Genomic DNA, 135,908 nt, shown 5'->3' on the forward strand with positions numbered 1-135,908 from the left:
TAAGCACCAATAATGTTTCAGAACATTTGCATCTAGCACCCCCAACCCTGTTTCAAAAGTCCAGCTTCCTGACATATGGATTCCAGGACATCTGATGCATACCGTAAGGCATTGTAAGCGTGTCTCTGGAACGACACACACCCGCCGGTGGCCAGGCAGCATTGTTTGCGACACACGTCGTCGTGGCCCAGTGTCTGGGACGTCATTCTCATCATGTGATGCAGGTCACACAACGCCAAGGACACACGATGAGCGATACCCTCGATAGTCACAGAGCAGGACTGCTGGTACCCTTCAGTAAAATTGACATAGATGTGAAGGCCAACTAGTCGGTCATAGAGTGACGTCATTGGTGACAGCTGAAAAGAGAGACATATTGTAAGATTAGCATGTGTTTATTCATTGGGTGAACCAGTAGCAACTAAGACTGATGGACAATTCGGTGGACTTCTTTGTTATACGTAGATATGACAACCTCAAACACTTACCCGAGACGAGTCACTTGGAGCACAGAGAAGGAAATGTCTCCTCTGTTGATAACGCCACTCCAAGTAGCTGGCATCGCCGTCAAATACGTCACTGACCTGCCGTGGAAAAAATTTAAAGATTGAAAAAGACCTATCTTTTCTTATTTCAGTAGTTCGTACTCCCTTTGGCCAATATTTGCTTAATGAATAATAATCATGGTACAATAACTACTCTTCATCAATGTACGACCCGTGAAGATCCGGGTTCGAATTGGTCTTCAGCAACCCATGCTTGTCGCAAGAGGTCAGAGTCGCTGACTTGGTTGATGCATGTCCTCGTATCCCCTTTGTGTATCATGTTCATGATATCAATTAGAGGATTGTTTTTTCCAGACTCGATTATAAACAGACTGCCGTCATATAACTGGAATATTGCTGAGCGCGACGGTAAACAACAAACAAACAAATAATTAATGCATAAATGTGTTACCAAATGGCATTTGGTCAACAAAACATAAAAACATTTAAATTTTAAATTTAAAAAAATGAATTTTAAGGACCGTTCGAGAACACTAAACAAAATTCTTAAATAAAAATCCTTGGTAACACTCTGGTTAAACTCACAAGCGTATTCAGTTGGTTTCTGACAGTCCTTCTGAGGATGTTAATTTTGATGGTGAATTCATTGGCGATGGTACAAATGTACCCAGGCGAACGGTTGTGTGGCTGAAGAAGTCCATCCGCCGAGGGAGGTCCACATGGCTGACAGTGGTCTGATGTGAGAGACAGTGTCCTCGACAGTCCTGGGTGTATGTTGGTGTACACCACAACAAACAGCAGTAAGCCTGGTGGGGGAAAGACAGAACACGTTAAAAGAAATGTTATACCTAGTTAATGCTTACACCACAAGAAGCAACAGTAGCCATGTTTCAATAATTGTTTTGAATATAACGAAAATATAAAACATTGATTCCCCATAATGGCATTGTTTCAAATTCATCTAACATCAATTTGTTTGTAAACTTAAATAGATAATATTTTCACAAGATACGTTAAAGGTACATAGCCTTGAACACATCAGATAAGTCAAACTTTGGAAACAAATTTCATCAGGATTTACTTTCCTGCATCCTGCAAGGCATGACGAACGATCAAGCATTTTCAATATAGATTTACCTTTCATGGAGCAGTTAGAAGTATCAAATATTGCAAATGTAACAATGTCTGAGATCGTATGACATACCTGCATCTTGTGAATCTTCTTATAGTGGTCTGTGGGGAAACTCTATCCAAAAATACGCCTGAATCCTTCACTCCGAACTCCGTGAAGCCCTGATATCAGCCTGAAATAGAAATAACCTCTAGATTTCCCCGTGTCCCAGTGTCTCGTACAATAATCACTGTACTGCCAGGCATTCTATAGCAAGACGTTAGATTGGTCAACCAAACAAAAGTCATATACTCGTACGGGTCACACGGCTGGTAGATCCTGTATAGCCTGTGCGGGTATTCGGGTACTCTACGTCAGGCATTGTGTCATATACTAGTATGTCCATGGATTTACACGAGGGTAGTTGGGGGTATTCCTTAAAGGAAGGATTACATGGTGAAGTGAGATCATGATGATGATGATGATGTAATGATATAATGAAACGGCAGGAATGTATATATATAATATATTACCATTATTTCAAACAGGATTCCCAACATTACTGCTTATGCACCCTTGTTGTAAACACTGATGTTTAAATATAACACAATACTATAACAATCGAACTGCAATTTGATTTGTTGATATCTGATATATATAGTAAATTATAAGATCGCACAAGTATGATTCGTTCCAACCAATCATACACACTCTTATAAACTGCCGGGCAAAAGAATGTATAGACCCATGATTCATGGTAGCTGAAACTAAAACAAATAAGAATTTGCTTTTCGATGGTGATGTATTTGAAACGGGTATCATAGTTCTTGATTTGGACCTTACGTCTGCAGTGTTTCGGCGTCTGTTGTCAGCCTAGTAACGTTTGATAACGCTTGTAATTGCAAATCCAGTGGTGTTTACAGGTGATCATTTTCCTCTACGTTAAGTTATCTGAAGGCGTACCTGAGAACTCGTAACAGAATGATGTGTACATGAGTCTTGTGTGTCAGAGTACATCTAAATAGGTGCAAGCGTCTGCACTGAATAAAACATATCGGCAGCTGAATCCTATCTCAGATTAAAGGGGGCACGGGTGGTTCAGTGGTTGAAACTGTTACAGTTGGCTGTGCAGAGTTGCGACCTTTAGAATATGTGGATCGTGTGACCGAGTCCAAGACCGGTCCCTATTATGGAACTTGCCAGCACAATATGATGGAGGGTTTGCGAAGGTGGTAACCGTCTACGGCCTGTCACGTTTCTGGGTTATGGTGACACACCATGTTAAGTTACCTTACACATGAGTGTCGGATTCTGATTGGCTGAGACACATTCTATTATTTCCACTGTGTACATGTATGCCGCTCACATGTAATATATTTACTTCGAATGAAACAGATCAAGGGGGAATAACTCAAATTTTGTGTTTCTGTCTTGTGCAAAATGAATGGGTGCCTGTGTGCGTGTGTGTGTGTGTGTGTGGCTGCTTGAATTAGTCCGGATGCCGCTTTTTATAGTACAAGCCCACTGACATACCATGCGGCAGTGTAACATGAATACCACACTCAACACAGTATACTGACTCTTCACCCACAAGTCATTGTTTTAGTCCCTTAATGACGAGCACCAGGCAGGGCAAAAACAAGTACCACATTTCCACGTCCTTCGACCTTCCCCCGACAGTTTGCCCTCCGGCAGGCGCACTTTCCACTAGACCGCGGAGGCCGTTCATGCATGCAAGAGACATATCTGCAAAATAATTCAGGCTCGGGGAACATAAACTGACATTGAGGGTATGCCCTCCCACCCCCTCGAGAGATGCGCACAACTAATAATATAACTGAAGTATCATTTCAAAGCGGTGTTTAACAAACACAATGTGTATATTCCTCAGCACATCTCCAGTAAGTTATATATAACTCTTTGGGGGTTTTTTCTTCCAAATATACTTATACGGGGCATGACACATTCTGTTCACGACGAATCTAGCGGTCAACCTTTTCTATACTAACTATGACATGTTTGTATGACACTCGCCTCAACGCATGTTCCAGCTCGCCCATACAACTCATCATTGAGGTGAACGGGTCGCAGCAAGTCCTGACATACCACGTGATACTGGTTATTGGTGCTCTTCCAGGAAGTACTGTGTGTTGGACATTGAACATTCCGAGGACGGCGTCATTCATAACTTTGGGTATAACAGATACGGTGTATGTAACAAGCCTTCGGTTGTTCCTTTGGGGGCATTAAGGTTTTTTATATATATTTTATGTATCATAATATAAAACCAGTCATAAAAAGATTTCTTTAACGTTCGTTTTTTTTCCATCTTGACGTTTAATCACAAAATCAGTTGTTGCCATGGGAATATTGCATGTATCACTGACTGGGTGAAAAGGTTCTGGACACTGTGAACAGTATTTTCGGTACACTGTGTACAGGAACAAGGCAGGGTACAAAAGATTCTGGTCAACACCTACTACATTGAGGTCTGACTGTACAGTTTGGTCCAGGGGAGCCTACTGAACATTTCTAGGTACTATGTAATACCAAACTACAAGGTAGGTAACAAACGAGGCAGTCCAATGCCAGGTGCGTATTATAAAAACTAGGTTCATTTTATTGCATTATATCTGCATGGTGGGACAGAGGAAATATTGGTAATAACTGTTACATGAGTCATAAACGTATGAAACATGGCACAGAGGTACTTCAGTGACCAACAAAGATTTATGGTTGTAATGTTTTTTTAATTAAGCCAATCGCAGTCATGGCAGCCATTTTTTTCAAAATGGCCGACATTTGTCAAAATGGCTATTCCAAAAACAGTAAAGTACATTGTGGCCAATAATTGTTTTCATTCACACATAAAACTAAGCATGTTGTTTAGTGTATACGTGTCTTATAATAATCACTTGATGTAAATCCAGTCAAGACCCAATATCGATCGGCCACAAAGTGGCAGCCATCACAAACCTTTTTTTTATTAACGAAATATATGGCTTCGTACTGCATTGACAGTCATATCACATTATTTTCATAACTTTCTTTACATCTTACAATATGTTTTAAGAAATGGACATTTCTGAACATATCAATAGGCCTTTAGTAATCCAAACTAATAGGCTTAGTAGTGAACTCGGGGCCACTAATCATTTTTTGTTATAAATATTTTGAATGGCATAAGATTTGGTAAGGTATCTGCACTTTTACTCTATCAATATATAAAATGAAATGTGAATTTTAACAAGTGTTTACGAGGGAGTGATATTTTACAGGGTAATAATATAAGAAGTTGCCCGAATGTTTGACAAAGCAAAAAGTGCAATGTCTAGACTGTGGGTCAAGAGCCGTCAAACAGGTGGGGGTGCAATCAGACATGGGCGTGACAGGCCTAAAGAGTCGGTATCCACACAAGATCGTCTCATTACATTAATTGCCCAAGGTCAGGCAGGCCCTGATGCCACCCAACCGGAAACCATTGATGCTGTAGAAAGAAGAATTTAGAATTCCAAATATCAGTTGGAACTGTTGCAACCATTATTCATGAGCATCTTGGTATGCCCAAGGCATCTGCAAGATGGGTACCTAGAAACATCAGAGCTCAAGATCGCCATCAGAGAACTGAAAGTTGTTAGGACCTCCTGGATCTCTATACTGCTGATGAAGCAGGATTTCTTTCTCGTCTAGTGACAGGTGATGAAACATGGATTCACCACTGGGACCCAGAAACTAAATTGGAATCCATGCAATGGGAGCACCCCAATCCTCCGCCTCCAAGGAGGTTTCGAACTCAACCATCGGCTGGCAAGGTAATGGCCACCATATTTTGGGATGCAAGAGGCATATTACTGATTGATTACATGCCACCAAAAACTACAATGAATGGACAGTATTATGCTAATGTAATGAACGCCCTGGGATGTTAACACGTGGTATTCTACTTTTGCATGACAACGCTCCGGTTCACAAGTCGAGAATTGCACAGGCCGCCATATGTGAATGTGGATTCGAACAGTTAAATCACCCACCCTACGGCCCAGACTTAGAACTCCAGTGACTATTTCCTGTTCTGGCAAATGAAATCTGCCCTACGTGGAAGACGCTTCTTGGATGACGAGGACATAAAGGCTGCCACAGAGGCGTGGTTAGAGGGCCAATCTGCGGATTTCTATAAAAGTGGTATTAAAAGCTTGAAGGACAAATGGAATAAGTGTATTGAGGTGAATGGAGATTATATTGAAAAATAGAAGTGCAAAAGATATTCTGCGACTTGGTCTTATATTGAAGTTGCAAAACATTTTGAACGCTTCTCGTATGTGTTAAAATGTATCTTCAACACAGCCTTTCTAACAACAAGTATATTGGAACATAGAGAGAACATAGTGCTTATACAGGAAAATGTTCTTGAAATACATTTACCATTTCATTATATAATATTGTATAGTCAATGTATGCATGAGACATTTATCGTCATTACACCTTTACTACCATTTCATTAGTTCCCTTAGTTTTTGGCAGTATATTTCACATGGATTCTGACATTCATTTTCACACATGTAGAAATAAGCACCAGTGCACGGTAGTTCATTGGCATTGCGTGCACATGTTGTTGTAAAGCATACTGACCATTTCATTTGCAAGATGTCAATTCTAACAGTCCTTTGTTAGACTTACATTGGTTGCTTTGTCATCAACTCAGGATGACTTTACACCGTCTTTGTCTTTCAACCATGACCGTCAACATACTGAAGATCATGTCCCTTCTCCAAACATAAACTTGGTAGATTGCTCGTTGCATGTGCTGAATAAGATGGTTTGAGGTCGGGGGTAACCTTTCCTTGTTGGCTTGCGTCTTACAGAATAGCCAGTATCTGCGATCTTTTGCCTTATTTTCCTGTCATCCGCAGAGTCCACAAACAAATTCCTCACATAGCCTTGCTAATTCTTCATCTAACTCTAGGGACACCAAACAGTTCTGTAGCGAAGTCAGTGATCTTTTTCTATCCTATTCCTGACAGTGAACTGTTTGAGTCACATCCTGTGAATGCATGCAGTAATAATAAAGCTTTGCAAATGTGTGGTCCCGCTCCTTGAGGAACAGAATGATTAAGCATGAATCTCAGCTTGTCTTTAAGGCCTGTCCGAAACCAAAGCACTTGACACTCCTTATCAACAAAAAGAAAAGTACAGTGCATATCAGCATCCTTATCTGGTGACCATTTGCGTTGCTACAGGCGAGACAGCGGCGGTGCATTAAAGACACCAGATGACTGAAACCAGCCTTTGAGACTGGCTCAACTGGGCTTGCCTGTTACCGGCTGGTTCTGGTCCTGTCGTAGGCGTCCATCTAACTCATCCCAGACATGTGCTATGAGGGAAATGTATGATGTTATGCTGCCTCAGAAAGTATGTTACAACGCGTGCAACGTGTGAGAGGGCTTTATCCTACTACAACGTGACCTTACGTCCCTGCATTAGCACAAAGGATATAACATGATCTCGAACGATGTCGGTCTGTTAGCGTCGCCATTCAAATTTCATTAACAACAATAAGTTGTGATGCCACCCCATACCATTACTCTTCAGCCTCCAAAATGACAACGTTGAGTAATGCAAGCATCGCTTAAGCGTTCTCCTGGACACCCAGGTCATACCAATTTGTCAGATGCCCCAATTGTCAGATACCCCAGTTGTCAGATGCCCCAAATGTCAGATACCCCATCTGTTAGACAGTGGAGTAGAGATGGCTTGTTAAATCATTTGAGATTTACTTGTTGTGGTAATGGACCCATCCATACATACTTCATCCTCTGTATAAATAAGATCAAATAAATACATAAGGACGTTTGAAGTTAATGGGTAAAAAATAGTATACTCAAAGAGAATAGGATTATATAATTATTGTTTTACTTTTCACCCGACTACATTTAACCAATGAACCATTTGATCAGGAAAGCAACGTAAGATTGTAAGTTCTCGTCTCAGCTTCTTGCGAGAATACTGAGCTCTGTCAATTTAGATGTCTTAGTAAATTGTGCATATATTGTCAGAGATAACTGGATTAGATAGCTTATAAAAATGTGAATTCATAAGAAATCAATCTCAAATTCATTACCACATAAATCTTAATTCGTTAGAATTAATCTTCACTTCTACGTTTCAACACTATCAATAGAATTATATATAAAGTTCATTTTTCTATAAACACTTTCTTTCATATTATATTAAAAAATCTGAAAACTTAGAAATCTGTACTTTATAAACCTTGTGACGTATTACATCAAGCTGAACTATGTGTGTGACGTTTAAAACCCATGAAACACAATAGATATCTTTTCATTTAAGTATAATAAGTCTTATATTCTCATAAGGGAAATTGGACTCAACCATTTCACCATTTGGGTAGCACCGGATAGTGGGAGAACTCAACAGTGGCATTTGTGATTTTAAGGAGCGGTAGAAACTAACAGTTTTCGTCCACTAGTCCTTGTAATGATAACATATAGTAAAACCCTTAAAAAGAGCCAATTTCTAAACGTCCTTGTGATACCTTAACTATTGGGCAGCTTGGCAAGGACTATAGGACTAGTGCCAATTTCTAACGCTGTTAAGGTATCCAACAACTGGGGTATCTGGCAAATGGGGTGAGACCCACACCCGATATTGACATAGTTAACTGATTTATTACACCACCCCTCTTTTAGGGTGTGTCACTCTGTTTCCTCACGCGTGAAGACCCGGTCAGAATAGGTCTTCAGCAACCAATGCTTGCCGTAGAAGGCGACTACGCTTGTAACGAGATCGGGTGGTCAGGCTCGCTGACTTGGTTGGTGCATGTCGTAGTATCCCAATCGAGTTGATCGATACTCATGATGTCAATCACTGGATTGTCTGGTCTAGACTCAATTATTTACAGACCGCCGTCATATGACTGGAATATTGCTGAGTGTTGCGTTAAACAACAAACAAACATTCTGCTTCCTGTTACTAAGTATGGGTTTTGTCAGTGAATTCGTTATTATAAAACATTGCTCAGAGGAAGGGCCAAATATTATGCTGTTATGTTGCAGCTAACTCTTCCCAGTGAATTTAGACACGTGGTATGGTGGTATCATGCGAAGTAAGTGTCATGATTCTAGGAGTAAAGTGTTACTGTACTCCTCGCCCCTGGACTTTCGACGGTGCGTGCTGTCAGTGTTGTAGAAGTCTCTAAAGCGCACGTAAAATCTAGTAACTGTCTAAAGATATTATGTTCATGGGTGAACTGTCTGTGGATTCCAACTTACTTTTTCAATGCGACGTCCTGGAACATATTTCTACTACTACTACTACTACTACTACTACTACTACTACTTTTTCAAGCAAGTGTATCATCAAGTCAATCTTGTCTTCATTGTGATATTCACTACAGTGTGGTTCGTTAGCTTCCTTATATATATACATTTATAAACCCAACCTTTGTTAAAACAAGGACCACGTGAGATGGGAACGTAGGGTTATAAAAGAGAAATAATCAAGTTGGTTTGTGATGAGTGAACATATATTTCTTTGTTTCCTTTTAGATGGACTAGACTCGGGCCTATATTATCAGTCCTTGCAAGCCAGTATGTTTGTCTTCGAACTAAACACATGGCGTTATCAATCTAAAAAAAAAAATAGTTTCTTTTGGATACCTTTCTTATGTCAGTTAAATAACTGCTGGAGGTGTAACATATTTTGTCTTTTTGAATAGTGTTTTGGAATGTACGTGTCCGTTTGTTCATTGAAAAAATTACATTGAAAATATAGTGAAATTCATCACCAGTGTCACACAGCTTTCATAAATGTTCATTCAACACACACACACGCACACACACACACACACACACACACACACATGCGCGTCGCTGCGTTAAACCACATTTCACCTCTCCTTCACACTTCACACATGGCATTGATTACTCCATGGCACTCCATGGGGCGCGCGGTCCTAGCTGCATGTATGTGACACTCAGGCAATTGCTGACGCGTTCCGTGGTATATATTGATGCAAAGTCTTCAGCTTCTTTTGAAATATGTACATCCATAGGAAACACAACTGTCTTCTAAAGAGACAAGTAAAGTTAAGGTGATGGCAAAATGTATTTCTCTCATCCTTGCAGAATTCCACTAATCCTGTTATAGCATATTGTCCTATTGTCTGTAGAATACACTATGGATTATGGTATATCTCACTACTTTGAGGGAACCGTTTAACACGCGTAAAAGCTGGACAAATAGGAATACTGCACGTGTTTGTATTTTTTTGGCCGGATCCTACCTGAAGGTGACTCTGCTTCAAGTTAAAAAAACGTTTTGTCCTTAAAACGCAGGACATCAAGACGATGTTTAAAATACGTTCTTTGATAAGTATTTCTCAGAAATTGACGGATGACAAAGTAGACAAAACAAATGTGGATAACAAGTTCTTTATTATACTGTAATATCGACATTTCGGTATATATTCTTATACCGTTATCAAGCAAGACTTAATATTGAGGGGCGGTCGGGTAGCCTAGTGGTTAAAGCGTTCGCTCGTTACGCCGAAGACCCGAGTTCGATTCCCGACATTTGCACAATGTGTGAAGCCCATTTCTGGTGTCCCCCGCCGTGATATTGCTGGAATATTGCTAAAAGCGGCGTAAAACTATACTCACCCACTCACTTAATAATGAACATGATACAGAATTATATATAGTGGGTGAAGGATTAACAGCAACAACAATTATCATTCGTCAAAGGGATTAACATGAGTAGGTTAACTAATTACAACAGAGGGAAAATATAGTAACAACATGATGATGTATTTTCCTTTTGTTTTTATTAGTTAACCTCCTCATGTTAATCCCTCTGACGAATAATTGTTGTTTCTATTAACTTTCACCCACCATATATAATTATGCACCATGTTCATGATTCAGTTTTGTTTGACAACGGTATAAGGATCTATGCCGAAACGTCGCTATTACAGTATAATAAGGAAGATGCTATCCATATTTCTTTTATCTACTTTATGATATATGGATGATAGGTAGGTAGAAACGCTTGTGTGGTTGATGCTTTCATTAACATTATTAACTCGCGTAATATAGCATGATTCTAATTGTTTTGTCGCTGTTAGCTTAAATATGACTTGCTCTACCTTGCATTTAATTTCTACGATCGACCTCAAATCAGAACGCGTCGTCTGCTATGCGATAACAGCGAATAGTGCCCTCTATCGGTGTGCACATGGCAACCAGTAAACTAACTCGCGCGGAGTGTTACGCGCTTGAGTAACATCGCATTGGATAACTACAAACAAACAACAAACAAGCTTCAATTCTTCCTCCAACTGAATAATGATGTGTTTTCCAAAGGATTCAGATTTTAATCATACTGATTAAATGTTCACTGCTCGAAAGCGAAGACTGGGCGTTTAGAACTTTAGAATTTCGCGGATTGACACTGACAGGGGGTTACAAGGACCAAGATGGCGACCAGTGCCAAAATGTCTTTCAACTACTACCAAAATGGAAAATATGGCACGTTGCCTCAAAATCCTCAGAAAGACATGGAAGTTACACAAGACATGCATCTTAAAATGTCAAAGAAGATCGCTCAGCTCACAAAGGTTTGTATGTATATCTATTCGATTGAGAACCGGACATAGAAAACCTCGATCAGGCGTGTTTGTTTTGGTTTGACAGTCACAGTGTGAGTTCGTTTATGTGGTGTTATGTACTTATATAGTGTCATGACAAGTGATTGTGTCTTTCCAAAATGTACATTTCTCCTTTGTATTATCTTGAAACAAACACGTGATTTTGTGTCGTTTTTCACGTGCAAATAATAAATACGTCAATTGAACATTCTAGATCTAGATCTAGATGAGGAATAATATCACCAAAGACTAAATAGGGGCCTAATGGGCATATTGAACGTTTTTATGATGCTCTAATGGAGGGTCTATTGAAAAACAAATCGACATCTCTAGACTTTTTAATTGATTTCATTTTTTAAATAAATGAATCTTCAAGCAATAACACATGAAGATATTACGATAATAGGGGACTTATCATTCGTAATAACTTAATATGTTTAGTAGGTGGAGATTTCTCAACCAAGACCTTCCAATCAATTGCTACTTATTTATTCTAAAACCTTCTTCAAATGCCTGTCCAATTTTTTATGACCTCTCCGTGTCATCTCAGTGAATATTACGTGCTCGTGGGTTTCACCGAAATGGTAAACATCTGAGACCTGCATCACTTCAGGCTTTCCTCCAACATTAAGCTGACAGGCCGCAATATAACTGGAGTACTGTTAAAAGCAGCTTTAAACCCAACTCACCCACCCAACTCACCCACCCACCTCACCCAACAGTGAATGTTATCTTGAAAAATTATTATCACTGTTGTGACTATCCCCAGTTATCAAGAGTATATTTATCTACATTCTATTATAATGAATAATATGCTCTACATTCTATTATAATGAATAATATGAATAATATGAAATGAAACCATTTGCCTCCATACCTTTGTTGTGAGTCAGGTTAGAAGACACTAAAGATAGACGCCCATTTAAATCACACTGTTCTGTAATGATTGAAATAAGCAACATTGTAATCAGTGCTCAACTTAACTTTGTCCCCTCCTGCAGCCTTTTACTTTAGCCACGAGTCCATAGCCTGAGTCTAGTAACATTCGGTTCAGTGTAGTAAGCCCAGCTAATAATTGTCATAGGGTATATATCATTATAGAATGGAGATATGATACACTTGATAATCATGGATGTGTGCTATTACAGTCAATCTTCATGTTCTGCCATTAAAAGGGAAAGATTAAAGGACCTAACCAAATCAGTGAATTATACCTGGCGTGAGACATCTAACAATACAGTATCACAAACAGCTGTCTGTGACTAAGGCAGCTAATATGATGTCAAGTTCAGTCAAATTTCATTCAGTCTAACAAGCTTAGCTTATGACATTGACAGTCCATATGTAAGTAGTAAAATTTACTGAAAAGGATATGGGAGGACAAATTCAGGCTGGTACACTCGAACTGTTTGGCACAGACTGAACAGTGTACAATTTATGTCCTAATTGCACATACATCTTTTGAATCACAGCAGTGCATATTTCATCATGTCACTAGTGTCTGAAATAACCTTTCAAGGCTATCTGGAGACTCGTAAATGTAATTAACCCGTCTTCCAGAAAGTTGCAGGCCTGCATTTGTATATACATGCCAGAGTATCCTAACTGTCATAACAGCTGTCATCAGTAAAGCAATTGTCTTTTTAACACTATGATCAGCGTCAAAATAAATACAATAAGAAGTACTCTGTTCATCATGTTCAAATTTTCTACCAGACAGTGAGGCAGGAAGGAATAGATTTCCAGCAGTGGCACAATGCCTGTCTGCTAAGTGTGCCATGACACAGTGTCTCATCCTTATGGATGGCACAGGACCAACAATATCACTAATAATCAGGTTGATCCATGGAACATATTGCTGTGGCATGGATGGTATGTACTTCTAGTAAGTAGCATGTGTATGTGTGAGGAAATGTTTTTAGGTGTGACTTGGAGTACAGGGATTAACATCACGAGTTAACTAGTCCAATTCTATTCACACCAGTGTTTTATCATGTTTATGGAACACTAGTTTCTTCTTGGAAAAATAGTCTCTCAAGATTTTTATTGAGCATATTAGTGTCTGTTGGACTCATTTAGAGTCTGAAAATTGGTTCATTTTGTCAATGAGTCCAGCAGACATTAACACTTTTTCAATAATTGTTTATGGCAGTGATTGTTATATGAGGAACATGTTATTCTGTAAGCAGGCAAACAACAAAAGTTAAAAAGTGAATACCAAGAAACTTTTTTTTCAGCAATCATTACCAGCAGTTATATCCATAACAACTTCCTTGTTACACTATGGGTTAGAATAGGAACCTGTGCTGGTCATAAGAATCGTCCGGTCAAACCGCTGAAATTGTCGGATCCGAGGGTTGTTGTTTTCGCATATTTACCTCATAAAGAGTAATCATTTGTTTTGTTATACCAAAATTCACTTAAAGTTTATGAAGTCTTAAAACTGTTCTCTGTTTCGTTACAGTAACTTAGCTGCGAACAGTTAAATATTCGTACCAGGCGCCATCTTGTTTTCTAACAGACGAGTCAATATTCATCACATGACAGGTCAATACTGATCATGTGACTGACAGGTCCATATTTGAGGTCAGTGTCAGTCACACAATTTCGGGGTCTACATGGAAATGTATTGTTTTGTCATGTACAGATTAACCAATGAAATTGCAAGATTCTTAATAGAGGTATAACAATGATGTATGTTATGAGAGTATGTTGATGTAACACGTCCAATTGTCGTTTGTTTGTTTTTTTGTCAAAGTGTGAGTTTGTTCAATACTTCCACCAGGGTTACACCATCATTGCCTGTATGTATACATTGACATGATTACAGACACAGACTATACAATCAGCTCTTGATGGGAACAAGTCCTATGTCATCCTTTGAATCCTACGAGTGCCCTAAATGTCCTATTGATATGAACAATAGTCTGTTAATCACTATGGATGTATGGTTTGGGAGACCATATTGGTACAATGTGTGAAGTACCCTGCTGTGTCATTCCATTACTTATTGTTTCGGGTTTAGAATTGGAGTCATTATGGCTTGATTTGTGTATACTATCATTGCAGTGTTTGAAAATACTGGTAAATTGTGTCTACCATGTGTCTACTGGTAAGCAGTCGTTAAATCAGAGACAAAACCCTTGATGTTAATGTAGTTCAGCTGAACAATATATGTAGACACTTCTTTAATAACGTTAAAAAATCAAGGACTTTTTATGATGAACTAATTAGGAAGGATACTGTACCAAAATCATTAGAACACTGGGATATGGTTTTTCGTCAAGGTTTGGATTGGAAAGATATACTTCTATGTTATAGAAAATGCACGCGATTTATAAACAGAATAATTTACACTAAGAAAGAATTATTCAAGATGAAACTTGTCGATGAAGATATTTGTACTTTCTGTCAAACTGCTTCTGAAGATATGTCTCATGTATATTTCGATTGCCAATCTGTTCAACAATTTTGGCTTAAAGTTGAAAACTTCCTAAATAACAACCTGCAAACAAATTTTATCCTTTCGAAACTTAATATCTTTTTTGGTATTTCCACTCAAAACCATGTAACAAATCATATTATTATATTAGCAAAAAGATTCATCTACTTATCAAACTTAAAACAACAAGATTTATCTTTCGAGCAATTTCTTTCACTACTAAAAGACACAATTTGTTTGGAAAGTTTTATCGCTAAAAAAAATAATCAATTTAACCAATATGCTCAGAAATGGCAAAACTTACATCTCATAATCTAACGAAGCAGTTGAAACATACTACCTGTTAATTAGTAATCATCTACTTCTTGTAAACAAATATTTATAATCTCCCTCTCAGTTTGAGAAGACGACATATCCTAGACAACCTGCCTGTCCTCACCTATGAAAACTATAACTTGTGTTAATACTGTCATATATATACATGTTAATACCTACACTTGTAACAATATACATGAAATGGAATAATAATTTATTTTTTTTTTAAAAAAACAAAAAACTGATTAATCAGTCAAAAAAAAGAAAGAAAAAAAAAGCAGTCGTTAAGGTTTGCTACTATAGTACATCAATGTGTGGACTAGACTGGCTGACTGTAGGTCATGACATTGAAGAGGGATCAGTTCTCTAAGGTGCTGCAATTGGCTGTGAAGAGTTGCATGTCTTGGGCACGCCAGACACCTATGATTGTGGGTTCCACCCAGATTATGTCTCTCAGTTTGTCAGCGCTATCATGACCATACCCATGCTTACAGTGGATTTCACCAAAGTGGTGAGCTTCAGAAATGCATCACTTTTTGGCTTCCTCCCACTTTAAGCTGACATGTCGTGATATCACAGGAATACAGTTCAAAGTGGTGTTAAACCCAACTCACTCACGCACTCATGACACTGAGAGCGTTCGGACTGGCTGACTGTGTCATGACATTGAGAGAGTGTGGACTGGCTGACTGTGCCATGACACTGAGTGAGTGTGGACTGGCTGACTGTATCATGACACTGTAAGAGTGTGGACTGACAGACTGTGCCATGACACACAGAGAGTGTGGACTGGCTGACTGTATCATGACACTGAGAGATTGTGGACTGACAGACTGTGCCATGACACACAGAGAGTGTGGACTGGCTGACTGTGCCATGACACACAGAGAGTGTGGACTGGCTGACTGTGCCATGACACACAGAGAGTGGGGACTGGCTGACTGTCATGACACTGAGAGAGTGGGGACTGGCTGCCTGTGTCATGATACTGAGAGAGTTTTGACTGGCTGATTGTGTCATGACACTAAGAGAGTGTGGACTGGCTGATTGTGTCATGACATTGAGAGAGTGGGGACTGGCTGATTGTGTCATGACACTGAGAGAGTGGGGACTGGCTGATTGTGTCATGACACTGAGAGAGTGGTGACTGGCTGATTGTGTCATGACACTGAGAGAGTGGGGACTGGCTGATTGTGTCATGACACTGAGAGAGTGGGCACTGCCTGATTGTGTCATGACACTAAGAGAGTGGGGACTGGCTGATTGTGTCATGACACTGAGAGAGTGGGGACTGGCTGATTGTGTCATGACACTGAGAGAGTGGTGACTGGCTGCCTGTGTCATGACACTAAGAGAGTGGGGAATGGCTGATTGTGCCATGACACCGAGAGAGTGGGGACTGGCTGATTGTGTCATGACACTAAGAGAGTTGGGACTGGCTGCCTGTGTCATGACACTAAGAGAGTGGGGACTGGCTGTCTGTGTCATGACACTAGGAGAGCGTGGACTGGCTGATTGTGTCATGACACTGGGAGAGTGTGGACTGGCTGATTGTGTCATGACACTGAAAGTGTGGGGACTGGCTGATTGTGTCATGACACTAGGAGAGTGGGGACTGGCTGTCTGTGTCATGACACTAAGAGAGTGTGGACTGGCTGAATGTGCCATGACACTGAGAGAGTGGGGACTGGCTGATTGTGCCATGACACTGAGAGAGTGGGGACTGGCTGTCTGTGCCATGACAGTGAGAGAGTGGGGACTGGCTGTCTGTGTCATGACTCTGAGACAGTGGAGACTGGCTGTCTGTGTCATGACACTGAGAGAGTGGGGACTGGCTGTCTGTGTCATGACACTAAGAGAGTGTGGAGTGGCTGATTGTGTCATGACACTGAGAGAGTGGGGACTGGCTGTCTGTGTCATGACACTGGGAGAGTGGGGACCGGCTGAATGTGTCATGTCATTGAGAGAGTGTGGACTGCATGATTGTGTCATGACACTGAGAGTGTGTGGACTGGCTGTCTACCATGACATTGAGAGTGTGTCATGACACTGAGAGGGTGTGGACTGGCTGGCTGTGCCATGACATTGAGAATGTGTCATGACACTGAGAGTGTGTCATGACATTGAGAGTGTGTCATGACACTGAGAGTGTGTCATGACACTGAGTGTGTGTCATGACATTGAGAGTGTGTCATGACACTGAGAGTGTGTGGACTGGCTGGCTGTGCCATGACATTGAGAGTGTGTCATGACACTGAGAGTGTGGACTGGCTGGCTGTGGCATGACACTGAAAGTGTGTAGACTGGCTGTCTGCCATGACACTGAGAGTGTGTCATGACACTGAGAGTGTGTGGACTGGCTGTCTGCCATGACATTGAGAATATGTCATGACACTGAGAGTGTGTGGACTGGCTGTCTGCCATGACACTGAGAGTGTGTGGACTGTCTGTCTGCCATGACATTGGGAGTGTGTCATGACAGAGAAAATGGACTGTTGTACCATATCACCACTAATCACAGTGCGTGCCCTGACACAGAGTGTGGACAAGATTATTGTGCATGACACCACGGACTTGTATATAGGTCTGTGATGACACTCACTCACTGAAAAATAGATGCCTGTCACAGAATAATTTTCCATTTTTGTGACTGTGCACCATGAAACATGTCAGAAGTATTCCTCAACACTATCATGAAAAATCCAAAATGAGGTCACAATCAAATTCCCTGTTGTTAGATGAAATGTTGGTGTTATTTACAAAGAGAAGCAGACCGATATGGTAAGATGTGTAAGTGAGCTAGGCTTTATTATATACCCCTGTGTAGTAAATTACCAGGGGAGGTTGGGGGGAAGGAAATACAGTCATTTGCTCTGCTGAAAGAAGATAAGGTATCTCTTCACCAGGCCATGCTTGAAGTCAAATCCCATTACTTTGCAAATTGCAATTGAAAAAAAAGGTTTAGTATTTCCGAATCCAACCATGCTTACTTTGACATTATTTCAAATAATTTTGGTTTCTTTTAAACATACTAAGAATATTTTTCTATTTTATCTAAAGACGAAGTTTGTGTAGTTTAGATGTGTATGTTTGAAACTTTGGTAAAGTGTCTAAAAAGGGATTAGCAGTAATCAGAAAAAAACGTGTATTGACAGCTGCTATTGCTTAATTATGTTTAAAGGTTGTTGTTAATTTGGAAATATGATGGTGTGATTTCTGGGAATAACTGCCAAAGATAACAGCCAGTAGCTGTAAATCATGTAAACAAATATCTTCTTTAGCTGTTGTGCTAGTTTTTACTTTTTCTCTGCAAAGCAAAAGGTAAATCAAAACAGAGTTCTCGGAGAGACTTCAAAGCTGGCATGGATCACTATTGTACAACAGCATGGCCCTATGGTGGAGACAGATGGGGAACTGTACGCTGTAAAGCAGCAGATTCCAACACATGTCCCAGTCAAGGGAGTCGTAATACTGGGTATTTTGGTGCTTTGGTGCATCTGCATGATGTCTGGGGCAGTATCAGTGTTAGGTTGTAGACAGGCAGACATGGAATCTGCTGAGGGTGATGCCGCCATCGTGTAAACACACAGCTTCTTTTGGCATTCTGTTCAGTGAGGTTGCTTTTGATATAAACTAACAAAATAGGTGACTGACCATGTGATACTCTGGAGTTCCACAGCCTCTTTACCATTGGTTACTTATGCATGTAATAAAAAGCAACGAAAATTGGGTGGTTACAATGTCCACCTGCTGATTTGTTGTAACAGTGCCCAATAGCCTTGGTTAGCTGCTCTTGCTATCAACCACCGTGTCTTCTGAAACCCGTGAAGATCCGGGTTACAGTAGATCTTCAGCAACCCATGCTCGTCATAAGAGACGACTATGCTTGTCGTAAGACTTACGGGATCAGTTGGTCATGCTCGCTGACTATGCATGTCATCATATCCCAAATGCGTGGATTGATGCTCATGACAGATAGGTTTTTCACTCTTGGCACTTGCTGACTAGTTAACTAATTCTACGGAGGCTATATGTTTTAACTAAAATTGGCTTACAAATCCATCAGCCCTAAAAAATAGGAAAGGGTGAATAAGAAATAATCGGAAAGCACTATTGTTTCATCCACAGAATCCAAATTCATGTTGACCAACTTAAATGTGCAATAATTTCAACTGCACAACCAACGCTTCTGATAAAACATGGCACTATGGTAGATAACGTTTTGAAATACAAATCTTATATGTGATTTTTTTTAAGATAAAATCCCCACCTACCATTGCTAATGCTTGCAGATCAGGATTTGTCACACAAATATCTGTAAACCATGAAAAATCTGGCTACGTGTTAGGGCTGGGACAAATAAAGTCAGAAGAAATGCATGCAGAGTCAGAAAGAAATGCAAACATTTGTCACTTATAGTGTAACCGTGGAAGCTCTAGATAATGTTTGCCATTAAACAATATATCACATGACTAACCATTGGTCGGGGGTATCCTGTTGGTATCCGGGCCCTTACTCAGGAACCACCCAACACAAGTACCCTAGTTACCCATCCCAGCCCTACTAAGTGTTAATGTCTGAAGGGAAGCAATGGCCAGGTGCTTGAGCAAGCCATGACATGGGTATCAGCCAGCTCACCCAGTGCTGCCAGGTTCTCACATCCCAGTGCTAGCCAATTACATACCTACCCAGCAGTCATTTCCATTGTAGAGACCCAGTTTGCTGAGGAGTCCTGTGTTTCCAGAGAGGGCAACTTGAGCAGGCTGACAGATTTGTTTAGAAAGTGTATAGGAATTTTCACAAAATACCTGTTTTATACCTCCCACAATGTTTAAGGTTTTAGAAGAACCAGGCATAGAGAAATAATCTGTGTAATTTGGCAGAAGGAATTAGATCTTCTTTTGACTGAAGATGACAAGTGTTGCTGGTGTTGGAATATGATAAATAAGGCTGCATAAAAAATGTTTCTCTGTCACTTTTTTCTCTCTCAAAGTTTCAAGATTTTATTGCTTCTTGTTAATTGAAAGCAAAAGTGACAGGGGATGAATACTTCTTTGGTGTTTTCTTCCACCGAGCATATAAACAGAACTGGGCACACATTGAACTCGGCGCTCTGATGCAATGTCAGTTGTCCGGCATGGATAGAGTCTGCGTCACATGATGCAGGACATTTGAAAAATATTTCTTATATTGGTAATAAATTACTCGATGCACTGGATGCCTGAGAAACATTTACATTTTTCTTCTTTTTTTTAGCCTATGGTACATAATGTGAATACTATACTTTATACCAAATATAATGATTTTGCAATGATTGACTGATGGCATTGAAGTTCGAACTGTTGTTTATGTATTAACATGGTTAAAGAAAAGTTAGCATGTACCTTTGTATCTAGGGTAACTTTAAGTGTAGGATTGTATTGTTTAGAATGATGTACAAGATCAGTATACATATGCGGTATATATTTCAGAATATAGAGAAAGAAATATGTGACTTAGTAAATGTTGTTTAACATGTTTAATGCTACAGTCAGCAATATTCCAGCTGTGTCATGAAGGTGTAAATAATCAAGTTTAGACCAGACAAACCAGTGGTTGATATTATAAGCAATGTCCCATGCCATCAAGGCACAATGACATGCGTTCAGCCCAGTCACTGAACCTGACTACCAATCCAGCTTGAAGTACAGGTTAAGGGGAACTGCTATCTGACTTTGCACACTTTATAGGACTTAATTCTCCCACCATTGCCGTATATAATGTATATTTGTATCAGGAACACTAACAAGGCATGCAAGGAGCAGGGAACACATCCAGTCAACTACAGTAGGTTCTCAGCCTCAACATGTTCGACAGGAATGTGTAGCAATGTTGAGATTCCCATCTACTGATTAGTACAGTTTAAGATAAACAGTATGTTTTATGACAGCCATGTTTTCACAATAGTTTAGGTTACTGAGAAGACTTTGGAAGCAGGCCCAGCACAGGAGGATCAGGTTGTAGTTTCCCTGGTTATTATTCAGCAATCTGTTCCAGTAGAAGTGTCATTCAGTGGCACTGATGGTTTCTGCATTGTCTCATCGGCTTCTTGAGGAAAAATAAATGTTGAGTCTACCATAGTGACACATTGACCCTTTATTTTTTTCTTGACATTCCATTGTTGCAAATTACTCTGTTTTACCCATAGGAGCATTGATATTGGGAAAAGTATTATCGGTAATTCTTAACTCTATATGATCTTTGAGGAACATAATATCTACTTCGCATTAGATTTATGCCTTTTGTTCCATTGCTTTGACAATGTTTTGGAAGCATGTAGCACATGTTACATTAATTATTAAAGATGACGTCATCAATAAATCATGGCATCACAGGTGATCTGTGAGACATTATCTGGGTTAAGTATCAGCAATCAATGCAGGTTCCTTTCTATTCTTTTGACCATTCAATTTGGAATTTTACAATTGGAAACAATGCTTGATACATGTACCTCAAAAACAGTCACTTTATAGATGTTGTCACTCACACAGCTTGCTTAGTTTGCGGGTGATGATTTTAATGACTGGAGCGTCTGTTCCAGATTCAATTATTTTATTAGTTGCAGCACCGCCGTCACGGAATATTGCTTTAAACAACAAACAAAATCACTCAGTCCATCTGATTAACATTAGAGTTGTGACGATTAGTCGATATGTATTCGAATCATGATCTCTAGGTATCCGATACGATATATCGATATGGTTTCTGATTATCGATAAAATAACGATTCATTTCATTGAATAAATTAATCTGTTCTGAAACAAAACATTTATTCGTACAGTGGTCCCTCGCTACAACGCTACCAATGGAGTCCAAATAATTGGTGGGCATTATAGACGATGAGCCGTTTAACCGAGCCCGAGGCGGAGGAGCGCGCTCGGCCAATCTCACAATCTTCGTCTTGCCCCCCACATTGCAATGATACAAGTTGTTTATGGTTCATGGTGTAAAAAATATATCCATTATGTTTTCGCCGTTTGTTATTATTTACAAGCCTTAACTGTCACATTCAATGTGAAAGTACTCTCCTTACATGAAAATATCGATTGATAATGGTAGTAACAGACGCTATGAGTGAAGATCCAATCACAATTCATTACGGAAGTACAGAGTGTTTCAGTGGCATTGATTGGTCATGTTGCTTAAAATACGGAGAGTTTTGACCAGCACTAGAATTTATTACCGGGTACATGTGCGCATTCATACACATTCATACAAATATAGATACACATTCAAGCCAGATTAATTGGTTTGATACGGTTACTTGACCCACTAATTAAGAATATGAACTTCGCTTGTGGTTCTCTTTTATTGCATGCATGCGTTTCTAAGATAAAAGGATGTATAGTGTGAAAAGTTAACTAGCATATCAATCGTATTTCCGGGACTTGTCGTAGATGTTTTCAAACAGATTATTAGAACTCCATTCAGCGATAAATAGTCGATTATGCAATGAGAAGCGTTATGTGCAAATAGACACCGAACAACAATACAATCATGTCTGTGTAAAACTCTCAGTATAAAAAGTGTACATAAATTCAGCGTGATGAAAATTATTTGTGTTTTACCCAATCATGGTTTAATCATGTTAACTGTGTGCCAAATTGATTTTTATTTTGTATTTTTCCTAATTAAAAGTTTCAAATAAAAAGTTTTTGAGATCTTTCTTTCATCTAACTTCTTCAATTTAAGAACAAAATTACATGGATTACACAAAACGAAACTGCAGAATTTAGTTTAAAGATTTTCTTTTCTTAAAAACAGGCATGTTCAGCAGTAAATTGTGTATTGTGATACATATCGAATCGAATCGTAAAGCATATATCGCGATACGTATCGTATCGGTTTCAATGTGTATCGTCACAACTCTAATTAACTTGATCAATTATGATAATCAAATCAAATCTATTGGCCACCACCAGCAATGCAAACATTGAACAGTTGGCTTCAGTAAAGTGTAGGACATGTGGGGTAAAATCACATTGGTGTTATCCTAATGACTTAGTTTCTTTCTTACTGCTGCTAACATATATATCTAAGCCTGTATACCTAATTTTTATCTGTAATTCATTTAGCAGCCTGATGAAAGTATTAATAAGACAGGTTCTTCAGAAGCTTTAATGTTTCTCAGCATGGCTGTGAAGAGAAAAAGTAGTCCCTGCATTTAGGATGAAGCTGTCTGGTGTAACTCAAGAACATGTGCCCAGCAGACAGCCTGCCAGAACGTGGGTCTCGCCTGTGTTTAGGATCATACACAGAAGACCAATGAAGTTAGGTGTACTCCACCAGCTGTTTTGGCTGTCGGAGCCTATCACTGACTTCTCCCACAAATGATACAAGGCTATATGTTCATCAAAGTCACCTTGTATTCCACATCTGGGAGGGAAAGGTGGCATTTGTAGGGAAGTCCTGCACCAGGACTGTGGAATATATTTATTTTAAAGCAAGCGTAGCCAGCTGTATCCAGATAATCAGCATCAGGAAAATTATTTGTTTTAATTTAAGAGGAGAGAAATGTATTAAAAAGATTTCATTGACTATATATGTCTGTCAGACACTGGGAAGCAGAAGATGCCATAGACAGATTGTTAGTACCCTGTGCTTTCTAGTCATTATGGTCGCTCTGTGGCTGAAATAATGATGATGTGATGTTAAATTTTAACTCACTCACTCCAATTATTATGATATGTTTGGAAGATAAACAGTATTATGCCAGCCTTTGATGAGCATAATAAATATTTTATATTCCTAGTATCCTACTATATGATATTTATGACACAGAAACACATGTTGTAATATTGTCTTGTCATATACATGATATAATATGTTATTCTTAAAATGACCCACCCATGAAGATCCGGGTTGGAATAGGTCTTCAGCAACCCTTGCTTGTCATAATAGGTGACCATGCTTGTCAGGCTCACTGACTTGGTTAATGTATGTCATCATATTCCAATTGTGTGGATGGATGCTCATGATGTCAATCACTGGATTGTCTGGTTCAGACTCGATTAATTACAGACTGCCGTCATATATCCATTTGATATCAGGAATATTACTGAGTGTGGTGTTAACAAACAAACAAACAAACAATACAAAACGAAACGAAACGAAACGAAACAAACTTAAAATAACCCTGCAGAAATATGATGGTTTCACCAGAGTGGTATATGTGGATAATCTGCATCAAGGTTTTTTTCCTGAACATGAAAAAATATACTTGCCATAATAACATTTATAACAACAACCAAGACTAGGATATAGTCCCTGAAATATGGCTATGTATAAGGTTTTGTATACCGGTAAATAATTCGATAAAGGAACCCTTGAGTATAAAGGAATCCTCAGATCTCTTAGTTTCACTGACCTGAGAGCTTAACAGGGATAGGAAAATGTGTTACTAAATATGTATACTCACCGCCAAAAGAACCACAAATACCATACATGTTGGCTAATAGATGAAGAATTACTCATATTCAAGAGATATTAGATTGGTTCGATGCACAAACGATCATACTGGTATAATTGTGTGAACCGATGCTCATGAACACATCACATGTGACGTCATAGACCAATGACACCATTTGTCTCATGCAGGATTGCACTTCAAGTTTGGAAATCACATGCAGCATATCGCGATAAGAATAAGGACACTCTGTGGTAACACTTGACTGATTGTTAGTTTTGTCATTGATTAATACACTTTCGAAACATCTCTTCTTAACGTACATACTTCTCTATCTGTTTCTATGGTCCGCGTTACTATGGTCCATGTTTCTTTTTGCAGTGAGTATATATATATATAATCTTTGGACATACAGGCCTGTAAGAGAGACCTGGACACCGCCTAAAAAGCCTGAAATTCAAACTTTTAGCATGAGACAAACTATCTTTGTGTTTGTAACTAACCATATCACTTAGCCATTGTGATCAAAGGGTAATTCATTCAGAACAAAGTGGCACTTGTAGTTAAGACAAACAACAAGGTATGTTTGTTTTCCAGAATATAAAATTAATATTATTGTAATATTATAATTTGTTAGTCCTTAACTTTTCCCGCATGTATTTGGTTCCTCCCCTTAACTGGCTTGTAGGTATTTGGTAAATTTAGGTGAGTAAGCCTTTCAATATGATAATGACCCATGGTTAGTCATAGCCACTCTCATAGAACAGTTACATGCCAAAAAGCACATGGCACATAACACAGTAGCATGTGATCTGTTCATGCAGTCCACAGCGCCAGTATGTAGGTGATGTGCATTGCAGTATGTCAGTCGTACATTGCTGTAAATAGCACTGGTATTCTCCCTGGCATACTGGTAGATTGCCTGTCAGTATCATGATTCAACATGTGCTCTTTGAGAGCCGACAACACCAGGGAGGCTAGTCTGACCTGGCTTAAAGAGAAATGTCAAAAGGCGTCCAACTGAAACTGGCGAACAAGTGAATGTTTATAAATCTCTTTTCCAGTGGTACAATCGGCACATTTAGTGTGTATAAATAGCCTGGTAGGAGATTTGTGCTTTGAAACAGGGAGTTTGGTGGTGAGAGATAAGGGCTGGGGTTTATCTGGTTTGTGGACCACTGGGATGAAGTGTAAAAAACACAGCCCGCCGTCATTACTGGATGATGAATTCACTGATGATGGGCAGGATCACAACATGGGTCATGGCAGGAGCAGGGTGCATGTTGGGTTGAAGTGTTGTCAGGCACTAGGGCTTGAAAAACGCATGATCAAATGAATATAAAGACCACGATGAAGAGTTACAGAGTAGCTGTATATTATTTATTCTATTTTTATGGGTTTTTTTTCATGTTTCTGGTTTGATAATCATTATATGACTTGAACAGTGAAAAATCTTGACATTATTCTATTGTTGCAAATTACTCTTTTTTTACCCATAGGAGCATTGATATTGGGAAAAGTATTTTCGGTAATTCTTACCTCTATATGATCTTTGAGGAACATAATATCTACTTCGCATTAGATTTATGCCTTTTGCTCCATTGCTTTGACAATGTTTTGGAAGCATGTAGCACATGTTACATTAATTATTAAAGATGACGTCATCAATAAATCATGGCATCAAAGGTGATCTGTGAGACATTGGGCCAACATTAGATTGACTGAACAGATGTCTCTTTGTTATTTGCAAATTCACATTTGATTTGATTTTCTTACAACACAGTGTTGTATGAAGTGAACTACTTGTGACTTAGAATCGCAGATTATCTGTCCCTCGTGTGCTGGAGACGTGCGAATGTAATCCACTCGGGAGAGATAATCTGGGTTAAGTATCAGCAATCAATGCAGGTTCCTTTCTATTCTTTTGACCATTCAATTTTGAATTTTCAAATGCACTTTTACAATTGGAAACAATGCTAGATACATGTACCTCAAAAACAGTTCCTTTACAGATGTTGTCACTCACACAGCTTGCTTAGTTTGCGGGTGATGATTTTAATCACTGGAGCGTCTGTTCCAGACTCGATTATTTTATTATTTACAGCACCGCCGTCATGGTTTTCATGTTTATGATTTGATAATCATTATATGACTTGAATAGGGAAAATCTTGAAAAAAATAATTTTAAATATAATGTTTGTTTTTATTTCTTTCAACATTTCCTTGTCAGAAATCATGCTTCAATGACTGATCAGGGTTAGAATTTAATCTTTATTTTCACTAGCCTGCAAAATTATCTTCTATGTACAGTCTTGTTATCTGCCTGATGGTAAAAAGGGTTCTCCATAAGGAAATGTGGCCATGTAGGTGGTTGTTGTTGCCCCTGAAATACAATAATATGACCTTCAGAAAGTTCAATTTCTGTGCCGTATTTTGGGGGTATGGGGTATTTTGGGGTTTTTTTGCCTTTAATTTACTTTACAATAACTATGAGCAATAGTAGCCTTGTCGAGGATTATTGTTTTTTATCAACCATTGACCCTGCCCAGATTATTTCCAAACCACTGTTAGATACAGTGAAACACTCGATCTAGACAGCAGCATCCCCACCGAAATTGTACGGACTAACACATTTCCAGAATAATAATTCATGGTGACCTTGGTTTCAGACTAATATATAACAATGTTAATGTGTAGGCATTCTCAGCAGTAATCGTTCGAAAGGTGGGATATCCGGAATTTACAGGATCCAGACAAACAAGGTTTCACTTTAGCTACAATATTATCCACTCTGTCATAAGACAACATTTAATTCTCTCACTGATGGTGAACTTGTGCGTGTGCGTGCGAGTGTGCCAAAATCATTTCCGTAGCATAACTCAGAAACCGTTAAATATTTTTCTACAAAACTTTGTATGTCTATCAGACTCATGCTGAACTGGTGCCTTTTGCTATTTAGGAATTTTCAAAAAGATAATTATTTTTTATGTTTCCATGGCAACAATTTTGACTTAGGTTCTATAAGGGTGGTATTCATTTCCGGAGCATAACTCAAAACCCATTCAATACTTTCTAACAAAACTTTGCATGTTTACCAGACACATACTGAACTGGTGCCTTTTGCTATTTAGGAATTTTAGAAATTTTTATTTTTTACGTTTCCATGGCAACAAGTTGGACTTAGGTTCTATAAGGGTGGTGTTCGTTTCCGGAGCGTAACTCAAAAACTGTTAAATACTTTCTTACAAAACTTTGCATGTCTACCATGCAAATACTGAACTGGTGCCTTTTTGCTATTTAGGAATTTTATAAATTTTCGTTTTTATTGTTTCCATCATGTCCATGGCAACAAGTAGGGTGGGTTCGCTTATGGAGTATAAGAAATAAACTGTTAAATATTTCCTTGCAAAACATTGCATGTCTATATATAAAGCACATACTGAACTGGTGCCATTTGATATTAAGGAGTTTTAGAAATGTTTATTTTAGAATTTCCATTGCAGCTATTTTGACATAGACCAAGAGAAATGTTGGGTCAGTTACCTGGTTTGGGACCATAACATGTTAAAATGGGCGGGAGATAAAGATGACTTCGTCGATTATACGCTTGTTTTTACATGTGATGGTTTAATATATGTATATAAATGATAGTTTATTATCTCAAAGTGTTTTGTTACTGTAATCCTCTGTTTATGCCACATTGTAATGATGTCTGTGTGTTGCCAGGTCATCTATGCTCTCAACACCAAGAACGATGAACATGATGCGGTCCTTCAGAGCATCAAGGAACAGCATGAGTCTGAGCTGCAGCAGCTGCTGTCAGAAACCAAAGAAAAAGTGGAACTCTACAAAAACAAAATCAATGCTGACTCGGATCATCGGAAGAAAATACAGACCCTCGAAGCATCCCTGGCAGAACAAGAAAAATATAAAAGTTCCGCCTTGGATGAGTTCGAGAGGTTTAAAAAGCGTGCAGAAGAGAGAGAATGTGAGTTGAAGACAGAACATTCCAAAAGAATTTTAGACCTTTCGCAGGAAGTGTTGAAAGCTAAGCATGAGTTCGAAGAAAAGATTGTTAAATTTGAGGAATGGATGCAGCAACTTGACATTGACAAAGCTAGAGCTTTGGATGAAGTTAAACAGAAGCATGAACTTGAGTTAGATGAACTACGAACATTTCAACGATCTCAAAACAGTGACTGGTTAAATGAGTGTGCAAAAGTTGAGGACAAGTTTAAAACTGAAATTCAGGAGTTGAAGGATAGAGTAGATGCTTTACTAGATGAGAAAGTCAAATTGGAAGAAGACCATGAACTGAAAATGTCCAAAGCACAAGCCTTTTTTGAGAAAGAGCTTGAAGCTTTGAAGACATCTCAGAATGCCACACTGGAGGGAGATATGGTGAAGCTTCGGCAGGAACAGGAGAAAATGGTGAAGGATTTCGCAGCGTTAGAGAAGGAGCTGAAGACACAGATTGATCAGCTTATCAATCAACTTTCGGAGAGTGAGGAGTCCGTGGAGAAACACAAACATGAACTTTCACAGCTACAGAATAGTCTCAGGGACAAAGACAGCACTTCACATGAAGTGAACAAACAGGTAAATATACATTGGAAACATAAGGTGAACAAACAGGTAATATACATTGGAAACATAAGGTGAACAAACAGGTAAATATACATTGGAAACATAAGGTGAACAAACAGGTAAATATACATTGGAAACATAAGGTGAACAAACAGGTAATATACATTGGAAACATAAGGTGAACAAACAGGTAAATATACATTGGAAACATAAGGTGAACAAACAGGTAAATATACATCGGAAAAATAAAGTGAACAAACAGGTAAATATACATTGGAAACATAAGGTGAACAAACAGGTAAATATACATTGGAAACATAAGGTGAACAAACAGGTAATATACATTGGAAACATAAGGTGAACAAACAGGTAAATATACAGGTAAATATACATTGGAAACATAAGGTGAACAAACAGGTAATATTCATTGGAAACCTAAGGTGAACAAACAGGCAATATACATATACACTGGTAACATGCTTTGAAGAAACTGATACCCATCCATGGAAAACCATTAGTTGATCTAATAGGTAAATATTCACCAGATATAATAACATTATAAGTTGAATAAACAGACAAATATGCATGGGTGACAATATAGTAACATGCATAGATGAAACAGGTTAATATACATCGGTAACATGCTTTGAAGAAGCCGGAAATATGTCCTTGGGTACTGGTAATATAAGTTGAACAAATAGGTAAATAGACACAGGCAGTGTATGCTTAACAAATTGGTAATTATACTTTGGCTTAATACAGTGAAAAAGTAATTGTAAAATGGTAACGTGTGAAAAAACAAGTTAATATCAACAAGAAGAAGATGTACTCAGGCTGCTCTCAAAATAAAATGAAATATACACAGGTACTGATAGCTGTACACACAGGGCTCCGTTCCACAACGTGATATTACCATGACTACTGTATAATTCTACTTTAAACATGGATTAAGAAACAAGTATCAAACTATATCATTTTCATAGAACCAACAGGTTACTGTCAATTTGAAACTTTAGATGAATATATATTTTGAAGCCAAGAAATGAATGAGGAAAAGATTAGAACAAATCCATTGAAATAATCTTAACATTATGAAATTGTGAAAAAGTGAACAACACTTTATTACCCACGTGGTGAAGATACAGGTGGTAAGATACTAAATCCGTACGTCACACGTGTGTCGTACAAGGTTGACCTTGTTTTATTCTTTTTGATTGGATAACCGTGACCTCTGTCACACCGGGACTACTTTTTTCATTCATAAAAAATCGCGAGACGTCATTCATTTTGCGATTACAAGGCAGAACTGAAGAAATTCATGAGAACGAGAGATATTTACAAACACTTTATTAAACCAAACAAGATAGTCACACGCATCAAATTCGGTTTGCATTCAATATAAGTTATGCATAGAGCTCCTACAGACATATAATCGAGCTAGATCTATAAATAGATTTACAATGTACGACTGCCGATCGAGCGCGTCCCTTGAGCGTGACGCACCCGACCATTTTCGCAACTTTCAATTTGATTTAACGTAAAAGGATAAGCGTGGTGAAATGAAGTCTGTTTAAACTATCTGGACAGATATCTAGACTTACTTGGGATGATCCGGTTGTGCCATCGGTGTCCCCTTTGAAGCGTATTTTGTGGCGCTGTTTCGGTAGGTGTTGTTCATGAATGAACGAACACGACAGCACGACCAGATCACTTAAAGTTCACAGTTCCGATAAAAATCATTCGAAAACTCCGTGGAAGTGTGCCTGACTTCTGATTTGTGGCCCCAAACATCCCAAATGTGAACAGTAACATTCCCTATCTCTAGCGTAAAACGCTGTGAGTGGATCGCGGTTGTCTTTTCTTATTCCGGTGGCGACCTTGCCCTTCGAAGCTGTCACTACCATGCAAGCAGACTTGAGTTTGTTGATTTTCACGTCTTCAGTAAAGGGTGGTACAGTTAACATGAATGTCTTTGGCGAACAGTCTGATTTCCCTCTTCCAAAATGGTACGAACATGATATAAATTCAGCTGATAGATCAAGGAAACCGAACCATTTTGATTGCACAGACAAGACCCCGGCAGTGTGACCGACTGTTGGTCCGATATTCAAAGCGCGGCGCTAATGTGACATTTCAAATTTTCTTATCGGTGTCCTGCGTACTTACAACATGGCGCTTGAATTACCATAAGTTGAAGACTTTCTTCCAAAAGGATCTTGAGCGTCGGTGCTGGTTTGTTTGCAAACAGAACAGCAGGCGCATGTTGTTAATGCGTATGCATAAACATGTCAACAATGCCCATATTTGGTCATATATCAATATTCATGCGCAACCAGATTTTGCAACCGGTTTCAGTTTGGTCTGTCAACGAACGAAAGGTGTTATGTATTTACACTTAAATATATATTTAACGTGGGTAATAAATAAAATACCACACTCATTCTCGTTAGATACCATTTTTACGAAACTCGTGAACTTTCTATGGTATCTGACCTCGCTTTCGCTCGGTCAGATACCATAGAAAGTCCACTCGTTTCGTAAAAATGGTATCTAACGAGAATGAGTGTAGTATTCTCTATGTATGTTATTGGCAGTCAGGTTTGATAACTATAAGCCTTGTCTCTCAGTTATCAGATCAACAGGCGGAGGTTGAAAGGTTGTCCACAAGGCTACATGCCGTTGAGACAGATCTGTCTGCAGTGACGGAGCGATGTACACAACAGGCAGCAGAGATGCTGAGGAAGTCAAGTAAGCTGTGCCATCACGTAGACATATGTGTTAATGTCACATCAGTTAGACCACTCATGAACAATGATGTACCAATAATCATGAGAATATAGCTTCCATAATTATTATAACAGACTTGGATGTTAAGCATGCACATTGCAGAAAATGCTTTTTCAGTCGACTGACACATTCATCTCCTCACATGACCCAATTTCCATTCATACCTGGAATCTGGATGAATTTGCCGACAAACTGTTTCCTTCCTCAATTTCTTCTTTTCTGGTCCGAGTACTGTTGAATTTTCAAGTTTTCCTACCCTGCTGTCAAGACTGCAAGAGTTATGCCCCTTTATTTGTTTCTCACACTTGATGATTCAGTCCACGTGTATGTGACTGTACAATTTGGATCTTAAAAATAACTTTATGTCTTCACAAATGTCAGACATGGATATGTTGAACATTAAATGAAAATACTAGTATTTGTAATCTTTTATTTAGCTGCATTGATGTCAGTTTATGACACTATTACAACATGCCCTCAGCCCGACTTGTAGAAAATGTCATTCCCACAGCTAAACATATCTCATAATATTCCATGTGAATGCTGTATCTGTATATCTACAGATAGTGATGATAAGGTAAGGTAGCACCAGTAGAAGTTGTTGTCCCAGATTGGAATGTACATCTTTCAAAAAAATTGTGCATGGAAATAATGTGCACAGGTGGTGGAATGATTAATAGTGACATTTTGTCCTTGCAGCACTGATCGGGGAGCTAGAAGCCACAGTCATTCAGAAGAGTAGTACAATAGACGAGCTCAAAGCACAGGTTTCCAAGTTGAAAGACAAACTGGCTTGGCTGGAATCAGAGAGGAAGAATTTAGAAAGTCAAAAACAGAACCTCTCAGAGGAACAGCAATCACAGCTTAAGTCTTTAGAACAGGTAGGAAGCCAAAACATGGTGATGGATGCAACAGGGCATTGCAGGCTAATGAGAAATGTGTAACCTTTTTGTTGCCGGATTGTGAAATGTGTGCATTAGTGTAAGCAGAGTTATCTCCCTTAGTATATGATGGCAGACTTGAGTTGGCTGTGGTTAGGTAGCCTTCACAATGAAGTATTTTGAATAAATAATTTTGACTGAGAATACTCATTAAGGTATCATTCATCACTGATGAGAAAGTAACTTGACTAAAAAACTTTTTTTTCCTTGATGTAGAATGGAATTAAAGTTTTTTAAAGGAATTATTTATGTAGTGGCTGACATGTGGATTTAGGATTAGATTCACAAACTGCATATCCATCATTTGCATCAATTATGACCTGTCCAAACTCAGCGGCATCACCTCACAGCAGCAATGTCTGTTGGGACCTGAGTTACAATACGTCCCCATCACCCCATTACTTATTATTGTTGTCTTTGTTGTTATTGTAACCTGTGCATCATTGTTGATGGCATAGGTAGTTTCTCATGCTGTCAACCACTGGTTGTGCCTGGCCCTGATTAAGGCTGCTGTGTTAAAGCTGGAATATTGCTGACTGCACAGTTAATCATCATTGTCTGAACCCCACATGAGCACTGACCAGCCATGCCTGGTGTGTTGCAGTCCCTGGAAGACTTGTCTGTGGAGAAGCAGACCCTGCAGCAGAGACTGGAGCGGGAGATCCAGAGTCTGCAGGACAAGTACAAGCACAAGGAGCAGCAGCTCACAGCCGCACACGACGCCGCCATCAACACCCTCAACCGCGAACACCGCGAACAGATGGACCAACAGAAGACAGCTGCTGCTGAGGTCCTGGAAGACACTAAACAGGTGGGTGGACCACATGTCAGATATTACGTTATGAGACTATATGTGTTGAAATGGATGTTTGAGAGGTATTTGATCAATGAAACAACCAAAGGGCAAAGTTTGCAACTGTGACAGTGTTGTGCTGCAGAAAGTTCAGTTCTTGGGGGTCTTGGGGGTCCTTGAGGTTTACACCTATAGTACTTGAAGCTAGGGACCCAAATCTTGATGTTTTAACATTAAGGGTATGACAAGGACCCATTGACTTTCATGGTTAATATTGAACAATGTATACCATATTTGCTGTAATAAGTGCCCTGGGTGCTTAGAAAATTGACAAAGTGAGCGCTCAGTAAAACTTGGTTAGGACAAATTAGTTCAAACATCAACAAAACTAAAACTCTTTCAATAATGACGCCCATTCTGCACTGCTGTTTTCTGTAAAACAAATCTGTAATTTACACACAAGCATAAGGACTGTCATGTTAGTTTTCAATCTTTGATTGAGGTACTTATAAAGACTACAGTCATATTGTTCTCAGAGTTGGTCAGGGAGCGGTTATTGGAGCAGGACTGATACAGTATGTGTATATAGGATACCTTGATTTTGTGATCATGTGAATGTGTATGAAACCTTCCCTTGTCTGTCCAGGAGTACCAGGGCAAGTATGATGAGGATGTGAAGCAACTGACTGCAGACAAAACTGCTGTCATGGTGGAGTTCGAGAGGGTCAAAGCAGAGTTGTACAGCAAACTGCAGATCACCGAGAATGAGGTGAGTCAAATATCAGCATCTGTGGCAGTCTTAGAGACTGGGTAGCCGAATTGTTGAAGCCACAGACCAGGGTTCCATTCCCCACATGGATAAAATGTGTGATGCCAGGTTATTGCTGGAATAATCTAAAACCAAACTCACTGTAGCTGTCTTGAATCCCCGCTGGGATCAATGAATAGTGTCCTTTGATGGACCATTGAGGTTAATCCAGGGAAAACAACTGTATGACAATGTATAAGTTCCCCATAAGCTATTGAACCTAGCAAGTACTCACGCAATCAGTACTTTTAACAATGGGAAGATTGCATCAAGTGTCAAATCAAAACTTGATATGTCATGAGGCTGACAAAGGTTGTTTTGATGTGTACATTAGAACTTTCATTTACCTGAACCCATCACCTTGTACCTTTAATATTACTTACTATTACTTCAGTATTATCCACTACTGAGTCAAATGTCCACTCTGGCTAATTCGTCACTATGTTCTTCAGAAGGCCTTGAACATTTAACCTGAATTATTTTAATCGTTTGGAAAACAAATTCAGTCAAATCAACATGTCAGTACAGAAGCAGTGATGAGCAGTTCAAGCAATGCTCCCCCAGAAACTACAGGTATATCCTTATAAGGGCACTGTATCATTCAAAGTATTCATTTGAAAAAAAAATGTTCAATTTACAGCTTGGAGGCTTATTATACAATTTCAGTGATTTTGGAGATACTGTTTCTAAGCATGCTATGCATGTAAAGGACATTTAAGAAAGCAAATTATTTCTCATCCTGACATATTCCCTCCTTGGATCCCACAGCTCTCCAGCAGTTTGCCTGTCAGAGTTACTTCCCCTTGAACCCTCAGCTTAATTCTCTTTTGAGTTTCAACACACATTATGCAAAGCCAGTTTCATAATCCTTTAACATCAGAATAAAAATTTGTTGTTATTGTATAGTATTTGGGTAATCCTTTCTTGGAAAGTTACTGCTGACGATAATTTCTCAATTTGTTTTTGTTGCTTTTACATAATTTTGCATTAATTTATTTACTGCATCATCAGCAGATGGTGGTGACAGACATTTGTTTCATTTGACTTCAGCCCTGGTTGTTGATAACTTTTATTACCATTTATTTGCTACACATGTGAATGTGTGGTGTTACAGCCATGTCAGATGTGGAGGCTTCAGAGCACAAAATACTGTCAAAAATTTCTGGCAGCAGCTTGAGTCTACAGTGCTTTTGATGCTTCACTCAGTGTGTATAATGTCATCAGTCCTATACTAGGGGAGACAATAAATGTATGAGTGTCTCTGTACCAGAGCAAGGTTGTCATTGGGCGGGGGAGGAAATGAGACCTGATGCAGCTGATATCACATTGGTGACAGGGACAAGGAGTGAGGGAATGACTTCCTAAATGATCCTAGACCATCGCACAGGCCTGACACTGACACTGGGCAAGCTCTACCTATTGGAAAAACTTTCCTCCTCATGAACAGTGTTCACAGTTTTTGTGAATGTGAAAATTGCAGCAGTTGGTGCAAAAGAATTTGTTTCATGTCGTCAACCTCGGGTGTGGTCAGAGGAGCAGGAGAGGCTGCACACCACAGTGGCACATTACATCCACAAGATGGACAGGACGTTCCAGTTTTACAGGTTGATAGAGGGACAAGGTCAGAGCTCACCCATGTGCTGACAGACATGTTGTTAAGGCAAGGACAGTCCACTCCACAGACTGTATCCAAGCCTGTGGAAGAGTTGCGAGGGCCCAACATTAATCTCTTGGCCACAACATTCAATCACCAGCTTCTAGTATTTGTGTGACCAGCCTCTGATCCATCCACTAATTTTTTATCATGTTGCACCAGTAATGTTGTGGGAAGGTCTGCGAGTTCTGTGGAAAGCTCAGGTAGACACAGATAGTGTCTGCATTTGGTCACACCTAATTGGCACAGTTGTCTTTGGTTCTCAAACTCGCAGATTCACAGATTCACAGAAGACACTACCTTCAAACTGCCAGTTGGGACATTTGAGTTTGATCAGTCAAACACGATGCAGGCACATCCAGCGTCAAGGGCAATGTGTGGTTGATCTACAAACAAGATTAATGATCAGAGGGTTCTTCTTGAAGATGGTGTGGCCATGGGATGGCCTAGTGATTAAAACATTTGCTCATCATGGCAAAAGCCTGAGTTCAATTCCCTTCATGGGTACAATGTGTGAAGCCCATTTCTGGTGGCCCGAGCCATGATATTGGTTGAATATTGCTTACAGCAGCATAGAACCATACGCACTCATTCTTGAAGGTGTCACATTGTAATTCTACTCTAAATGGGATTTGTTTACAGCCTACTGTTGGATGAAGGGAGTGAATCCCATGGTGGCTGCAGATGAGTTTATTACAGATTATTTGTTGTACTTAAGTACTTAAGTACAACAAAAAATGTGAGGAGGTACAATTGCTACAAATGTAGCAGGTATCAACACTGCAACACCTTGGTGGAAAGAAGTTTAGTACTGCTCCAGAGATAACAGAGGTGCTTAAGAGCTTTTCGCCTTGACGATCAAAGGTGCCGCTTCAGACCTCCTGCATCGGATTTGGGTGTGGTTTTGCAACATTTGACCCCTGATCCCTTTGAGCCACTAGCAGAAGCAGAAACACCAATGTGTAGTGTAACACAATTTCTGAGGGATTGTTTTGCTCCTACTGTGATTTGCTACAACTTGATGAGAGGAAAGTGAAGGTTCAAGAGGAGGTAACTCTGATGGGTGACCTGGTTGAGAGCGCCTCTTGCAGAAAGGCACGTTTTTTCGTTCTGTTAGGGAAGTTTGCAACATGTTGTATCAAAATAAATGAGAATTAACCAAATATTCTTAATGACCCTTTCCATGGCATGATAAGCGTTCTGTGACTTTGTTGTTTTGGGGGTTTTTTGGGGGGCACATCAGCCTTCTTTATGTCAAGCCTGTCAGTTGGCGGAGCAAGGAGATCCTGTTTGGCATCCATAATGAATCTTTAAGTTGTGAAGTTAAAATCTTTCCTTAGGAGCCATTTGCCTAGGGACATTTTGTAGTTGACCCCATGCAACTTTCCCCACCCACACCAGACGTTGTGACATTTACAATCCCTTTTATCTAAGAGTTTAACTCTTCACCTTTTTTAGCTCAAGCACAGGAGATTTCAGCAAAGGATTTCTTTTCTTTTTCATAGATTTTCTTTCATCCTTTTGACTTTTGAGAGTGGACATTTTCGCATAGGCCAATTTGTCTCCGCCTCAGCTGAGTGCAGCAAGACTGGTACTGCCCTGCTATAACGTATAAAGAAATACAAACATGACAGCAGGGATAATCTTGCCATGCTATGAAATAATTGAAGAAGGAGTAAATGTACTCCAAAATCATTTTCAGGTAAATTATGGTTAATTTCAGATGCATGATAATTGTTCAAAACTGGATTTTGTAGTTTAGTGTCCTATCAAGATAGCAACTTGATGATTATTCCAGAGTTTTCAACCATGGAGGACCATTTGGCCTATTAAAATTTGAAAGAAGAGTTTATCATAGACCAAAGCTTCCTTTTGGAAACTCTGGTTAGGGGAAAAGTTATTTCAGTGAGTGAGTTGGGTTTAACGCCGCTTTTAACAGTATTCCAGTTATATCACAGCATGTCAGCTTAATGTGAGAAGAAAGCCAGAAGTGATGCAGGTCTCAGACGTTTACCACTTCTGTGAAACCCAAGAGGACGGGTATGGTGCTGACAAATATAGAAACATAATCGGGGCAAACTGGGATTCGAACCCACAATCATAGGTTTCTGGCGTACCCAAGGGACGCAACTCTGCACAGCAAATCACAGCGACTTAGACAACTGGGCCACCTGTGCCCCCCTGTTTAAGACACATTACTTTCTGAATTTAAATCCAAGAAGCAAAATGGTACTGACATTCCTATAGGTACAAACATAAATGATGAAAGTCCAAGCAGTATCACTGAAATGCTTTGTGCATTGAAAGGAATGAGATAAAATGACTGCACTGTAGACCATCAACTGCGGGAACATCAGCACCATTTAGTATCAGGGAAGTATTCTTAATCCAAGGTAGGGAAAAGTGAAAGAGAGGAAACTTTTTAGCCAGTTAGTTGAATTTAGCTTCTTGATGCTTGTTTCAATGTGATTGTAAATGGCAGTAATCCTGGTAATGTGGCCATTGCCCTGCTTCAAAGATGTGCATTCCCCTAATGATTACTGTTAATGGTCACAGAATCACTGTGCAGATGTTTGAAATCTGTTCTAGCGTACTAATCAGACCATCTAGCAACTTTTGAGAAGATATCTCTAAATTTATTGCTTCTGTAACTAGATTCCAGGGCGACCTGTCTGAAAATAGCCCACATTTACATCAAGACTGAGCTTGGCTGAATACTTTAATTTCTTATCAAAGTTTGGCAGTAAAAAGTTGTGAGATCAAAAGGGGTGAAATGTAAGCTGTTCATTTTCTCCAATGAATTCTGATTCAAGCCAGAGAACAGCGTGTCTTCCAGTCAATTGTATAGGTTCAGAATATTCTGCATCAGACTGGCAGTCTGCAAGTGATTGTCTTTCCTATTATTGTTTTGCATCCTTTTTGACAAATTTTCCAAACCTGTGGCCCTTTATTACATGTGATGACTTTTTGTATGCACAATTCCTACCATAACAACATGTGGATTTGGTTGTTTAAGTAAAATTATTAATAATGGTTTACATAAAGTGTTTGCGACTTTTGGGTGCTGTACTATGCAAAACTCCCTCACTCTTTCTAAAGCCTTGGTCATTCTCGTTCCTGGTTATAAATAGTTCCGAGCAACCGATGCTTGTCTTGCGAGGCGACTTTATGGATCGGGTGGGCTGGCTTGGTGTCTTGGTTGACAGCCTTCCCAGACACTGTGTATGGTTACTCATAATTTTAGTCACTGGATTGTCTGGTCCAGACCAAATTATTTACAGGCCATTGTCATGCAGCTGAAATATTGCTGAGTGATATGTTAAACAACAAACCGCTGCTCAAAAGCCTTATGTAATTTGTTCTCATGCCTATAACTGGCAGGTACAGTGAAGTAGCCTAGTGGTTAAAGTGTTTGCTAGGTTCAATTGCCCACATGAATACAATGTATCAGCCCATTTCTGGTGTCCCCCACCATGATATTGCTGGAATATTGCTAAAAGATGTGTAAAACCATAACATACATACTCACTCATTCATTCACTCGCTATAACTGGCATGTATATTTATTACTTCATTTAACCTGTGGGTATTCTGTATGATAGACCTCTGAGAAACTAACATGTTTTCTTCAAGGAGTACCCACGGGAAGATTCCAGGCTCGCTGACTTGGTTGATACATGTCATCGTTTCCAGTTGAGTGGATCGATGCTCTTGATATCAATCACTGGATTGTCTGGTCCAAACTCGATTATTTACATACCGCCGTCATATAGCTGGAATATTGCTGAGTGCGATGTAAAACAACAAACCAAACCAAACCAAACCATACAAGGAGTATGTCCACTGGATGTGAGATGAGGCTGCGTGTTGTGTTGTGTTGTGCAGGTGAAGAGGCTGGAGGGGCTGGTGCATGAGAGTGAGAATGGCCTGGGATCAGCAACCTCCCACATCACCAACCTGAAGGAAGCGGCCACCAAGCTCAAGTATGAGCTGGACACAACTCGGGCAGAGCTGAAGGCAACCAAGATCTCCGAGGCCAATTTCAAGGTAAGACCAGTGCTATACCTTCACAAGTAACTCACCATCTGTGGCTCAAACATAAACGTGCCTATTTTGTCCATTGACAGTAAGCTATAAATCTGTTTTCACTTTTTATCTGAACAATGGTTGATCAATCAGTTCCAGTGTAATCAGTGTCCTAATGTGCTCCTATGAGGTATATTAGGCTACAAGTACCCCATGTTTTAGTGTAGGGAACTAGCATGGGGACCAGCTAGAGGGGCCAACAAGATTGATTGAAGACCTTGGCCTCACACCCCAATGCAATATAGTGCTATGACTTTTGGAAGGTCATGTTTGAGTATCGTATGACTTTAAGAGTCATAGCTCTAAGTTTGTTTGAGGAACTAGGTCTGGCTGTTTAAGTGTGGTGGCACATCGTCCTGTGCACAGCACACAGATCACTAATCAGGTGAAGTTAAGCAACATCATTCTGGGAGAGTAGATAGATTGGTGACCACGTTAAGCAGCTTGACTCCTGAGAGTTTCTAAGGCTTCGGTCCTGCCCCACACTGAAGCACATGTACCACATGTGGTGTCTCCTTTGGCAAGTGACTTTGTTCTAAATGTGCCTCTGTTCACCCAGCAGGGAGTGGGTACCCAGTAGGATGAGATGGTAATATGGCTGTTAATCTTCTAGCGCCTCACAGGCAGCTTGGGTTGTATACTCAGGGAGCTGAGAATGAAAATCGAGTGCTCACTTATCCATTGACTGGGGTAATAATGTAAGCGCCATGAGCACACGAGCTGGTATGGAGTTTGGTGCCATACAAATGGACTCATTATTATTATTATTACCGTATTTTCTTGAGTATAGTGTGCACCCATGTATAATGCGCACCCCCCTCTGGCGGGTTCAATAGTTTGGATAAAAAGAAATTTGAATATTATGCGCAGAACAAAATTACACCGTACCCCTTCAGCGAAGTCCGGCAAACGAACGGGTGATGAGAAACTTCGTCAGTACAAATTCGAAATTTGAGATAAAAAATCACCAGACATGTTGATTTACCATTTAAATTGTATTTTTTGTTCAGCTAGGCATTGTTTTATATCCAGGGATGAAGATTACCTTGTGTATTTTCTCGTAAACTTAGCCGGATACAGCAATCAGCTGTACACACGTTTTCTTGGAATCTACCGGTGATTCGTTCAAGACACACCCAATGATATAACTTTACAGTATTTTAATGCAAGGATCGGCAAAACTATTTTTTTTTATCAGGAATAATATATTCCAATATCTTGTTAATTTAGATGCAGCTTTTACTAAACATATTTAAAATAATAATAACCCTAAGCGAAGCAGCTGATCGCTATTGCCGGGTATTATTTTTTACATGGAACCAGTCTGACCAGTCACCGTCAAGGCTCCCGTGCACGTGATCGCGTGATCGCGATAATTATGTGTTGACATAGAATCATCCAACAAAAACAAATATGACTTTTAACGAATCAAAGTATGGCATTTATGATATATCTATCCATTCTCTGTCAACTAAAGTTTGTTTCAAGTCATCAATAGAGGTAATCTGACCGTGGTTCCTGTTAAAAACGGTGAGTTGTGCGATCTTCCGATCGCTTCATACACGATTTCGCGGAAATTAATTAAAACAATATTAAAAGTAATTTTGAATAAAATTAATGAAATAAGTTACAAACATAAGGCCACATATACAAAGAACACTTTTCATGGCCAGACAGTGTAATTACATGAATAATTTGTGAACTTCAGTATGGATTTGTTGACATGGTATTTCCGGTGTTACGTGCTCACGGTAATGTCTTTCCATGGGGGAAAAAACATCAAAACTCATTAATTCGTGTATAATGCGCACCCCCTTCTACACAGCTGTGTTTTTTGGGGGAAAAGTGCGCACTATACTCAAGAAAATACAGTATTGTTATTGTACCCATCATTTATCAGGGCTCCGCTGCCATTCCCTCATTGAAGATACTGAAGACCATGTAACACATAGAGGAAGCCAAGTCACAAAAACTGATAGCTTGCTGACTACACAAGACGCTAATTGTTTAATTGCTGACAACTGTTATACTCTCACTCACTCACAATCATATAACAACCAATCACAAATGTACGTTTCACGTTTGAATGTTATTTCTAGCATTTCATTTGGAACATCCCGGTTTTAGTGTCCATTCTTTGGTCTGTTAAACTGACACAGTGATGGCCAGCAACTTCAATCTTACAAACACAGATAAGCCTTTAAAATGAAAACAGACATGGGAGAAGAACAGCAGGTCGGTAAGAGGCAAATTTCTGTGAAACCAGCTAACTGTATGTGAGCAAAAAAAGCATAAACTGTTTTAATGATGCATGTTGTATTGAGAGAGGTGTTCCCAATCAGTTTCCCTTAACTAAGTCATCGGATGACACACCTACAGGCAGTGGTTTGGCCCTGAGCCAGTGTCTTGTTTCCAGGCTCCACAGGGGCCAAACGTTGGATGATGTTCATCAAAGCGAGGACTGTAACACAATTTGGCTTTCATCACTACATTTCAGCAATATATGTATCAAGGATAGTTTGTGACGTTGGTCTATCTTGAAATACTCAGTGGTAGATTTAAGATATAGGACCTACAATGCATCATGAACGCCCTCCTTGCGTATCAGTACAAATCAAGACACTACTTCTGGTTGTTTTGGTGTAAAATTCTACATGTTCAATGTGTCCAGGTTTCTGGCTTCAACCAGTTTGCAGTATCTTGCATGATAAGTTAATTTAGGTTCTTTCTTATATACTCACCGACAAAAGAAACACGAATACTATACATGTTGGTTAATAGATGAAGAATTACTCATATTCAAGAGACATTAGATTGGTTCGAGGAACAAACGAACATACTGGCATGTTGTGTGAACCGACGCTCATGAACACATCACATGTGATGTCATAGAGCCATGACTCAAGATTCACCATTTGTCTCGTGCAGGATTTGCGTGTAAAGTTTGGAAATCATATGCAGCATATCGTGATAAGAATAAAGACACTGTGGTAACACTCGACTGATTGTTAGTTTGTCATTAGGTGGTAAACATTAAAAACATCTCTTCTTAACTTATATACTTCTCCATATGTTTCTATTGTTCACGTTTCGTTTGGCAGGGAGTATAGTTTCATGAAATCAGACTTAGTAATGTAAGGTAGGGTAACACAAGTCAGCGAAGCTACCAGGGCGGTTTATTACAAAACTTCTATTACATTTTGTAAATACAGTCAAACACTGTTGTGTCGCAGTTGAAGGGACCTACGTAAATAATTTGAGAAACCACCGAAAATGATGAATAAAGAAGCAATACGCGGGGACCAAGCTTTGAGATAACCCTATGTTCAACACGGTGTTTAATTGGAGATTCAGAATTAAAATATGATTCGCCACAAGGGTAGGCATATTGTGTATTGTCTCGTCAGGTGTAATTAATACATTAGTGAATCCTGACACTCCCACAACCTACTGTCTGATTGTCCGACAGCATCTTTAAGAACGCTTTGTTACTGCTGCTGAAACTGCTCGACAGACCATGGGGACACACCAGCGACACATTAGTGCTTGAGTGTGGGTCCAAGGTGCCTATGGCCTTCATCAACCGCCTCATCCATTCCATGTATCGACGTTGCACGGCAGTCAGCAATGCACACGACGGACACACGAGATACTGACTTGTGATGCCATTTTTTTAGGAGACTAGTGTTGTGTTTCACTTTAAGAACATTTGACGCTTTAATTTCAACCTTGATGATCAGTTTTGCTAAGTTTCATCTTTTTAATATGTCTCAAAATATGTTTACAGTGTTTGGACAAAGGTTTCTCATATATCTGTCCATGGTGACGTTTCTTTTGTGGTTCAGTATATATACTGCAGTGAATAATGCACTAAAGTTACTTCCCACTTGATGTTATCTAGACATGTGTCACTGTAGTGAGCTGATGTGATGTGAAACAGATTGACTCACTGGTATAAGAAATACCCACGAGACAGGACCCAAGGAGTAAGATATATTGATTACCTAGAAAACTATCAGTACCCAATATAAACGATAACATGTGAGTAATCGCTCAAAGATTTATCTGGAACCCTGTGTATACCCTCAGTGAAGAAAGGAGACAGAAATGTGATACAAAATATTTTATTGCTATGAATAGGATCAACTACAGATTGATTACTGCAAGAACAATGTACAGTGAGAGTGATTACACCAACCAATTGCATATCATACACAAAACAGGTTGCTTAGGCTAAACAATACAATGAGGCACTATAGAATCAGCAAAGGCACTGAACATGGCAAAGTATGGGAAGCAGACAGTTTCAACACAAACTGTGGATGACCACGTTCACATGTTTACAAGTTCTTGCCTGAGAAAAAATATTAATTTTTATTGCGTATTATAAAAATTGTCAAAATTATACATAAACAAATTTTTGGGCCTCAATATTGACATATGTATTTACAGCCTGTGACAAAGTCTATTTGACAGAACATGACCTTTAGCATCATACAAAATGATTTTAGTGTTATAATGTGGACTATGAAATGCTACTATCAATGACAGCTTATTGAAACTACACAGGTACCTTCATATGAGAGCCTTAACCTTGTCTCAATACACAGGGGAGAAATAACGCTTAGAGGTACAAGAAATAGCCACACACTCTCGTTCATGTACAGATTTGGCTTGCCTGCATTTATGTTTTTCAAAGAGAAAAGGATTAGGTTTCAATGCTTTGTTGTTTCTCCAAGACGTATTTCACATGAAAGAAATCAACAAGTGTTTGGGATTCCTTGGCAAGCATCATTGCCTCTGTCAACACGACATGTCACCATGACCTAGGCCCATTGTGTGCAGCAGCAGCATCAGCCTACCACACTTGTCACTCTCCACAGAAATCTAGCACTCAGCACAGCTGAAGCTTCCATCCAGCTGGGACACATTACAATTGTGGAGGGTTCTTCACAAAACTCATTTCCAAGCTGATCAGACAGACGTACTGTTGGCTAAGAAGGCTCATCTGCATCTTAACTGAATTTGGTTTACTCTGGTTAAGGTTTCCAACAGAAATATGTGTAAAAAGTATTATAACATATCAGAATGTATAAATATTATAGGGAATAAGGGAATAGAGGCTGTTGTCTGTAATATGATGTTATTGTTGGTGCTATATATATCTAACTGTCATATGTTATTCCAATATTTAATAGGGACAATTGAAGACATGTTTAAGTCTGAAACAATGTGACATATTGTTTGCTTTATATCACAAGGTTCATACAGGTTTGAAAAGGCCTTGAATTTTAAGATCCCTCTTGAAAAGCCTTGATTTTCAGTGTGAACCTTGAAAGTCACTGAAGTAGCTTGAAAAGCCTTGACTTTGAACCAAATGACTTTAAACAAAATGACATAACCTTGTTAATAAAAGTATTAAAACACACAAAAATGTAGTTATGTACCAAGGATGTTATGTGTGATTTATTGCAGTGATAGATTTTACAATTTGCCAAATACCTTGAAATATTCATGACAATCATATTTATTTTATTTGTTTGTTGTGCAAATCAATCTTGTTTGAAACTTTGTGATGTTCATACTGCTTTTTGGGTCTCACAGTAAATGGTACTGGAATTTAAGAAAATGTTGACAGACTGCAGCTTATAACCCAACTAAAAAAGCCTTGAAAATGACAGTTGAAAGCCTTGAAAAGGCCTTGAATAAAAGTATTCCATATCTGTATGAACGTTGTATCAACAATATTGCAACTAATCATGGCAAAGTAATATTCACAAACAAATACTACCATGACTACATGTACATAAATATGGGTACAAACATTGAGATTATATATGTAAACAAATGATAGAATAAAGAGGTTAATATCTTTGCATCATCATCAAGTTCAGTGGCTGGGTTCACCCTGATGTTTTCCAGTGTCACCGGTACAGTCATTCAGCCTTCACTTGTGATTATAACAAGTGTCCACGATGTGGGTCAGTGCTCCACATGCCTATGTCCACATTTGTCAACTACTCTCAAGAGTATTACATATTCATTATAACAGTTTCACAGGAGGCAAGTTTCCACAAATCCCTAAGAATCAGTGATTTCCTTGTCAGCATGGTTGATGTTGTTGTCCTTGGAACATCTGGTTATTTGGGTGTTTGTCAGAAGGCACTGCTGATCTCTCTGCGTTCCTCTTTCCATTGCCCATTACCTGACTTGATCAAAAGGCTTGTGAGTTGTATCATTGAGTAACTAGTCCAAGAAGAGTCAAGTCCTTGGGTGTTGTATCATTGAGGATCTAGTCTGAGAAAAGTCAAGTCCTTGGGTGTTGTATCATTGAGGAACTAATCCGAGAACAGTCAAGTCCTTGTGAGTTGTATCATTGAGGAACTAGTCTGAGAACAGTCAAGTCCTTGTGAGTTGTATCATTGAGGAACTAGTCCGAGAACAGTCAAGTCCTTGTGAGTTGTATCATTGAGGAACTAGTCCGAGAACAGTCAAGTCCTTGTGAGTTGTATCATTGAGTAACTAGTCCAAGAGGAGTCAAGTCCTTGTGAGTTGTATCATTGAGTAACTAGTCCGAGAACAGTCAAGTCCTTGTGAGTTGTATCATTGTGGAACTAGTCCGAGAACAGTCAAGTCCTTGTGAGTTGTATCATTGAGGAACTAGTCTGAGAACAGTCAAGTCCTTGTGAGTTGTATCATTGAGGAACTAGTCTGAGAACAGTCAAGTCCTTGTGAGTTGTATCATTGAGGAACTAGTCTGAGAAGAGTCAAGAACTTGTGAGTTGTATCATTGAGGAACTAGTCCGAGAACAGTCAAGTCCTTGGGTGTTGTATCATTGAGGAACTAGTCCAAGAACAGTCAAGTCCTTGGGTGTTGTAATCATTGAGGAACTAGTCCGAGAACAGTCAAGTCCTTGGGTGTTGTAATCATTGAGGATCTAGTCCAAGAAGAGTCAAGTCCTTGGGTGTTGTAATCATTGAGGATCTAGTCTGAGAACAGTCAAGTCCTTGTGAGTTGTATCATTTAGGATCTAGTCCGAGAACAGTCAAGTCCTTGTGAGTTGTATCATTGAGGAACTAGTCCGAGAACAGTCAAGTCCTTGTAATCGTTCTCACTGATCATGCCATATTTATTAGATATGAAATGATGTAATGATAAAGATGTGCTTGTAGTTATCTAGGAATATGCTACATGATGATGGTATCTACACAACTTATGAACCTATACACACTAAAACTACACACATCCTTCATCCTTGTATTGATGTCCTCTCTACAAACTTCAAGTCTACCAAACAACAAGTCCAACACTGATCCAGGACCATCACAAGACATAACATACATAGCCACACATCTGTCCTGTACTATCTCATGCCTTTGTTGACCTGATAGTTAACATAGAAGGTCCATGCTTTTATCAACTTATTACTGTACTACTCAACGTTTGCTAAGGATCACACCTTTGACTAAAGATGAATATTTTGGACCCAGGCAAATGTTGAGTGGTATATATTGATGGTGTGTATGGTCAAAGGCATTTATATCTCAGAGGTCCAGGACTTTGACGCCTTTACAGGCCTAAGACATTAACCCTTCAGATGTCTGGTGTGTTTACACCTAAACCTTCTGGGGCATACACTCTCAGAGGTTAGGACATTTACCGACAAAGATACAGGCGTTAACATAGCAGATATCTGGAGTGTTTATGCATCTGGACCATTCCACAAAGCGATCATAGTGCTACGAATGTCGTAAGTCTATGTTTTAGTATGGGAGTTACGATCGCCTTAGCGCTATGATTGCTGTGTGGAACGGGGCACAGAGGTCCAGGCATTTACACCTCTGAGTGCTCTCCACCTTTTCCATTTGAGCTGTCAGTGGATATTTGAGAGATATAAGAGGTGGCATTAGGTTTACTTGAGAAATTCGAGTTGGAATTCTGCATGCTCCACGACAGGTTCTTGTCGTGGAGCTTTCCTAAAAAAATAGCCAGAAAGGTAGTACGGAATTTTTTGCTGATTGTTGAATAGAGTAGAAAATTTACGCTTGAATTGGTTGTGACAAGAAGAAAGTTTATGTGCTTAAAGCTTCGATACAGAGGGTTCATGAACACATGTCTGCGACCATTAACTGCAATGGCCAGTGCAAGGAACAGACCAAAGGAGTGACACACGATGAAGACGAGGACCATCGTGATGACAATGATGGTGATGTGGGTCATGTCAACGCTGGAGTGGACCCCGGCACGATGACGCTTCATACGGCGGTGATGGGTCATCAGGAAGTAGATGAGGAAGCTGTTGACGATGACGAGGAGAAATACAGGGATGATGGCAGTCAGTGTGATGTTGCTGATGTGGACATATCTGTCGTAGGCCTTGCTCATGGAGAGTTCAGTCAGGAGCAGTGGTGGTCCTTTGGTATGGTCAGGGTTGGGGATATACTCGAAGAACTTTGTGATGTGGAAGAGCACAGACACAATGAAAATAGCAGCAATGGCTTTCTTTGCTCGGGATATTGTACAGGCTAGGTGTGGATAGGCAATGAATCGAAGTGATATGAAGCGCTCAATCGTCACAGCAACCGTGATCCAGCAGGTGCATGTTAAGAAGATATTGGTCATCACATACCTGAAAAATAAAAAACAAACATGTTTAACAATAACTAATGTGTATGGGTTTTTTTAAATATATGATGCTCAGTAAACCAGGTGTCAGTTGTGGTCAGTCTTAAGTCTGATCTGTTTCATGTTACGAAATGGCATCAGTTAGTCAGCACTGACAGTAGATACGAAATAAAGAGTTTAAAACACAAAATCATCAATGGAATGTTTGTCTGAAGCGCCCCAGTACCTACACCTTAATTTAGTTACATAAATATTGCCGTTGATTTGAAAACAGTCCTGTCTCCCAAGAAGCAACACACTTGTCTCTCAGAGAACCCTGTAACCCTGTATGTCAACATCACATGAGGATCCGCAGCTGGGAAACTCCCTAAGAGGAGGCGGCTATTCTTATCAGTGCTACTTTAAGTGGCAAATGAGTTCAAAGATGTCTTCCTCAAGATTAACGAACCATGAAGACAGACAAACAATTTATCACAGAATAATTGATTATTGGCTTATGAGGCTGTGAAAGTGAAAGTATATCATTACTACCTTTAGGCAAAAGCTGCACTATAAATCAGCCTTAGAGATATGTAATCTAGACGCATCACCATGGTATTAGGATGCCGACTGAAGATAACTGATGTTGCAAGTCTGGAAGTAGTGTAACCTGTTAACACAATAGTTAACTGAAGCTGACATAGAACAGTTAGATGATGTCAAGTAGATGCCTGCCCGCTCCTTCATCTCGCCACCAGCGATCTCACAGCATGATTAAGTTTTTCCTCTCCAGAATAAGCCATCAGGTTCTAAATCAAAGGCTCTCAGTTTGGGTGACTCCTCCCAGTTTCCAACCACTAATTCATCACAGCTAGCTTATCATTTTATTTATGCATCTGCAAATACCTTATCATACCACACCAGTCTTGCCATGTCAATACAGGCCGTATGCTAATAACAAAAACACAGACTGTTAGTAAATATTATCTGTGTTGTAATACTGTTAGCAAAGGTATAATTATCCACCCAACCCTACACACTTCACAAAGGGATGTGTTGGAATGACAACACCCTACAGTGGCAGTTTCAACAAGAGGTAATTTGAGAGTAAGTGGGCTTTGAGGAAGATGGCTCAAGTTGCAATGCACTGGGAGCATGCAAGTGTTCTGAGTCCAAACATTGAGATAAGTTTCCATTCTTCAAATAAACAACAAGTGTTAGTGTTTGAGACGTGACACAATCATGTTGTATGTCAACCACTCACACATGGCAGGTATTACCTCAGGCTGGTCTTAATATACTGCAGTAGCGTACATGCATGCTCGGCAATTACACCTCCACTCATGGTCATTATATGGAAATATTTTATTGGTTTCGTTTGCTTTTCCTGTCCTTAAAAATTATACACTAAAGTTAAAATGTCATATTTTCACTTAATCTTTCACCCATCAAAGGATTCAGACTTTGTAATGGAATTATTTAGACTAAATCTTGCTGTTTTTTATTTGTTTTATCTTAATTCCATCATATAATGAGAAAAACTAGTATTTTCAAATCAATCAGTTGCCACATGGAGTGAAAAAGAAAACTGTTTCCGAAGTTTTCCAGAAGTCATTTGTGAAGTTAACAAGAAGATGTGATGAAAACCTTTTGAAAAATATTTTAGATTTGCTGTGAACTCCCATAATATAATAGCCAATACTGGTCTCTTGTTTGTTGTGTTTTCGTATATTGAAGCGTGTATTGTAACTCTATTCATGGAGGCCATGGTCCATATTTCCCACGATCCTTCAAACTTCCTGTCATAGAACAAAACATCCTGTCTGTTAGCCTCTACGTCTGAACTCCAGGATGTTAACCCAATTGAAAAGAAATCACTTCAAGACAAGAGAAATTGTTTCTCCTTCACAAACTGCTCCAGATCATGTTAAACTGACACACCAACCTTTCCACATATGAGGAGTCCAGATGGGGAATGAACACAATCACCATGGCCTTTACAATTACCACAGTCGGTCTGTTGTGCTAATTACATGTTATCACGTAATACATTGTTCAAGTTTTTTAGTTTTTTATGCATTTTTCATAGAGGCTGATACTTGTATTATGGTCATTTATTTGAATGGATTGTGTAAGGTTAATATGAAATTTGGCCTGAATTATTGTACAATGTATTATGATGGACGAGAGTCGGTGGTTCCATCAGTGGCTGAACCACTTCATCACTGATGCCATTGTATTTCCATCAGCTTGTGCTGTGCACGTCATTTACAAAGTAGGATGCAGCTTGTTAGTGGAAGTTAGCAATGAGTAGGGGGGGAATACTAACCCAAATGGTGGTAACATAGGAATTAAGAGGCCCTTAAAAGCTTGAAATTATACTAGCCTTTGGGATGCCTGTTAAACATTAGACAAACTGACTCAGATGCCAGGTTGCATCCCTGAATAGTGAACTAGTCAGGTCCAACTGTGTTCTCCAAAACTAAAGTAAACTATCATAATGTCAGGACTACGATCATGTTTTACAGGACCAGGTAGAACTAAATGTAAAACATCCTCTCCAGAGAATAATCAGTCTTGATTATCTGCCAAAACGGAATCCATTGGTCACAAAAGGCAAATAGGGGCGAAGATTATATGAATGTATCGGTGCAAATCAGTGATGATACCAGTTGCTCCAAAAAAGGGTAAGCATGTCCTGGTCCACTGGTAGCACCTGCCACTCTGAAACGGTGCATCCAAATGTGTTTGTTGCTTAACGCCCGATATCAGTACTCCTGCAATATGACATTGGCAGCCTGTTAACGATCAAATCTTGACCGGGCAAGTTAAGAAGCACTAAGGTCACTCCCTTGCATAGTATACCGGTATTTCAGAAATTCTGGAAAACCAAAAAATGTTCACGTTCATGGAAGACATCAAGGCCTATGCTAAGCAAACATTCTGTAATGAAGTACCTTGAAAAAAAGTAGTAATTCTGTTTGAAGTCATTGCACTGTTTGGAAGAAAACAAATCTTTGTATCAATTTTCAGTCAGTGAAAAACTTGAAGAGCTATTTTCATCCATTGAAGTTTTTAAAGAGCAGTATTTGCTTTGTGTTAAGGACCAGTAGATCCAATTGTCTGTCCTTTGTACGGCTTAATCATAACAAACTGCTTTGGCTTTAGAGATGATGTATTTAGGACAAATCTGCATGTGTGGGGTAGAAATTCTCACAGAATCTAGTATTGTGTTCTCTTTAAGAAATATCATGTTACAACCAAATTAGGTATCAATACAAAACTGGATTACTTGATTCATTTGACTTAACAATGAAGTAGGTGAGGGAGTTGGATTGAACTCTGCTTTAACCACAGGCAGATCCAGACGGGGGACACACACACACACACACACACACACACACACACACACACACACACACACACACACACTGAAAAGCAAATGTAGTATGTTGTTGGCAGTAAAATTATCTGAGAGGATTTAAATGCTGGATCCGCCCTTGGTTTAACAGTGTCTTAGTTGTATCACAGCATGTCAGCTTGATGTGGGAGGAAAGCCCAAAGTGATGCAGGTCTCAGACATTAACCACTTTGGTGAAACCCATGAGCTCGGGTATGATGCTGACAAACTTAGAAACATAGTCGGGGTGAACCGGGATTCAAACCTACAATCACAGCTTTCTAACAGGCATGCTAAAGGGATGCATCTCTGCACCTTGAATTGCGGTGTCATATGGCTATCCATCATCCATTGGTCATGAAATGCTAGGAATTAGAAGGCTTACAGTGAAGGATAAGATCTTGAGAAAGTCTTGAGGTGTAGTGTGCCTACTGCTATGGAAATGCTTTAAGGTCCTGCCACGTTCTTTATACTTTACTGCTGTGGTACAGTATAGAGTCACAATGGCTTGCCAAATTTGAGAAACGTGGATACCCAAAGACTTTAAGTGTGATGTGACCTAACTACGTGACAGTTGTTTTCCTTTTATTATATGATACAGGTTTGGTATCAAAGAGTCACATATTTACTGAGAACTTCAAGCACATTGCTTTCTAGTTGGTGAACATGGAGTACTTTTGACCTGAGGGAGTTAAAGTTATTGCAAACATGTTGTCTACTTGGCAATACACACTGTGTGCAAGTACTTACGGATAAAAAAACCTTTGATGCTAATAATAGAATAGCATGTTATTTTAGTTACTTTGGGGTATGAACACATAAAATGAGTGGTGAATGGATACCTTTTATACATGGTTTATGATAGTGTTAGAGCAGTTATCAGTGGGCCATGGTACAAGTGTTTATCAAGCAAGAAAAAGAAGTATGTAAAAACTGGCAGAGGTATTATGGATACCCTTGAATGCCAACATTAAGACAGACTTGTAAGAACATGGTAAACTTTTTCAGGAAACTGAAGCTTAGAAAGACGATGCAGGTGTTTTCTGTAAACAAGGAATGATAGGTATTATCCCAGACTGTCTGCGGCAACTATACTCCTGTTTTATCAGTATCAAATCATTACACGTCTCTGCTATTAATAACTACTTCAAAGATCAGGGGGCCTAAATATAACACCAGAAGTTATCACAGAATGATGTGATTTGTAATATTATTCTGTTTCAAGACTTGTTAGGAGTATGCTCCCCGTGTTCAGTTTCAGTGGGCTTAGATAACATTATGGTTAGATTCAAGGGACTGATTGAGCTTCTGCTAATCATCTGAAGTCATAGCCACAGAGGGTTTGAGGTGTTAAGGATAAAACACTCCTCCTCGGTCCCAAGCTCAAGGTTTTACATTTTGAACCAAAACCGAGTAGAAATGTTTTATGCAACTTATGAACCATCTAGATGCAAGAAGTACCAGAAAAAATAAGAAAACGTAGGTCTCTTATAATCGCATGAAAAAGGAATGTGATCAAAGTGTGCGAGAGAAAAAACATGTGCAGCACAGACACAACTAAGTCATGACATGTAAAATTGAACAACCTTTCATCAGCTGTTCCTCTGGCTCAGTGGGATAACAGTGTTTTACAAAACTTAACAGATATGTGAGGTTGCAGGCTCGATTCCCATCATCCATGATAAAAAAGTTTCATTTCTTGTCTTCAATTTTGAAACATTGAATGGTTGAAACACTGGCCCACACGCGACTGTAGCATAAATCAATCATTGACTCGTCATCCGTTGTTGGTTATGGAGATCCCAGAAAGCAGTACTTGAACCACTCAGTGTGTTACTTCAAAAGATGTTAAATTTATGGTCCTGACATATATTATTTTATTTATCACTATTTGCCCCTGAATAACACCATGTTAAATAAGTATCTATATGATATACTGCTGTGGGATTTTCTGTTCCTCAGCGTCAAACCATACAGTAATTTTACCTCAATGTGTCAAGAAAGCCACCTTGGCATCTGTTAGCTTTGATTTATGGAATAACGGTTGAAGATAGATGATAAATGCACTGATAGGAGCAGGTATGAGTAGTTAGACCATTTCATGATGTACATGTCCTGGATGTTACGTTAGGTTTTATTGCTAGAGCTCTTGGAACCGTGATAACTTTATGGCCTAAACTACTTCAAATATGTAAGGTTGTGTTGCATGTGTTCTTTCAATTGGAGGCACTTTTATAACCACTAGACCTGAAATACAAATTCCGGATTAAATATCTATAATTTGTACAAAGTGGATATCCATGTTAGTTCCCTTGACTCTACCCGGCACAGTTGGGAGAAGTGAAGCCTGTTATCAGGTGTCATGCAAGCTGAGGATTCATATCTTGTATTTTGTTGACCTTAACTAGACCACGTAGACTGAAGGTCAGTGCCAGCTAGGGCTGGGACGTGGTTAGTCACGTGATATATTGTTTAATGACAAATAATTATCCAGAACTCTATATTTAAATAACACTTTCATATTATGTAAAGGTGATGGCATTAAAAGACTTATCAGTTGTAGAAAGTCAAGGTTGTTTGAGTAGCACTTTTAGTGCCGTGGTTATTCCAGGCTAGAAAAGGATTTGATTATTTACAGGCCGCCATCATAGCTGGACACAAACATCACTTTTGTGGTAAAGAAACTTTACAGCAGTAGAGGACATTTGCTTTCATGAACGTGTGGTACAGGACATCTTTTGCACAAGGACTATGATTAACCAAGCAATTACTAGCTCCAAGTGTGAGAGTTGAACTACTGTCTTACAGACCCTAGAGAAAAAATTACCGTAAAACATGAATCCAACTACAGTCTAGAATGATTTGGCAAACCATGATTGCCTCAGCCTGAAATTAAGCAATGTTCTGACTTCCACTTGGATTTTATTTTGTATTTTGTAGATAAATATTTTCAATAGGAACATTTTATTTCTGGGGCATAATGTTAGCCTAGAATGCCCCTTGTGAGTGTAACTGGGAGCTTGTGGGAGTGTAACTGGGAGCTTGTCAGAGTGTAACTGGGAGCTTGTCAGAGTGTAACTGGGAGCTTGTGAGAGTGTAACTGGGAGCTTGTGAGAGTGTAACTGGGAGCTTGTCAGAGTGTAACTGGGAGCTTGTCAGAGTGTAACTGGGAGCTTGTGAGAGTGTAACTGGGAGCTTGTGGGAGTGTAACTGGGAGCTTGTGGGAGCGTAACTGGGAGCTTGTGGGAGTGTAACTGGGAGCTTGTGAGAGTGTAACTGGGAGCTTGTGAGAGTGTAACTGGGAGCTTGTCAGAGTGTAACTGGGAGCTTGTGGGAGTGTAACTGGGAGCTTGTGGGAGTGTAACTGGGAGCTTGTCAGAGTGTAACTGGGAGCTTGTGGGAGTGTAACTGGGAGCTTGTGGGAGTGTAACTGGGAGCTTGTGAGAGTGTAACTGGGAGCTTGTGAGAGTGTAACTGGGAGCTTGTGAGAGTGTAACTGGGAGCTTGTGAGAGTGTAACTGGGAGCTTGTGGGAGTGTAACTGGGAGCTTGTGAGAGTGTAACTGGGAGCTTGTGAGAGTGTAACTGGGAGCTTGTGAGAGTGTAACTGGGAGCTTGTCAGAGTGTAACTGGGAGCTTGTCAGAGTGTAACTGGGAGCTTGTGGGAGTGTAACTGGGAGCTTGTGAGAGTGTAACTGGGAGCTTGTGAGAGTGTAACTGGGAGCTTGTCGGAGTGTAACTGGGAGCTTGTGAGAGTGTAACTGGGAGCTTGTCGGAGTGTAACTGGGAGCTTGTCGGAGTGTAACTGGGAGCTTGTCGGAGTGTAACTGGGAGCTTGTCGGAGTGTAACTGGGAGCTTGTCAGAGTGTAACTGGGAGCTTGTGGGAGTGTAACTGGGAGCTTGTGGGAGCGTAACTGGGAGCTTGTCGGAGGGTAACTGGGAGCTTGTCGGAGTGTAACTGGGAGCTTGTGGGAGTGTAACTGGGAGCTTGTGGGAGTGTAACTGGGAGCTTGTGGGAGTGTAACTGGGAGCTTGTGGGAGTGTAACTGGGAGCTTGTGAGAGTGTAACTGGGAGCTTGTGAGAGTGTAACTGGGAGCTTGTCGGAGTGTAACTGGGAGCTTGTCAGAGTGTAACTGGGAGCTTGTGGGAGTGTAACTGGGAGCTTGTCAGAGTGTAACTGGGAGCTTGTCAGAGTGTAACTGGGAGCTTGTGGGAGTGTAACTGGGAGCTTGTGAGAGTGTAACTGGGAGCTTGTCAGAGTGTAACTGGGAGCTTGTCAGAGAGTAACTGGGAGCTTGTGGGAGTGTAACTGGGAGCTTGTGGGAGTGTAACTGGGAGCTTGTGGGAGTGTAACTGGGAGCTTGTGGGAGTGTAACTGGGAGCTTGTCGGAGTGTAACTGGGAGCTTGTCGGAGTGTAACTGGGAGCTTGTCGGAGTGTAACTGGGAGCTTGTGAGAGTGTAACTGGGAGCTTGTCAGAGTGTAACTGGGAGCTTGTCAGAGTGTAACTGGGAGCTTGTCGGAGTGTAACTGGGAGCTTGTGGGAGTGTAACTGGGAGCTTGTGGGAGTGTAACTGGGAGCTTGTGGGAGTGTAACTGGGAGCTTGTCAGAGTGTAACTGGGAGCTTGTGAGAGTGTAACTGGGAGCTTGTCGGAGTGTAACTGGGAGCTTGTGGGAGTGTAACTGGGAGCTTGTGAGAGTGTAACTGGGAGCTTGTGGGAGTGTAACTGGGAGCTTGTGAGAGTGTAACTGGGAGCTTGTCGGAGTGTAACTGGGAGCTTGTGGGAGTGTAACTGGGAGCTTGTCAGAGTGTAACTGGGAGCTTGTCGGAGTGTAACTGGGAGCTTGTCAGAGTGTAACTGGGAGCTTGTGGGAGTGTAACTGGGAGCTTGTGGGAGTGTAACTGGGAGCTTGTCGGAGTGTAACTGGGAGCTTGTCAGAGTGTAACTGGGAGCTTGTGGGAGTGTACCTGGGAGCTTGTGAGAGTGTAACTGGGAGCTTGTGGGAGTGTAACTGGGAGCTTGTGGGAGTGTAACTGGGAGCTTGTCAGAGTGTAACTGGGAGCTTGTCAGAGTGTAACTGGGAGCTTGTCAGAGTGTAACTGGGAGCTTGTGGGAGTGTAACTGGGAGCTTGTCAGAGTGTAACTGGGAGCTTGTGGGAGTGTAACTGGGAGCTTGTCGGAGTGTAACTGGGAGCTTGTGGGAGTGTAACTGGGAGCTTGTCAGAGTGTAACTGGGAGCTTGTCGGAGTGTAACTGGGAGCTTGTCAGAGTGTAACTGGGAGCTTGTGGGAGTGTAACTGGGAGCTTGTGGGAGTGTAACTGGGAGCTTGTCAGAGTGTAACTGGGAGCTTGTGGGAGTGTAACTGGGAGCTTGTCAGAGTGTAACTGGGAGCTTGTCGGAGTGTAACTGGGAGCTTGTCAGAGTGTAACTGGGAGCTTGTGGGAGTGTACCTGGGAGCTTGTGAGAGTGTAACTGGGAGCTTGTGAGAGTGTAACTGGGAGCTTGTCAGAGTGTAACTGGGAGCTTGTCAGAGTGTAACTGGGAGCTTGTCAGAGTGTAACTGGGAGCTTGTCAGAGTGTAACTGGGAGCTTGTCAGAGTGTAACTGGGAGCTTGTCAGAGTGTAACTGGGAGCTTGTCAGAGTGTAACTGGGAGCTTGTGAGAGTGTAACTGGGAGCTTGTCAGAGTGTAACTGGGAGCTTGTCAGAGTGTAACTGGGAGCTTGTGGGAGTGTAACTGGGAGCTTGTCAGAGTGTAACTGGGAGCTTGTGGGAGTGTAACTGGGAGCTTGTCAGAGTGTAACTGGGAGCTTGTCGGAGTGTAACTGGGAGCTTGTCAGAGTGTAACTGGGAGGTTGTGAGAGTGTAACTGGGAGCTTGTGGGAGTGTAACTGGGAGCTTGTCAGAGTGTAACTGGGAGCTTGTGGGAGTGTAACTGGGAGCTTGTCAGAGTGTAACTGGGAGCTTGTCAGAGTGTAACTGGGAGCTTGTCAGAGTGTAACTGGGAGCTTGTGGGAGTGTAACTGGGAGCTTGTGGGAGTGTAACTGGGAGCTTGTGGGAGTGTAACTGGGAGCTTGTGGGAGTGTAACTGGGAGCTTGTCAGAGTGTAACTGGGAGCTTGTCAGAGTGTAACTGGGAGCTTGTCAGAGTGTAACTGGGAGCTTGTGGGAGTGTAACTGGGAGCTTGTCAGAGTGTAACTGGGAGCTTGTCGGAGTGTAACTGGGAGCTTGTGGGAGTGTAACTGGGAGCTTGTGGGAGTGTAACTGGGAGCTTGTGGGAGTGTAACTGGGAGCTTGTGGGAGTGTAACTGGGAGCTTGTGGGAGTGTAACTGGGAGCTTGTCAGAGTGTAACTGGGAGCTTGTCAGAGTGTAACTGGGAGCTTGTCAGAGTGTAACTGGGAGCTTGTCAGAGTGTAACTGGGAGCTTGTCAGAGTGTAACTGGGAGCTTGTCGGAGTGTAACTGGGAGCTTGTCGGAGTGTAACTGGGAGCTTGTCAGAGTGTAACTGGGAGCTTGTGGGAGTGTAACTGGGAGCTTGTGGGAGTGTAACTGGGAGCTTGTGAGAGTGTAACTGGGAGCTTGTCGGAGTGTAACTGGGAGCTTGTCGGAGTGTAACTGGGAGCTTGTCAGAGTGTAACTGGGAGCTTGTGGGAGTGTAACTGGGAGCTTGTGGGAGTGTAACTGGGAGCTTGTGGGAGTGTAACTGGGAGCTTGTCAGAGTGTAACTGGGAGCTTGTCAGAGTGTAACTGGGAGCTTGTCAGAGTGTAACTGGGAGCTTGTCAGAGTGTAACTGGGAGCTTGTCGGAGTGTAACTGGGAGCTGTGTTGACTTGTCAGTCACTGTAAGGTGAGACATGTCACAGTGGAGGTGGCTTCCACTGACTGAGGAGCTGCTTCCATGTGCCCACAACTGCAGGAAGCGAAACACTAGCCAGTAATTATGCTGAGGTTATTATAGACTGGTCAGTTATAAATAGTTCCCATCTCTTGAAGAATATACTTGGGGACAGTTAATTGGACAATCAATCAGTGAGAAGCTGATAATTTACAGCTTGCTGAAACTCTTTCTAAGCCCACATTCCCTGTTACTCAAATGGAAATAATAGTTACTTTATATTGATTCAGTTTGAAACTTGGTTCGGAATACATCTTTTGCTCCATACAAACTCATCTCGTGGGTATGATTCATGTGTACATTATATATGATGCTTATTGGTTCTAACAAATAATCCGTAATAGTCATTGCTTGAAAGCAAATTATTATTTTTTTCAAGAAATGAGTCAATTTGAATATCCGGGGGTTGATTCCTTACAATGTGCATTTATCGTTTGTTTGTTGGTTTGTTGTTTAATGGCACACAAAGCAATATTCCAGCTATATGACGACAGTCTGTAAATAATCGAGTCTGGACCAGACAGTCAGGTGATTGACATCATGAACATTGATCCATGCAATTGGGATCGATGACATGCATCAACCAAGTCAGCAAGCCTGACCACCCAATCCTGTTAGTCACCTCTAACGAAAAGAAGAAGACCTTTTAGAAGACCTGTTCTTCACGGGTCACATAATCATGTGGGTTTAAAAATGGTTTAAGTAAAGATTTCAACAGCATCATAGTTCAGGACAAAACATCCATGACTCATTCCCCTTATCAGCAGCCATACATCATGGACATACACGTGACAGATTGCCTTCTCTACCTACATGACCAATAGCAGGTAGCCATCCCTATCCTGCAAATGATCTTATAGAATATCCTCCAATGCAAACAATACATCTTAGATGAAGGTGTCCTTGATAAATAGATATCTACTGGCACCTGCATAATGTTTCTCCTCAAACCATCATAGTGGAAAACATTGGGTCTACTCAGAGCCCTGACAGATTGAGATATCTATGTTTAGCTGGGCTAACAAGTGATTCTGTCCAAACTTTGATGGCGGCAGCCCTACACAGAAGTGGTGATTCATGAAGTATCTTCAGCAGCAGTACTGTGCTGTGTTGTCTCGACTCCGGCAGCCTCCCTGCCGACCAGGATTGTGCATATCTGTAGATTTAGTGCAGACAATTTAATCTGCTTTCAGATTTAACATTAACCAGAAAGGTTTCCACAGTGCAAGGGTATAAAAATAAAACAGATTAGGTTGTCTCTACCATCAGATGTTCATCAAATCCAGCGAGATGCTTAAACCACAGGTTGTACTATGGATCAAATGACTACAGTGTTTTGAGGCTGCAGGAGGCTGTTCTGTCTAGCTCTGTACCACCTAAGTGAAGAATTAAAGATTGTAAAGAAGATAAAGTATTTAATGAACTGTGTAATAGCATATGATACTAAATTAGATTAGCCTAAATTCCTACAATATGTAACATCAAATTAGAGCATGCTTCTGAATTTGTAATTTGGGTTGTATATGCTATCTTTACATGGCATTTAGAATCTTGTATAACTTATGATAGCAATATTAACTTCTTTTGTTCTTGTTAGTAAAATTGTAATTTTTATTTTACATCCCCAGGCCAAAATTTTTCATTTTAAATAGACGTTCTTTACAATTAATAGTTTTCTTCATTCTATTCAGATAAAGGAATATTGTGTTCTGCAGTTTTCCCATTTACTGGTAATTACCAGTTTTTACAGGTAAAATTAGGCTTGGACCAGTAATTCATTTGTCTGCCAGTCCTGTGGACCGGCAAATAAAGTAACCTTTTTATTGTTGAACAAAAATCGGTGATTCGTTGCGACTGAACTTTGCGTGAGTGACATGTAGATCTGAGTTACTTCAGAGATGAAATCATTGCATTTGTCATCTATGAACGTACTCTGCATTGATCATGATGTTGAAAGGATTGAAACTAGGTAATTTTAATACTGTTTTTTTTCATTTGTTGAAAGTTGAGACTGACGAAAAATTAGGGTGGACTGGTAATTTTTGGTGGTGGACTGACAGTTTCAAAAACCAGCAGGAACACTGATAATGTATTTATATTCCTATTTCATCTATCATGAACTATCTGTAAGAACAAATATATCAGTCATGTTATATTTGTCTTTATATTGAGTTATGAGAACTTCAAATATTGTTAAGGCATTCTTACCCACTCTATATAAATGCTGCTTAAAATGCCACTCTGATGATATGTTTACTTTTCTCCATACAAACTCAAGTGATATGAAACGTGCCTCATTGGTTTGTTAGCCATCTGGTTCAGCAGGCCAGGGCATCTTATGTCATGGCAGTTTCCATGTGCTCAGTTGTATACTCTCATATCACCAGTTTCTTCTCTGAAACCATTGAGGAACTTGTCTTAGAGTTGTTCACTGGCAGAATGCCTTGAAGATGATCTCAGAACTTAAAAATGCCTCTTTATAGTTTTAGAAAGTATTAGAAATTGGCTCTGAGTCCTTGCCAAACTGCCCAATTAGTGAGGGTATCATTAGGACCAGTAGAAATTTGCCATTTTTTAGTTCTTGCTTTTTGCTATCATTGTAAGGACTAGCATACTAAAACTATTAGTTTCTACCGTTGCTTTGAGAATTGACTGAAATTGTATTATTCAAATTTATCAATTAATGTTAACTTCTTTGTGAACAAGGAGTAACTAAGCTCGTGAACCACAGAACACTTAGCTCTATTGGTTCTACATGTCATTAAAATGATGACAATAATTTTGGCTGTTTCCATATGTTCTTCACATGTCTACCCAGTGAACTGTACCTGGCTACCACAGAGTTGTACTGGCAGGAGTAGTGGGGTCATGAAGTCCGCCTTCCACCAAGGCGCAACACAGTGGGACCTGTTTGCATGTGCATGTATCATTGGCCATCTTTAATTTTTCTGTGCACTGCAAGGAGCCAGACAACTTTGCTTTCCATTTTCAAAGAGGAGAAGACAGAGCCTCGTTATTAAAGCTAGATGAAAGGACAACTCTCCCTCATCAGAAGATATCAGCTAGGTCTCAAGTGCAGCGCTATCAGAGTGGGACTCATCCTTTGCGGCTTCACCGTCCAATGTTTATTTACCTGCACCTGCTCACGGATCTATTGCTACAGCAGTCTGTTAATGAATGTTACGTAATAACTCTCAGTAGGGGCTTTTTCACAGGAGCAAGGGAGGAAATAAATATTTTGATAGAATATTGATAAAGTGGCATTTTCTGATGGCAGGAGTGTAGAAGTGATGAAGATGTAGGAAGATGGTCTGGTAATTGAGTGTGGTTGTATGCTATGTTTGTGAAAAAGTTTCTAACATGTGCCAAGGGATGGACATGAAGGGAGACTGTTTTTGTCAATATTTCACATCCCACCTCCAGGCTTCCAAAACGATTTCTGATGTTGTATGCTATGTTATTGTGATACAAGCCACTTGGGTACGACTAAAAACAGGACAAAAAGTCACTTGGATGCCAACGTGGCTTTCACTCAAAATATTTCGTTAAAGATAGCCTCTTTGTTTTCTTCCTTGTAAAATTCGCTGTAAGCTTTGCTTCAGCAGCACACATGAGTGAGTGAGTGAGTGAGTTGGGTTTAACACTGCTTTTTACAGTATTCCAGTTATATCGTTGCATGTCAGCTTAATGTGGGAGGAAAGCCTGAAGTGATGCAGGTGTGACTTGTCAGACGTTTACCATTTCAGTGAAACCCACAAGCATGGGTTTGGTGCTGGAAATCCTAGAAACATAATCGGGGTGAACTGGGATTCGAACCCACTAGCGTGGGTTTCTGGTGTGTCCAAGGGACGCAACTCTGCACTGCGAAACACGGCGCCTTAGACGAATGGGCCACCTATGCCCCGCGCACATGATAGAAGATGTTTGTGACACACAGAAAACTGAAACATGTTCAATAGAAAACTTGGTCTGTGGCCAAATAAATTGCATTGGCGTATTAACAACTGGCTGCTAGGAATGTTCAGAGTGTGATAAATTTTTGCCAAATATGTTATTTGATGTTAAACGGTTTATGTTCATCCTTGCATTAAAATCTATTTTTGATCAGGAGATAACCTACTGTGTTTTGAAATTTGAGGTCATGTCACTGTAGAATCAATACCTCTTATTCATGAATGGAAGCGAGCACTGTAGTGAATTATCTGAATATTTGTAGATCACCACACATAATTTGCAACACAAATAGGTATTTTCTGCCACGGAATAAGGTTGAATATTTCAAAGGCTGTTAAATATGGGTAATTTGTCAGATTATGATTGATCATGGATTTATTGGAACCAACCACTTGTTACCAATGAGTGATGGTGATATGCCAACCATTTCTGAACCCAAGGGTCTGCACCAAGCCATTTCACAATGGCGTGTGTATCATGTCTATGACAAGTTTCTAAACATTTCCTCAATGCCAATACTGGCAATAGCTCTCCTCACAACACTTCTTTGGCAGGCGAGTGGTGGCGGTGTGATGTCTAGCATGTGAAGCTGTTAACAATAGCTGCAGACAGTCCTCATTCACACCCTCACCAATCCAACCCACAAACCAACTTTTTCTCTTTACATTCTCCTAGCTCTCTGACATGTCTGACAGTGGTAAAGGCCCATCACCCAGCGTTTGTTATTTTGTGCCACCTACAAACTGGTTAGGTGATGATGCTAGTTGTGGAAACCCTAAGTGTGGAGGTGTTTGGTTTGTCAGTTGTGCTGTTGCAGTGAGGTGATGCAGACACAGGAGCAGGAACTCTATTTGTTTGACACCTATACAATTACTCAGCCAGATTAAGCTAGCAGAGAGAGAGCTTAAAATACTCCCACCCCAACCTTTTTGCTTGCCCTTAATACCCTAAAGAAGAATGTTAAGAGTTTTTCAGAATATTGTTAGTGGCGATGTGTTGCTCCTAAATCAATCAGCACGACAAAGGTTACGTCTTTTGAATTTTGGAACGTTTCGGGGCACACCCAGCAGGAGACACTAACCCTTTATCACTATTCCTTGTGATAATGAAATAGTTAAAACTGCCCAATGTTTGTGAGGACTGTATATAGAACTTGTGCCGGTTTCTAACACTGTTATTTTTACAAGTGTTAAAACTGCAGGAGATTGTGGTTGATCAAAGTCAAACCAATGGTGACAATAATACCCTCTCGACATTTGATGGTCATTTAAACCATGCTAAAAGTGATATTTTTCACCAGTGTTGTATGTTTAGCTATACCTTGGCCTCCATATTGAACATTTTGGTATAATCACTTATAGTTATATTTAAGGACTGACTTACCTTTGAGGTGACCCGTGAAGATCTGGGGTAGAACAGGTCTTCAGCAACCCATGTTTGCCGTAAAAGGCGACTATGCTTGTCATAAAAGGCAACTAACGGGATCAGGTGGTCAGACTCGCTGACTTGGTTGATGCATGTCATCAATCCCAAGTGTGTGGATTGATGCTCATGATATTAATATCTGGATTGTCTGGTCCAGACTCAATTATTTACAGACCGTCGTCATATAGCAGGAATATTGCTGAGTGTGGCGTTAAAACAACAAACCAACCAACCAACCTTTGAGGTAACATACAGTCTAAAGCTTATTTTGTGTCTATTGTTATAATCATGCAAAAAGGTTAATGCTGTTATGTTTGATTCACTAATTTTCCAGTGAGTATAATGCCTTGAATAGACCAAAATTTAGAGGGGTTGTAAGTTTATTTTAACTTTACATTTGTAGGTTTATTGTAAAATGATTATTGATATTTTGATAAGCACATACACCTTTGATCACTAATGTGAAAGTTTCATAATTGAATTCTCAGTAATATTTATAGTCTGATATTTACAATTCCATTTGCTGTCACAGTGAATACTGACACATGAGGCGCAAATTAAAATATGCTCAATTTTCAGAGGTTGTTTATTGTAGTTTTACGTTGCCGAAAGGTCATGAAAATAATATAACAACAGAATTTCAATTTAAGTTGTTAGGGATCCAAAGCGCTTTGTGTGTGGGTTGTGGAGGAGGAACACGTACATCTTTGTAGCAACTGAAGGGTAAAGTACCATGTATTTCAGAGAAAGCAAACTTACGATCATACAAGGAAGAAGTCATATATCCTGCATGTATGAGATACTATGTGTTACCAAGATAGAAATAACGTGTGCGGGAGCCACTTTTCCTTTTACAGATAAGGGATGGTGTTATCAATGGCTCATTATATCCGCGGACACTAAAGGCATTACAAATTTGTAGACCACCTACATATCAACCACTACAGCAAGTGAGATGAATCCTACACGTGCCACCAATACAGAGACCAACCTTTACTTCCGTCCGGGACAAGTTCCTTGTTAGTCTTACACAGTGATAGGTCATGTTCCTTTATTCTTGAAACAATTTATATGTACAGTCTGAATTTCATTTCTGAGGGATCCGGGGAAGAATAGGTCTTCAGCAACCCATGCTTGCCACAAAGGGCAACTATGCTTGTCGTAAAAGGCAACTAACGGGATGGGATGGTCGGGCTTGCTGACTTTGTTGATGCATGTCATTGATACCAATTGTGTACATCGATGCTCATGTTGTCAATCACTGGATTGTCTGGTCCAGAATTGATTATTTACAAACCGCCGTCATATAGCGGAAATATTGCTGAGTTCGGCCATAAACATAAAACAAACAAAACAAAATCATTTCTGAGGAATGACAATACAAACAGCAGTTATTAATATGTTTATCATGACAATGCTGTATTGTTATATTGTTCAGTTGTACTGATGAACATGTTTTGGTCTCATGGACATAGACATCCTCAGTGACTAGTTATTAGACTCTGTCAATGATTATCATAAATAATATATTTGGAAAACACTTCATGAACATGGTTCAATATCCATCAGTGCCAGCAGACCTATAAAGTCGATAATAACCCAGGTGTCAACAAATATATTTTATTTGGACCATTTGACATGCAACATTTACTTTTGACGGAAGAAACTATGATGTGATTATTGGAAATATGTGTTATTGTTCCAAGGATGTATAAATGTTCACTAAGCACTGTTATCACAATGACTCTAACAAAGCAAGAGATAATTAGAAGCTGTGAAACTTGTTACATGTATCCTCTGCTTTGCTGTAACACAATATATCACTTCAAGAAACCTGTGGAGTGCATCCTCCTCTCTGTGCACGTGAAACAGACCCAGCTATGCCTAGACTAGCCTCCCTCATCCCAAATCTCCTATAAGGATCCTTCCTCTCCTATTGCAGTTTGTCTGTGTAGGATCAGAAGTGGACACTGATGACAGGATATGGTTTGAAATCTCAGTATGAAAAATATACTTGAATCTTTTTGTTTCTATTAGGTAAAATGTTTCAGAGATGATATCATTCCATTTCAAAATGTCATCCTCTACATTCCCTCTTCAATAATTTTATTTTCCGGTTTGCTTCACAGATGTATACCACCAGGTCAAAATTAGGGGTTTGGGTTTCATTGCATGAATTAAGTACCGGTAGTATCTAGGAGAAAATCTGTAGCTTTCACGAATTCTCAACCAGAAAGAGAAACTAGCATTTTAAGTCCACTCATCCTTATAATGATAGCATGTAGCAGAAGCTTTAAAAATGGCACATTTCTACTAGTCCTTATGACACCTTAACTATTGGGAAGTTTGGCAAGGACTGCAAAGGACTATCGGGTAATGCCAATGTCTGGCCCTGTCAGCAGTGCCATACCTCAGTGTGCACCCTTGGGGATAGGTGTGGGAGCGGGCTGTTCTCTAACCAGTTGGTTACAGGTGAAATCAAATCATGTTCTGCATACGCATTGATACTCCCCCTATGGGGATAGGGGATTAGAGTAGAGCCCTTGGGACCATAGAGATCAGGTGATTAGGCTCAGTGACTTGGTTGATTGCGTATCATCATACCCCGATGGTGTGGACCATTGCTCACAATATCTATCACTGGATTGTCTGTCCCAGATCAATTAATTACAGACTGCCATCATATAGTTGTTGTATTGCTGAGTGTGGCAATAAACAACAAACATACAAACATTTATCCTTCTCAATCAAGCAGCCTTTATTAGCATCACCTGCTCCAGCAGCCCAGCAGGACTTGGCTCCCGGCAGTAGACTGTCTCTGTGATGCATGCTGTAGCTGTGGCTTTACCATACAGCCAAGATTAGACATGGAGATGGGAAGAAAAGTGCACCTTTGGTGCTCAATTCAGTTCGGAAAACATCCTGTATCCCAAAACGCTTTGTCCCCAATGTGTGCGTGTCCTGGAATTCCAGATTTGTATTAGACCTGTAATAATGTTCTAGCAAGATGTTTTCTTGTCTCACAAATTTCATCTCTCTACACTATCACTTGATAAGCAGAGTTAGAACTTAACACTAGCCCATTAGCCCAGGGCTAGAACAAATGCCTTAGGGGGAGTACAAATTGCCACATTTCCCATTGTTTTAACTTTGCAAGGGCATTTTATCTTTACCCAGGTTAGCAAAGCCTTTAAGTTTATTTCTAACCCTGATAAGCCTTCTTAACCCAATATCCTTGAGTGTCTTAAACACAAATATATCCATAATATTTCTCAGTCATCTGAAACCTTCTGTCTTATTTCCTAGCAATTCTGAGAAATGACATTAATTTATTGTAAACTGCAATTTTGTGGGCAGATTATACACATCAGTCATTTTTCAGCGTATCACTGAATATGCTCCTCATTACTGATGGTTACAGTTGGCAGTTGGTGACTCATCTAATTATGGACAGTATTGGCATGTTAAGTGCAGTACAGTGTCTGCAGACAGACCTACAGTCTTTTTCTTTCTGTTTAATGCCACACTCAGTAATTTTCCAGCGGTATTACAGCGGTCTGTAAATAATCAAATCTGGACCAAAAATCTTACGGCAAGCATGGGTTGCTGAAAACCTATTCTCACCCAGATCTTGACGTGTCTCGCAAGGAACAAGCACTCAGGATATGCTCCTTATGATGTCATAGATCAATCAAATCTAGATAGAGAATATGTGTGGTATTGTCGCTTTTAACAGTATTTCACTTTAATATATGATGGTAGGTCAGCTATAGTGGGAAGAAAGCCCAAACTGATGCAGATCTTACAACATTTACCACTTTGTTGAAACCCACAAGCATGGGTATGTTGCCAACAAACCTAGAAACAGAATCAAGACGAGCCTGGGCTTTAAACCCATGATCATAGGTTTCAGGCATGGGACGCATCCAAATGTACAGAGAACAGTCTCATCTATATGTTTGGTGTTTTACAGATTTATTGGTTTATCATACTGTTAGATACATGAAAATGGGAACTGTAAATGTTGGTGATCGAATTAATTTCCTGAAACAAACTCATGACATAAGAATGAAAACAATAACGCAAGCTGTTAAAAAAATCATATTTGCAGTGAATCACTGTATTTAACCCCCCCCCCCCAAAAAAAAAAAAAAAAATTAAAATTCACTTTTGAAAATTAAGGCAGTCAGCTTGTCCATGAAGAAAAGGGAGAATAGTGTGCTTTATGATAATATGGTAACAGGAACTGCAGTTTATAGTGGGTCCTTCTGAGACCTGTGTTCCCCTCACTGTTACCTTTTCCTCATTGCCAGAACATTTCTTTATTCTTGTGTCTGGCTGTTTACTTGGTAGCCTCTTCAAAGGCAGATCTACCCTTATCTGCTTGGCATTACCTAATATCCCCTTCAGGGAAACAATCAAGACAAATGGCACATCCAGAATGTAACTGTTTACAGGGAAATGGTAAAAGCAGGATATCATCTGCATGTGATGGGAATAGGTATGGTATAGGACAATCTGTGATAATGGCATAGAACACCTATCTAACCGCAAAATATTAAATTATTTTAAAAGCTTTTCCTATCTTATTTTTCATGTATAATCATTGCATATCTTTTCATGATCTTGATGACAACAATTTACATTGCTGGTAAGGAAAACAGGGTTTGAGTGTATTATTGTGTAAAAGAAATGCTAAATGTAGTTCTTTATTCTGTAAACTGTAACTAAATGCCTGGTAGCCCTCAACGGAATGTGTCTTCACACAGAAATAATGGTTATGTGTTTTGCATCTTGCTCCTTATTGTACACCAGTCGCATATTTATCACTTTTTCAAGCTTTGTTTTTCATCAGTTTCTTGGATAGTGTGAATGGCTTGACTGCTGTTGGATAGTTTTTCTCCATTACAAACCTATTAAATGCATTCTTTTCACAATAAGAATATAATAAACATTCTTCTCACATCTTTTGTCATCAGATATTTCATCATTTTTGGAAGTTTTGTCAGATTGGGTTTTTGGTTGTTTTTTGGTCCCCTGGGTATTTTTTTAGGGGTGTCACAACAAATTTAACAAGAAAAGCCAGTAGAACCACCTATGACTTTTTTAACGTCATGATCATGTCAACAGTTGTTTGTGAGCTGTTGTCCTGGCAAATGTCATTTTTTAAGCATTGTTTTATTTGATACATTGTGCAGGGATCAACTTGAGAAAACAATTTTATTTAAAATATTATTAACCTGCTATCAGAGTGTTACTAATGGTTTGTGGCAATGGATGAATGGTACATTCTTGTGATTACTTTGACACTTAAATATGCTCATAAATGGTGTCAATAAAAAAAACAATGTTTTTTTCAAGTGGACAACTGGACAACTTCAAGTTTAAACATTTTATTCCCAGACGTATCAGGGGTGGTGGGATTAACCAGGGTCTGAAGTGGTGCCTTTTGCTATTATTGGGGCAGGGGGATTTGTCATCATTTCATAACTCTTGTTACTAATTGCTTATTGCTGGTATTGCAGTTATTCTCACAATTTCTGTCTTTTCATAATTCAGTATGTAACATTAATAAGTAGACATTTCATGATTCCACTAGCCAGAAGAACCACCTTCACCTGTAAACTACTGAACAGTTCCACTAGCATATTGTCGAACCCCAGTGAAAGAAATCATACAATTCTTACCTGAGTATGGTGAAATGCCTATGGAAGGTCATGAAGGATGAAGCCTTATTCCAGTCTGGGTGAAAGGAGAGAAAATGGGGGATCTGAATCGCCAGAAGTAGCAAGTCAGACACAGCCAGAGCAATCAGAAAACAGTTGGTTGGTGAAGCCATCTCTTTCTTCGTTAGAACCACCAAACTTAGGACATTGCCCAAAATTCCAAAACAGACTATCAGTGGAACGAGCACCTGGTCACAAACATACTCTACTGTCTGCAAGAACTCTGGTGTCATCATTGGTGGAGGCACTGGTGCCATTGTCGTGGAAGTAAAATTGTCCCCTCCACTCATGATGTATGGTGTCAATGTGGACATTGTCTCAACAGACCACGCTTCTTGGGCAGATAGGTTTGCCATTCCCACTCAACAGCTGATTATGAACCTCAGCTTCTGGGTAGGTCTGTTGGAGGAATCCCAAGCAGATTCTTGGACACCAACCAAATCCTTTTTGCTTCGTGATTCACACAGTTCCTTTTGGTGAAACAATAATCTCAGGGTGTAAAGTCTCGAACAGAAATACCCACTAGGTGGAAACTTCCAGGTTTAAAATTGAAACTGTACTAGTGATGTCCACTTTTTTCCCTCTTCAGTGTTAATTGAGGATAGGTAAAACAGCCTGGGGAATCCAGTTGACAGCAATAACAAACTGACTCCCATCTATGAACACTCAGAGCAGGTTGCTGTATATTTATATTTACCTTGGCCCCACCACTTCTACACTTTCTGAGACAATTGCCCGCCTGTGAGTCAAAAATATACAGAAGAGAGATTGACAGGAAGGGGGTGGAGCGTGAAGCTTCAGGTTACGGCCAATTATAAGGTTAAACTATCCGGCTCCTTATTGTTGCCTGCCATTAACTCACTGCCCTGTTTGCCTCAGCATCACCCTCTACATATCCACAACTGCCTAACCAGTCTCATCGGTCCCACTGTGGCAGTGTAAGTCTCTCTCAACCTGTCCGAGGCACACTGCTTACTTGTTTGTGGGGAAGTTAGGCTTGATAGCTCTGTACTCCAATCGGCTGCCTCCTCTGATAAATGTGGCTCTCTCTCTTTACTTCTTCCAGATTTGATTCAGAAGGATGTTTTTTAGGAGTTTTCAGGATGTTAGTCTGGATAGGAAGTAAATGGGTTTGATTTTAAATATTCAAGATGTGATTCATAAAATGTTAATAAAAATGAGATAAAATACAGAGAGGTGGTTGATACATGGTCAGTTTGTTCCTATGTAAGTGTAGCATTACACACAGATATCTTTAATGCCCATATATTGCCTGGTGGGTTAGGATATAATAATCAATAAGTGTCATGACACATTATTGTACATATTAACTTCATGTCTGATTTCCTCAAAGCTTAATAGTCAGTCACAATGTGGTATTGTTTAGCAAAACAGTAATATGTCAATGGTGATATTTAGAGACACAATGTTTTGAAGTCTGTCAAGGTGCTGCATCTCTGTTATGTGTCCATCATTAATTTACATCCTGTCATGTGAACTGCCTCGGAGACTTTTTTCCTTTGACAAGATAGCATATGATTTCTTGCCACTTGGCATGGGATCTGGACCAATGGCTGATTGATTGTAGATGTTTGGGATGATATTAATGTTCCTTAGTATTTTGTATCAGCCATTATTTTTTACTGTTGCATTTTTAATTTCAGTGGGTTGGGAACATTTCAGAAAACATCAATATGTTGTGAAAGATGGTTGACATGTGTTTGATCAATTGATGTTTTGGGCGTGTTTGTAAAAATAAGTTTTAGTAGATCGCTGAGATATTGAAAAGCAGACTGGTTTTTGTTTAAGATTTTTGAAGATATCTAATAGACTCCTCAACATTCATTGTAAAAAGTGGAAGTATGCCCAAAAGACTGTGCCGACTTATCAAGGCTGAAACATGTAAATGATGTTTTTAATGGTTTTGAATAAGGCTGTAATGAGACTAGACAGTCCATGACATTCTTGACATTTCTGATTCAGTGCACCCAGCTATGTTCCAACCATTTAATTATATCAGAACTGTTCTAATCACCAGATCCCCTTTAAGACATGGATGTTAAGCTTTGATGTTAAACAGAACATCTTCCGTGAAGTAGCAGTCAGATGTGTGTTTACTCTGTGGTTCTGTCCTCACACATCATCCCATTTATCATAGACTCAAACTAATGTTGTACACTTTCACTATTTAATTTGGCTTTGAAATAGTGTTTGACTGTATACAAACCCAACACTTTCACTAACTGTATACAAAACCCAACACTTTCACTCTCTGTATACAAAACCAAACACTTTCACTCGCTGTATACAAAACTCAACACTTTCAATCACTGTATACAAACCCCAACACTTTCACTCACTGTAACCAAAACCCAACACTTTCACTAACTGTATACAAAACTCAACACTTTCAATCACTGTATACAAAACCCATCACTTTCACTCACTGTATACAAAACCCAACACTTTCACTCACTGTATACAAACCCCAACACTTTCACTCACTGTATACAAAACCCAACACTTTCACTCACTGTATACAAAACCCAACACTTTCACTCACTGTATACAAACCCCAACACTTTCACTCACTGTAACCAAAACCCAACACTTTCACTCACTGTATATAAAACCCAACACTTTCACTCACTGTAACCAAAACCCAACACTTTCACTCACTGTATATAAAACCCAACACTTTCACTCACTGTAACCAAAACCCAACATTTTTGCTCACTGTATACAAAACCCAACACTTTCACTCACTGTATACAAACCCTAACACTTTCACTCACTGTAACCAAACCCCAACACTTTCACTCACTGTAACCAAAACCCAACACTTTCACTCACTGTATACAAAACCCAACACTTTCACTCACTGTATACAATACCCAACACTTTCACTCCCTGTATACAAAACCAAACACTTTCACTCACTGTATACAAGACCAAACACTTTCACTCACAGTATACAAAACCGCAAACATTCCCTCAGTGCATACAGGGCGGTCGGGTAGCCTAGTGGTTAAAGCGTTAGCTCGTCACTCTGAAGACCCGGGTTCGATTCCTGACATGGGTACAATGTTTGAAGCCAATTTCTGGTGTCCCCTGCCGTGATATTGCTGGAATATTGCTAAAAGCGGCTTAAAAAACATACTCACTCACTCACTCAGTGCATACAAAACCCAGCACTTTCACTCACTGTACATACACTGTACAAATGTGATAAGTGCATGGATGATATACACACATTAATGTCATTAGTCTAGAAATAGCTCATTTGAAAAAGGGCAAATTCTTAAAATCAGAGTACCAAGAAAAAAGGAATGTAACAAAATGGATTTCAAAATACAGTTGCAAGAATAAGCAAGAACAGGTGTACTGCGTCCATGCATCTTGAGCCATGTTGATCGGCCCAGCTTTCTCCAGAGCTCATCTACATACAATGGATACCAGGGATTTAGCATCACAGAGATTCCTGCTGGGCAATAACATAATTACAGTATGAATCATAATTCACTACATCTAATTAGGCAGAGAAAAACATGCAAAGCCTCTTTTTGCATTTCCAGAATAATTGTGAAGAAACTCTAGCTGGAGCAACTCAGATGCAGACACTTGTATGTAAGATGAAATAGCTATGCTCCTAATGGCATGTCCGTTATGAGCAAAGAGATTGATAGGAAGGATATTTGATCGTGTGTGCAGAATTGTTTTGGAAAAATATGATAGCATTTTCATATGGCAATTGACAAGAGAGCATTGTGATGTAATCGCAGAGACTTGTTGTGCAGGAAAAAAATAATTTTGGAAATGTTCCTGGTGTAATGATAGATGTTTTGTTCTGCATCAGTGGTGGTTGTTAGCGCAGTGGTTGGTCTGTGGGGAACGCCAGACTGGAGGTCCAAGTAGGATGTGATTGACTCTTCCCCAGCCAATCCTGTGAGAGGATACAGTAATGATGCACATGCAGGATGATGCAGAGGATTACAATCAGAAGAGTCACAAGGGTTATCTCAAACTAGCTGGAATAGGGTGGGTGGACTATCAGATTAGTTTAACAGGCTTGGCAAATTGTCCTTTGTGACAATTTTGATTTTTTAAAATATCATACACACGTCATTCTACTTTACAGAGATTTATTGAATTTCTTGCAGGATGGGGGCTGTATCGGGTTCCTTCATGCTGAGTAAATGGAAACAGGAAGTATGGCTACATGAGACAATCTACATTGCCTGATTAGATGACTTATGACTTTTGAGATGACCCCCGAACATACGCTTGTTGACACTACCACTATGGCATAAGTACAACTCTACACAACAAGTTTAGGATGAAGTGTCTAGATCAATTGAAGTCATGTCACATTTTAGAAGTGTTAATTTGGAGTCTTGTAGTAAATTGGGTTTTGAAATTCGTCATTAAAGCCTTTCTTTATTGTTTGACAAATATATTTTTAAATTTATTCTTTTCTTCTTTTAGAATGTGTAGGACTTTCAAGTACAATCATATCCTCTATTTATTTACTTATTAGTAAGTATATGAATGTGATGTTTTAACCTCTTGTTTGTAAATATGTTAAGCTATTTTTTCTAAAGTGTTTTGGGGGATATTTTCCTCAAATCAGCCCTGAAACATTTTTTCATGTTTTTCTTGCTGCACCTTAGCATATTGACCATGAAAATTTAAACTAGAAACTATATTTGTTTGGTCTTTATTAGCATGAAGAAGGTATCCTTTTAAAGGATTTTCAGAAAGGAAATATACCATGCTTGAATAGGGATCAATAGGGATGGATTGATTTCAGTTGTTGTTTCCCTGAGTTGTGTTGCTGCTGTTCAGCCCACCAAGGTATACTTTGACAAATGTGTCAGAGGTGTAAGTAATCATCAGTTGTTGCAGTCTCCAAACCTTATCCAATGTAAAGGTTTGGGCCACAGCTCAGCAAGTGAAACTGGCCACTTAGGGCAAATTATGGTGTACTCTAACCTCTTGAGCTGTACACTTAAAGCCTCATTTGCCCATCTAAACTTCCGCCCCTCCACGCACGCCGTAACAGTAGCATTTCCTTTGCCTGAGAATTTTCACCGCAGTTACGCAGATGACCATCCTGTAGTACACGTGACCCATAACGATGTGGTCAGCAAGGGTTAATTAGCCACCACTTGATGGTGAAAGTCTTGTCCTTGGGTCACAAATATTGGTAGCGTTGTAGCTGTCCAAGTAATCACACTTTCCATGTAAGCAGTTGTCATCCAGCTCATTTCTTCCACCAGTTCTTCCTCCTCTGCTGCCACAATAACCTTTTCTGCAATAGCTTCACCTTCTTCCTCTCCTTCACCTCCTTCCACGCAAGCCACTCAGTTTTCTTGCTCTTCTGCCCATCGTTTGATATAAACTAAATTGCCAGACTGTCATCAGGGAACACAGATTTAGAAGCTGCATGCCCTGACAAAACCTTTCAGGCCCTCATTTAAACAACTGCAGCTTATTGTTACAGATATATCAACACGTAAATGTAATGCAGGCAATAAGGACCTATACAAATTTTAAACTAGGAGCCTAACACAAGATCTGCCTGGCATGGGCCTACAGGCAGACACCTATTTCAAACACTGCTTCTGACACCTATTCCTGCTCTCCATTCCACTTCTCAATGTTCTCTTCTTCACCTTCCTCTCATTTCCAACACAAATTCTTTGTCTTCCTAACCCCCCTCCTTTCCACCTTTTCTTCCTCATTTTCCTCCTCCTTCTCCCTCTGTTCTTCCTCTTCTTCACTGCCGAAGTAATACTTCTTTTACACTCCACTGTTATCCAGCTAGAATATATGTTTGTGATGTAAACATTTATCCAAAGTTAAAAAGATATTGTACCTTATTTCCTTTTTTCAGAAAAACAGAAGTTAGGCCGAACAGTGCAAGAAGTTTGATTAATTCTCACTTGATAAATGTTCATTTTGTCATGATAACCATTTCTCAACAATAATGAGCATGTTAAGTAATAGATGTGGCAGATCAATACATTGCATAGGTCAGTATTTATAATCTTATCCATACAGATGCTTGAAATAACTAACCTTGAATATAGCTAAAGCATGTATTAAATAAATTGTGATATGCTTGATCAACATCCTCAACAAGATGCAGACTGGCAAAATTAGCATCCAACCCTGTTAAGCTGTGAAGGAGGCACACAGTACACCTACACAGTTGGATACAGATTTAGATTATTCTGACATACCGCAAAAATGGGTGTTAATAAAGAAAATAAGCCGTGAAGAAAATTCTTTAACATTTTTTGAGACTCTCCTTTTTTTCTGAGATCTTGCTGGGTCAATTAAGGCCTTGTTTTGAAAAAAACTTACATTTCTTTATCTGCAATGCTGACAATAAATCAAGGTCTCATGTTGCTGTGTGCAGTGATGTGGTTGTGGATCTACATCTGCGGAATATCTTAGAAATAGTTCATTTTTTTCCCATAATGTAAAAGACAATTATGCTGAAGCTCTGTCTTAGGAGTGTGTCAAACAGATATCTCAAGTAACCACACTAATAGGAAGGGACAAGAGGAATGGTGATATTGGACTTTTTTACAGCAAAGTTAGCTGTGTAATTTTTGTTGTAAATGCCCTTTGAATGTGGCTATAAATGCCATGATTCATTGGCTTGCCAGTTTTGATGGGCGAATGCTTGTAAAGGAGCTGATAAGGCTTTATGATCTTTATATGGGTGGAAATTTGGGAAATTATCATTGGAACTGCTCATGAAGATTTACACTTTGCTTCTTTCAGACTGGTCCATTGTTCAGTTGCTCTAGGAAAGACATTGTCACATTGAGTTCATATCTGTTAACACATGTTTCCCAAACTACTGGTATTATCAACATAACATACCCATATAGTTGGACATGTCTGTGGTATGATTTCATGTTAACTTGAGATATAATCCAGCAATATGAAGCATGCAGACATGAGCTTCACACATTGTACCCACATGTGCTACAATCAAACCTGGGTTGTTGGTGTGATAATCAAATAGGTTAACCGCTTGGCTTCCCCACTGACCCATATTTATAGATATTCAGTATTATCAGATACATTACAGCAAAACGTCATGTTTATTCCATAACATCTACCAGCCATGACTGCATATATCAGAAAGTATTTCTAGTCCCTTCTATCTCCAGTCGTTAATTGGTTCTCTAGGGCACTCCAGGTGCACTCCTTTACTTAAAATAATAAACAGCAAACTTGGGTCTTTTTGTGAATTATTTTAGCAGAGAAGTGACTTTTGTTTATGAAAATGGACCCAGATTTCTTCTTGTGAGTGTCTTGAAAATGTCCCCATGTTAACACAGCTGCCCTCTTTCTCACAATATAGTACAATCTGCCTGTGTCACTGTGTGTTAGGCTCTACCCTTGTCCTTAATGACACAAGGCCAGTGATTTACTATTTAAATATTTATAATTTGTACATGAGAGTCTTTATTAATGCTGCAATCAGCCTGATGCAGTTGTAACTTAGCCTCTGTGCCAGGGTGAGAGACGGTATGAAATGCTCTTAGTGTGTGAATGGTTTAACTTTGAATCTAAACTCAGTCTGAGAATTTTCAAAATAGATTAGAACTTTTATTTATTGGTGACAAGATAGCGTATCTCTGGTGATGAAGGAACAGTAGATTGTTTATTGAAAGTGAAATAAGATGTGTTTTGAAAGTAATTAGGGTGTGGGTTTCCTTGTTATGAAGCAATCCATAGAGTCAGATCCGCACCCAAGTGAAATCACATTACAGTACAAGAAGAGTAGCATTACTCCTTCAAGTTTTGTCAGATTTGAAAAATGTTGTTTCCTTTTGTATTTCAGTTTCAATTCCCACACACCTACGACCTTTATGTAATTCAATTCACAAAGTGCAAATGTCCTCTTGGAATTATAAATAAATATGTGCTGTAATTGCCTAATCTGTTTATTTTGGGTAGATATATTTATATATGCAAGCAGTTGAGTGAAGGGTTTAAGGCCTTAATGCTGCTGATCAAAGGGCTTGTTACTAATTGATACAAGGAAACTGCATTAGAATAATGGAGGTGTGTATGAACATCGGTAGGGGTCAGGTCAGGGATGTGTAGGTGCTGCAGAGGGGCCTGTCATTGATGAGGCTGTCTTACACTGAGCTTCTGTATGGAAGGGAGTTTCATCAGAATGTTATGTGTGTAGGAGGTACATGGAGGGGATCAGGTCAGATGTGTAGGAGGTACATGGAGGGGATCAGGTCAGATGTGTTGGAGGTACATGGAGGGGATCAGGTCAGATGTGTTGGAGGTACATGGAAGGGATCAGGTCAGATGTGTTGGAGGTACATGGAAGGGATCAGGTCAGATGTGTTGGAGGTACATGGAGGGGATCAGGTCAGATGTGTTGGAGGTACATGGAGGGGATCAGGTCAGATGTGTTGGAGGTACATGGAAGGGATCAGGTCAGATGTGTTGGAGGTACATGGAAGGGATCAGGTCAGATGTGTTGGAGGTACATGGAAGGGATCAGGTCAGATGTGTAGGAGGTACATGGAAGGGATCAGGTCAGATGTGTAGGAGGTACATGGAGGGGATCAGGTCAGATGTGTTGGAGGTACATGGAAGGGATCAGGTCAGATGTGTAGTAGGTACATGGAGGGGATCAGGTCAGATGTGTAGGAGGTACATGGAGGGGATCAGGTCAGATGTGTAGGAGGTACATGGAAGGGATCAGGTCAGATGTGTAGGAGGTACATGGAAGGGATCAGGTCAGATGTGTTGGAGGTACATGGAAGGGATCAGGTCAGATGTGTAGTAGGTACATGGAGGGGATCAGGTCAGATGTGTAGGATGTACATGGAGGGGATCAGGTCAGATGTGTTGGAGGTACATGGAAGGGATCAGGTCAGATGTGTAGGAGGTACATGGAAGGGATCAGGTCAGATGTGTTGGAGGTACATGGAAGGGATCAGGTCAGATGTGTAGTAGGTACATGGAAGGGATCAGGTCAGATGTGTAGGAGGTACATGGAGGGGATCAGGTCAGATGTGTAGGAAGGGATCAGGTCAGATGTGTAGGAGGTACATGGAAGGGATCAGGTCAGATGTGTAGGAGGTACATGGAGGGGATCAGGTCAGATGTGTTGGAGGTACATGGAAGGGATCAGGTCAGATGTGTTGGAGGTACATGGAAGGGATCAGGTCAGATGTGTTGGAGGTACATGGAGGGGATCAGGTCAGATGTGTTGGAGGTACATGGAGGGGATCAGGTCAGATGTGTTGGAGGTACATGGAAGGGATCAGGTCAGATGTGTAGGAGGTACATGGAGGGGATCAGGTCAGATGTGTTGGAGGTACATGGAAGGGATCAGGTCAGATGTGTTGGAGGTACATGGAGGGGATCAGGTCAGATGTGTTGGAGGTACATGGAGGGGATCAGGTCAGATGTGTTGGAGGTACATGGAGGGGATCAGGTCAGATGTGTTGGAGGTACATGGAAGGGATCAGGTCAGATGTGTAGGAGGTACATGGAGGGGATCAGGTCAGATGTGTTGGAGGTACATGGAAGGGATCAGGTCAGATGTGTTGGAGGTACATGGAAGGGATCAGGTCAGATGTGTTGGAGGTACATGGAGGGGATCAGGTCAGATGTGTTGGAGGTACATGGAGGGGATCAGGTCAGATGTGTTGGAGGTACATGGAAGGGATCAGGTCAGATGTGTAGGAGGTACATGGAGGGGGTCAGGTCAGATGTGTAGGAGGTACATGGAAGGGATCAGGTCAGATGTGTAGGAGGTACATGGAAGGGATCAGGTCAGATGTGTTGGAGGTACATGGAGGGGATCAGGTCAGATGTGTAGTAGGTACATGGAAGGGATCAGGTCAGATGTGTAGGAGGTACATGGAAGGGATCAGGTCAGATGTGTTGGAGGTACATGGAGGGGATCAGGTCAGATGTGTAGGAGGTACATGGAGGGGATCAGGTCAGATGTGTAGGAAGGGATCAGGTCAGATGTGTAGGAGGTACATGGAAGGGATCAGGTCAGATGTGTAGGAGGTACATGGAGGGGATCAGGTCAGATGTGTAGGAGGTACATGGAGGGGATCAGGTCAGATGTGTTGGACGTACATGGAGGGGGTCAGGTCAGATGTGTAGGAGGTACATGGAAGGGATCAGGTCAGATGTGTTGGAGGTACATGGAAGGGATCAGGTCAGATGTGTAGTAGGTACATGGAGGGGATCAGGTCAGATGTGTAGGAGGTACATGGAGGGGGTCAGGTCAGATGTGTAGGAGGTACATGGAAGGGATCAGGTCAGATGTGTTGGAGGTACATGGAGGGGATCAGGTCAGATGTGTAGTAGGTACATGGAAGGGATCAGGTCAGATGTGTAGGAGGTACATGGAGGGGATCAGGTCAGATGTGTTGGAGGTACATGGAAGGGATCAGGTCAGATGTGTAGGAGGTACATGGAGGGGATCAGGTCAGATGTGTTGGAGGTACATGGAGGGGGTCAGGTCAGATGTGTAGGAGGTACATGGAAGGGATCAGGTCAGATGTGTTGGAGGTACATGGAAGGGATCAGGTCAGATGTGTAGTAGGTACATGGAGGGGATCAGGTCAGATGTGTTGGATGTACATGGAGGGGGTCAGGTCAGATGTGTAGGAGGTACATGGAAGGGATCAGGTCAGATGTGTAGGAGGTACATGGAGGGGATCAGGTCAGATGTGTTGGATGTACATGGAGGGGGTCAGGTCAGATGTGTAGGAGGTACATGGAAGGGATCAGGTCAGATGTGTTGGAGGTACATGGAAGGGATCAGGTCAGATGTGTAGTAGGTACATGGAGGGGATCAGGTCAGATGTGTAGGAGGTACATGGAGGGGGTCAGGTCAGATGTGTAGGAGGTACATGGAAGGGATCAGGTCAGATGTGTAGGAGGTACATGGAGGGGATCAGGTCAGATGTGTAGGAGGTACATGGAGGGGATCAGGTCAGATGTGTAGGAAGGGATCAGGTCAGATGTGTAGGAGGTACATGGAGGGGGTCCGGTCAGATGTGTAGGATGTACATGGAGGGGATCAGGTCAGATGTGTAGGATGTACATGGAGGGGATCAGGTCAGATGTGTAGGAGGTACATGGAGGGGATCAGGTCAGATGTGTTGGAGGTACATGGAAGGGATCAGGTCAGATGTGTTGGAGGTACATGGAGGGGATCAGGTCAGATGTGTTGGAGGTACATGGAGGGGATCAGGTCAGATGTGTAGGAGGTACATGGAGGGGATCAGGTCAGATGTGTAGGATGTACATGGAGGGGGTCAGGTCAGATGTGTAGGAGACAAGTGTAGGAGGGGAGTACTGCTGCTATGAGTGCAGTCTTGGTGCAGTACATCTCATACTGAGTATCTGTGTTAGAGGGTGCGTCACAAAGATGTACCAGTATGATAGTAAAGAGGGCTGTCATACACATTTATTGAAATGATTTTCTGTCAGCTGTATGGGTTATCACCCTACCAGATCATCAGTCACATTACTGTAAGATTGTAATCATCTTGTATTTGACATCGGAAGCTATTTTGATATACAAACTTGAGAACAGAGGGTGGCATGTTTCTGTGTTCAAGACAAACACAGCAGTGTTCTGTGTGGTGAATGATTGCTCTGAAACACAAGGCTGGCTTCAACAGTTGTGGAGAATGGACAGATTCTTAATTTTTGTGAAGGCTTTGTCCACCATGGTAGGGATGAAGCAACTCTTGAATTTTACAAAGTGGCTACTTGCCACAGACTTGTCAACTTACCATGCAATGCGTATGAAGAAGGAAAAGGGTAACTATGAGTACTTGCAATATGGATGCATAACTACTGGACAGTTTCCCTGGTAGAGCAAGTCACAGCTTTCAATGTCTGGAAGCAACTGATACAAGTCACTCATATGTTTGCCTAGTGTAGAGTCACCTTGTTGGAATAGAGAGATGCACAACTTTTGGAAAAGGGTTGTGCACTTAAAAAAATTTTAAGTGATTGGAAATATTTCAAGAAACAATTTGTGCTTGTTGGTAAAACATATAGTCAATAACTGTTATGTTTGTTGAAGACATGTCACCATATTATTTAGTTGTTCAGCATGACTTTTATGTTATGTATGTAGGGTATGCAGTTCAGGGACTTATACAGCTATACAAAGGTTAAGTTTAACTTTACATATACTCACTTGTAAAATTCTTCTAGCAAAATATTTAGACAAAAATGAATGTAAAGTTGTTTTCTCCTACAGATGTGCTTTCAATAAACACTTACCCCTGTAACACTGTAACACTGTAACACTGCACAAGCAAGTACAAGGGTTAGTCTTGCTATGTTTGCAGATACACTTATAACATACTCATGAACTCATCATTAATTAGAAAATTCTACCACATGGCTGTACCTCACTCATGAACCAGTTGTATGTGAGACGCGTCACATATGTTCATATGTTCTTCAAGCGGCCAAAAAAAATTCCTGAAGGCTACCGTGTTATAAAAGTGCATTGTGAGGCTTCCAAATGGCAAATTCTTCAAGTGTTGTTATGTGAGACTGCGTGTTTCCTGATCTCTCTTCTCATCATGAGGCTCCATTTGTTGTGAAACGCACTGTAAATTGCCTAGAACCGATGGAGACATTTGAGAAAAATGGTGTGTTAATGTCAAGAATCTTTGAAAAGAAATGCCAAAATCAAGGCCAAGGACTGCAGCTTCCACAAACAATCATTGCTTGGATTCTGTTTCTTTAACATTTGCGATGAACATGTTAAACCAAGTTTAATTAAGTATTTAGTCATTGGGACAATTCATTCATGTAACTATAGCAGTCACATTCAATGTTAAAGGTGAAAAAAGGAATCAGCCATCAAGAAAGGAGAACAGTTATCCAGGGTATGAAGTACATCTGCACTGAAAATCTTATCTTTCAGAAAAAATTAGCTGTCACCTTTAGTCTTTCGGCAATAAAAGTTTTAAACAAACCCACCATCAAAATGTGAAATAATATTAGCTGACTACTAGACCCACAGTTCATATGGTGGGATGTAACCTGTGTGCAAGTCTATGTACCCTGTGTGCAAGTCTACGTACCCTGTGTGCAAGCCTATGTACCCCGAGTCAGTAGCTGAGGATGAACATAGGTCCCCACACAGGGTACATCAAACCATAAACCCTGAGGGACCTATTGACAACAACGTTACAACTTACCGTCATAATTTTCACCAATTTATATAAAATGTTTAGCAAACCATTTCATGAATATCATGACACCTAGCACATATCGAGAGTTAACTCCCTCACATTCAGAGTTATCTCCCTCACATTCAGCGTTATCTTTCTCATATTTGCTTGGTTGAGTTCGTTAAACTGCATTTATGTGAACTTGTGTTGATTCACAAGTTGAATGGCAACGTTTACCCATACATACAGAACTAAATTGTGAAATAAGTAAATAACCACACAAAGTCAATTAATAATTGACAGATTACATCGAAACACACAGGATTAGGTTTACAATCACAAAAGGGAATACAAGCACTATTATTTTTTGTCAGTGTCCAATATTTGTCATTGTTGAATAGTGGGCACTGGTGGCCAAGTCGTCTATTTGCTGTGCAGAGTTGCGTCTCTTGGGCAGGCCAGAAACCTATGATTGTGGGTTCGAATCCCGGTTCACCCTAATTGTGTTTCTAGGTTTGTCAGCACCATACCCGTGCTCGTGGGTTTCACCGAAGTGGTAAACATCTGAGACCTGCATCACTTCGGGCTTTCCTCCCACATTAAGCTGACATGCCGTTATATATACCTGGAATACTGTTAAAAGCAGCGTTAAACCCAACTCACTCATTCACTCACTCACTCACTCACTCACTCACTCACTCACTCACTCACTCACTCACAACTGTCAAAGTCACTAGCAAAGCTTACTATTGTACTAGTGCTTCAATCAAATTGCATCTTGCACTTCTGCATTATTACAAAACTACTGCCACATCTGAAAGGTGTTCAGTTTCAAGATAATATAATAATATCATTTTGTTTGCATTGATAAGAAGAACTGAAGTTCCGGGTTTTTTATTTTCCAATTTCTATGCTGCAAACCGAACTTGTTTTTTCACAGATTACAACACAAGGTTGACAGATATTTCATTGAGAAATAACTTTTTATTTTCCGTTGGCCATCAGCAGTTCATTATGGAGTAAACTGAAATAACCTTCCAATCCCCACCCCCCAAACTGAAACCCCCACCCCCAGTTATCAACAGGGCTAAGGCGGAAGAAGTGCCATTTGCTCTTACTCATATTTGACAGTGTTCACCTTTTTAACAGGAGAAAAATGCTATTGAAGAAATTTAGTTCAAGGCATAATTAAATTCCTCATACCGTGTTTCATGTGTCCCGAATAATGAAAACAAATGTTGGCTCAAAAATTGTGTTTTTTCTTTGTAGCGTTTGTATTAATCATATGCAGATGCGTGTGTTTGGGGAAAAAACTTGCTATTTGATGCGCTAGGGGAATACATTGACCTGGGTTTGATGTATGTGTTTGAGAAACTAGGGATGCGGTAGGTAGGCCTCTGTAATCGAATGCCGGTGTTGAAGAGGGTGTAAAAAGATAATGTCTGTCTTTCTGGTCACTGATTGTGGCAATGGCATGTGGAGGTTAAGATAACAGTTTTTGTAAAAGTATGTATTGTTTTACACGTTTAGGAGTTAGTCTTTAGGTGGTGCATGTAAAGTTCTTGAAGATCTGCCACACAGAGATAGAAGATGGTAACACTTACAGGTTTATTGAAGCTGCACACAGGATCTTGTGCAGTACAGAATCAACTGATATGTTTGTGTTAAGAAGTCTATTGTAAGATTAAGGGGATTATGTTATTTTGCACTATTTGATTTGAATTTCATTTTGTTTAAGACTGCATCCCTCTCTCTTAGTTGATCAGGGCCCACTTGCACAAAGCGATCTTAGCGCTAAGATGATCGTAACCCCCATGCTTTAACATAGGCTTACAATAGTTGTAGCGCTAAGATCGCTTTGTGCAAGTGGGTCCAGGTCTTCAGCAACCCATGCTTGTCGTAAGAGGCAACTAACGGGATCGGGTTGTCAGATTCAGTGACTTGGTTGATGCATGCCATCATATCCCAGTTGCGTTCATCGATGCTCATGATATTAATCACTGGATTGTCTGGTCCAGAATTAATTATTTACAGGCCGCTGTCATATAGCTGGAATATTGCTGAGTGCAACAAACAAACAAACCTTAGTTGATCAGGTGGCTCTGTTGTCTTCGATGCTACAATTTGCTGTACAGAGTTGTGTCTCTTTGGCAGCAATCTATGATCGTGGTTACGAATCCCAGATATGCCCTATTAATGTTTCTAGGTTTGTCAGCACTATACCCGTGCTCATTGGTTTCACTTAGTGGTAGGCTTACACACCATGATATAACCAAAATACTGTTCAAGGCTGTGTTATACCTCACTCACTCTCTTCACTTCACTCACTTAATCACTCACTCACTTACTCTCACTCACTCACTCACTCACTTACTCTCACTCATTCACTCACTCACTTACACAGTCAGTCACTATTTGGGAAGCCCAGTGGTCTAAGGCACTACAATGTTTTGTGCAGAGTTACAGGCATTTTCTTGTGTTGGGATCTGCTGGTAGTGGGTTTGAATCCCAAATTATGATGATGTGTAAGCACCATCACTGCGCTCCATAGTTTCAATAGAGTATTTGACGCCTACAACCTGTGGTAGTGGGTTTGAATCCCAAATTATGATGATGTGTAAGCACCATCACTGCGCTCCATAGTTTCAATAGAGTATTTGACGCCTACAACCTGTGGTACATTGTACTCCTCCCACACGAGGAAGCCGACACACCATGATGGATGATGCACCTGAAATATGCCCCTGGGGAAGGTTTATGAACCAGCTTGTGTTTAAAAAACACTATCCTTCCAGACATTTCGGCTTAGCCAAACTCTATGTACTCTATGTGTGAGTATAGCCATGGCCAACCGGGCTACTAAGTGTATTTCAAAGCAGATCTGCTACTTTTTCTGAAAGCAATTAAGCTGACTCCTGTGTTAAACCCAGCTCATTTTGTTTTTGAGACAATGGAGTTCCTAAATCTAGTTTGAGAATAGTTGCACCTTGAAAAGAGACCAGGAAGAGATTCAGCCTCCCAGAATGTAATGTGGTCCTGATTCTGTTTGTTAGAAAGCTTTTTGGATCTGTTGTATTGATCAGAGCTGTCTCCCAGCAGCTAATATGTTTCAATGTTTCTAACAAATGAGGTGGCTGCACCAGTATGACATGCAATAAAGCATTAATATTGTTGAGGTTTTTTTTATCTGTCACGTATATACTTTTACATTCTCTTCTTGTTATTGTGGAGGAATACTGAGAAAAATGATAGCCTGTAATAAGGGTGTGCAGTATAACTGATATACATCTGTACATTGCAATATGGCAGTCAGAAATACACATATTGTAATATAACCCTTGCATATCAATATATTTCAATACAGTAAAAGAGTTAATATATTGTTATATAGATTATATCTACTATCTTGAGGCATTTGGATGGTTGGGTTCAAATCTAAACTATATAAGCAGCACATGCTTCACGCTTTTTACATTAACATTACAAATTTTATGATGTAATAGGTAGTCTTGTTTATCTATACTGCCAATCTCGCAATCTGAAGTCTGAATTATTGAATGGAGAAATACCATTTGGACAGTACAAATATATATACTTGAGCTCCAGTACGTGTTGCATTATGTATTGCAATACAACTCTCCATATTGCAATATAATGCAATGTGGTTTATGTGTCAATACACCATCCCTTACTGAGTCTGTAATGGCTATTGAAAAAATTTAAACATCTTTCTGAACCATGCATGAAGGTTTTGTGAAAGTATAATTTTGATATAAACATTCCTTTCATTCAGGGCATTTCAGATTCATGGAATAATGTAGTGGTTGTTCTGCAGGTTTTTTATTCATAAGTTCACTAGAAGTCCACATCTGCAGGGTGTTTAATCATGATAATCACTTTATATTCAAGTTCTACAGCAATATGTCTTCAGAGACCCCAGAACTCACCTTAAAGGTGAACACTGATCTGGGATCAAGTTGAATCTAGATAATTTAAGACAAGTATTAAAGCATTTAAGATCCAACTTTCAGAGTAGTTCATGTGACAATCTCCTGAATAAAAAGTGGTGCAAACTTTAAATTACACAAAGTACTGTACCCTCTAAGTAAACTGAAAGATTTTACACATTGAAAGTCAATCACTAGTTGAACTGTCAAGATCGTTTGTCAGAATGAGCCCAATAACCCTTGAGTACCATTGGAAGATTATTATCTGATTTCCAGTATGAGACGCCCCCCTTACCTCATTAGAAAGACATGTAGGTCAGCCTTCTTCATTAAAAAGCATTGTACTTAAACATGTCAAGATCAGCCCCTGAACTTCATACACCTCCCTCATAATTATTTCCGCTGGCGTTTAATTGTCCCCACCTCTTTGTTTTTATAAATAGCCCAGCCTCAAAAAGAAGGAGAAGAATGTTTGATCTACACGAGAATACTTATGTAATACGTTTTTGTGTGGTGCTAAGTTCAAAGAACCTTCTTTCATCCTTGATTTTGGAGAAAAAGTTGACTGGTTCCTGTCTGAAAATGTTGAAAGTTGTAAACAACATGAGACATCAAAGAGGATCAGTTTTAATTAGATACAGGGGCCTTGTTTGTTATGGTGGATGAGGATGTCATTGACATGCATGATACTGAAACAAATCAGTGATTAACTAAAAAGGCATGAACACCTCCTTGGTTAAATTGGATTCTAATATTCTGAAGACAGCGGAAGAAACTAACATTTTTAGTCCACTAGTCCTTATAATGATGACATGTAGCAAAACCTTCAAAAATGGCAAATTTCTACTGGTCATTATGATACCTTAACTATTGGGCAGTTGGGCAAGGACTACAGGACTAGTGCCAATTTCTAACACTGGAAGACATATTATGTTGAATGTTGTCACCTTGGCTGGTTATACAAAATGGACATTACACCTGTCAGTGGACATTACAGTTAAGTAAATAGCATTAATGTGGCTGAGCCTTTAGTGTTGAGGAAAATCTCAATACCAAAAGGCTTGGAGATCTGGTATTTTGGTGAGCTACAGTGTCTTGATGACACCCCATGTTATTGCAGGATCAACGTCATGGGTTAACATTGCAACCTGTGTTACTTTCCATTCATTTAACAACCAACTGTAAAGCTTACAGAAAGCGGTATTACACCCTATATCACTCATATACTTTTTACATGGTTATGGGTTTTTTTATATACCGGTATGTGAAAAAACAACATATCCAGCTTTCATTTATTTTTACTCCCAGCATGCCCAGAGCTGACTTTTATTGCAACCTTCAGATTAAATCGTCTACTGTCTCAGGTATCAAAGCTCATTCCAAGCCACATCAATACAATGTGCTGCATGATAAGGGAACAGTATATGTCTGATAGGTAACGGGAATGAGTCTTTTTGCAAAGGTGTTGTGTTAATGATGGTTGTGTTGAATACAGAGATGTTTGTTTTTTGGCAGGGTTTTTGGTGTGCCCCAAAATGTTTTAACATGAAAATTAGTGATATTCTTTCTGTGAGCATTTTAACCAATTATCATGAGACAGAAATAAGTTATAATTGACTGAGCTGTTTGGATAAATAATAAGTATCTTGCATTCTAGAACATCTTTATCTAATTTCTTATGAAAAAGGCCTGATGATTTTTATATGTTGTGTGATTTTAAGTCTATATTTGTAAAAATCAATTCTTATCTGATGTTTGCAAATGTCTCTTTCAAACAGAGCAATCTCTTTGTATATTTCAAATCATCTAATGATACATATAAAAGGCACACTTATCTGTGTTGGTGCAGACAGGATTTGGAAATTAAAGAAGAAAATATGAATTTGTTTATTTAGGAATATTACAGAAGACAAGGATATTTCACCAAGATGAGATTAACTTTGAATGAGTCTTACTTGATGACACTGGTTTATTTGCCTGCAAACATGTCTAGTACCTGAACATAGATTTCCCTATCTTGTAACATAAACACCCGACAGTCAGTGTCTAGTAGGGAAAAGATACTAATCCTATAAAGTGCACTTCAGTGGCAGTTGGATAAGTTTGAAGGAGTGTTTGCAGCACGTAACAGTGCTCAGGTAGTTTGTAACTGGCAACTGTTCGCTGGCACCAACTCCTATCGGCAGATTGGGAACCTGTTTCCTTTGATATTCTTTATGAGATTCTTTGACAAAGAATTGTGGAATTTTAGTAAAACATAAAGTTAGACATTCCACAGTGAGATTTGCATGTATACATTTGTTTTTTTGTTTGTAATTGTTGATAAATGGTTTTCAGGAGCATTTAAGGAATTTTGTCTAATCATGTTTATGAAAATAAATATACACTTTAACTCATATGAAGGATAAAATTGTTTTCTGTAATGCTTGTGAAAAATTGAACATTAATACGATCTCCTAGTGTTAAGTTAGTACAAACATCTGCCTTCTTAGTGAGAACAATAGCCATGGGATAGGTTTGAACACAGAGAAACACATTACAAGCAGACTTTCCATCTATTCATGGCAAGGAGCTTTCTGAAGGGTACTTGTGCAGTTCAATTATTTGCTTCTGTGAGAAATCCCTAAATTGTTGTGCTTACCACAAATAAATGACTCAGTAAAGACCATCCCACCTGCCCTGCATGTCAACTAAATCATGGTGACCCATGCCATGAGGGTATCATGACACATGATTAGCTAGGCCACACTAGTAATTGCCCAATCCCTATTTCAGCTGAACAGTGTTGGAAATATAGAATGAAAGTCAAGTGGTCCTTGTCGGTAACCTGATCCAGATAAGTTTAGGGGTCTGTAGGTTCAAATAGTTCAAACAGTAGCAGAACTCTCCAGGTACCCCACTTTATTTCTAAAACTGCATAGAGTATGAGAGAACCAATCCAATATGGGGTCTTCATTTGGAATTTGTGAATGGTGAGTTGATGTCCCGAAATGTTCCCTATCCTAGACACAGCCCCACTAACCACAACAGTTAGCCAATGACTTGGTCAAACTCACTCAGGCTTCCATGATGTTTTGTGGTAATAAGCAGTCAGAGCTCGGATGTAAAATTTACTTTTCTTTAAGGATTTGGTGTGAGTTTAAGCATATACATATTGGTCAGATATCTCTGTTTTGTCATACTACAATTGTCAGATTTGAATTGCTAACAAACAGGTGTCCATCAACATTGATCTGAATCTCATGTATTTGGCAAGGTTGATACATGTCCCATCAAAAATGTATCCCATCTCAAGGCGTCCCTTACAGAACCAGGAGTTAGTTGTTGGAATACAATGTTCTGTAGTAGGTCTGAACTAAGCTGTGTCTGTTCTGCTGTTGCTGCAGGCGGAGCTGGACAAGCTGAAGTTGCTGCATGCCAGCAAGCTGGCAGAACATCAGCTGGAGATGAAGACCCGTCTGGAGGAGCTGGCCACCGAGCTGGACAACAAGTGGACAGGCACCTTGAGGTAAGCTGGGACACCATGTACTGGACAACCAGTGGACAGGCACCTTGAGATAAGCTGGGCTGCCATGTACTGTCACACATGTCCTGGACAACTAGTGGACAGACACCTTGAGGAAAGCTGGGACACCATGTACTGTCACACATGTACTGGACAACCAGTGGACAGACACCTTGAGGTAAGCTGGAGCACCCTGTACTGTCACACATGTACTGGACAACCAGTGGACAGGCACTTTGAGGTAAGCTGGGACACCATGTACTGTCACACATGTCCTGGACAACTAGTGGACAGACACCTTGAGGTAAGCTGGGACACCATGTACTGGACAACCAGTGGACAGGCACCTTGAGGTAAGCTGGGTTGCCATGTACTGTCACACATGTACTGGACAACCAGTGGACAGACACCTTGAGGTAAGCTGGAGCACCCTGTACTGTCACACATGTCCTGGACAACTAGTGGACAGACACCTTGAGGTAAGCTGGGACACCATGTACTGTCACACATGTCCTGGACAACTAGTGGACAGACACCTTGAGGTAAGCTGGGACACCATGTACTGGACAACCAGTGGACAGGCACCTTGAGGTAAGCTGGGTTGCCATGTACTGTCACACATGTACTGGACAACCAGTGGACAGGCACCTTGAGGTAAGCTGAAGCACCCTGTACTGTCACACATGTCCTGGACAACTAGTGGACAGACACCTTGAGGTAAGCTGGGACACCATGTACTGGACAACCAGTGGACAGGCACCTTGAGGTAAGCTGGGCTGCCATGTACTGTCACACATGTCCTGGACAACTAGTGGACAGGCACCTTGAGGTAAGCTGGGACACCATGTACTGTCACACATGTCCTGGACAACTAGTGGACAGACACCTTGAGGTAAGCTGGAGCACCCTGTACTGTCACACATGTACTGGACAACCAATGGACAGACACCTTGAGGTAAGCTGGAGCACCCTGTACTGTCACACATGTACTGGACAACCAATGGACCAATGGACCTTGAGGTAAGCTGGGGCACCATGTACTGTCACACATGTACTGGACAACCAATGGACCAATGGACCTTGAGGTAAGCTGGAGCACCCTGTACTGTCACACATGTACTGGACAACCAATGGACCAATGGACCTTGAGGTAAGCTGGGGCACCATGTACTGTCACACATGTACTGGACAACCAGTGGACAGACACCTTGAGGTAAGCTGGAGCACCCTGTACTGTCACACATGTACTGGACAACCAGTGGACAGGCACCTTGAGGTAAGTTGGGGCACAATGTACTGGACAACCAGTGGACAGGCACCTTGAGGTAAGCTGGGTTGCCATGTACTGTCACACATGTACTGGACAACCAGTGGACAGGCACCTTGAGGTAAGCTGGGGCACCATGTACTGTCAAACATGTACTGGACAACCAGTGGACAGGCACCTTGAGGTAAGCTGGGGCACCATGTACTGTCAAACATGTACTGGACAACTAGTGGACAGGCACCTTGAGGTAAGCTGGGACACCATGTACTGTCACACATGTCCTGGACAACTAGTGGACAGACACCTTGAGGTAAGCTGGAGCACCCTGTACTGTCACACATGTACTGGACAACCAATGGACAGACACCTTGAGGTAAGCTGGAGCACCCTGTACTGTCACACATGTACTGGACAACCAATGGACCAATGGACCTTGAGGTAAGCTGGGGCACCATGTACTGTCACACATGTACTGGACAACCAATGGACCAATGGACCTTGAGGTAAGCTGGAGCACCCTGTACTGTCACACATGTACTGGACAACCAATGGACCAATGGACCTTGAGGTAAGCTGGGGCACCATGTACTGTCACACATGTACTGGACAACCAGTGGACAGACACCTTGAGGTAAGCTGGAGCACCCTGTACTGTCACACATGTACTGGACAACCAGTGGACAGGCACCTTGAGGTAAGTTGGGGCACAATGTACTGGACAACCAGTGGACAGGCACCTTGAGGTAAGCTGGGTTGCCATGTACTGTCACACATGTACTGGACAACCAGTGGACAGGCACCTTGAGGTAAGCTGGGGCACCATGTACTGTCAAACATGTACTGGACAACCAGTGGACAGGCACCTTGAGGTAAGCTGGGGCACCATGTACTGTCAAACATGTACTGGACAACTAGTGGACAGGCACCTTGAGGTAAGCTGGGGCACCATGTACTGTCAAACATGTACTGGACAGCAATTGGACAGGCACCTTGAGGTAAGCTGGGGCACCATGTACTGTCAAACATGTACTGGACAACCAGTGGACAGGCACCTTGAGGTAAGCTGGGGCACCATGTACTGTCACACCTGGACAACCAGTGGACAGGCACCTTGAGCTAAGCTGGGGCACTCACAGAAGATCACTACAAATAATTGGTTCTAGAATATCCGTCTGGTCATTTGTTCTCAAAACAAAAGTTTATTTTTGATACTTGAAGATATACGGATTGTCATTGTTTTTTAAACTGCCCCCAACTGTGTTGCAAAATGAACATATTTCTTCAACAGTTTCCTTTTCTCATAAGCAGCAGATTCCCTGCGCTTGTACTAATCAAACATAATTCAAAATATAGTGGATATCAGATGTAGTTATACTCCAGCCTGATATCTACCATACTGTATTAACTCTGCCTCCTACCTGTATATATTCTTGTCATCCGTACTCTGTATGTCACATCTAGATAACCGTGTTGGAACCTACACCGAAACATCGCTCCTAATTGTTATAAGGAAGTTGTTCATCCATACATCTTATCTTTACTTATATTTTTTAATTGTGTAGTTTATTTAAAATATTATTGAATTATATAAACAAACAAAATTACAAACAAGTATTCTAATTTCTATTTTGTTCTTTTATTTATTATAAGTCCTTACCGATACAAACAAAACAAGTGATTAGCTAAAATTGGGGGGATTGCCTGTGTGTGGTTATGATACATTCATATATGGTTATTAATATTGTTAGCAAAGATTCCTCTTGACTTGGTGTGGATGCAATCATACCAGCAAGTAGTATAAGTGAACTGTGTGCCGCCTGTTATAGGATGGAGTGTAAGAAGCTGAGGGAGGAGCTGGTGGAGCAAAAGGAAGATGAGAAGAAGTCCGCTCTGGCTCAGCTGACCAGGCTGAAGGATCAAGAGCTGGTCACCATGCGGTCAGCCCTGGACACCAAGATATCGGACCTACAGAAACAGGTGGGGACATAAGTCCACTGAAGTACCTTTAGATGTCTTCTCTTGTTTTACAAGAGGTTAATTCATGAGAATCTACAGATGCATTTCAAAAGCAGCAACCTATATGAAGATGGTGTGGTTACAATGTGCATCCTGGCTGATTGTGTGTCATTGTACACTGACAGGGTGGGTGGTTGCTCATGCTATCAACCTCTTGTTTGTCTGGCTCTATCTCTTCAATTATTTACAGGCCATTGTGACACAGTTCACTCACTCATTCACTCATTCTTGTCAAAGTTCAGTTTGAGAATCCTATTTCATTCCTTATTTAAGATTGCACTGCTAGTGCAGAGTGTTCAGCAGTCCGAGTCCAAGTCCAGCAGTGCCCTAGACGCCATCAAGTCGGAGTCAGAGACCGAGAAGAAGCGGCTGATGCAGGAGATGCTGGACGCTGCCCAAGACTATGCCAACAAGATAGCAGCCATGGAGACAGCTCACCAGGACCAGATACAGAAACTCTCCTCCACGAAGAACTCCGAGGCAATGGTATGTCATGTGTCCTTGTCTTGGTGTTGATAGGCATCCAGAAATCATTATGAGTTGCCTTGGGGTTTTTTTCAACATTGTAATTTTATTGTACATCTCTGAGACAGTGTTGGATGTTTGTTTTTTAAGATGTGACAACTATAAATAGCACCAACAATTCCAGTTGTTTTATGGTTATGTGAAATATTCAGCTTGTTCATCTAAAATCCCATCCAGCTGAGGCTGGGATGCATGAGTGGCCCAGGTGTCGGAGAAACTGGAATTTGTGGGTGCAGAGTTGTGTCCCCTTAGCTGTCAGGATCCACTGATCATGGCTTCAAGATTTGCATTGATTATAATCCATTGTGTCATCTCCATACCTGTGCTTGGGTTTCAACAATGTGATCCAATGTCTAGAACATTTCTCTACCAGATTGTGCTTTCTCTCAGGAAACGTTGCAATGCCATGACAGTACTGAAATACTGTTCAAAGTGTTAACCCAGCTTGGAGAAGGAGACTTCTTTTGAGTTCATTTGATTCCCAGATATAAGTGGATGGCGAGTAGCACCAGTTCTCGCAGATAGAGCCAGTCTTCAGTAAAGGTAGATCAGACTGGTCATCTTCTAACTGATGAAAATCATCATCACCTTGTGAAATCATGTTTATAGACAGCTATTCTCATACAGTAGTTGTTTGTTGTTTGTGTAGCAGGAGACTGGTGGAGCTACCGGTGGAGACTCACTATCCAAGGTTTGAAGGCCAGCATCTATGTTGCCCTGTAGACTAGTGGGTTGTGAGAATGTGACAGTAGGCAGTTGAATGTGCATCTGATGGTTGGGTTAATATTGCATCCTCAGTTACCACTGTGTGCAGTGACATAGGGAATGTTTGCATGAAAGCATGATGACTAGTTACATGATCTGGGTGTCAAATGTAAGTCGCCTTGATCTGAGGCACAGTTGTTTCCATTAGAAATGCCAGGATCAGTTGGTCACAGGTTCATTTACCAGATTTGCACTGATTATGACTCTTGCTTTGTCCTCCTAGTGCAGGGGCTTCACCTTTCAGGCTTCCCTGCTATGTTAAACTGACATGCCATGGTGTGACTGAAATATGTCCCAAATGACATTCATAAGGCATATCTGTTGTTATTCCTATGGACAACTAGAGGTTATTATTATTCCATAGCAAAGATGGAATATTGACTTGACAGTAAGAGAACAATGGAGAGAGAAAATGAACATGTTACTGTGTAACAAGATTGGTAACTCAGCCATCACAACATGTTCTAGTTCTCAGTAAGGGCTAGGCATTTCATGTACATGAGTGCTTGGCATTTTCACTTCAGACATTTGTCTGTCTGCAAACTAAAACAGAATTGAACTACCTGTCAGATGAAATACAAACTTCTTGTATTGCCAAATAGTGCAAGACTTGAAACAAATTGGAACTGCATCCTGTAAAACCATGACATAACAGCTATATTACATCCCAATGTTTGATCATGTAAAACCATGACATAACAGCTAGATATTTCATCCTAGTGTTTGATCCTGTAAAACCATAACAGAACAGCTATATTTTCATCACAATGTTTGATCATGTAAAACCATGATATAACAGCTATATTTTCATCACAATGTTTGATCATGTAAAACCATGACATAACAGCTATATTTTCATCACAATGTTTGATCCTGTAAAACCATGACATAACGGATCATTTTTCCAATAGGTTAAGGTGTGCTATAGTAATATACTGATTGAAACGAATTAGGGAACAATGAAAAAATATAAGGGAATAAGTTTTACTGTGAGAATCAAATGTTATGATTTGTTTGCATGTATTGTTTAACTTCTTTCAGGTTTTGTAGTCATAGTATTGACATGTGACTCACCATGGGAAAAGGGACCTTATAGGTGGTAGGAGCCAATTGTGCTGTGTCGTCAACTTACTTCTCTATAATATCCGTGTGTGCAAACTGTAAAAAAAATCTTGTTTTTCTCTCGTTATACTCATCAATTAACCAGTAATTAAGGTTTAGCTGAGGGTATATAGAACGAAGAGCTAAAGCTATATAATCATAAATTACTATGACTGTAATATTATGTTGTTAAGAAGAAAAACATTTACAGTGCATATTTCATTAGGTAACAAGCTTGTCAGCATTGTTTGTTTTGTTTGGGAATGAATGTAGATAGATTTTCTATTTTTGTGCTAAAGAGCTGTCAGTGACGTGTCACTTAGCGACACATCAGCATGTACATCTCAGCATTATTGGTAAAAACCTTGTTGATAGCCATGTAAATGTGACATGGCTAGTGCAATCCCTGTTTGTGTATAGGTGTGTCTGTGTGTTAAGGAGGGGTATATTGCACTATCAGCCTGATCAGCTGTGTGTTTATAACAGAGACCTGACTTGTGATGATGATTAGGACGGGATGGAAGAGGTGGAGATATCATTGATGAGCCTCAGCTGCAAGAGAGCATAACGTTTGACTGACACTCGCTAATATCATCACAGCAATATACACATCTCATCACCCTCCGCACACTGTCTGGCCCTGCTCCCCACACAGGCTGGCTTTGTTCCCCGTACCTACACTGGCACTAGTGGTGATGGAACTCTCCTCAGAGAGACTTAACACGTGTGTCATGCTTCAGACAAATTGAGGATGTCAGCTGGTATGATTTTTGTGTTCACAGCGATTGTAATCATGCTTCCTGACATCATAGTACTGTATGACGTCATCAATGGAATGTTGCGCGTTAAAAATTGAGGGAAATATGTAAATGTGCCTGTTTTATCCATTTGCTTAAAAATAAGTACACTATGATAGATTCAATTATCTAGATAAAAAGTACCTATAAAAGAAAAAGAAAAAATACTCTGAATAGAGACCAGCAGAGATGCTTCATGTCTTATAGTGGTAGTGGGATGACAAGGGATCAGACTCCCTCTATAGTCTTCTTCTGTACCAAGCAGGAACGGGACGCTTGAGTATAAATGATTTGTTTGTTTGTTGTTTAACGCCACACTCAGTAATATTCCAGCTATATGACAGTTGTCTGTAAAATAATCGAGTCTGGACCAGACATTCCTGTGATTGACATCGTGAGCATCGATCTACACAATTGAGATACGAAATGTTCTGAGCCTAACTTCAAAAGGATGTAGAGTACACCCTTACCAGTATTCATGTAATAAGTTCAATACTTTCAATGTGTACAGACTGCCTTTGGACCAAATATACTATGCTAATCTGCTTTGGCAAATGCGTGAGAATATCAAGGCTTATCGTCATTGGAAAATTCACAGAAGGTGTGTTCCACCAGGACAATGCACCTGTGCACAAGTCTGTTGTCGCCATGGCTGCAATGCATGACTGTCTTTGAAGTCATTCAACATCCTTCTTCTACACCAGATTCGGCACCATGAGATGCAATCTTCTTTTCAAACTTGAAGAAAGAACTGGCTAGCATCATGACGCAGATAATGATGACATCAATTCTGCTGGGGGATAGTCTTCTGCCCAGTCAGATCCAGGCAGTCCAGCATTGTAGGCAGAAGTGTGTGAACCTTGGAGGGGACTATGTTGAAACACAATTAGCAACCAACTCCATCAACGCAGTCCATCATAGTTAGGCTCAGAACTTGTCAGCCACCCCTGGTACCTTGTTCTGCTACAGGGAATTAAGGAAATATGTTGTTTAATGGGATCGAGTTCCCAAACATTGAGAACAGCAAATATGTCCTATGTGAAATTTAAGATATCATTTGATCAATGAACTTTCCTTGCAGTTTTAAGTCTCTTCAGGGAAATAGGGTATCGGGTAAGCAAGATGTGATATCCTCTGCCAGCTTGATCTCTTGTTAATATCTGTCTCCGCCAACATTTCAGGAAAAGGGATTGCTTTCTCCTTAACCCATCCTAACACTTAGGTATAGAGTAAAGCTTCTGAAACTATGTCAAATATGTGCAGGATATGTTCACTGACCAGGACAAATGTATCCATCATGATGGGCAAGTGATCCGGGTTGGGTGATAGTTTGTTACTTAATAGACTGACTGGTATATTTAGACAGGCTATGTTGAAGGAGGGTTGTTATTGGGAAATACACGCCACATCAAATAAAATGTCAAGCGTGTTTGTTCTCGAGGTGAGGTTTGGTTATGGCATAGCTTGCAGTACAGGTGATTGCCATCATCTTTGGCAAACTTACCATGAAAAATCAAATGGAATTTTCTTGTTTTTAAAAATGTTTGCTTGACAGCAAAATAGAAGCTTACCTTTGTATTTGCTATTCCATAGTCATGATTATTTGTTTATGGTTGGAAAAATATGTTGTATCTCTTTGATCACAAGAGTTCCAGCGGTGTAGGCCCGATACCACAAAAATCGAAATTTGTTAATACCAATACCGCGAAAGGGAAAATGGGTTAATGGGCATGGTAGGGACCGATTGCATGAAAAGGAAAATGGGTTAATAGGCGAACTTGGGACAGATCGCTTGAAAGTATTCACTGGACTAAGAATTGTAACCAGAGAGAAGTGAAAGAGATAGAAAGAAGGAAGTAAACGAGTTAATCTCTTTGAGTAAATATTGGTTCAGTCACTTCAGTGTTTGTGTTTTCATCCTAAATCTGACTGGACTATGAATTGTAACGTGAAGGAAGCTCAACTCAACTCATATATGTCTTAGAAAAAACACCCATGGGGAGTACATGAGATACAATTATGTACAATTTTAATATGTACCAAAGTACAGTAAAGGAAGTGAAAGAGATATTCTCCTTGCGAAAGTGGGGCTTCATTTGTTGTGTTTTCATTATAAATCTGACTATGATCAAATATTAGTAAGGACTGCCGTTGAGCAGGTCATTGATTAATTAACAATAGAATCAGTTGGTTAGACTCTAAATAATAAATGGTTATGTTTTTACAACAAAGTAAGTGAAAGAGATAATCTCTTTGAGTAAATGTCAGTTCATTTCCAGTAAGCATTGGTTGCTGAAGACCTATTCTACCCCGGCTCTTCACGGGTTGACTTGGTTGATAACATGTAAACATACCCTGACAGCATGGATCGTTGCTCATAACATCAATCACTAGATTATCTGGTCCAGACTTAGTTATATACAGGCCCCGTCATATAGCTATTTTACTGCCAAGTGCTGTGTTTAACAACGCACACATGCACACACACATGCACAAACACTCACACAGACGATTGTGACATGTTAGAACCAGTTTGTGATGCTTTATCAGTACTGATCTAACTTTCATTATGTCATAGGCAAGACACTGAACAATACAATGTTATTTATTATGTTGAAGTTATTCAAATACTCTGTTCATAGATTCACATCAAGGTGTTCCCATTAGCAATCCATTTTCCAGCACACATGTGACACTGTATTCCTCCATGCAACCCTGGTACCTAATGAGTGTAGATCCTTGGCCATTAGAGTGTGTCATTCAGCGAGGGTGGACACCTCCTCCTCCTGGCTTCCTGGGACAACGCTGTAATTAACATGATAACAACATAAAGAATGATTGCATTGTCGTTCAGTCCAGACAGACCAGCTAAACTTCTCTCTCCTGATGAAACGATCTTTGAGATTTACGGAGTTTGTTATCTATGTGTGTGCAGTTTCTAGATATTAGAGATGTGTATACTGCCTGGGTTCATTGTGCTCCCATTAGGATGCCCACAACTGGCCCAGTGTCATCAGACACTTGCAGATTTATCCCTGAAACGTGACTTATTTTAAATCAAATGAAAACATATTAATCGTAACCTTGTATTTTGAAAAAATGGGCTTTATGGACACTCCCTCTTGAGGAAGAGGTGAAGTTTGATAGTCAGACATGGATGAGTACCAAGACAACCTATTCACGAAGCTGTCATATTCACGACAATGTTAGCAACTTACAACTAAAATTACGACTGCCATAAGAGCTGAGAAGGAAGAAACCAAAGGAAGAGAAATGTGACAACTCCAATTTTGCTCTTAGAGAGTGTTGCATAAACCATGCCACAGTATGTTGTAATGGTGCAATATATACAGCGACGCACACTTTTCGATGTTCTTCTCATTTGGTTTAAAAATACATCTTCAGGTAGAAACATGTCCAAATAATTTGTGAACAAAGCTAGGACAATAGGAGTGTGCCAATTAACCTTAGAAAAAAACAATATTAACTCAAACAATATCCTGACTAAATGCTGTATAGTGAGATAATTCGACTGATATTGTTTACAATATTATTTTAAGGCAGCGTCTGATAACTATGCTATCCCGAGGATAATAAAAATGACAAGTAAAAAGCAGTTATAGACAAATCGCCAGTTGATTAAATATTCGTAGCGAAATTAATTTTATCAAACCCTCTAGACTAAGTGCATTTGTGCATATCTTCTGGGCATCGAAACAAATATTGAAGAAAGTTCGCGACTGGAAAATCAATGATGCCTATTTCATCCTTGAAAACAGCAATTTATAATTATCCTGGTTGTATGCATGTTTCCTTGTTGAAGGCTTTCTCCTGTAAACTGTCACTATGTAGAATCTGACATCTACCAAGACATCTGTACCAGGACAAGGAATACATGCAGTGTAATCAGTATGGCCACATTGACAGATTGCATCACACACTTTGAGCAAACATCCTTGAAGATGTGATGATAGTGAATTTAGAATACTAATATTGCAATCTCATACTGCCATATGATGACAGTCTCTTTCCTGATTTGATGGAAAACGTGTAGTTCAGGTGAATTGTAAACAGTTTACTACAATCTAAACAGATGGGCAACGTCAGTTTGCATTCTAACAAATAAAATATGGCTTCATCTGCATATGTCACACAACACAGAATAAACTTGAACCATTTCTTTTATCGTACATAATGGAATATTATTTCATACTTTAAATTGTGCTTGTAGTAAAAAGGAAACCACTCTCACTCTCTATAAATGAACTGCCATCGATAGGGCCATGGTCATTGTGATAGCATGCATACATGTCGCTAGTGTTTCAGCTGAAATAAACGAAAGAGGCAGCAGGGTAACTTAAGGGTCTTTGCAGACCCTAGTTGATAATGGTGACATTGTCATTATTTTCAAGTTAAGGGAAGCATTGACTAATCAGCTGTTTTCTGTTTTGGAGTGAAATACCTCAAGATATACTCACATAGAACTTTCTTTTATACCTGATGAATGTGTTGCTCTAGTGTAATCTCTCAGCATATTATATTCTTTTATCGCAAAAATTTTATTGTCCCTGAAAAAATATTTATGCTTCTCTAAAATAATTCAGGTTCTATTATTAAATAAAAAAATATATATATATATAGCTGTGGCTGAAAAAATATTGTATCCCGATACAAAGACCTAGCCCCACACCAGTCGTCAGTCCCTCATAGGCTATCCAAATGAGAACAGGACCAGACATTCCAGGTCCATTTTATGTGTTTCATTGTGGTGACTAAATACAGTTTAACTATGCCATCAATTTTCAGCACAAATCAGGTTTGATCCATATATGTTAGTCATAAAAATGACCAGTAGAAGGGGAGATATAATACCAGCACTATCCACTCTTAAGAATTGTTGTGTCCTATTTAGTGGCAAATACTTGTTATGGTGTCAAATAAGCAAGATTCTGAGTTGGTGAAAACATAAGTGTGACTGACATCTTTATTGCTTGGGTAAGTAGTTAGCAGAGAGTTTTAAAAAATCTTGTTGCATGCTTTCTTGCAAATGAAAAATATTTTTTGCCAGGAGCTGAGACACCTGCCTTGTATCATTACAAGAGGGGACGTTTGGGTTTTTTAAGTAAAGGAATGGATCGAGTCATCAGTCATCCTGAAGACTTAGCAATGTACATTATTGTTAGCTGCGCTTGGGATTTCCATAGTTGTTTGAACATGTCTGGTGTGCTGCTGTTGTTGATAAGGAGGGAACTAAAAGTATATTATCATGACTTTGAAGATTCATCGCCATCGCCATCCCCATCATCATCAAGGAAGAAGAAAGTTGACTGTGGATTTCAACATATTTATGCTTTCAAGGCGACATTTTGGTTCAAATGCTGATATCTTTATCACTAGCTTGATAAAAACTAACTTCTGTACCTCAAAATGTCGCACTGAGAGAATAAAGAACCTGAAGTCCATAAGTCTGTCTTCATTGATAATAAAGCTTCTAAAATGCTTCTAAAATGCCACATGAAGCTATCATCGTCTTTATCATTAACCAGTGTTGTGGATGCCTCAATGTTCACTGAAAAAAACCATTATACATTATCACTGTTGTTGTCAAAAAGCTTCTTTTTATGTTTACCCCCCAAACTATATAATCAATCACCTTAAACAATCATGTCACTTATTCTAGCCAAGAGTAAGACAAAATGACAAAATGGTCAATATTGAAATCAGAATAATATCTGGTTATTTATAGAGATTTGTGACAAGTGACTTGAGTACCAAATTTTTAGACATTTCCCAAGATAAAGTTATGTATGAAGGTACTTCTATAGAGGAACCCTCACGTCTCCTAATTTCACTAATCCAAGAGCATGCTTTCAGGTTTGTCTTGGCCAGACTTGATTGGCTGCTGTGATCCCGCTGGAATATAGCTAAACAACATTCACTCATTCACCCCCATCCTGTGGTCAGTTGGCCAGTACCAGGCTCTATCAGACACTACATGATGGCTGCTGTGATACAGCTTGAATACAGCTAAACAACATTCACTCATTCACCCCCATCCTGAGGTCAGTTGGCCAGTACCAGGCTCTATCAGACACGACATGATGGCTGCTGTGATACCGCTGGCATACAGCAAAACAGCATACACTCATTCGCCCCCATCCTGTGGTCAGTTGGCCAGTACCAGGCTCTATCAGACACTACATGATGGCTGCTGTGATATAGCTGGAATACAGCAAAACAACATTCACTCATTCACCCCCATCCTGAGGTCAGTTGGCCAGTACCAGGCTCTATCAGACTCTACATGATGGCTGCTGTGATATAGCTGGAATACAGCAAAACAACATTCACTCATTCACCCCCATCCTGAGGTCAGTTGGCCAGTACCAGGCTCTATCAGACACTACTTGATGGCTGCTGTGATATAGCTGGAATATAGCTAAACAACATTCACTCATTCACCCCCATCCTGAGGTCAGTTGGCCAGTACCAGGCTCTATCAGACACTACATGATGGCTGCTGTGATACCGCTGGCATACAGCTAAACAGCATACACTCATTCGCCCCCATCCTGTGGTCAGTTGGCCAGTACCAGGCTCTATCAGACACTACATGATGGCTGCTGTGATATAGCTGGAATACAGCAAAACAACATTCACTCATTCACCCCCATCCTGAGGTCAGTTGGCCAGTACCAGGCTCTATCAGACTCTACATGATGGCTGCTGTGATATAGCTGGAATACAGCAAAACAACATTCACTCATTCACCCCCATCCTGAGGTCAGTTGGCCAGTACCAGGCTCCATCAGACACTACTTGATGGCTGCTGTGATATAGCTGGAATATAGCTAAACAACATTCACTCATTCACCCCCATCCTGAGGTCAGTTGGCCAGTACCAGGCTCTATCAGACACTACATGATGGCTGCTGTGATACCGCTGGCATACAGCTAAACAGCATACACTCATTCGCCCCCATCCTGTGGTCAGTTGGCCAGTACCAGGCTCTATCAGACACTACATGATGGCTGCTGTGATATAGCTGGAATACAGCAAAACAACATTCACTCATTCACCCCCATCCTGAGGTCAGTTGGCCAGTACCAGGCTCTATCAGACTCTACATGATGGCTGCTGTGATATAGCTGGAATACAGCAAAACAACATTCACTCATTCACCCCCATCCTGAGGTCAGTTGGCCAGTACCAGGCTCTATCAGACACGACATGATGGCTGCTGTGATATAGCTGGAATATAGCTAAACAACATTCACTCATTCACCCCCATCCTGAGGTCAGTTGGCCAGTACCGGGCTCTATCAGACACTACATGATGGCTGCTGTGATATAGCTGGAATACAGCAAAACAACTTTCACTCATTCACCCCCATCCTGAGGTCAGTTGGCCAGTACCAGGCTCTATCAGACACTACATGATGGCTGCTGTGATATAGCTGGAATATAGCAAAACAACATTCACTCGTTCACCCCCATCCTGAGGTCAGTTGGCCAGTACCAGGCTCTATCAGACACGACATGATGGCTGCTGTGATATAGCTGGAATATAGCAAAACAACATTCACTCGTTCACCCCCATCCTGAGGTCAGTTGGCCAGTACCAGGCTCTATCAGACACTACATGATGGCTGCTGTGATTTAAGTAGCTGGAATATAGCTAAACAACATTCACTCATTTGCCCCCATCCTGAGGTCAGTTGGCCAGTACCAGGCTCTATCAGACACTACATGATGGCTGCTGTGATACCGCTGGCATACAGCAAAACAACATTCACTCATTCACCCCCATCCTGAGGTCAGTTGGCCAGTACCAGGCTCTATCAGACACGACATGATGGCTGCTGTGATATAGCTGGAATATAGCAAAACAACATTCACTCGTTCACCCCCATCCTGAGGTCAGTTGGCCAGTACCAGGCTCTATCAGACACTACATGATGGCTGCTGTGATTTAAGTAGCTGGAATATAGCTAAACAACATTCACTCATTTGCCCCCATCCTGAGGTCAGTTGGCCAGTACCAGGCTCTATCAGACACTACATGATGGCTGCTGTGATTTAAGTAGCTGGAATATAGCTAAACAACATTCACTCATTTGCCCCCATCCTGAGGTCAGTTGGCCAGTACCAGGCTCTATCAGACACTACATGATGGCTGCTGTGATACCGCTGGCATACAGCAAAACAACATTCACTCATTCACCCCCATCCTGAGGTCAGTTGGCCAGTACCAGGCTCCATCAGACACTACATGATGGCTGCTGTGATATAGCTGGAATATAGCTAAACAACATTCACTCATTCACCCCCATCCTGAGGTCAGTTGGCCAGTACCAGGCTCTATCAGACACTACATGATGGCTGCTGTGATACCGCTGGCATGCAGCAAAACAACATTCACTCATTCACCCCCATCCTGAGGTCAGTTGGCCAGTACCAGGCTCTATCAGACACTACATGATGGCTGCTGTGATATAGCTGGAATATAGCTAAACAACATTCACTCATTCACCAGGCTCCATCAGACACTACATGATGGCTACTGTGATATAGCTGGAATACAGCAAAACAACATTCACTCATTCAGACCCATCCTCTGGTTATTTGGCCAGTACCAGGCTCTATCAGACACTATATGATGGCTGCTTGTTTTGCAGATTAGAGGGTGAAACAGAATCTACTCCCGTTCCTAAATCTTGTAAAGTTGACAAGGCAGCGACTTCACACTCAGCAAGAAATTGCTTCAGTGAAAAACAACTGAAATTCTCTCTCCATTGACAAATCTTATGTTTTCTTCATGATTCAGCACAGATGTACAGCCATAGAACCACATTGTACCTATGAGTTTCTCAGGACTTAATTATTTCTTGAGTTAGCCAAAACATTTTCTCAGAAAATGAAGAAATATCTTTGCCGCAATACAAGCAATGAGAAGGTACCATTAAAACCGCCGTGACAACTGGCACGTAATGTTCAACAGATGAAATATTACGTCAAAACTGGGTTTTTTTCCACAAAACTTGGTCAGCCACATGGGCCTGAACTGATAATGTTTCTAATTCAGTGTTCGTTCAGTTGTTCAAGTCAATTTTGACATTTCTCTGATGATATTGTCTGTTGGAAATATCACAGTACAAGGCAACACATTTCAGGACATTTTGTACATTCCCACAATGTTGAATGCTAGAGTTCCACGATGAAACATTAATGGTATTTTAGGAACACGCTGTTTTTGGAATGTCGTTGAGCCTTGAGGTTCAGCCTTGGTTTTCTGATTTCTGCTGTCACTCAAAATAGACTTTCAAGAATAAAACAGAAAATAGGTTTGTTCAAGAAACAAATGCTTTTTCAGGAGAAATTGATCCCTTAATTTGGAAATCTTGTTTCAGAAATTTGAAATAGAACGCCATAATCTTAATTTTATGGAGAGGCAGCTGCAAGCTTTTAATAACAGTTGAAATGGTCTCCAAACATTTTGCAGCTACCTCGCAATATGGGATCCTTCAAATGTGAAAAAAACGCCCTGGATGAGGTAAACAGATGATTGTTTTCTATGTTTCATGAACAAATAAACGATAATGTAGATGTCACTCGTCTTTGGTGGCAGACATATGGAGAGCTGAGTGATTGACAGGTTTATCAGCTGTGTGTAGAGACGTTGTACATTGCATGAGACAGTCATGGGGGTAGTGTTGTGAGAAGGTCGTTATCGACAAGTGTACATGTTAATTACAAGCGTCCTACATGTGTTCCGTGGGTTGCGCCCATGATAACACATGTTGCTGATGTGACTGGTGGCATGGATTGGACGATTCTGACATCAGATTTATGTGAATTGGTTCACAAGGAAACAATGCGTGAAATTAACATTTGTCTCTTTCGGTCTTTTTGTCCCACCAGATTTTGTTTTAAACAAATATTAAAATGAGATCTAATAAATTATGTACTTACGTTTTTGTCCATATTTTCTTGAGTTGTAAATAAACAGCTAGTACCGGAACAGATAAGCTTTAATCAGTCCTAATGTGGCATGTTTGGAAGTGAGAGTCATTTTACAGACAGCACTGTGTGTATTACTCGTAAAATGTCTGGAAATAATTTCTTCCCAGCTGTCTGTGCCAATTGTTGCCTTGCAGTAATGTCATGATTAAACAATCAGACATTGGATAACGACATTAGGATCAGACAAAATGACTTCATGTTTTTGTCAAAGCAGATTCTGTACAAAAAAGATATTCTTTTGTTTGAATGCAGTAATGAAGACTGGATTAGATTATGTTGTCAGTGTTAATAACATGAGCATTGAGTTACAATCGGATTTAGAATCGATATTGCATCCACATGTTTGAGAACATTGAGAGAGTTTATGAGGCATCATAGAGCGTGTATACATATGATGCAGACTTTTGTCCTTCTCATCCTTGTCATAATTCAATAAAGCTGCAATGGGTTATGTATCATTATCCAGTGAAGACCGAAAAATCGATGAAGTCAAGAAGTCAGTTGTTATTGAAGCCTATTTCACAGTCTGTGACTTTTGCCTCTAGTCTGAAGCCAAACGAAGTCAATTAAACTTTCTCTGTCTAATAAGCTTCTCTTGTGACAGCCTAAGGCTCAGCAATTCACAATGCAGAAAGGAGTAGAAACAAATTTTAGTCATTAGCAGTAAAATAATCGGAATATATATGTGAGGAGAGCTGTCCAAATTTGAGTAATTTCTGCTGGTCTTATGAATACATGTACTTATAATTTTTGGTTGGCTATATTTGCTAGGAAGATTGATGAAAGTCATGGACATTTACCACACTTTGATTCTAACCCTTGACCACAAATCCTGGAACAGCTAAAGGATGCAAATCTGCTCAGCAAATTGCACTGCTGTGTACTGAGTAGATGTGAATTAGAATTTTGTAAATTGGGTAATTACTTTAAGTGATTGTCTTCCATTTGTTGTACACCTGCTATAAACACATCCAAAAGTCTTGTTAACATTTTACAATTTCATATGAACTGATTGCTTCAACACATACTGATAGGGTTGAACCACTGATTATTTCAACACATACTGATAGGGTTAAACTACTGATTACTTCAACACATATTGATGGGGTTGAACTACTGATTACTTTAACACATATTGATGGGGTTGAACTACTGATTACTTCAACACATACTGATAGGGTTCAACCAGTGATTACTTCAACACATACTGACGGGGTTGAACTACTGATTACTTTAACACATCCTGATAGGGTTGAACTACTGATTACATCAACACATACTGATAGGGTTGAACTACTGATTACTTCAACACATACTGACAGGGCTGAACCACTGATTACTTCAACACATACTGATAGGATTGAACTACTGATTACTTCAACACATACTGACGGGGCTGAACCACTGATTACTTCAACACATACTGATAGGGGTGAACCACTGATTACTTCAACACATACTGATAGGGTTGAACTACTGATTACTTCAACACATACTGATAGGATTGAACTACTGATTACTTCAACACATACTGATAGGATTGAACTACTGATTACTTCAACACACACTGATAGGATTCAACCACTGATTACTTCAACACATACTGATAGGGTTGAACTACTGATTACTTCAACACATACACTGATAGGATAGATAAACCAAATTCAACTTGTAGATATAACATATGTTACACTGGTTAACTTCAGAAGCCAATGAAATCAGTGTGTAGGAACAAATAACAATGCATATAATAATGCTGAGCACACTTCTGTGATACAAACCAAGAAAAACTTTCATTCAACAAAAAAGTAAATCTTTTTAAGTTTCAGATACATTATCTTGTCATGGTCTTTGAAAATATAAACATTCTGTTCTGTTTATTCAGTTTAATCCACACTGTAGCATGTCATTCTCCTCTACCTGCCAAGATAAGCACTAGTGCATGCCATTGTCTGAATTGTACGTGACATGTTGTTTGCCTTTAATCTGTCATCTGGGTGGATACTGTGTACTTGGACAATTGTTTACATTGTTTCTCAGCAACCTGCTCAATATCACAAAGCCAATCTGTGGATTCTTTTTTTTTTCCTACAACTTGATAAGACAGTATTCAGAAAACATTCAGTCATAAACTGTAAATAGAACAGCAAATATAGCCAGTTCCTGTTCAGGGGATGAATGTTCTCTTAAATTTGGAAAACAAATATGAGTTATCTGCCATGCATGTCATTCAAGCAGAGCACAATAGTCGCCTTCAGGAAATCAAACTAATTTAAAAATGAAAATGTGCAAATGAAGACGTGTATCGGAAGAGATAGTCCGTACATCAAGACAATAATTGTTCTTTTACTGTGATAAGATGAAATGGGATCTTGAGAAATGGTAAGAGTGTTATTGCTTTAGAAGATAGCGTTGTGTAACAGCCACACTGGCGGAGGAGGTAAACGCCTCTGAGGAAACATGCTTCTCCAGCACTGCCACCAGTTTGATGGTTTCCGAAATAATCATGGCCTTTTTATGGGTTTCTTGGAGTTCATCCAAGATTGATTTTTTTAACTGGTTTGGAGATTTCTTGGTGCAGTCCATGATCAGAAATTGAAAGTTATAAGTCAGGTGGTGGTTGAAATGGTGTCATATGTCTGTTGATGTGAATAGTAGACATCATCTGTTTTAAGATTTCAATAAATTCTTATCACAGTGTACGACACTGAGAGAATGAAAGTAAAGGGGTGCTTGTCATACCATTGTCTATGTTAAAATTTCAAATTGAGGGTATTCTTAGATTAAGCACTCTGGGAGCTTATGGACTCACTGACTGAAGACCTGCACTAGTTATTAGTGCTGCTTTATCAACATAAGGAACAAGTTTGGGATTGAATTAGGAATTCATCATCTAGATGAGATTTTGAATTGTCTGGCCAGATCATTTGATGCCTGGAAATGGCTGAGCAGAAATAATTTGTTCCGTTTTCAGATACATTTATGTATTAAATCATGTTATAAGATACATAACCCTGTTGTATCAATAAACAAGATCTTAATACAATATAAGTAGATGGCACACATGCACTGCAACTCCTGCAGTCAACTGAATTCTGCATGGCAGGCGCTATGTTGTCTATGAACCAAATGTCGATTTCGTTATGGGATTTTGATTGGACTTTCCATAGACTCGTTAATCCAGTCAAAATGTAATTCCATAATTCCAGTCTAATTCGGAAAGGGTGGATACTGGACTTCTACAGTCAGTCATCACCCTTGCCTCAGGAAGATGTCACACCTGGTAGCCATGGCCATGTACTTGTTGTTGAAGGGAACCTCAGATTAGGATCTGTGGTGTGTCAGCACCATACCTGTGCATGTGGGCTTCACCATAGATGTAAATGTGGAATGACTTCAGGCTTTGCTTACTTGAAGCTGACATGCCATTTTATCCAATTCACTTGCCCACTCAAGACAAGTAGTCAAAGTGGGACATTAGCTGTTACATCAATCTCTGGTTTGTCTGGCTGAGCCTTGATTATTAGAGACTGCTGTCATAGAGCTGGAATAATGCTGATTGTTGCATTATATATACCTGTGTGTGTCATGCCATACAGATGTGTCATGCTGTATAGGTGTATCATAATACATAGGTTTGTCATGATACACCTGTGTGTGTCATGCTGTACAGGTATGTCATGATATACCTGTGTGTGTCATGCTGTCCAGGTGTGTCACAATAGCTCTGTGTGTCTTGCTATATGAGTGTGTCATGCTGTACAGGTTTGTCATAATAGCTCTGTCTCATGCTATACGAGTGTGTCATGCTATATGAGTGTGTCATGCTATATGAGTGTGTCATGCTATATGAGTGTGTCATGCTATAAGAGTGTGTCATGCTATATGAGTGTGTCATGCTATATGAGTGTCTCATGCTATACGAGTGTGTCATGCTATATGAGTGTCTCATGCTATACAAGTGTGTCATGCTATATGAGTGTGTCATGCTATATGAGTGTGTCATGCTGTACAGTGTGTCATGCTATATGAGAAGTCATGAGTGTGTCATGCTATACAAGTGTGTTATGCTATATGTGTGTGTCATGCTGTACAGGTTTGTCATAATAGCTCTGTCTCATGCTATACGATTGCGTCATGCTATATGAGTGTGTCATGCTATATCAGTGTGTCATGCTATACAGTGTGTCATTCTATATGAGAAGTCATGAGTGTCTCATGCTACACAGTATGTCATGCTATACAGTGTGTCATGCTATATGAGTGTGTCATGCTATACAGTGTGTCATGCTATATGAGAAGTCATGAGTGTGTCATGCTATACGAGTGTGTCATGCTATATTAGTGTGTCATGCTATACAGTGTGTCATGCTATACAAGTGTGTTATGCTATATGAGGGTGTCATGCTCTGTTTGTGTGTTACAGGAAATGGAGAAGAAGATGCGGACGCAGCACATTGAGGACATGAAGGCCCAGACAACAGCTCACAGGGCTACGGTGGAGAGCATCAAGGAGCAGGCCGACAGGGCCAGGCTCACCGAGGTGTCCGACATGGCAGACAAACACAAGACTGCACTAGGTACACCATAGCTGTATAGCATGGGCTGATCCAGGACTATATGTTTGGCAAATAAATTATGTTTCTATCTCTTAAAGTGTATGTGCCAGTCAAACTAAAACCTTCTTCTAGAGGAACATGAGTATCAGGATGTTGATTATCAAAACACGCATCTCCTTCAGTGTCAGTAATTATACTGAATTTTTAGATGACAAATGTGTCAATGGAAAAATGTGTTTATGATGGAGCCATGTATTACAGTACGTGGACATCATATTCAGTACACAGTGCAAGTACTTAGAGTATAGACCAGTATTATTATGTTGGTGATCAATATGGTTGCTCCTGTGTATTGCAGCCGAGCTGCGTGATGAGCTGACCAGCTCCCACCTGCAGGAGCTGGAACAACTGAAGCTGAGCCACCAGGGGGAGCTGACAGCTGCCAGGATGCAGCTGGAGAGAGCTGTAGAGATCTCTAAGCAAAAGGTAACAACACAAGCTCATACAGTTAACCACAGCTAAGTCATGATGTCTGATGTCAAACTGAAAGTAACAGGTATTGTTAAGTTGCATATTTGACATTTCATTATCTAAGACAGAGATGGCTCATGATGTATAATCGTGTATACACTGATAATAGTGCCAACCCCCCTGTGGGATTCAAGATCAGAATAGGACCTCGATGTCAACTCAACTGATGAGGAAGTTCCCTTGTGGGCCTGTCTGATTATGTATCATAGTACCCTGGTGGCATGATCCTTACTCATGATTCAAATATTAGTTTTTCTAACTATGATTGGGGGCACGGGTGGCCCAGTCATCTAAGGCGCCACAATTCGCTGTGCAGAGTTGCGTCCCTTAGGCACGCCAGAAACCTATGATTGTGGGTTCGAATCCCGGTTCGCCCTGATTAATGTTTCTAGGTTTGTCAGCACCATACCCGTGCTCGTGGGTTTCACCAAAGTGGTAATCGTCTGAGACCTGCATCACTTCGGACTTTCCTCCCACATTAAGCTGACATGCCGTGATATAACTGGAATACTGTTAAAAGCGGCGTTAAACCCAACTCATTCACTCACTCACTCACTCTATGATGAGCAGGCCACAGTCATATACCTGGAATATCACTCACCGCAGTGTTGTATAACTTCTTGTCACTCCCTCACTCACTTTTCCAATCATAGGACAGTGACCATTCACTGAGGATAGAAGATCTACAAGGGGAGATAACTCAGCGGGAGCGGCATATCAAGAACTTGGAGCAGGAGATACGCAAATTGCAGAATGACATTGATCAACTGAAGAAAGAGATCACCACGAAAGGAAAGGAAGTCCTCAAAGCCAGGAGTGATGCTAACAGCAGACTCAAGTAGGTTGGATGTATCTGGATTAGCAAGGGGCTGGTGGGGTTGCCTGACCCCCCCACACACATTAGTGTGTGTGAAGTACGGTCTTGGTGTAATGGCTGTTGATGGGCATTACACTGTTCACTCATATGCGGATAAAGTACAGAAGTGCTCAAAGATATAGCCCATATTCCAATCGTGTAAAGTTAATAATATGACACAAACTGTTTAGTTAACTTTAACACGTTTTCTGAGAATTAATCATCTCATTTATCTAGTGGGTATGAAGTCTAGCATTTGATAGTTCAGTTGCACAAATTGTAAAAGCCCACACAAGAAGCAGGATGGTTTGTTCAGGCATTCTGATGACACAGTCGACTCTGAAAAACTCAAGAATGACTGCTGAAGGGCCACAAGATAGATCTAATTACCATCCAATTATTTTCAAATTTTGTACGTCATTAACATTGTCTACAGAATTTACAAGCTGAACGTGAAGAGGCGTGCATGTCCTTAAAGCACATGAAATCCCAGTCACCAAACTAATGACTCATGTATTAACTAATAGTATGGGAAATTCTCAACAGCTTCCAGGTTAGTTAAGTTCTCTCAGCATTTGTTTATGCACCTGACCTTGTGCCACGCGCAGGTTACTCCTGGCGATAGCCATCTACCATGTGTGCCCCTCGTCTCACCATCAGGTCTCAAGAGGAGCAGCTCCAGGGCCGGCACCAGCGGACATTGGACAACCTGTCTGCTGACCACATCCGTGAGATGCAGGACATGGTGGCGCAGTTCAACCAGGCCCAGGATATGCTGAAGGATAAGATCTCCGAGCTGCAGATACAGTGAGTGCACACTGCATTGTATAGAGGAAATACTCCACACCACCTTACAGTGGGCCCTTGGCTGGGGTCAGTGGCTTGCTTCATGATGTTGTCTGTGTCAGTAAGCGAACCAGTGTGAGTGTTGATGGTTAGGCAGATGAAAATAATTCTTGGTTCACGTCAGTAAAATGCAATAAAACAACTCTTTTTTGGTTTCAAGACTATAATCAAATTGACAGTGGGTTACATTTTTTCAAATTGAAAAGAAATCTTTCCACAATAGGACTGGACCATGGTAGATAAAATCCCCTGAACATTACTGGAAACTGCATTGTAAGCAGATCATTTTGCACTGGGTTTTTATTTGGAGCTTCTTTTTGCCTAATGGTAATGGTCCTGCATTAATGAAAGTACCGGTAGGACCACACACTTTATTGCTTCTATTTTTAGTGGGGCATCCATAATAGATGTAGCTTGACGTAACTGGAAGCTCTTGTGTAAATACATCAAGGGAAGGTGCTTGGAGGAAGCTTCTAATTGATTATAGGAGGGTGACTTAAATACCACCTCTTACATTGGTTTCTTTTTCTCTCCGGATATATACTAACCGGCTGTTAAACACGAGACTGTTCCACACTGTAATGTACCTGCTGTGGTTAGCAGCATACATGCACCTAGCTGAGCCAAATGGTGGCACCACTTCACATCTTGTTATGTATGCTGTTATGGCTGTTGATGGAACAAGAAATGACAGTCCACTTGTAGAGATAAACACTGCAGCACTTGGGGTAAAGCCAGACTTACATCTGTTGATTGTAAGTTTAGTTCTCATATTAACCTTGATTTTGATTCTTGGTGTGTTGGTGCCATACCCATGTTCATAGGTTTCACCAAAGTGGGAAATGTCTTTGGCCTTGGCCATTTTAGACTTCCCTCCTTCATAAGGCTAAATCGGCATGAAATATGTTTCAAAGTTGTGTTCAACCCATGTCACTCGCACTGATACTCATTTATTGAAGTAGGCATCGGTGGACTTCTTAATGACATTCAAGGGCCTCTGTGGGATGGTGAAACTAACAAAGGACAGCACATAATCTGGCACTGTACCAAGCCAGTAGAATCTTATCATGGGTATGACTGACATATTTTGTCTCTACCATTCTGTGTTAAGAAATGTATGCTATAAGACGTTCATGTTTCATTATTTTTTAAAAAAACAGACATCATCAGCGTTAGAAATTGGCACTAGCCCTATAGTCCAAGCCAAACAGCCTAATGGTAAAGGTATCATAAGGTCTGGTAGAAATTTGCCATTTTTAAGGGTTTTGCTATATGTTATAAGGACTAGTGGACGAAAACTGTTAGTTTCTAACCCTGCATCATGTCCCCAAATGGCAACCAAGGTATAGAGCTGAACACCCAACTAACATGCTGATCCTGTAGATGTGTTGGTGTAGATAAGATGCTGTTCTAGTGTTGTCTTCACTGGAGTAGTTCACGAGGTGTACATGGGATTCCACCAACACTTTCAGTCTGTTTGGATATATCAACATTAGAGTGGGTCTTAAGTTGTATTAGGAAGGAATGCTCAAGATGTCTGTCATCTCCTGTTTGGCATGATGCCAAGTAGGTAAGTCACTGGGATGCCGGGTTTCGGCCGAAATACATTTCAGTAGTGTCATAACAAGGGTTCACGGAGTCTGCCGCTTGTAATGCCATCTTTTTATAATGCCACATAGTTCCTTACATAATGGCAACAACGTTTCAGATAATGTAGTTTTAAGCTGTATGATTCTGGATTCATTTCCTAAGACTATAGGGCAGTGAGTAGTCACAAGGTTAATGCGTTCGCTCATGATGCAGTTCTAGTTCCACATGGGTACAAGCTGTGACGCACATTGTCTGTTTCTCAACACTACGAGACTTGTTTGTTGCTAAGAGCAGCATAAGACCTCAACTCACTGCTTACCTCTTTGTAATGTTGCCTCAACATGGCCAGGTGTCACAACAACAGGTTGTAGGTGTAGGTGTAGTGAGGCGTTTGCTGATGCAACTTCCTATGCAGGATGCAGTCAAGACTGACAGCAGTGATCATGTGTGGTCTTGTTCACTGTATTCTGTTTTCTGGGCAACATTATTGTGATAAAAACAAATCAATATCAAGCCAGGAGCTTTAACTTTCCAAATGAAACACATTGAGAGGGAGTGACTTTCCTGAGGTGTACACTGATTCAGAAGTAGTATAGTCATCTTATCATGTAGTCTGAACAGGTTTTATACATTTATTATCCCCTGCCACAAAGTGATGGACGTTTTCCATCTGTCCTTCTGTCTGTCACATTTTGTTTTGTTTCTGGAGCAGAACTCATAAACCATGAGAGATATCTTAACTAAACTTGGCACATAGATAGGACCGGTGGTGAACTGGTGTCTTTTGATAGTTTGGGATTTTTTACAATTTTATTTTTTCAAGCTGCTTGGCAACAATTTTTACTTAGACTGGAAATGGCAGTAGTGCTTGTTTCAGGAAGGCTAGTGCCTTGCTCACAACCGAACATGTCATATTGGCGTGGGATATATGTATTTCATGCTTGTTCCTTTTATCCAACACAACCATGGATCATTGTCATGGCAAATATAGGATTTGAACTGACAATACAAAGAACCTGACAGCCAGTGTAACATGCTCTTTGAGGTTTGCTCCTATAGGATGGAGATCAAGGGACCCCAAGAACATTTTAACTGTTATCATTAGTGGGATGACAAAGTTCCCTGGACTTTCATGCTTAGTTTTCCATGCTGCAGTGAGTTGTGTCTCCTGGAGCCACTGGACTGCCTGTGGCTGGTGAACAAAGTAACTCCTTGCCAATTACTATGAGTATGAGCTTACATCATTATTTCTGCAGTATTGCATTGACTTTCCATTTCTCTTCAAGGCAAATTATAGAACCAAAAATAAAGTAAAAATTCAATTTTACATCTGACATTCTGTACTCCATCCCGCACGCAATCCAGTTAGAATTGATTTACAACATTTGCTGGTGGTAAGAAGCGGCTCAATGGATCGGATGATCAGGCTTGCTGAAGTGGTAGATGGCGTGTTATAGACCATCACATGGGACATTGCTTAAAATATCAATCACTGGTATATGTTGGACAGATTTGATTATTTACACTGTAGGCCCCCATATTATGACAAGAATATTGCTGAGTGTTGCATTAATCAATAAACAAAAACTTGTCCAAACATTAACTTGAACATGTTCTTTTGTCAAGAAACAAATCACTTATTTAATCAGCCTTTGTGTGAGAGCTGGTCACTTGACTTGAAGTGGTGAGTCGTGACGTAATTCTGCCCCAAAGTAACATGAGATCCACTGTACTGATAACACGAGTGAGTGAAGTGGATCGAAGACGGAGAGAAAAAACAACAAACTTCACTATGTCCATGTCTCAATTGCTCTGAAGGACCTCATCAGGTTGCGGGGTCTCTTGACCAGGATGTCGAGGTCATTATTTGCTCAACTTGCAGTTCATATTAACAAGTGTCTGGAGATGTGTTGTATGGACTAAAAACATCATGACTCCATGAATTGTGATGATATGAACTGAAACAAATATATTTCCTTGTTGTGAATAGACTGACATGAGCAGACTTTCAGCTGAACTGTAGGGGGTCATGTACTTGGCCTCCTTACCCCACTCAAACAAGTGGGCACGTAGGCATCTTCCACTACTGCCCATGAATGAATTGGATATAGCATATGAAGATTCTCTGAGGAAACAATTTAATTTGTGTATTCTTTATGAAGTTTATTTAGCAAATTCATATAATTTGTTTGACAACAGAGGTACAGGAAATGTCCTTGTCACACAGAAAGTGGGGGCAGGGGTCTGTTCCTCAATGAAATCTTAGTGCTAAGAGAATCATAACTCACAGGCATCAACATGGACTTACATCCCGAAGTCATTGCTTCTTGGGCAGAAACAGAAGTGTCATGACTCTTGTGTCTCCTTTGTCTTCACTGGCACCATGCAAGATGTTAGTCGTAAGCATGTTACCAGTGGCAACTCCTTAGGTGTGTTGACATTGCTACCAAGTAAGGCATGCCATGTTCCATGAGGAGTCCATGTGAGGTTTCTGGTGTAGAACAGGATGTCCTGCTTGTTGAAAGTGGTTTCCAAGATGGCAACCAGATGTCACAGTGGCTGCTGAATATGACTTAGTTGCGATGTTATTGTGAGGTGTTGCAATCTAGCAGCGTGTATCATTGCTCATGCTGTTGACCGGTTTGCCTGGTCCAGGTTCACACTTATGGTTTGGATCCTCTACATCCTATCACTGTCTATAAATGCTGACTGTGGTTTAAGACATCCACCTATGAATCCCATGTTAAATCTAATGTTGTACTTTGTGTTACAGACTGGAGGAGGCAGAAGAGAGGTATGAGAATCGTGAGTCCCGCCCAGAAGACCTGGAGCTGATTCAGCAGCTGAGAGATGCTATAGCAGAGAGAGAGCAGCGCCTCAAGGAGATCATGGTATGACCCTATCGCACCGAGAAGGCTCCAACCATCGCAGTTTGTAGACTACCATCGTATAGTTCAGACTTTGAAGTTTAACCTAGTATTCCAACACATTCACTTTCTGACGCCAAGATAGTTAGTTGCATATGAAGCAGTCATAAAATATACTTGCTTCACAGGGAGATGGTGTTGTCAAGGTATGTTCCATGTGAAGACTACAGGGTAGCTAGAGGGTCAGTTTACCTTGGTCATTAGCCTCAGCTGTATGCCAGTATTTGACAATGCCTTGACCTGTGTTGTAAGCAGTTGTGCTGAAGTCCTATGTATTTGCAGGATGAGAAGCGGTTCTATCAGCTGGAGCTGGTCAACAGGGAGACAAACTTCAACAAGGTCTTCAACAGCAGTCCTAACGTCGGCATCCTCAACCCTCTCAATGTCAAGGTCAGTGGATCACAAACGTAGTCAATGCCCAATGCATATCTGACAAGCAGTCTGTGTACTGTTTGAATTATTGGCCATAATGTCTTTACATGAATTTCCCTATTCCTGTATGTATGCTGTAGGATTAACTTCACACGTCTATTCACAATGTTCAACATGACCCGTTGCTGAATGGGACATGTACTGGTACAACTGTTTGCATGTTGGGCCAGTTGTCTGCAAACTGTGGGCATGCCTTGATCCACTAACCATTGGTTCAAATCCATGATTCATGAATATGATGCTGGGTTTGTCAGCACCATGGCTGTGCATGTTGGTTTCACCACAGTGTTAAATATCCAGAACATGGTTTCTCTGGAATTTCTATGGATGTGAATGGGATATGTTTTACAGCTGTGTTGATCTGAACTCATTCTGTTTAATGGACTCATCAATGGCACACGTCTGAATTCTGATTTCATACAGGTTTCATTTCTGTTACCCAACACAAGCCTGTTGAGCCTCACTCACTTGCAGAGGACAAATATCAAAGAGGAAAAACAAAAATAAATCTATTGTAGGTATCCAACATTGCATCAGTCCCATTTTCTGATTTAAATGAAACATGTGATTTGTTATGGTCTAGCCATTACATCATGTATTTACGCATTCACTGCATCTGACTTGTATTTCTGTTTCAGAAGAGGAAGGGTGACAAGAACCCAGCCAAACATTCGAGTGCCCCGAGCCTGTCCGGCAACAACCAGCGTCTAGACCCCCTCCCAGGGTCCCCACTGCATGATGAGCGCCTCAACCCAGCCAAACCTCTACCACAGCCAGCCTTTACCAAAAAATTTGTCCGATAAATCTTACATCCCTTGGTCTTGTCTGTCCACCTCCATAGCTACAAGTAGCTGAATTCCAGTATTCATCATAACATGTCACTGTACAAAGAGTATCTGATGTTATACAAGTATTGTCATGAATGTAATATATATTTGTATGGAGAGCATTAACTATTTATATCATACCAAGCATTGTTAGTCCAATGATTATGTACAGCATGTAGTATAAACTTTGTGTAAACATTCATGTATGATTATGGATATGAGGTAAGATTTGTTGTGAAGGTCAAGATACTGGTAATGATATGATTCATGTTTGACCCAACTTTTGTTCATGAAAAGTTTGGGCTCTCTTCGCAGTTGCCATCCATTGCTGTAAATCTTGACCTTCCTGTGTCATTTCCGTCCTGGCATGGATGGCACTGGGAGACATGTGACCCAAGTATTAAGCCAATGTATTTATTTATATTATTCACATTAAATGTGTATTCTACAAGTGCTGTCTTTATTTTACCTAGTGCACAATATTTTATTTTGCCACAAACTTTGACTTTACCATTATGTCAAATTGTTTATTAATGATTCCCCATATTGAAGAAGTTGGTTGTGTTTGATGCTCCTGTGTTTAGAAGCAGGTTGCTGTGGGGTTGACCTTACCGGTATGGAGCTGGGTTTGGGTTATATCTGTGGCAGCCTTCATGGTCTCTCTGCCAGGAATCTATGTGTGTGTTGTCATTTTGGATTGTGAAGCAACTGGAATAAAGTTCCTCTGCTTCCACTGTTGTCCTTATATTGGTCCATAGGGATCATATGTCATCCTTGTGTTGGTCCTTTCAAGGTGCTTCATTGTCCTTGTATTGGTCTGCAAGGATCCTCTGTCGTCCTTGGTCACTCAGGGTTCTGTTATGTTATGGCCTTGTGCTTGTCACTCAGGGTCCTGTGTTGGCCTTGTGTTGGTCACTCAGGGTCCTGTGTTGGCCTTGTGTTGGTCATTCAGGGTCCTGTGTTGGCCTTGTGCTGGTCATTCAGGGTCCTGTGTTGGCCTTGTACTGGTCACTCAGGGTTCTGTGGTGGCCTTGTGTTGGTCACTCAGGGTCCTGTGTTGGCCTTGTGCTGGTCATTCAGGGTCCTGTGTTGGCCTTGTGCTGGTCATTCAGGGTCCTGTGTTGGCCTTGTACTGGTCACTCAGGGTCCTGTGTTGGCCTTGTGCTGGTCATTCAGGGTCCTGTGTTGGCCTTGTGCTGGTCATTCAGGGTCCTGTGTTGGCCTTGTGCTGGTCACTCAGGGTCCTGTGTAGGCCTTGTGTTGGTCACTCAGGGTCCTGTGTTGGCCTTGTGCTGGTCATTCAGGGTCCTGTGTTGGCCTTGTACTGGTCACTCAGGGTTCTGTGGTGGCCTTGTGTTGGTCACTCAGGGTCCTGTGTTGGCCTTGTGCTGGTCATTCAGGGTCCTGTGTTGGCCTTGTGCTGGTCATTCAGGGTCCTGTGTTGGCCTTGTGCTGGTCATTCAGGGTCCTGTGTTGGCCTTGTACTGGTCACTCAGGGTCCTGTGTTGGCCTCGTGCTGGTCATTCAGGGTCCTGTGTTGGCCTTGTGCTGGTCATTCAGGGTCCTGTGTTGGCCTTGTACTGGTCACTCAGGGTTCTGTGGTGGCCTTGTGCTGGTCACTCAGGGTTCTGTGGTGGCCTTGTGCTGGTCACTCAGGGTCCTGTGTAGGCCTTGTGCTAGTTCCACGATCATGGTCTCCCCTCAGTGTGTGTTTGATAAGTGAATGTAGTGTGTTAAATGGTCCTGTTTTGAAACTTGTTGACCTTACTGCTGAATTAATGTTTGCTGACATTGTGGTTCGCCTAAAATGTTCAGAGGACAAAACAGATTTCCCAGCATTAATTCTTTTACAGTAGTTTACGCAGTCTTTGTGGTGATTTAGAACAAGACATGGAAATATTAGTTGTCAATGAATATGAATATGAGTGTTTTAGTAACTTTTCATGTCAGTATTACATTTGTTACAAATATGCGTATGTGATCATGAAAACCCTTCCAAACTCTATGAATCAGTACATCTGGTAGCTTCAGGGACAGTGATAAGTCTTGAAGATACTGACAGTAACAGATGCTGGAATATGCTTGTGACACTTCATCTTTTGAACAAACAGCTATGAAACAATATGCTGTGCACTCTTGTTTTGCTTGTACATGTACGTGAATGGCCATCTCTGCGACATGGAGCAATGGGTTAACAATGTCATTACCTGGTTGTATAAGGATGCTGTACGTGCATCATATGTGTCATTACCCACAAGGTAAAAGGATCTATTTCAGTGAAATATTCGCATGTGATAGTTTATCTTAGGGCCAACAAAGAGGCACTCATGGTATCAAAGATTGAATAGAGTCAATTATGATGTGCTGGATAAGTGAGATTGTGATAGCAGCCATTGTGTGTAGGTTTGTAACAAGATGGCATCTGGCCATCCAGATAGGAAGATTTTGTTGTGGTTAATGATAAAGTGTCAGTGTTATCCAGAGTGTGCCATGTCAGTCTAGAAGTGCTGTGTGTCCGTTGATTCATCTTCCATGTTAATACATTCATGTAACACATCAGTCTCACGCAGTTAGCTCTGTTGCTAGTGTAAGTCTTGTCATGGTACTGACACTGCAACAGTCATTACACTAAAGGGCTCAGAACCTTGACAGGAAACTGTTTATTCTCAGATGGTGAGCCTGTTAGAAAACAAGGGGACACATGTACCCTGTCGTCTAGTGTGCTGCGATTTGCTGTGCGGAGTTGCATCCCTTAGTCATGTAATAATCAAATGATCATGGGTTCAAAACCAAGATTCCCGGACTACGAATCTTGGTTTATCAGCACCATCCCTGGGCTTGTGGGTTTCTCCAAAGTGGTAAACGTCAAGGAACTGCATCACCTAAACTGACATGTTGTGATATAACTGAAATACTGTACAAGACAGCGCTCTTCAAAAATAAAAACGTAGGTCATGAAATGTTTCCCTTTTGGAAGTCCACATATATAACTCATTCTTGTTCATGGTTACATGAATTTAAGAAATGGTACCAGGTATGATTTCCTTGCACAACATGTTCCAGTATGTTGAGGAATATTGAAAGCTTCATTTGCCTCCCAGTCCAGCCTCACCTCAAGCAACTAACTTGTCCAAAGTCAGTGCCTATATTCTCCTTTTATTAATTTATTATATTTTAAGTGATTATTTTATGGCATATTAAAACCATAGCTGTGACATTTTACTTTATATTTGCAATTTCCCACTTTTATAATGTCATGGATATTATGTTGGGTTGAGAAGGTACAGTGAGCTTGGCACTACAAGCATGGTCGGCATACGTTTGTGTGTTCCACATCTATGTTGGCACACCAGGTATCCTACAGCATGTCTGAGTAGTCTCCTCTGTATACCAGGTATGTGTCCGCCCCCTGCTTCAAGTAGCAGGGTGGTGTCTTTACTTCAGGGTGAGAGGGTTGCCATGTCCTTGTTGAACATTGAACTGACTATGATGAAACTTGATAACTTGTGAAAGTCTGTACATTGCCTTCTCCTCCTGTGCCATGTATATACCACATTTCTACCACCAACATAGCCTCAGCCAAAATAAACATGAATGAAGTACCGCTAATATAATGCAGTTTGTAATCATTTCATACATACATCGATGGGCTGGTTGGCCCAGTCACTTGAGACAAGGAGCTGTACACGTGTGCAGAGTTGCATCCCTTTTGTGTACCAGAATCCTGTGAGTATGAGTTCATTTGTCATCACCATGAAAGTGATCACCATGAAAAAGACCTGCATCACTTCCGCCTTTCTCCTACACTAGGTTCTTGCTGTGATGTAACTGAAACACAGAACAAAACAGCCCCAAGCACAACTCCCTCCCTCACATAGATGGTATTGCCTGTTTGGTAAATTTCAAATTCACAAAGAATCGCACTGAAAATTGAATCCAAGCATCCTGTTTTCCCCACAATTAGTCTTATGAACATGTAATAAATATGCCATTCATTAATCCAGAGATATAGTTACCCCAATCACATCTCTGGGAATGGTGCTGTCTGGATCATTGGTGGTTGAATGTAGGTATGATGATTTAAAATATATTTTTGTATCCGTGGATAAACTAAATCACCAATACACACGTTTTCATGACAAATATTCTAAACAGGTAGGATAAAATAGAAACTAATAAATATATGAAATATGTTCTTCGAATGATTGCCAAATATGAAATGAAAGTTTAGTGTTTTTATGTTAAATAAGTATTTTCTGGTTAACCCTTATACACATGTAAACATTATTGAGTTAAGGGGAAAATACAGAAACCATTTTCTGACATAGCCCCTTGTTGAGGTCAGTATTTCCTGTCTAAGAAGGTAGTCATTCATTATAGAACCAGAACATTCAGATTTTACTGAAAAGATTCAATGTTACAAATTTAAAACCCAAGATAGCAACAAATCTCTAAAGTCTTCGAATAAGATCAGGGCGATAAATACATAAAGATTTTAATTATCGCTCAATTGTGAAATTGTTTGTACTCTGATAACACGCATATGAAATTAACGAGTCTGATCCATTTACAATTTTATCAAAGCAATTGCCGGCAGTATATTTTCTCCCTGTGTGTGAGACAGCAACCTTTACCTGTGATGGTGAAAGTCCCTCTCACGCCTAGGTGATATAAGGCAGTATAATAGTAACACCAATTGTTACCGTGTCCGTGTTAATTAACCCCTCCCAGGATATATGTGTGACCTCATTACTGGGGTCAAGTTTAGCCGATTAGGATTAACCCTGTAACGTTTAACTTCTTTCACAGTTCAGTACTTCTATTGTTATCCGTAAGATGCTAACGAGCAGAAATCCATTTCCGATTGTTGGGAAATAAGGGGTTTTTCATGCGTGCAAAATCTAATTTCCTGTTTCAAACGACAGACCAAGACCTTATGTCAATATTGACGGCAATGTTGATCTTAACAGAGGTTAATTCGAAAGGCTTCACAAAGAAAAGAATGTCGAGTGGATGCGACTCAAAACCCTGTAATTGAAAAGTTCAAAACTAGCGACTGTTCAAGGAAATGTACATTTTGATTTAATTTAATAATAACATATTATTTGCGTTCATCAGAACCTGCCTTCATTTCGTTTTGGTTGCACATATAAACTCAACTCGTTTTACGAGATGTCTGCCAATAGCTGCTTGTATTTATCTTGTCATTTAATCATTAAAGTTTCTGTTTATAATCTTGTCGGTATAGTGCTGTGGGATAAATAAAAGACAAAAACCTTGCCATATTCATAAGAAATCGCTGCTAAAAGCAGAGACGTTCGAGTCCAGCAATAATAGGCGGGGGACACCAAAAATGGGCTTTACCCATTGTACCCGTATGGGGAATCGAACCCCGGTCTTCGATGTGACGAGCGAACGCTTAAACCAGTAGGTTACCCCACCATCCCTCAATCAGTATAAAATAGTCATGACACAAGGTGTTCGCGATAAAATCGGACATTATTTTTGTCACTTGTGCGTCAAAGTTTGAAAATATTCTCAAAATATCTACCATAAGCTTAAGTTATAATCAGGATCAAACAACTTTTGAGCAAGGGTCGCATGACGCTCTTTGCAGTCTTAAAACAATATTCCTGTATTCAGTAGTGTCCATCCTGTTGTCATTTTTAAAAAGAACATTAATCATAGACATAACATTGTCAACAGTTTAACTAACACGTGTACAAACTTGAAAAAGTTGGACATTTTCATTGTAAAGCGTTAACAGAATTCTTAGTTTTAACTGGCATTATCAGAACGTATTGAAAACACTTTCTTTTCTAACACACATTAACATGGCTATAGGCAGACACCGTGTGTATGTCATTCACTGGAAGCCGGTAAACAAGGAATGACATCTTGGCCTATTTATGACGCATAATCATATAGCCAAGTGACCATATCTGGAAGCACGTGGTGGAACACGGATGTCAAAAAAATTAATTGTGCATTTTTTGGGTTATACATACACGTATGAGCGTTATTTCACACAAACAAGTTTCGCTGTTTGAAATAACTGCAGGAGACTATTATTCAATTGTTTGTAATACTTAAGTTATACTGGACGCGTAATCTCCTACCATTACAAGAATATCGGGGGAGTTTTCATCTTAATTACAGCGTTTTCAAATGATGAAGGCTAAGGGCCTGACTATACAACCTAATTAGCAAACATCTATGCAAATTATACTGACTTTAATACGTATTTGGAGTGTTTTATCAGAGGATGATAGTTAAAGACCTTCTGTCAGTAATAAACGAGATGATACAGATACCAGCCCAAGCCAAGTAGATTACCCGTCTTTCATTCCAAGAAAGGAAATGATATTAGATTAGCAAAGAGCACCTTCTACATTGCTTGAAGCATATGTTCGTCATTGAAATCGTTCTAGTGCACATGATGTGCAGTAGTTTTCTGCTCTTAAAATAGCCTAACGCATGTGTGTGTGTGACCTGATATTATCAAAAGAGGTTTGAGAAGTAAAGATTTCAAATTGTCCCCACGCTTGCATCAATCGGATATCAAATTCGTAATTGGACCAGTTTCATTATGAATGACACACAGGAGGTGCAAATGAAAAACAATGTCAGCTCGGGGTTGAACATGGTCATACACAAACATGAGATGTTTTGCCGACATGTTTTATGTACTTTTTTATTTGTTTAACGCCGCGCTCAACAATATTCTAGCCATATGACGGCGGTCTGTAAGCCAAAAAATCTAGACCAGACAATGCTGACCACTGATGGGTGTCATGCGCATCGATCTACACAATAAGGACAGGATGACATGCATTAATCAAATCGAGCATGATCACCCGATCCCGTTGGTCGCGTCTTACGACGAGCATGGGTTGCTGAATACCAATTCTAAACCGGATCTTCACTGGTGACATTGTATGTAAATCCGTTTGCGAGAAATACGTTTGACAGAATAAGCGTGGATATACATGTTTAGCATGAATATTCGCGTAGATAAGACGTTTATTGCTGACATAGCATATGTAATGATCTGTTTGCCAGGACTATATTTCACGGAATGGATGTAACTGTATGTACAGACATTCACTGATTAAACATTTCGTTGATAGTTTCTGAAACGATAGGCGTTAGTTTTTAGAAATACGTTTTGCAGAGTGAGTGACATGGATTTAACACAGTGAAGTTAGGGTCATATAGGCGTTAACCGCATCTCTGAACCCCACCAGGACGTTGTTTGGCTGATGATCACACTCGGTGAGAAGGAACAGGAAATCAAACAGAAACACTCAAATTATAAGATTTCCGTACGAAGACAACCAGAAGTGAGTGAGTATAGTTTTACGCCGCTTACGCAGCAGTATTCCAGCAATATCAGGGCTTCACACTTTGCGTCCATATGGCTAATCGTGACAAGCGAACGGTTGAACATTTTGACCACAAGACTACCCCACCGTCCCCGTGACGACCAGAGCACAAACATATCTGGGACTCATAGCTTGTAGCAAGACAGGCACGTGGTGGGTACGTTTGGAGAACTTGTAACGTTCTTTCGCACCTTCTCTTCAACCGGTCTTGACGAAATTGTCGGTGGAATTGTTACCAGACATGTTTATCGGGTATCAAAGAACCTCAGTGACGGGTTTCGTTGAGCTAGATACCACGCAGATCTTGAACGCTCACTTATCAGCAAATTATCAAGGGTACTTTGACAGAAACGTCCACTTCTTCTACATCGTATTGATGACTCAATTATGATACGATGACGTGCATCAACCAAGTCAAGGAGTCTGACCTCCCGATCCCGTTAGTCGCCTCTTACGACAAGCAAAGTCGCCTCTTACGGCAAGCATGGGTTGCTGAAGACCTATTCTCTACCCGAATCTTCACGGGTGTGAAATGATATGAAACATATACACTAATAAAACTATGAAGACTCTGGTTACAAAGTGTATCAATGTCAACGACATCATAAGATCATGATTGTAACCGTGTATAACATTACTACAGCCATATTACGACGGGTACGCCAAGAATGAGATATGTATTCTGTAATCACTCAAGATGTTCGTTCAATGAGCTCAACTCAATTCTGTAAATTTCATACACATTTATTCATGCTATCACAAGTGGATCATATATTAGCATATACACACATTCGGTCTCACATTCAAACGAGCAGATTCTCATAGCAAAACAAAATATATACAAATAGCACTTAGGATGTCCAATCGGGCACTGCGTGTCGATTTCCTTTAACAGCCACTAGCAATGGCTGACGGGTCTCTCTCTCTAGTACATGGGGAACATCATGGGGGACCTCATCTGTCTCATGTGGTCGAGTGGAGACATGGCGGGGTAGCTCCCCTGGGGTGAGAACATGGACCCGAGGGGGTGGGGTGACAGGGATGGTGGTAGGAGTCCAGTGGGCCGTGGGAGCTCGGGCATCATGGAAGGGCGGAGGCCCATCCCGGGGTGGGGCAGTCCCGAGGGTGAGAAGCTGGGCGTGGTGTCGTGGCTCTGGGGGTAGGGTGGGAACCTGAGCCCCTGGAGCTGGGTGACGTCGACTCCCCCTGTTGGGAAGGGGAAGCGGGCCTGCTCCTCTCGGTGGTTCAACTGACGCTTCTCCTTCATACGACGGTTCTGGAACCAAGTCTTCACCTGGAAAACAGAGAAGGGAACATAAGTATTTGAAATAAGAAACCATGTTGTAAACATATACTTCTTTAAAATGTTATGATTTGTTGCACTCAGCAATATTCGAGTCTGGACCAATCCAGTGACTGACATTATGAGCATCAATCTACACAATTATGATACGATGACGTGCATCAACCAAGTCAGTGAGTCTGACCTCCCGATCCCGTTAGTCGCCTCTTACGGCAAGCATGGATTGCTGAAGACCTATTCTCTACCCGAATCTTCACGGGTGTGAAATGATATGAAACATATACACTGATAAAACTATGAAGACACTGGTTACAAAGTGTATCAATGTCAACGACATCATAAGATCATGATTGTAACCGTGTATAACATTACTACAGCCATATTACGCCATATTACGCAGATATGTATTCTGTGCACATGGAAATCAGCTGTACTTCAAGTTGTGTAATTACCTGTTGGTCAGTCAGTTTGAGCTGGTCCGCGAGGTCAGCCCTCTCGCTGGCCGCAAGGTACTTCTGGTCTCGGAACTTCTTCTCCAGGGCAGTGACCTGGTCATTCGTGAAGGCAGTGCGGGCTTTCTTCTTCCTGGAGGGTTCGCCATCGGAGTCATCGTCTGGAAAAAGAGGATGGAATAATGAAATATACATGATGGGAAGAGGGTGGAATAACGATATCCGATTAACGATGTCTTTTTTGCATAAAAGATAATTCGAAAATAAAAATTGTCGAGGACATGACGTTTCAATCAAATAATGAATTCAAATTTTCACGCTCAGTAATCAAAACCTAAACAATTAATGATCATTTGTATTATTCTCCACAATGAACAAGATATATACATAAAGTTCAATTTTGTTTCAAAGAATCATAATAAGTTCAACTTTCATGAAATCTCATGAATCCAAATGTTGTACATACCAGACACAGAGGGGGTGAAGCTCCTCTCGCTGAGGGTAGAGTAGGGTGACCTGTCCCCTCCCTTGGGGGTGCTTGTCATGAAATCAGGGCTACATGCACTGTCCGACCGGGGACGTTTCCTGGTCGCAGGGGTGGCGTCGGTAGTGACCTTGACATCCTGTGGGGATGAGGCACGGTCGTATGTAAGTCCGGGAGACAGTTTACAATCCACTGGAGGGAGGCTGAGGGGGAGGGTGATGGGAAACCGACCCCCAAAGTCCATGGCCCTGGGAGACCGTTCCTCGTCACGACTGCTCTTTGCAAGGTTCTCGATGGAGAATGAATGCCTCTTCACGGGGATACTTCCTTCAAGAATCATGATGGTATAGATCCGAATCACAGAATGATGTAATGTATCCGAGTGTGTGTTATATACTGGTAGATGTGCACAGTGAGAAGGCCGAAGCTGAAGTGCCCCTGTCAACTCTCCTCTGACTTTATATACTCAAATCCTCCAACCAGAGCGTTAATACGGGTGGACTTCACACCCGGGGAGTCGTGTTCTTTAAGACAATGGACAAGTAATTAGTCTTTATGGAAGCATTGTTGGGATCATTGTTAAGGAGCGGCTTAGCCTAACTAGACACACAATAGCCAGGAGTAAGTGTGATCCAAGCCTCCTGTATCCAATTTGCGGATTTCGAGGATGTTTTGACAGTTCTACAGCTGCGACATGCAATTCAATGGGTTGATTAATTCTTGATAATTCTTTCATTAAGCGATCCTTTCACCCCGTGTTTAGTGTTTGTGTAAAGGCGTAAGTTGATGAATGAAAGAATCACTTAACGGCCAACAACACGTAATATTTACATCCTCTCTTAGCATTACGCTCCGACCAGTAGCTCCACGCATCACCGACCCTTCCCCGTGGTTTCTGGCAAGAGGCAGAAATTAAAAACGTTTGTTTTCCAGGGCTTGTTGTTTAGTCAATCATAATGACTTCTTGCTTCAAAAAGGGATGATCTGCTTCAAGCACGTGTCAAGCCCATGTCAGAAGATTGGATTTCTTCGTTCAATCCGCTCATGGTCATCTATTCACTAGTTAACGACATTGCATGGGTCGTGGGGTAATGCTGTGTAATGCAACAAAACGCCTTCACTAGCCACATTCATACTTAGGTACATATTTACCTATGGGATTCCGCTGAATCAGAAAATCGGCTTTGATTAAACCTATTTCAGAGCAGCACACTCTGCGGGCTCCGTCAATGTTTACAAGTCTGCATAATACGCACAATGCGCTTCATTTGTACACCGTCCTCAACACATGCTGCGTATTATCCCTTAATATGTCGTCCAATGTGACTTACATCTATATTGAATCTAGATAAGGTGCTGACATGTTCAAGTGCTCTCTTCAAGAGTACTCAGGAGATGAAACTATTATACTGATTAAATGTATGTTGTGTATTCTGGTTATAGTTGAAATATACTCTGTAAATACGGGGATATGCCTATTTTGGCCTCAGTCCATCCATGCAAGGCCAACATGTAGACATGTTTTAATTTGTGTTTTTAATTAAAAATCCCGTTTCCAATCAGTAATTATACATACCCGAGAAATAAACCTTATCAAGACATCGTGATTAATATTCGTGTCAGTCCAAGGCTGAAATTCAGTATGAAAACCGATGTGACGTTAAATTTTAACTCACTCACTCAGTATGAAAACGTAATTTTTTATTGACAACAACTTTTGGTTCGACGTTTCGATATGGGGTGGGGGGGGGTTTGGGGGGGGGGGGGAGAGAGAGAGAGGAGAGGGGGGGCTGGAATTAGTTCTGTCACAAGGTTAAGATAACCTGAAATCTGACGGTTACTAATTCCACTAAAACATAAAAAAGAGCGTTGCCCAGTATATATCCATATACTGTAACTTTCTGTGATCGTCAGTGTGGTAATACACCCCTTGTCACCACGAGAGACAGCAAGAGGGTTTCACACATTGAGCCCATATGGAGAATCGAACTCGGACGACGACCGCTTTAACCACAAGGCTACACCCACCGCCCTTGTTGATAATACCGTGCAATGTATTCCAAAACTTATATTTTAGGGTTATCTGCATATAGGTTTATAGTCTTCTCTAAAAATCAACACACACAAACAAGAGTGAGTTGGGTTTAACGCCGCGTTTGACAGTATTCCAGTTATATTACGGCGTGAGAAAAGCCCGAAGTGATGCAGGTCTCAGACGTTTACAACTTTGGTGAAAGCCACGAGCACGGGTTTGGTGCTGACAAACCTAGAATAGTTTTGTCGATCCGGGATTCAAACCCACAATCAGAAGTGTCTTGCGTGCCCAAGAGACGCAACTCTACACAAACCCCCAAACAATATGTCTTGTGAGTATTAAAGTGTTCAGTGGTCGTCTATAGCCATTTTGTATCTATGTCCAAATATTAGATGAACATAAAACACATATTCTAAAGAGACAAGAGCGATGAGGTAGCCCAGATGTTAAAGTGTTCGCAATTCACACGATAGACCCTGGTTGAATTCCTACATCGGTACACGCTTGATTCAAGCATAGATGTGTCAAACCATGCAATGACTTGAATATTACTTAAAACGACGTGAAACAAACCACTCTGGTCAGACATACCAGTTCCCACGAATCTCGTGTATTACGCGCGTCTCACGGCATTCTGCGAAGTATTTATCAGGAAAGTCACACTCTCATCTTTCATATAACCCCGAATTCCCATTTCTAAAAAATATACAGTACGTGCAGGTTGCAGTGGACTACACATAGCGTCCGGTGCCCCTCTTGACCGCAACACGCAGGAAACGGCCAATACAGGAAAACAGTTTTATGACCATTGGAAAATGTTCTATATTGGACCTGGTGCTTGTCCTTTCTCATCACCTACACCCGCCTCGAGAAGCTTGTTTACATTGTAACTGTTGATTGTTTTGACCAGTGTATACTTGTATAAGTGCGGGCATCTTGAAACCCCTTGTGCCGACTTCCGATGACATGCTGGGGTCAATGTCAAAATCAATGTTACTGGTAATTAGGCGTTGTTCCTTCAAGGAGGTGATATATTGTGTTGTTCGGGGCGAAATGGTGTCGAATTGGTTCGAAGACTATCAGGGTCATTCCATAAAAATGTGAGGTTAATGACATTCTTGTTTCCAAGACATTTTTGAGAGAGACCGCTTAAAAAAAGAACATTTCAAGAAATGTCTGAATTAACGATAGTTATTCGAAAGCGATTATTAAATATCAGGAATAAGCTTTCAGCTAGGAAAGGCACCAATTCAGAAGAATAGTTTAAGTTCAAAATAATAAATGTTTATTAAGTATACCCTAGATATAATAGTGTACAGTTAAAACTTCAGAAGCTTATTGATCCCATTTACACAAGTTAAAAAAATGTCAACATGTTTAATTCTTTTATAAATAGCAATATCATATGTAGATAGATTATATGTGACTAGTACTAATTATACGAGTAATAAATTTGACACAAATGCATGACATTAAACCATTCTTCTGTGAGAAGAATCTAGAAGAAAACGTTTAACAAAAGTAATTAATGAACGTTAGAACAACATTAGTTTTCTCCCAGGATCAAATATCTACTTCGACACCTAGTGCGAACGAGAATATTACTGAAATCCTTGACGCTAATTTCCTACACACTTCTTATCAGATCTCAACGTGATATCGAGTACTTAAATCTGACACTGACAGTTCTAAATCGCATCACTTTGCGAACTTATATCTTAAATCCCATCGATGGGGTTGCGGTAATCCGTGTATGTTGCAATTAGTGAGATTCATAATTAGTAAAGCAACACGTTAGTACATGACACACATCCTTCTACTCCTACAAATGACGAGCAGGTCGATTTCATTGACATGTGAGTAGTGTCGATTTCAGTGTTGTCACTGTCGATCACTGAACAAACACGTAACGCGGAAGTGTCATGTCTTCAATGTGTTGTGATAGTCATATGCTGCATTTAAACTATCGGAAACGGATGTAAGCTCCTTGTTTGTATCAATAAATCTTATCGGAAATGTGACTTCTTCATTGCAAATATTAAATTCTGGTTTAGTAGTTGAAAAAACCTCACCCAAAATTATTTCGAAATGTAGACAAACTAAGCAGATGAATTTATGCATGATTCTCCTGTGTTTTTTTCTTTGTGATGCTTTGTTATTGTTTTAAGTCAGTATTGTAAAACGTTGACCGATTGTGCTGAAATGAAGGCAAAATAGAAATATACGTAATACAGAAAAGTAATCACAATTATATACAGAATATGAATGATTGAACTATAGATATTGATATTTTAACAAAGAAATTGTAAAACAGTTGACGAAAGGTTGTGTTTTATTACAAAATGGTATAATGTCATAAAGTTAAGCCAAGAATGAAACTGTTAGTAAACTTTAAGAAAAGTCAAGTTTTCATTACGTAAAGTCACTTGATCTGATAAATCCCAATTTTAATGGGGCCTTAAACTGACGGTGTCTGAGCAGTTTCTTTAATTCCGTCTACTTTACAGCACACTTCAATCTTGATTTTCTCATCCCAACATCTAAATATAATCATTATTACAAACTCTGTTGTCAATGGTCATGATGAAAAAAAGCCGCCCCTTTGATCAGGACCCATAAAATATTCTAGTTTCAATATTTGGATCCGTTTAACACATTTTCTGAAATTCCAGTAAAGGTAAATTTTACCCAAATCCAAGCGTCCAGGTTCCCCATATTAATTCCACTTCTACCTATGATATAAAGTAATTACAAGTCTGGGATTGCGACTCGGGAAAACAAGAGCCCCTGATTCGCTAAACACAGACCAATACCTCGCATCATCACTCGCACCGGTAGAGTCAGTATTTTGTCAAGGCAGCCTCCCACAAAAGCATATTTTTCATACGTCTTACGACTTTCCAGACAGTATTGTTTCATACCGTCTAGCGCTGTGGTTCTTAAACTTTTAATTACATTTATTCGGATTTATGGTCGCGTGTGTTTTTAGCACTTAGTCGTCGTGATCTGTAATACAAACGTTGATCTTTCGAGTATCGTAATGAACAGAGCTTTGAATTAATCCTGTCCACTTTAACACGATTAATTACTTTAATGGAATTTAAATTGAACTCAATTGTTAGGCTACTTAAGTTTATGTTTCATGTACGCCGCGTCTGATTCTAACGCCGGAGCGATGCCAACCCGCGGCGATGATGGAAAGGGGATAATTGATGCATTGTCTCAGTAATTGCGGGTAAAAACTTCTCTCAATCAGATATCGTCAAGATCAGTGTTATCCTTCTTTTAAAACAATTCTGTTTATGTGCGAGATTATTGATTTCCGTGTTGTTTCAAAGTAAACACAATGTTTCCAGACATTTAATTGCATTTTGATAGAAGTCGATATTTGAGTTGATGTTATACGACCAATAATTCTGCTGACAAGACTGTTATGTCCAGCGAAGCGTTACTTGGTCGGTTTTCGCTGCTTTGAACAACACATAGTAACTTCTTCTTTTTTTCACGGCGTGAGAGAGTTGAATGTTCACACAGACGCTCGGAACACATTAGCATGTGCTCGTAGACCCATGATCAAGCAGGCGAATATGGGATTCCAACTGATTCTAAGTTCAGCATATCCTGAGACGACTAAGGGACGCAACTACTCACAGCGAGTTGCAGCTCAAAATCTTAATAAAACTGTATATTACCATACATACACACTTATATAGAAGACGTAGTGGTGATGAAAATAATATTTATGACAAATAGGCAAAGGTCCTTCTGTGGTTACAAATAAAAGTAACATTGGCCCTGTCTGGCTAATAGGTCAAGACAGCTCGCGTCATCATTTTGACGGTGTGAGCTCCTCGCTTAATCATATTATATATCGTTTAACAACATAATACATTTCCATGTTAACTTTCAATAATATTTTCATGTAAGAGCCTCAATACAATATGAAATAATAAACAGTTCATTTAAACATGTTATACTTACAGCGGGTATTATCAAAGAATCAAAAGAGTGTCCTTATACACAGGACCATGTCACTACTACTACTACTAATAATAATAATAATTAAAATAATAATAATAATAATTAAATTACTCGCAAAACACACGTAGACAAGACTGAGGCAAGTCTTACAGACAATTGTGGTCCACACGCTGCAAGTGTTTTACATTATTTCTTCGAATGACGTCATTACAGGTTACTATTATATGAAATTTACATATTTGGCATACATTTGTATCTTTACATCAATGTCAACGAAATTTTGTTTAAGGCTGTGTATAATTGTATTCTGTCAACTCATTTTTAAAACTAATTCCTGCTTTTTGTAAACAATACTGTTGATTGCATGTATTTGGTGAGTGA

General features: G+C 40.3%; 4 protein-coding genes across 4 annotated transcripts; 1 reads left to right on the forward strand and 3 right to left on the reverse strand.

Moving 5' to 3' along the window:
- Positions 1 to 32: 32 nt before the first annotated feature.
- Positions 33 to 2,611, reverse strand: LOC139451784 (uncharacterized). The gene is made up of 4 exons (XM_071233091.1): positions 2,581 to 2,611; positions 1,092 to 1,312; positions 489 to 584; positions 33 to 359 (listed from the first exon to the last, which is right to left on the reverse strand). Exons 1-4 carry the CDS (start codon positions 2,609 to 2,611, stop codon positions 33 to 35), a joined length of 675 nt encoding a protein of 224 aa, XP_071089192.1.
- Positions 2,612 to 10,879: 8,268 nt separating this feature from the next.
- LOC139452735 (protein FAM184A-like) lies at positions 10,880 to 121,022 on the forward strand. Its single transcript, XM_071234313.1, has 18 exons — positions 10,880 to 11,251; positions 28,210 to 29,082; positions 31,698 to 31,818; positions 32,557 to 32,738; positions 33,403 to 33,609; positions 34,238 to 34,360; positions 39,939 to 40,100; positions 90,706 to 90,827; positions 93,918 to 94,068; positions 94,381 to 94,593; positions 95,282 to 95,323; positions 111,746 to 111,899; positions 112,237 to 112,364; positions 113,063 to 113,247; positions 113,926 to 114,072; positions 118,475 to 118,592; positions 118,911 to 119,018; positions 119,699 to 121,022. The coding sequence occupies exons 1-18, from the start codon at positions 11,111 to 11,113 to the stop codon at positions 119,861 to 119,863; spliced, it is 3,342 nt and encodes a 1,113-aa protein (XP_071090414.1). The 5' UTR covers positions 10,880 to 11,110; the 3' UTR covers positions 119,864 to 121,022.
- LOC139452364 (G-protein coupled receptor daf-37-like) lies at positions 44,261 to 71,106 on the reverse strand. Its single transcript, XM_071233821.1, has 2 exons — positions 70,111 to 71,106; positions 44,261 to 48,769 (listed from the first exon to the last, which is right to left on the reverse strand). The coding sequence occupies exons 1-2, from the start codon at positions 70,503 to 70,505 to the stop codon at positions 47,974 to 47,976; spliced, it is 1,191 nt and encodes a 396-aa protein (XP_071089922.1). The 5' UTR covers positions 70,506 to 71,106; the 3' UTR covers positions 44,261 to 47,973.
- Positions 121,023 to 128,197: 7,175 nt separating the features above from the next.
- Positions 128,198 to 129,851, reverse strand: LOC139453423 (homeobox protein ceh-30-like). The gene is made up of 3 exons (XM_071235117.1): positions 129,494 to 129,851; positions 129,028 to 129,188; positions 128,198 to 128,566 (listed from the first exon to the last, which is right to left on the reverse strand). The coding sequence occupies exons 1-3, from the start codon at positions 129,849 to 129,851 to the stop codon at positions 128,198 to 128,200; spliced, it is 888 nt and encodes a 295-aa protein (XP_071091218.1).
- Positions 129,852 to 135,908: the final 6,057 nt, after the last annotated feature.

Source organism: Haliotis cracherodii, unplaced genomic scaffold (assembly GCF_022045235.1).
Source record: "Haliotis cracherodii isolate W230 unplaced genomic scaffold, xgHalCrac1.p SCAF_9, whole genome shotgun sequence".
NCBI classification, from domain to species: domain Eukaryota; kingdom Metazoa; phylum Mollusca; class Gastropoda; order Lepetellida; family Haliotidae; genus Haliotis; species Haliotis cracherodii.

Coding starts and splice junctions, on each gene's coding strand:
- LOC139452364 (XM_071233821.1), bottom strand. CDS start 70,505: ATGGCAAACCTATCTGCCCAAGAAGCGTGGTCTGTTGAGACAATGTCC. Junction 48,770..70,110: donor AGGCATTTCACCATACTCAG/GTAAGAATTGTA, acceptor TTTATTTTTCAG/GTATGTGATGACCAATATCT.
- LOC139453423 (XM_071235117.1), bottom strand. CDS start 129,851: ATGATTCTTGAAGGAAGTATCCCCGTGAAGAGGCATTCATTCTCCATC. Junction 129,189..129,493: donor CTTCACCCCCTCTGTGTCTG/GTATGTACAACA, acceptor CTCTTTTTCCAG/ACGATGACTCCGATGGCGAA. Junction 128,567..129,027: donor TCAAACTGACTGACCAACAG/GTAATTACACAA, acceptor TCTGTTTTCCAG/GTGAAGACTTGGTTCCAGAA.
- LOC139452735 (XM_071234313.1), top strand. CDS start 11,111: ATGGCGACCAGTGCCAAAATGTCTTTCAACTACTACCAAAATGGAAAA. Junction 34,361..39,938: donor TGCAGATCACCGAGAATGAG/GTGAGTCAAATA, acceptor TGTGTTGTGCAG/GTGAAGAGGCTGGAGGGGCT. Junction 90,828..93,917: donor AAGTGGACAGGCACCTTGAG/GTAAGCTGGGAC, acceptor CGCCTGTTATAG/GATGGAGTGTAAGAAGCTGA.
- LOC139451784 (XM_071233091.1), bottom strand. CDS start 2,611: ATGTACACATCATTCTGTTACGAGTTCTCAG. Junction 585..1,091: donor GAAACCAACTGAATACGCTT/GTGAGTTTAACC, acceptor TTTCCACGGCAG/GTCAGTGACGTATTTGACGG. Junction 360..488: donor CTCCAAGTGACTCGTCTCGG/GTAAGTGTTTGA, acceptor CTCTCTTTTCAG/CTGTCACCAATGACGTCACT.